Below are 109,129 nucleotides of genomic sequence, written 5' to 3'. Positions count from 1 at the left end.
GTTTCATGAAAACATTGAATTCCAGTCTCTAATGACATAACCTTCCCCTTTCCTTCCTGTTCTCATGTCACCTCTCATTTTCTCACCAGCCTTTGCTGATTTTTAGACTTTTTCTGGTCCAGGCTTCTTATTTTCTTTAGGTACTTTACAGCAGAACTGTCCTCGTCTCTACAGTGAGGAATATTCAGAAGTTCTGCATAAACAAGCAAACAAAAAAACCCCACCGACTACCTCAGCTAAGGATTATGCCTTCTCTTTTTCCCTACTCTAGGGAAAAATCTGACTTCAAAGACCCAGTTTTGTCTTACTTTGGCATCAAACTGGAATGATTTGACTATAATCACTCTATAAGAGTCTTATCTGCCATGTTTGGGATAAATAAGCTATATGACAGCTACAGTGAAAGGAACAGAATGAGGCAAAGGGACTGTGAGATACATCTAACACTAACTGTATTTAACAATTCAATGTGAGATAAAAGTGCTATTCCATGTACGTCTGACATTACTTAATGGATTAACACTAGCAGAATATGCGTCACATTCTGGTCCTACAAGATCTTTCCACATACTACAGTCTGCTACAGCTGGACATTTCTGCAAGACAGAGTTCTATGGTGTGTGAGTTTTAAGAGTAAGGGTAGGAACAGCAATCTGGCATAAATATTCCTTGCCTTGGAAAAAAAACTGAACTGCAAATGGAATTAATTTGCTGATTTGTAGGAACAATGAAGTAAAACAACAAAACTTCACATGCCATACTAAAAAGTATCCTTGCAAGTATTTTTGCAGGAGACAGAGGTGTTTATGAATGAAAAAAAGAGGTGTAGACGTTACAGTTGCTCTAGGGCAAATTCTAACTGCTTTCCCTTCCTTATTAGATTTTTCATTCATAAAAAATTGCTAGTTGACTTTGCAGTCATTGCACTACATGGAGTTTTAGGTGCTTCTAACCATCTGTATGTATTTTTCCTATTTGTCTAACTAATTTTCTGTTTTCAATTAATTTGTCTTAATTTTATCTCTTTATCTATATAATTAGAATTATCTGGAACATAAAGACAAGCCTTTATCTCAGCAGGAGTATGGATAGCATATTTGCTCAGAAGTAAAGAATACAAGCTCCAGGCCATCACAAACTCTACTGCCATTCTCAGACAGCAATACTAAAGGAAGTTCTAAATCATGTTTGATCCTGACACTTTTCCCTAATGTGGATACTGAAAGTTCAGAGTCCTCCCAAAAGGTCTCATGGAAGTGTCCAGTCAGTTTTGCTCTCAAAACATAACATACTCAGATTCAGAGTAACAGCACTAAGTTAATCAATTGGAAGTCTACACTAACAGTCAGCCAGGAACCAAAAGCCTCTGTATAAAACAGAACCCTGTGATGTGTCAGATGCCCTAAACTTTCATCAAATTCAATGGCTCAGCCACTGAACGGGATTCAAGGATTAGAACATTAACTTGCACAGAGTTGCACCTATCCATAACTTCCCTATGGGAATGCAGTGCAGGAAGATTACAAGACTAACTCAGCAATTTCTTAGTCCTGCAGTCTTATCTCTTGGTGCCCAGCTAAGTCTTTTATCAACAGAAAACAGCTGAAAAGCTTTACACAAAAAGCTATGATCCTGCAAGATTCCGAATATTATTTGCACGATAAGCTGAGAAATAACGTTTGAAGTCTTTCCTGTGTTTAAGGCTAAAAAGAAAAGCTTAGTAACATACAGAAATGCCAGGTTCATTCTTCCTACACACAGAAAACTAACAATCTCTTTGGATCAATGTAGATTATTTTGTGATGGCCTACAGAATGTCCATGGGGACCACATCCAGGTTAAAGAAATCACGCAAATCAGAGGAATGTGATACAGATTTGTACTATGCTTCATTTTTTGTTCCTATCTAAAAGAGCTCAACGACTAACAACATCAATAATAATGCTTTCTTTGAAATGTTCAGTTAACACTGCAATTGTGCATGTTCAGGATGCACCAGCAATTTATCTACTTACAATCTTCTTCATGCCTCCCTTCCTTCCTTACTCTACTTGGACCACTGAAATTGTTGCAAACCATTACAAGGACACGTGGCACAATGGATTTCAGAACTGACTTTCTGATTCTTCCCCAGGTCGACAACACCCTTTTCAGTAAACCAGTTCTCCAATCCTTCTATAAAGTAGAAATGCATGAGAGGACACCCTTTGTTAGCTCTTTACATAGGGCCATAAAAAAGGTTCAGTATTACCAGAGGAAACAGTGTATTGGATCATGTTTAGCACCCGAAATAAAAGAGGACAGCTTTGTCATGACCTACTGTGTTATCTACCTTAAGCATGGGTTTTTTTGCACAATGTTTTATCCCTTCTCAAACCCATCATCAAAAGGAGCTACTCCTTTAAATTGCCTCTGTGAAGACCTCGAAAGACAACAAGACTCTTAGAAGGGCTGGCTAGAAAAATCAACAAGTTCACCTCAATGCTTTGTCATTTTTGCCCATTACTCAATGTTTCTCCTTATAAAATTGATTAATAAAGTCCCTGAAATTCCTCTGGAGATATGCCAGGCCACAGATCCTGTTCTCATTTTATTTTAGTTCTAGCAAAATCAAGCAAGAAAAAATCACTTCTAAAAAGTTTCAGCTCCTATTCCTGATGCTTTGTGCCCACAGACGTCTATCAATAACTGAGTTTGTTTCCACTGGTCTCAGTCATTGGAGTGAACAGCCACCCAGATTTCTTTTTAATGGATTTGCTGCTACACAGTTAAAGCAAATAAGAATATGCACTGTCTGTGCCATTTCAAAATGTGATTTGAAAACACTTCACATGCACTAAAAACAATTCCTTATACCCTTATGCTTTCCTTCCTTCGCAGTGCAGTGCATTGTAGCGCACTGGAATGCTGTCTTCCAAAGGCATTTGAATTGCCGATGAATCTGTCTAAACAAATACACGGGCAGATAATCTAAAACAGAGCATTCCCATCTGTTGAATCTCTCCAAAGCTGACATTTGGTAATGGCCATCACCCCCTAAAGTGCAAGCTGCACCTCCTTGCAGACAGTGCCAAGCATATTCTGATTTTCATTTGCAATATTTAACTTGGACAGGCTCGGTGACAACTGTAAAGTAGAAGTTAGCAACCAGTTAGAATTGCTATTAGTATGCCAGAAGGAAGGGACAAGGAGGGAAATAAGACCAAATTAGCTGTGGCTTGTGAGCATGAGAGGTCATCTCTGAAAATCTAACACGATCCCAGTGGGATAAACAGTACAGGAGATAAATCAGTAACTGCACCAGTCATGGAAGAGATTCTGCAAATATTTCAGTGAGTGATGGCAGGGGAGCTGAGGAGCAGAACTGCATTGACTGGTTAGATACAACACACTCAGAGGGAGTGTACGGTCTCTAGAAACACAACATTGGCACAGGAATGGTGGTCAACTGACCCCAATGGGTTGCTAAACTCAACACAAATCAGGCAATGAACTGTTTTTTACTTGCTTTAACTACAGGGAACCCCTCTGGTGCCGACCTGCCTGAAGTGGCTTAGCTCCAGGTGGAAGACTAGGTCTGAACTGTCACAGATAGCTTACAACATTGCACAAGATCTTCATAGAAGTACTGGAAACAAGAAAACTACCAACTTAGTGAAAGAACAATGGAGTGGATTCTAAGAATGAAAGGCAAAGTAGAGTATTTCCACTTCCAAGCACTGAGGCTATTTGCCAGCTCACTAAGGAAGCACCTGATGGAAACGATCATGTGTAACGTCAATGTAAGGATCTCAACAAGCCCTCTCCATCCAGGCCTCAAAGTACTTACAAAAGTTACTCTGTACTGACAACTGAGGCAAACAAAAGAAACAAAGTAATTATCTCAAAAAACATTAGAGGTCTGGGTAGCAGTGCAGATTTCCTGTGCCTTTAACCAGTCAATCCCACGCATGGGATGGAAACTCAGCAGAATGAAGGATCCTTATGCAAGAAAGAGGATACAAGAATGGTAAGACACATTCATCCAGCAACTCACTTCAGCCACAGCTCAGAACAGGAAGTTTTACAGTCAGACTTTCAATTCCCACACCATGTTAAATCAATCTAAATCAAATACATTTAAAAGTAAAAGCCTTGAATGGAAAAAACAGTCTCTTTATGCCACACGCTACCAGAAAGATTATTGTTCTTGCTTCAGAACTATTTCTGATTTAAGAGCTACTTTAATTTAGAAATCCAGAGGTTGGATTAATTTCTCTCTGAATTTCTATGCAGGAAAACTGAGTAATCTGTACAGCTAACAAAGTCAGCTAAGAAAGAAAAAAAGAGGAGATGGATACTTCTGGATTAAAATAAATTTATGCTGATAGAACAATTGTCAAAAACTCCACACGAGCAAGCATTTTTAAGTCTTAAAACAGGCCTTATATTCTATTTTTTTTTCTCTCTCAAAGGCTTACTTCTCTAATCCACAACAATTTTGGGACCAAACCTTTGTGTCATGACATCAAATGTTGTTGGTGATATTTTCAGCACGGGAATTGCTGGAATGTATCAAATTTAGCATCCACTATCCTTTTTCAGACATTGGCCATTACTACTGCTTCACAGAAAAGTTTAAGACACTTCAAGAAGCACCAATCCAAAAAGAAGTCCCTTTGTTGTTAAGAGTTGTCCTGTTTCCTCTCTGATTTTGCTGTATTTTGTTTTAAAGATCATTACTGTAACAAATCTGGGTGTTCTTGCTAACCATAGAAACATCCCATCATTTCTGAATCCTCCCACACTCTCAACTATATTTCCAGCAGTACACAGTTAAGTAGATATGGATATATAGAGGTGTGTATTTGTGCCTCATACAGACATTGTAAGCTCAAGTCTGTGCTTCCCATGGGAAGGGAGCCGAAACAGGAAAGGTCTGCTCCTGTGCTCGCTCTCTCTGATTTTCTGTGCATTTAGACTAATGAAGGATATCGGACATGACAGCCCTGGAGATGGAAGACCTTTGTCTGCACAAAAGGCCCAGTTCTGCCGGCAAGACGGTGGGACTGTACTCTGACAGTATTTCAACAGTGTTTCAATTGACAATACCCTGAGAAACTTCCAAGAATCACCAGCAAAAGTCAAAGGAACGAACAGTATTACGACTAACCAGTCAAGGTTCTCTCCTAGAACTCTCTCTGAGAACTACAAAGGAAACCAATTAAGACCAATTGCATTTGTCATTTAGGCTGGAAACACATCTCAGACCATATAACCGTTTATTTGTGGGTCCCTTAAAAATAACCCTATGGAAAACAACCATTAAGTTGCTCCTAGCAAAGACGGGATTTGGAACAGCAATTGAAGTTTCCCATTTCATTAGCAAGGTACATCAGCAAAGTACACCAGTCCTCACCAAAAGGAAGCTCACAAAAGCTGGGGTAGGAAAAGGGTTACACGCATACATGCTAAAATGTCAACGAAATATACTGGGCACTCTGTTCCCTAGAGTGATTTTATTATTATTTTTCCACTAGCAGCAATTCCACAGGCACACAGGAGTCAGAAAAAGAGATCGAATGGAAGCAGTTGTGAAACTCTTCCCATCTACTTTTACCATCCACATGGAAAAACACATGAAAAGAGTAACAGGCATACACCAGGAAGAAAAAACAAACAAACAAAACCAAAAGCCTAGATTAAGTCCTTAAACTTCTTTTTTTTCATAGTTTTTAAGGAGACAGAGTACATTCAGAATGCGTAAATTTGCCAGAATTGCTGTTGCTTTAAAGTTGGAATGTGCCTTTCTTTTCACCCACAAGAAAAAGTGCAGTTTCCAAGGTTCTTACTGGAAAGTTTTCTTGGGAAAATATTCATTTCCAAAGTGTTGTTTTTACACTTCTGGTTCACTGGTTGTATGACTTTTCTAATGCTTTAATAGTGTTTTTACTCCATGAATGTTTATAATAACTTAATCCATCCTATTTCCTACAGTATCTCCTTTTATGGATAATTATATCAATATGCCTCTGACATTTTGTAGTCCAAACAATTTCTTTATTCTAGATTTTGTTCTCAGTCGGGTGATTCAAAATAAGACTTAATTGTACATTCCTGGCCCTCACAATTTTCTGAAAAAGCTGCTGCACTATAAAACTCAAAAAATAACCAAAGAAAAACCACATTGGAAATGTGGATAATTCTGCACAGCATTTTGTTAAATTTTCATAACTTTCTTCTCTAGTAAGGCAGTTCAAGATCAGCTATAATCTGCTGCATTGTCCAAGACAATAAGCTCATGTACATATTTTGTGTACACCTGCCCTCAGAAAGCTTTCTTTGCTTTGTTTTTTTTCTGCTGCAGGGGGATGTGTTCTGTGACAGGCTAAAAACATATACCCATGTATCCGTAATGAAACGTTATTACATATGGCATTGAATAAAGACCCTGACCGTATCTATTCACAACAGTAAACTGTACTAGAACCTACACAGATGGAATAGGCGTACAAACAAACGCTTTCCAAAAGACGCATGTGCTCTTCTGCAGAGCAGATACATTGTTCGGCTCAATTCTTACCAAACTTCTGTGCTATTTTACCACAGTCAAGCGTCAAAACTTTTCACAGATTATTGAAACTTAGGAATTAATATATTTTATAGTTCCAGAGACTGGCTTGAGAACTACTGCTTTATCACGTCAGAGTTCAGCTCCTCCTGCTATGCTAAGGTAAAAAACAGTCCTCCTCGGCTGCCTTTTCTGATGGTCCATTCACAATATAAGCTAGCAAAATAGCTTTGACATGTCTGTTGCACTTGATCCTTCTTTAGAACTTTCGGACTGTATATTTCTGTAAATTATGAAATTCAACAACAGTGATATCTAATCATGTCAAACAAGATCTGGTCTTCACTGTGTAAAGTACAACACTGACAGTAAGCAGTCCTTCCACTCATGAGTTTGCAAAGTATGGGAGTGATGCAGAGATAGAATTACTTACAGGGAGTTAGTCAAAAGGACAGCTTCAAGACTAGCAGGTTTCTCAAAGATCAGACTCTATTGTACTTTCCTGCCTCCACATCACATTAAAAGACAACATTGCAGACTAACTAGAAACATCTGGCTTTAACGCAGTATTAGCTTTCATTGCTACTTAGACCACAGACTTATTCTAAGACAAAGAGAATTTTGGTAGGGCTAACATCTATGGTCCTCTCAAAGGTCCTTGGCTTAATACTGGTGAGGGAAGCAGTAAAGCTGCTTCTTAGCTGTTTAGAAAGGAAACCAGAAGATCCTTTGATGAGATGCTGTCTTTTTTCCTTCCTCTTGCTGTATTCACTGTGCAACAGGGGAATTATAGCTTTCTGTTGCCCATCCTGCACAGCAGTCACAGGCTCTAGAGGGGACCTCTCTAGCATGCCAGATCAGAGTGTTACCCATGAAATCTCCTGTTCTCTGTAATATTAGTGATACTTTGGCAACACATCCAATATGTATCTGGCAAAAATTCTGACTAGGATGCTTCAATTTCAAGCTCCCCTTCTCTGTAAATGAGTTACAGAAAGAAGCCAACTGACAGCACTTGACAACATGAAGCACAATGCCAGAATGCAAACCAATAAAGTTTCTTCTTGAATGCGACAAAACGCTTATTTTAAGCACACTGAGACAATAAAGTGTTGATTAACAAGCAGCATGTTCTTCAATGAAACATGAGTGTGTAGTCCACACAAATGTATTGAAAGGTAGCTATAAACTAACATCAATACCAGTAACAGAATGCCTTCAGCTGCATAGGGGATTGATGCAGTGTCACAGACATATTTCTCTGAACTATAAGAGCAAGGTTTACTTCCCAAGAGCTAGCCTACAGCTGTCTCTGACATACCTACACCATCTGCAGTCCTGTACCTGTCTGCTACCTTCTTCTGGTACAAATGGGTGCATGGAGTCTCCAGGGATTGCTAGGGAATGATTGTTGTAGCCTTGGCTAGAAATCATGATACTCTGTAGATTGCCTCATCATACACTAAGACTGTGTTCTGCAGAAATTAATACAGACAAAGCCGAAAATAATACTCACCCACAGAGTCTAAAAATAAGCACTGAAATTTCCCCTCCTCGTTTCTTTCTGATTTTTGTTTCCCCTCAGGTGACAACACCATTCTCTTTTCCGGCTCTCCTGAAATGCATCATGTGCTCTGGGTCACAGAGTGTTCTGGGGAACCTTTTTTCATATAGGGTTTTGGGTATGGGGTGCACTGTGTGAGGCAAATCAAGCGGTCTGTTCTTTACGCCAGAATAAACAACAGAAGACACTGGCTCAACACAGCCTCCAAGAATTAGATACCTTGAAACATATTTAACTATATACAAATAAGATGGGAAGCATAGGCACAAGTGTGATACGCACTAACTGCAGTAAATGTGGTGTCTTCAACTGTACTACCACAAAGAAATATACTCCTTGAGAGTATTTTTGGTATGATAGACTCTGTTTAGTTTAGCCCTGCAGCTCACCCCATTTCAGACGTCTAAAACCGAGCCAGTTAATATACCAGGAGCTTACCGAATACTGATTGCTTTAGATAATGCAATTTGATGCAGCCCTGTTTCATGCAAACAGAGAAATTCTGAGCACGAGATCCTGAAAATAAATAAAAAGGTAGTAATTTAACAAGAGCACTGCAGAAAATTTTTGCAGATCCTGACAAACAGACAAGCTTTACAAGATCATGACATATGCAGAGGAGTCCAAATGAATCTATCTGACAGTAAGGAGTAACAATTCTAGTTTAGGGGCAGTTCTTCTGTAGTATCACTATGTCCTCATGTATATACTTCGTGAACTACTAAATTCTCCAAAAACATCTTACGAAGCAAGTATAACAAGCTTCTGTCTCCCAGCTGGAAACCGAGAGGTCAGTAGGTGCAAATACAGATGGAGCTGGTTCTAGAAATTGGATGAAAAAAAAATGAGTTCTGGGATTATGCTCCAGACTTGATATTTTTGTGGTATTTAATTTAGAGAGTTTGGTGAACGGAAGGGAGAACAATCAGTTTTTAATTGCACGTTATGTGTATATGTATGCAGTCCCTGCTGTAACATGTCCCCAGCCTGGTCTAAGACCTGCCTCAGTGCACATGGTAATGCTCCTCATGCCTCCAGGACTGAAGCAGGAATGCATGGTGGCGATTCTCTGCATGCAGGGCACACTGCACACCGTAGGAATAATGCCATGCTGCCAGATGCACGCTCCATTACATTCTTCTATTCCTGAAGGAAAAACGCTTTACATTCAGTAATATATAATATTCCTGTTAATGTGAGACAGGAGACTGGCACTGTGCCACAAACAGAGCCAAGCAATGGAAAAAACAGAGAACGAGCACAGCCTGACAATCTGAAGCAGACAGACCTATTGTAAGCTATCTCCATCCTTGGGGCTGGATGGGCCAGCCTGATTTATGAGCACAATATTTACAACTAACACACATGAAATACATTATGAGTAGAAATAAATCTCCTAACATGCACAGGGAACAGCAAAGATAAAAGAATGCATATGGAAAACTAGGTGAATGTTTGTCATTAGAAGTGTGGTACTAAAGCCAGAGCATGTCCTCGGGGCAAAGGAGACTGTATATTTGCACATGTTTATCAGTTGTCGGGAAGACATGAGCTATTAGGCAAAGACTTTCAAAAAGATATCCTATCATCTTATTTTTTCTAGTGAAATCAAAGCTGATGAAAGACACTGTTTCGAAAGTTAAATGCTTCTTGAAAGGAAGATTAGTATTATGCCTATGCAAAGACCCAGGGAACAGCAGGCCAGGGTTCAGCTCCCAGGTCTTGCATTATCTCAGACAATATCCTTCATTTTTGTGCACCCGTGTTCCATTTTATAAACAGGTATAATATGAAAGAAGATAAGAAAGTGCTACTTTAAGTACAGAAGAGACCATTGTAATCATGTGTTCTGACCTACTGCATCACACTACATGCAGCAGAAATTCCCTGAATTAATTCTTATATTAAATCATCGCTGAACAGATAAGCTCTTCAGGAAAACAACCATCCCTTACCAAATAATGTGACTAGGAAATGGGGATGTCGGTTCTAGTTCCTCTGTAATTACAAAAAGCAAAACCCACTTATGAAAGGAACAGTAGCATGAAGTTACTGTTTGGTAGCAGCACTGTTCAGATGTGGCAGGAAGGCATTGGGCTTTTTTCCTTAAGGTAGTCTAAATGGATTTGATTTACAGCTGCAAAATGACAGCAAAGGAAGGCAAACACTTACTTTGATATCTTTAATGCTGTGGTGCAGTTCTGTTCAGGCAAAATGACCTTTCACATCAACAATGTCATGAGACAGTTTCCATTCAGCGGGTATAAGATAATGTAAATAAAACAAACTCAGCCTGTGTGTGATACAATTAAATAAATGACATATGGATAAAAAGAAGCCACAGCTCTACTGTGTTTTACTGTCAAGTCTTCTGCATTAGGCCCCTTTTGTAGTTCTTTTATCAAGTTAAGCACTAATGGAGGACAGAGAATGAATGTGAAAAAGGAAAGAACTGCGTATTTCCAAGACATGTCTGTAATGCAATTAAATTATTACAGCACTGAAGTACACTCTCCTCAGTGAAAAGATTTATACATGCCTCCTCAGCTTTAGTTACACCTCCAGATTCACTAGATTTTCTTTCTAAAACATTAGCTAGTCCTTTAAAAAAGTACAAAACAAATTAAACCTACTATCCACACTTGTCGAAGCAATAAATACTCATCTACTTTAAGCTGATTTTATACATCATTCTAGTTATGGATAACATCACGCCACATTAACTAGTACTGGCAATTTTGCCCCACTGTTTTGTGGTTTCATGCCCATAAAGAAGACGTGATCTTCTGTAATTACTACAGCTATTATTTATGGATTTATTTTTTTTTATAGTGGAGCCCTTTAGTATGTTGATTTCAAATGAAGTAGTGACACACAGCAACCAGGAGGAACTCAGAATGCTATAATACAGTGAGACACACTTTAAAAAACAAAAACCCCAAAAACAAACAAAAAAAAACACGAGGAAAGCAAGCCAGAAAGAAATATGAAAACCTCAAGCCATATTTGACCCCAAATTCATAGCCAAGATCCTTTAAAGTATGGGGAAATTATACAACTCCCCCAGCAGAATTCCAGACTGGGCCACAGAACCCACGGCTTCACCAAGCCTAATCTCCATTTGAGATCTGAAACATTCTCTCTAACGGTTTTCAGTCACATTGCAAAATGGTGAGAGTAAGATGAAAGGCAGATTCTCCCCACCTCTCTTACACTAACCCCAAGGCCTGGAAACATCAGGACTTGATTTAACCACACATGCTCCAGGCCAGAAAACTGATGAGTGATAAAGAACTTGACTGACACACAGAAGACTTCATCTGACTCATGGTTTTCCAACACAGTCACCTCAGACCCTTGAGTAGATTGAGCCCAAATTAGATAGCCAGCCAAAAACGATTCCCTCACTGGCACACGTGACAGCAAAGTCAGTAGAGTCTCTGACAGTCAAAAGGCTTCCTCATTGGAAAAGCATATACGTTACCATAAATAAACAGCAACTTCACAGCTTCTAACATGCAACATCTTCAAGAAGCAAAGCCCCTGGACTCTTCTCCCTACAAGGCAAGTCATCCTTGCAAAGCTACTACGAACAAAAATGCCCCTAGACCATCCTTAGTCAACTGCACTCCTTTCCACTACATCTCTCTTCCAACAAATTTGCTGCTTCAGTCTGTACCACGTACAGGCTGGACCAAGCTAAACCTGCTGGCTCTCAAACAGGTTCCTTAAGCCTCTAGTAAATCAAGAGCAGGATATTTGTTTCTCAATCTCCAAAGGAGGATTAGGCTGGGAGATTATAATCCTAACCAGCCTCACACCTGCAACTCATTCTTAGTGAAGGAGAGACACATTTTTGTGTCTGGAAATTACTCGCAGATGAACCTCTCTGTCAAAGGTAGAATACCCTAGGTTACAGTTGCCAGATCCCTTGTTTTCTTTCTGTGAAACAAGAGAGTAGATACAATTGTTTGGGTTTGTTCCAGTGACACCATTCCCTTCTTTTGTCATTCTTTTTTGTCAGCACCATCTCTCAGTAATCAGGTCTGACCTGAGGAAGACCCAGAGCAGTTGGGCACTGAACACTTCTGAACGCTTCTCCCTCCATTTCCCTTTACTTCAGCACCCCAAACACAAATTTATGTCAGTGAGAGACTTTTTCATATATGCTGTCCAACCTGCTTTGATCATAACTTCTTTGTATTTTATATGATGTTTACATAATAGTTCTATTGTAATGATGTCAGAGCCTCCAAACATGATCTTAACACAAACTGAAGTGGTAACGTTCAGAGAATCACTTATCTTTATATGACTGTAGGAGTTTCAGCAGTGCTGTTGTTACTTTTGAGGGGGAGTTGTGCAGGCTTCTTGTCAATTTGGTTTAGGTTGACTAAATGAAGCCAAAGCAGTCTTACCATCTCCAGCTGCTGCTGCTGCTAACTGCATGGATGGCTTTCTCTACATTTACTTTAATCCATTGACCATGAGAAAAGCAACATTCCTTCAGCACCCCTCCTACAAAAATGGCATGGGAAGGAAAAAACAACAAAAACACAAAAGAAAAAACCCATCCCTACACGTAATAGTAACAGTCTCTTGATGCCATCATCAGCGTTGGCATTTCATTCACACAGAACACTTGTGGGCACATCACATATGCTTTTCCATTCAATGTATTTTTAAATGTTTCCCAGGCAACTGTTTCAATACAATATGCCTCCTTGGCAACCTGGTACCCACAAATGCCATGCCAGGCTCCTTCGTCCTCTTTTTAGGTCTTCCCATCTTGGCTTATAAATGTCACATGGCTTGATTTTCTACATCCAGCCACACAGGTACGGATCTGTCCTTGTACTTGACAAGGGAAGGCTGAACTGAAAAGATGAGTCGTGCACCGGACTCTGCGCATGAACAAATTCAGGCTTACCAGAGCCTGAAACACCAAACAAAGCAGGTTTCAAAGGCAATGACTTCTCATCGAAAAGACTATGTCACCTGCAACTAAAATTAGGGAGAACCTACAAAACTGTCTCAAATCAGCTGACGGTCTCTGGAAACAGCAATGAGCCTGCACTTCTCAAACTGAAACTGTATGTCATCTTCATTCTCCTGACTGAGCTAAAGGAAGTCTTACACAGGTTTCATAATTTTGTGGCTTGAATTGCAATACATCACGCTGATTAAAATAGTCAGACTTTCCCATTTCACTACAGACGGTGAACAGCACTATGGCAAGTGACCCAATGTGACTGAGTTTCTCTTTCTAGTGCTACATTTGCTGCCACAAGACTGTAGAGGAGAGACACCATAAAGTCCATTTGCTGTAGCTTTTCCTGATGGTCTACTGCACAAACTTCAGTCTCCTGTGGTATCATTTTCCTTTATGACATTTAGCAGAATGGACACACTGATTCTTAAGCAAAGTCACAGACTATCTGACCAGGATAAAATATTACCAACATGTACTTCTAAACCAAGCACCAATTAGATAAAATAATTAAAATGTAATATTGTTTCAATTTTCTAGCAAGGCACAATTTCTTCTGAACATTTTTATCTGATACAGAAGCCACCACTAAAGAAACAGACATTTCAGGACTAAAACTATCTGCAAGCATCAGATGCCATAAAAAAAGTTTTAATAAAATCTGTATATGCTTTAGCCTTAAAGTGGTACATTAAAAAAAAAAATAGCTCACGCATCCTGTTACATCAGGCTCTGAATGAAGCCTAGCAGAAACTATGGCATCTCTTCTTCATTGATTACTCCATAACAACTGCTGAAAATCACAATTTTTCCAGGCTATAAAATGCCTAGCATTCCAAATTCTACACCAGCAGCAAAAATCTCCTCCCTGTCTGTGAGTTGCTGTATCTGTAATGGAGACCCTGCATTACCAGGCTTCCTAATTCTTCCCAAATGCAGAAGCTCTCATTCAGCATTGCAGCTGTTGGGTAGGAAATCAGAAAGAGCAGAAGGCGGATTAGTTGATAATGTACCAGTTCTTCCCCAGAAAATGCATTTTACAAAACCTGCGTTTTACACTCTCCTCTTTCCCTCAACCCTGGAGATCACTTGGTTTGTTTGGCAGGCAGTTCGTAGGCTTCAGTGATTGTGGAATTGCAAAAGGATTAGAATTTGTTATAATAGCCCCTTCTTCCTGAGAGCAAAAGTTAAAACTGAGGCCTGTTTTACAGCAAGTATCGGGGACCATGTAAGTAAAGATTAAGCATGTGCAGCTTGATGAGACTCTACAGGGAACAAGATAACTAAGCATGCTGGCACTCCATTTACAAGGAAATCCCTAAAGATAATCTGTAGAAGCATCCTAGCTTCCAAAAGCTCAAATCCCTTGGCCACTGGCTCAAATCCAGTCAAGGCTGATGATGATAAAACTACTCCTTGCAAGTCTATGAGAACTTTTTTCTAAGATGACAAAACGTTCTCATTATTAAATTATGCAAGACTCAAAGTAGAGCCAGAAGAAATAGGGATTCCATGTTAGTGGAGGAAACAGTAGATATGATCTTGTGCAGTGTGGCAGAACCAAGAACAGGTCCTATTCTACACTTGACCTTCATGCTGCAAGTACATTCTTAATTCTGGAAAGGTGCAGATGAAAAATACTGACTTCTTGTAACAGAGATTTCTACAATGCGAGTTTCAAATCTATAGGCAGCAGACAGAGCAAGAATGAAAACATTCCCTGACGTGCCTGCCCTCGTAAGTCGTAACAGATATACCTTAGGTAACAATGAAAAAAACAACTTACAGTATCAATTTTTCAGTTAAATTCACAAAATACAAAAACATATACAAGCTATAGTCACTACAGAAGCAGGGATTTTCCCTTTTCCTTTTTAGAAGCAGAAGCTGCAGTAATAATTTTCACTATTCTTTCATTATATTCTTTCATTTGTAGCTCTTATTGCACAATAACCACTTTTATAATCACCCATAATAAAGCTTTTGCAAATGCCACGTGTGACTCACAGTACCACACAGCAGCACCTTCACATGTAGAACAGCCTACACTTCTTGTTGCTGTGGCAGAGAAGTGATATCTAAGGGAATAAATCTGATGATTTGTCATACAGTTTAGAAGCAGAGGAGTCAGAGTAGTACCCAAAGGGTCGCATGACATATAAAACACCACCACAAACATCCCAGGAACAAAAGAAGAAATCTTGTAGCGCAGACAATCATTAGCACAGATACACCTAGAAATACCTGCAGAGGCCTGCAGACGTTTGCTCCGTCTGATGCCCTTCACTGCCCCTCAGATTTCCCTAAAGCACGGTTTTTGTATTGTTTGCTGCCGCCAAGTGGCAGTAATCAGTGCTAGGGCTCTAAGGCTGGAAAGTAAAAAACCAAACCTGAAGCAGTTTGTAGTTCCGTCTTCTTCAATTAGCATCAGCGGTTTTGAAATCAAATTTCAGCCCCTCCTCTGTTGTCTCATTTTCAAACACTTAAAGGGCTGACCCTCTCTTTCAATCTACACTTTATTTATGCACACTTCCTGTTGCTGTCCTTTGCACTGTGCCTGCTGCTGTCACCATCATTCCTTCCACAGCAGGCCAAACCTCTTCAAATTCAAACTCACTGCTAGATTCCATTCAGCTTACCTTGTTCTGTGTGGATCTTCTGGGAGAATGCCTTTCCCACCAAAGAGGAAAGAAGAATCTGTTTCCTGGAATTTAATTTCACCTCACTGGGAAGCGGCTTCTAAACACCAAGATAAATGTAAGACAGAAAACTGTACCTGTCTCAGTATTTCTTCGGCACTGCAGTAGCTGTAACAAATATTAATATGGAAAAATGTTAGTCTGCATGACAGTAACTGGCTTTTTCATTGTCCTTTCTTGCTTCCTTAATTCCCTTCTCTATTTAGTCTGCCTCTCACACAGGAGACATTCTAGCATTCTAGTATGACTTGTTTTTTATTATTTGTATTATTCAGCTTCGCTATCTATTGTAACAACTTACATGGTTCTCAGTAGTAAGCAAACAGTTTGCACCTCTAAGATTTTTATCCTCACTCTTACACAAAAAGGAAACTCATTAACGCTCTTTTAATCTTATAAAATTAGTTATTACCTATAGTAAAAGACAATACCTCGCTACAGATATGGACAGAAAAACACAAAATACCTGAGTTAGCACAGGAAAGCTGTAAGCTGGGCTGAGCCTCCCAGATTTCTGCTTGCACGCCAACCGAATTGTCTCCAGCCTCCAGATGGAGGGACTGGCTGGACCTGTCCCTTCTCTGGCGAAATCTGACGATGTCTTTCAGATGGGAATCTAGGAACTCCAAGAGCTGAATGCCATCTTCCTGGTTCAGATCTGTTCTGTAGATACACAGGTCAACTATTACTTAACGTGGTTTTGGTGGTCTGTGTGCCTGGCACAGTAATTCACATCCATAATTGTTAATGCAGAGCTGCAGTCAATACCAACAGCTCCTTGTTTATCTGAAGAAGGAGTCTAAGGATGAAGCCATCCACAAGACACTCAGTGCTGTAGAAACACAGTTACAGAAAAGGAACGTGAACCAGAATTTATCTTTCACCAATAATAAATGTGTTCTATGAAAAAGATGCTCTGTGCCTTCCCTCATAAACACCTGTTATTAAATAACAGAATTTTTTATTTCCTTCTACAATTATTCTCATATTGATTGTGAAGAATTTAATCAGCAGTGTTACTTCCTTATTCTTTTATCTACTGTTGCAGAATTACAAAGAGTGTCATAACTTCTATATTACCTCTGGTCTCAAAAAGGCTGCAGCCTGATAGCGCGTCCATCAATTCAGAAAACACCAGTGATGGCTCCGCTCTGCCAAGTGCTTTATTTCACTTCAACCAGCAGCATTCCTGAGAAAAGACAAACTGCATCACTTTGTTGCAACAGATTCCTTTCTGAAAAAGAAATAAGATTGGAGACACACTCCCAATATAATTTAATATTTTAAATAACTACCTTTGGCATCAGCCTTACGCCACAGCGAAGAGACCCTTGGTGCTGGCATGAAAAAGCAGTCGATCGGTGAAGAACAGAGCTGAGCCTACTGCCATTTAACTCACCTCACTGCCACATGCTCGCAGAGGGGCTGGAACATTCCACCTACTCACACCCCTGCACAGCCTGAGGATACCCAAAAAACACCGTGGCCCTACACAAACAAGGAATGTGGCATTTCCACAAGGGCCACGGCTGTTTCCCCCCTGAGAATAAGGGTGGCTTTCCACCCTCGGGAGAAGGTCAGGTTTCCCCTCAGGAGAAGGTGGGTTTTCCCTCAGGAGAAGGGTTGTACACCCCTCAGGAGAAGGGCGGGTTTTCCTTTAGAAGGGCTGTTACCCCTCAGGAGAAGGGCGGGTTTTCCTTTAGAAGGGCTGTTTCCCCCTTTGGAGAAGTTTGGCTTTTCCCACTTGAAGACTGTTTCCCCTCTCAGGAGAAGAGCTGTTTTCACTCAGGAGAAGGACAGGTTTCCCCCTCAGGAGAGGGGCAGCTTTTCCTTCAGGAGAAGGGCGGTTTCCCCCTCAGGAGCAGGGCAGCTTTTCTTTCAGGAGAAGAGCATGTTTTCCCTCAGGAGAAGGACTATTTTCCCCTCAGAAGGGCAGGTTTCCCCCTCAGGAGAAGGGCTACTTTTCTTTCAGGAGAAGGGATGTTTCTTCACTAGGAGAAGAGCAGGTTTGCCCTCAGGAGAAGGGCTGCTTTTCCTTCAGGAGAAGGACTATTTTTCCCTTCAGAAGGGCAGGTCTCCCCCTCAGCAGAAGGGCTACTTTTCTTTCAGGAGAAGGGATGTTTCTCCATCAGGAGAAGAGCAGGTTTTCCCTCAGGAGAAGGGCTATTTTCCCTTCAGAAGGGCAGGTTTCCCCTCTCAGGAGGACTATTTTGCCCTCAGACGCACCACCCCTCTACCCCACCGCTTCCCACCTTCCCGCCCTTTTCCCCCCTCAGCTCAGCGCGGGGGGCGGGGCTGGAGGAGCGCGAGCCCAGCCCTTTCCCCGCCCCCAGGGGGGCAGAGCCTCGTTCCCGCGCGCCGCGGGCGGAGGGAAGGGGCGGCCATGGCTGAGGAGGCGGCCGCCAAGTTGCGGCTGAAGCCGAGGAAGGCGCCGCCCGCCTGGAGCCGCGAGCCCAGCCCCGGCCCGGAGCCGCCGCGCCGGTGAGTGGGGCCGCGAGGAGGCAGCGAGTGGCCGGGTTCTGGTTTAGCCTCGCGGGCAGCCGTGCCCCGGCCCAGCCCAGGCTCCTGCAGGGCGATCGCGCTGCTTCTCCGCTTTTTGAGGGCTTGTACGACTTGGCTCTCGTTCCTGGACAGCAGCATTCCTGGACAGCGACCCAAGAAACCGCATCAGGAAGAAGGGGGAACGCTGGGAATACTAAGAACCCATCCTTCTAGCGAAATTGTCTTTGTACAGCGTTACTTAGATAAAAACCTTTTAGCGCTTACATTCTAGTTAAACCTGCCCAAGGCAAACGAATAGCAATGCAGTGCTCTCTCTTTCCCACCCTCAAGCTATTGGACTGTCTCTCTCTTTGCAGGACAGTGGCTGGCAGATGTTCCTGGCTTGAAAAAGATGACTTAAATGAGTGTGAAAAGCCGTGGATGTTGTTACTGAAAGACATCAGTCAAGATTTACAGTGCACAAACTGGCAAACAGTTCCCAGCTTTCCGGAGTTCTTGGGAAAGGTAGCGTGTCCTTGTCTGCTCTTTGTGTGCTCCTGACACTAGTGGCAGCCTGACTGACGATAGCAGGGGAACAATCTGAAATAGCTCTTAAATAGAAGCAAGTCTCTCCCTACGGCATTGTGACTTGGCATTGTGTTCAGGTAGCACAAGGGCAACTGTCTAGGGGCTTTTCTAGGAGTATGGCAACTTTTAGAATGTTCTGCTGAAGAGAGGTAGCCCGGCTAAGTACACGGCCTGCTCCTAAGCACTAGCGTCTCCCTAAGGTAATGAGAATGGAATAGGCAAACTGTAACAGGGAGATGAAAGACACAGTTACAGCCGTCACCTTGTTACAGCAGGGCCTAACACAAACCTCGCAGTCCTTCTGAAGTGGAACTTCTGTTCTGGAACAACAGCAGGCAGTTGTTTCCATCTTTAGTCTCTGTAACACATGACAAAAGTGCCCTCTCATATCAGTTTAGAAACAGTAAGGGAAGACACTGCATAAATTCCAGGAAGTTTTCTATTGCTGTACAAGCACTGGAGGTGGATGTTAATAAAACGTTCTTTTCCTCAACGCAGTTTAGTCTTTTCAGTGTTTGTAATACGCCCAGCCTTGGTTTGATGTAATGGTTGAACTCCCTCTGTTTGAACTCTGTGTGTGTGTGTGTCACAGAGCTCTGAGGAAGAGAGTCTACGACAACAAGAAGTCTTTACAGTCGGAATGAAAGACTTTCAGTGGGTGTCATTCCCATCTTATTGCGAAGAAAAACATCTAAACCCAAAGGATCTTGGCTCCTCTGAGCTCACACAGAGCCAGAACAACCTTTTACCTGAAGGATGGGGCCAAGCAGATAGACTGAATAGTTTACCTTCCACAGCTGAGGAAACAGGCTGTGCAACTACTGCAGGTACAGTCAAAAACATGGTTGAGGAAGATACCCAAGGTATTGCAAAACTGGCTGCAAGCCCTAAACCCTGTAAAGTCCCTCAAGGCATAAGTTCTGCGCGTCCCTCGGCACTGTTGCAAAGCCGTGCAGAAGCGACATGCTTCCAGCAGCAGTGCCGAGAGGCCGTGCAGCACAGCAGGGACAACAGGAAAGAGGACGATGGGAAAGAGCTGCACCTACCAACTCGCAGAGGGAACGCTTCACTCAGTGGGGCCAGAGAGGTGTCTGCTGAAGGGACGCCGCCTCCTGTACCAGGAACCAAAAGCTGCAAGGAGACTGAAAACCAGAGTGAAGGAGCTTCAACTCTAGACAGCTGTCCAATGTGTCTGCTTCGTTTCAGTGGAACGTAAGTCTGTTTTTTAATAACTTCACACCATACAAACCCCCAAATGGTTCCGGATGCATTTTCTATATACAAAATAATTAAAATAGACAAAACTTTTGTTTCTCAATGAGCAAATTCTCTCTTCGCAGGCTGTCACAGCTGGATATCGATGGCCATCTTGCTAGATGCTTGTCTGAAAGTGCAGATGATGTGATGTGGTGAATTCAGAAGAGTGAAAAGGAAGGGGAAAAGGTCGAGGATGAACCCTCCTCAAAGGAAAAAAGTGTCTAGGAAGCCTGGCCTTGTCTCAGACCTGCTCATGGGTCACAAACCAGCAACTCCATAGAAAATCAAAACACCACCTTCCTGCTCATGACCAGTCTCCGCTAACTCGGCTCCAGAGGGAATCTTTGTTCTGTCAGTTTCAGAAGATCCAATACAGTCAGCCAGCCAAAACTGCTGCTTTTCTGTCAGTTCCAGCCAGTTCATTTTCAGGGGACTCATCTGCTGTTTTGGTAAATTCTTAACAGTAGCAAGTTAACATTTTGTAAGCTTGGGAGAAGCAGCGTTTTCCACAACTATGATGAATGACAAGTGGTGATAGTTTAGCAACTATAAATGGAAGGGATGAAATAATCAGGAGGGGGTTGGTGCTCATTCAGCTGCCCGAGTGCAACTCCCTAACAAACTGCAGGTTTCTGTCTCAGCACTCCTGTGTCCTGACCTCTGCAACGTACAGCGCAGGGCCATCCGATGGTGCAGCTGAACACAATACCACACTGAAACACAGCAAGAGTCCTATGGATTTGCTTTAAAATGGGGCTCTCAAAAGTGCAAGTTGGGCAGAGCCCAGTTTACTGATAAATAATAACAGTCTATTAACTTTTTCATTAAAGTCTTTAATAGATGTGCAAGAATATAAATGATCTTAGCTGTTATGGATTAGTATACCATCTTCTGCACAATTAAAACTGGTCAGCAAAAATCCCAACTAATTAATTATACAAAACTACAAGAACATATTTACTGTTTTACAATCATTAAATTAGCTAGAATTTGCATTTACTATTTCAAATAAGACAACTATATATCATTACCAGATCCATTTGTAATATATTAGCATTTTTCCCCAAACCACACATTTAATTACATCCTTCATTTTCTTTTATTTATAAAACGAATACTTTATATAAAAAATTTCCCCTTCATTATGAACAGAACATTATTCAAACACTTGCACATGAGCAACCAAACTCGTATCCAGCAAACTATTTGGCAACACAGCGACATTGTAAATGCCTGTAAATTGTTAAATAAAATCAAGTCTTCTTTACAATGTGTAGCAAATGTGTCTTTCTGTTCTTCCGTCCCTCCCTCCCAAAGTGTTCTGAAACCTAGAAAAAAAGGTTAAAAAAAAAACCCACCCCACATTTCTAATATTTCCATTTGAAGTCCTCTGCCCTGGCACGTCAAAGGACAGCTTAACCTGTCACGTTCCCACTCCTGAGCTGCCTGCAGTCACTCCAATACCTACGGATCAGCTTTGTTACCGGGGAAGCTGAAAACACTGAAAGGAAAATTATTCAGGGTAAATAAAATAACTGCCAGGAAGAAGGGAAAAGGTAATTAAAAAATGTCAGATTAGGTTTAAAAGGTAAATGTTTGCCTTAGTAGATAATGGAAGTATCTAAAGTCCAGGCATTTGAGGCAAATACTTCGTACTGGTTAAGTTGTTTAGTGCTGATAAAACCCCATTTTGCATCGTATGAAAAGCTACAGTCCAGGGGAGAGAAACCCGCAACTGAAATCCAAATGGGATTAAAGTAACCAACTAACCCCAGGCCTGGGTACCTGTGGCTAATGAGGGGACACAACATGTATATCGTTAATCGAGGAGTAACTGAAAGCTTTAAGCAATGTTTTGGCAGTCTGGTCCTAGCACCTCATGACGTGGATGTGAATCCAAAAGATGTCACGTTCAGCACCTGATGCAATGCTGTACCCTGAGAAAACCATACGTGAACGTAAGGAAATGACAGCGCTGCAGTCCCCCCGCACTGCAAACCAGGCCGGGCGCAACGGCACCGCACAGGCCTTCTCCTTGGCCCTCCTCGGCCTTCCCATGTGTTTGGTTTGGTTCCCCTGTCTGTCTGTACAACCCTCACGCTATCCTGATCCCAAATTCTCGCCCCAAGAAGTCCTGTCCTTGCGGCTGGTGCCGGGAGGCAGGCAAATCCACACAGGCACCCACAACCCGATAGCAGCACCCAGTTAATCCTCAAATGAACCACGCAGCTTTCCAAGCTGGTGAACTGTTAACCTTTGTGACGGGATGTGCCCTTTCCCTGCCTCCCGGCATCCCTTGGTTTTCAGGAGACGGGATTTCATAGCTTTTCTTTTGCTTTATCTGATCTCTTCGGTATTCACTTGTCTTCCATTGAAAAAATTACTACTATGATGGAAAGTGATATACTAAAACATCCCGTTCTCTTCTGCAGAATGTTAGTTCTTAACACACACCGAGGAACTGAAAGCAGACAGTTTATCATAAGTAGGAGGTGTGCTTTATCAGGAAAGTGGATTTTGTATTATGGTTATTCTAGATTTGCTATTTAAACGTTAAGGCTACACTTTCTTATGATTTTGCTCTGAACATTTGTATTGTTGATAAAAATACTTCTCAAAAATCTAAACCACAACACAACATCATTGGAGGTGTAGGCACTGCTGAAGTATTGTCAGAAATCCTGGGTGTGCAAATTTAGTTTTCTTTAACTCGCACGTTTTGATAAATTTGGAGTTTAAAACAAGAGACTTTGAAACCGATGCTATAAATTCTAATTTGGAATTAATATTGCTGAGTCACTCTGCATGTCAAATCCTATCGAGATGCAAATGAGCATTAGGCTGCAGCTGTGAACTGGATGTAAATGGTTACTTAATATTAACAAGCACAACTTACCAGGTTTAAGAACGTTCCAAATATGCAATAATTCTTCAATGCAGTTTATCCATTTAGGCACTTAAATCTTGTACCCAAATTTATGTTTTGATTGCTAATAAAACACAACTCCTTTTAAATACATCTGAGACGTTTAGACAGGAACCACTTGTGAAGAAAGGCATCAAAAATAAGCTTCAACACCACTGTAATATAATTTATTCTTCAGGATGTTACACTGCGATATTCTTCAATTGGTAGCTCATTGCATCAAATGTTTGTAGAAATCGTGCCGATCTCAGAGTTTTTCAGACTCTCCCAGGGATGCAATGAACACGTCGATCCTTCATGAAACAGGCACAAAATGCAGATTCCTTCATCAGCAAAGCCAGTTCTGTCAGTGCCCAGACCTCACAAATCACTCAGCGGCAGCAGACGCCTACCAGAAGCGTTAGTCTCCTCTTTGATTTTCAGCAGCAATTTTTGTTAAAATCATTGGTCTCCGTCCCAAATCGTTCAGTCCCAGCCTGGCATGCATGTACTGTGGTTGCGGGTAAACTGAAAGGGCATTCACACAGGCCACAACAAGGATGCCGTTCCTTCATACCGTTTCTTCTGTCGACAGCAACAAGGGGTTAATATATTCAAATCCTTCAAATTCCGACTGATCTATTCGCTTTATTATATCTCTGGAAAATAAAGAAAAGCACCAATTTAGTTCAGTTAGAATCATAGAACAGTTTGGGTTGGAAGGGGCCTTTCCAGGTCATCCAGTCCAACCCTCTGCAGGCCCAGGGACGTCTTCAGCCGGATCAGGTTGCTCAGAGCCCCACCAGACCTGGCCAGGGATGTTCCAAGGGATGGGGCCTCCATTGCCTCCCTGGGTAGTCTCTACCAGTGTTTCACCACCTGCAAATACTATTGTTGCTGCTGTACTTTTTCTTCAAATAACAACAAAACACCTTACAGAAACGTACATACAGGAAGTTGTACAGAAGCAACAACAAATGGGTAAAAATAAGTGTCTAAACATATAAATACTGAATGTTTTATCCCAGTATCTACAGCAATTCTGAAACACCTGATAAAAAGTGTCTTCCGCCCTTCCAGCTAGGCAACATGTGTGCTTAGAGAGCCCCAAAACAAGCGCAGAATAAGTGACTGTTGCTTTATAATACTAATTCATAAATAAGAAACAGGTTCTCTGCCATCAGCAAGGGCTGCTGATGGCATACGCAAGATAAATCCTAGGAGAGAGTCAAGCACAAAGCTAATACTCTTTAAAAAACACATTGTCTGCGTAGGAAATCCAAAGGCAGGCTGATAAACTGATGTACCAGAGAGACAGCATTTCTTTTAAGATGTTCATAAAAACTTCCCACTGCAGGGGCACAGGGACCACATATTGTGGTCATCATTGTGTCAAGCAGAACAGTAAAGCTCCAATGTGCCTTGCAGTTTCGTGGTGTCACAAACGCCAACGGAAGCACTGCACATGCTGTTTCCGTGCAGGTATTCACTCAATACCCACTGGACTCTTGAGAAAGCAAGAGCACAAGGTGCTCTGGGCACTGTGTGTATGACACATGGGTAATGCCCATACAAAATTCAAGTTCAAGCACCCAGGCACAAAGCTACGCAGATCTCCAAATCCATAGCTACTTGAGCTACCCAGGAATGCAGGAGAGAAGGACCCAGCAGCAGTGACTGCACTGCCCGCGGAGCAGACTCCACAGGTCGCTGGTTACAGTGTCCACTTTGACAGTCGTATTTAATCAACATCACATTTGTACAAAAGAAAGCTCCCTGACCAAGTGCCCCAGTCACGCCGCTGGAGGTCTTGATTTCTGAATTTCTGCTGTGATGCTAGGCAGGCTTCTAATGTCTTAAGAACCATGATAAGTTATGCAAGATATATATAGGATACAAAGAATTTCAAATGTACTTTTAGCTTGTTTCAGTTCTAATGCTCAGTGTTTAGTCTCTTCTTAGTAATTTTCAAGTAATTTATACATGAATTTCTTAAAATGCAACTGTATTTGGGGAAAAAGAAAAGCATACTCATCATCTGGGGTTAGCTGCACAGGCTCGCTGGTGAACTGTGTGTCGAAGTTATCCAAACCATAATCGTCTGTGATCTGAGGCTGAAATGGAGGCGTTGTTTGCTTCTTTTCCAGCTAAAGAAAAAATATAAGGGAGGGAGGAATTAAAAGATAGGAAGTACAATCTACATACATTCCCCGTTATATTAAGGAATTTATCACCACAGAAATATGTACTTAAACTATGGTTAAAATATAAAGCTTTACAACATTTTCTGACTGTTATTGTCAAGCTGCACGGTGAGATCACTATTCTGACCTGTTCTGGTACGTGGTACATCAGGTTTGGATGGGCCCTGCTGGCCACTGGAGGTCACCGTTCCTCTAGAGAAACGGAGATAGAAACGCAGCATTCAAAACTCCCTGTGGAAGAGGCCTAATCAAAAGTCACCGTCTGTTTCCATGCAGCACGTCCGCAGCGATCACAGTATTACATGACAAAGCCTGGCTTAACATGTGGTTTTGTAGGGAGATCGGAATTCCTTACCAAGTTTTGTTTTCATAGTGTTCATTTAAAAATCAAAGTTCATTTAAAAAACAATACATCACTGTTAGGCAGTGACAAAACTCCCCAAATGACAGGGAAAAGCCTATTCAGAGTCCAGGAAATCCAACCTCAAATTCAGAAACTAGGAGGGTCTTCTGGTATCACTGAGAATTAAGTTAGGCAGCTCAACAAATTGGCAATCTCTCCTCTGGGATGAGAAGGGGAATGTATGCAATTTCCAGCCCAGACCTCTACACAGTTTCAGTAGAGCTTTCGTTCTGCTTTCTCCTTGTACAGTACGTACCTACGCTGCCACGTAACACAAGTGACTCATCTGTCCCGGCTACATATTTTATGTAGGAAATGTGCTTTATTACTCAGGGTACCTAGGGAGAAAGGCAACTATGGAATCCAGCCCTTTAATCTGTAGGGAGGTAGCAGGGATTTTCCTGGACAGGTTTCAGACAAGGCTGAGCTGCTGCACTCCCTCCTTCAGGCTGCTTTTCTTTCTTTACATCCACATCACAGTCCAGTTTCCCTTCGAAGAATGGTACACAAGATATACAGCCTGCAGTGATTTTAACTGTAATTAAATTAAAATTAGCTCCAAAACCTTTTGACAAGCCACCTCAATTAGGAGTCTTTCTTGTCCTGTCTCACTTCATTCCTGGCATCATTTCTATCCTTACTGCATTCACATATGGATCATATTTTTCATGTCCTACTCGCAATTACAACAACAAATTCGGTAAAAGTCATTTTTTACAGTGACTGAGGGTACTCAAGCCAATCTGCTTAACTGCAGTTCAGTGTTTCATTGTCTGATAAACCAACAGACTGGAGATTAAAATGACGTTTAACTTCCTTAAAAAGCCAAAGTTAGTACAATAACTAAATCTCCAAATATAATGCAGGGCAAAAGTAACAAGATGTCCAAAGTCCTTAAAACTATAAGAAAACAATGCTTATGATGAGTAGATTTAAACAATTTTGTGGTAATAAAAAGTCATGTATCTTTGTCAGAAATCCTGCAGAAAGAAATTAGTATTTTCCTTTCTGATCCCTGCCCAAGATTAAAGCATCAAGTCCCACGTCCCTGGTTGTCTAGCCAGAGTGGTGGTGCTGTGTTTAAAAGCTTACAGTACGAAGAGTAAAAAAGGCTGAAAATAACTAGAAAAGAGGAAAACCCATGTTGATCGTAATTGGAATTGCATTTGTAAGATTTGTCTGGAAAGACTGCTGTGATCTTTGAATTTGATGAACTGATCTGAAAACTGTTCTTGTTTCAGCATAGAATGAATAAATAGAACCCATAGAAACAGGCGGTTGGACACAAACTGCCTTCATTTGCTGAAACAATCAAAAAAGGTTGTCTAGGTACTTCCCTGTTCAACCGTCCTATGCTCAGAGTGAACAGCCGAAAAAGTTCTTGGCTGTGCCACGCACCACTCAAATTACTGACTCCAGGGAAAAAATGTTTATGGTACATGCGTTCATTTATCTTTCTTTATTTTTCCATTTAGCTGAAGCTTCACACAGAAAAAACATTTAGTCAGCATTAGGCTCTTGTTACCTTGTGTTCCAACTTGAAAAGATTTGGAAAAGCTTTTAAGTCAAAATCTTACTCATCCCTTGCATTTTAAAGCAAAAACCTAATAATTAAAAAAGCTTTCCAAATATTTTTTTCATTTTCTCCTGAATAGATTTCCCAACACTCTTCTTAGAAATTCAGCTTAAAATTTACCTGACGCTTTGGATCCTTCTGAACAGCACTGTCCAAATCATCCCAGAACAGCACAACCACCTACATCTTTCAATTTGTTGTTTTAAAAATAGATATTTAATACCAAAGCTTTCAGCCAAAAAGATAGGGGTATATTAAAAAAAAAATAATAATCAAAATTCATGTCAGCATAAATGTTGACCAAGGTACCAAGTGCAATTACAAGCTCCTTATCCAAATAAACACTATAAATCCAACAGTCTCCTCTCTCTCCCAGTCTCAAACAACCCTGGAAAACAGACCAGATCCCCGCAGTCCATGATGTTTATGCTCTCCACAAACAAGTGAGTTGGGTCACAGCACCAGTAGGCAGCAAACGTAATGAAAATAACACTCAGGCTGAAGGGAGAGCACAACACACGGGATGTCTGACAAAATTAAAGACAGCCTTCATTATATGCATGATTGGCAAACACCAGGTATTTTAAGAACGCCTCCTTATGCAGTGAATGTCTCCCTGTAGAACGTTAGCAATGACGGTCCCAACAGCAGGCCTCAAAGTCAAACTGTAACTGTGCCGTTGTCTCTCCACCCCTGAACCTCTCTCGTGTTATTCCAGGCACTGCTGCCTGCCTGTTCTACATTTCCTGTCGGCTTCCCAGTACTATGAAAACATTCTGTGCATATTTTTCCACTGTTCAACTAGGTATTACAATAGTAATGCTGATAAGGCAGTCTTCCTGACTTAACTGTTTGATTGCTGAAGTGTCAATAAATGCAACAACATCGTTTCTGTGACGGTTTTGGTGATGTAGGCATGATTACTGAGTAACACAAGCTTTTAAAAACCCCTACAATTTCAATAACTTTTCATGCCTGCAAACCCACTAAAATGCAAGTCATGTACTCCACCACAAAGTAACAACTTCCCTCAAACCAGCAGGGATATAAAGAAAGCCTGAGAGAAATAATCAGAGAATCATTCTAAATAATCACACTGCTTCCAAGCCACATCCTCAAAAAAGGCCCTGATCCTACTCACGCCTACTCACGTTCCTAAACCCCGCTGCCTACCTGAATAATCCTGCTGATTTTAAAAGTTATATAATTTGTAAATTCAGTTTGTTTTGGTTTTTTTTTTTTTAATGTACTACAAGCGGACCACAAACACTTCGTGCATCCAAAGCACCACCATCTCCCACAGCTGATCTAACCTGATTTCATGACACTTGGCTCAGCCTGGAGGCTGTGCCGGCCAACTGCTGACCTGCCTGGCAAGGCAGAAGGGTCTCTAATCAGCAAGAGAAATAAAATACTGGCAGAACATTCCAGCAGGCCATTTCTTCTGGCCCACGCTTCCTTTGGCCATGGAGCTTGCAATGTTTACCAACAGGACCATATGGAATAACCACCCAAAACAGCAAGGGCTGAATCCTGACACTGATCTACGCAGTCCTTCACGCCCCAATGGGAGCCCCCCGCACACGTGCTGGGGGAATTATGCAGCAGCAGAACCCAGCACATCACTCTGCATACTCTACAAATAGAAACCAAGGGATAAATGGTACCACCAATGCTTTAATGTTTCTTAAAATGTTCTCTCCACTTAATCATGTATTTTAAAAGCAACACCCATGAGCTGTAATGATTCTTAGAGTTTGGAAGCAAGCCAGATTTTTGGTCATGAAATAAAGCTTGTTCCCATTATGTTAGGGCACCTGGAAGAAGAAAAATAGCTTTTACCTTTATGGAACTGAATGTCACTAGTTTTCATGGGATTGTTACATATACACACAATTCACAAACTAAAGGAATCTATTCCTTTTGAATACATATAAACAGAAATAATAATTTTTACCAGATCCCAGTCTACGCTGCGAAAAAATGTGTGAGACTTGATATCAGAAAATCCCGTCTGGGGCTGACAACCAAGCCTTTCTTTGGGATCCTGCGGAAAACACAGAAACTCATGTTACAGGTTCGAAGCCAGTTACAGTCCATGTTTGTCAAAAGCCTACATACATGACTCCAGCATTCCCTATCGCTACGCAAATGGTTGCTAAGATACACATTATGGCTATTAAGGGATGTTTACTCCTTTTTTATTATTATTTTGATGAAGTTGGTTTGAAATTTCATTTTTAAATGATATTTTACAGCTTCTTAAAATAAAAAAAATCTAGATTTATTTAGTAATGTATAATTCATATCCATTAAGAAATTATAATGGTTCTATGGATTTCAATCAGCTTAATTAAACGTGCAGTAAGTATTACAGAAAAGAATTTACATAGAAGCCCATAGTTAATTTTTCTCACTAGGTGCAGGCTTTTAAATCAAGTCCGTGCTATGGAATTCCCTCAGTAAATTAGCAACTAAGAAGTGGGGGTTTTAACATACAGGATACCAAGGTTTTATAGATTTTTCTGAACAGTAAGCAGATTAACTTCTTAACTGTATTGCTTTCAACAGAAAGCTCCAACTTCCACATCTTGGATGCTAAAAATAAGAGAAGGTTATTTACCTTGTTTAAAAATCCTTTTAACACATGGGAAGCCTTGACAGAAAGAAACCTTGGAATCCGGATTGGCTTCTCAAGAATAACTGTTAGGGGTTTAAAAACAGCAATATTGTTTTTTTAGTTGACAACACTGACCAGGATTTCAATACAAACACTGTATTAGTTAAATATGTTACCATTTGTAACATGGGATGATACAGTAATTATTTAAAATAATTCAAACCTCAGGAGCTACAGTAACTCAAGGCACCTTCATACTGACATGGTAAGAGTTCTAAAGGAATTGTTAGCTTCATTATCTTTTTCTATTGCTTGGCGTATAAAAAGGGAATAAAACTTTTTCAGCGTCTTCAGTATAAGGAACAGCAGGATTTTAAACTGTGATTGCTTTCACATCAGGCCTGTCGATACAACTGGTTTAAAGAACGGTTCTGTGTATTAAGGCAACTTGGCAATTCCCCACAGCGATGTGGAGTTTCTAACGTAATAAACATGGCAACTATTACTGCTTTTGTTTAGAAAACTTCATACACCACTATTCCTGGAAGGGAAAACTGTTAAGAAAATAGTAATATTAATCTAATCAGATGTCGCCTGGAGTAAACCTACAGGCTGATATGTCTCTGTCAAGAAATATCCTTCTATCCTCTCATATAGCCCTGAATTTTAAAGGAGTTCTTGGCCTGTGACTGCCTCCTAACAAAGACACCATTCCACACCACTCCTGCCTGTTCTCTCTCAACTGTGGAAAATCTTAAAAAAATACTTTCTTGTCTGAAGAAGGGTCCCCAACTCCACATCATTTTATCCGAGTTCAACAAAATAAACTCCTGGGATGAAGAACTGGAAATATTTGGGCCCTTTATTTACAGCAGAGCTACAGACAGCTATGGGATAGCAACGGAAAAAGAAAACCCAGCTGTCCTACTGGAACTCCTAATTTTCATTATTTCTCCCCCAAGAAAGAAAAAAAATGAAACTAGCTGTACCTTGGAAGAGGTAATCTTCGGTGTTCATGTCTGGATTGTCCGTAATAATATCAAACGGAGACCTTCCTGCCATCATTTCAAACATCAGCACACCGAGCGCCCACCAGTCCACGCTGAACCCTGTAAATGTTTGCAGAGCAGATTTTCAGCCAGGACTCCTTAAATTTAGGGTTCTCTCTCACATAAATGATGATTTCCAGCCTAGTTCTGCAAAGCACTGAAACCCTCTGCTTTTCTTGACGTCCCAGACGTCACAACTCACACTGGCACTGCTGAGACTGGAGTTCTCTGGGTGGGGAATACCAAGGTAACCTGCACAGGACTGCGTCCGCATCTACCAGGCACCAACACCTCAACGTGTGTTTAAGATGAAAATTTTCAGATGTTTTTGACAGTAAGTTGAACGTCACAGTACTTTATAACTAAATGACAGATCCAACCTATGGAACAGCATAACAACGCTAGTTGTAAAGATTATTCTACCTCTGCATGAGCAGTAACTTCTTGTTACAGCATTCTATAACTTCATTTGGAGGACAAGAGGAGCTGGGATCTCAAGTTCTTCAAGAAGTGGGCTTGGTTCTGCTACAGTATCATTCCACAGTTATTTTTCAGGGTAAATACGATTTAAAAAGATGCTGAAATGAGTGATTGCAGGAGAAAAACACAAGTAACCTTATTTCAGAAAAAACTGAACTGAAAAAAATATGCATTCAATTTTCTCAAAATATAGCGGCATAAGAATATTTGTATTTGAACAAACCTACAACTAGAACTTTGCTTTGCAATTTAGTAAAACTACAAATGATTTAGTCACAGCTTACCATACTCTTCTCCTCTGAGGATCTCTGGTGCGATATAATTTGGTGTCCCACAGAAAGTGCTTGTAGTGTCGCCAGGGCCCAAACCTTCCTACAGATATAAATTGTTCCATAAATTAAAAGCTGACCTCCTTTTCTGGGAATTTCCCTTAATTAGACGTATACAGCCAGTTTACTAAAGACATTCCTTTCAAAAAACAGCAACACTAGAGCAAAATAAATACTTATAGCACTCAAAGCACTTCAAAGTTTATCTATGGCAGATTAATTGATTAAAACTGAGTTAGAACACATCCGTAACAACATTTTGCTTACTATTTACAAGTAAATTTCAGCTCAAAACCAAGAAGTGCTTTTCAAATAGACGATGAGGGAAAAAAATATGTTTAGGACTGAAGAAATAAAACTTTTATATAACCACTGCGGGGAGAAACATTCCAGTCCAGCGTCCTTAGAAATTGGTGCAATATCTGTTCTATGTAGGGAATGAGACCAGCTTTCCTCATTATGGCACCATAAGGCACCTTCAACATGTTCTGAAGTGAAATAAAAATTAGGATTGAACACTCGGTCCCTCGGACTTATTAAAATCACCACAAAGCCAGCTGCAATTTTGGCTTCAGGAACTTATTCTTGCCAAGAATCAGACTGGACTCTCAACTCCTGTCACACACTGGCCAGAGGCGCGTGGCAGTAACAGAGACTGGAGGGCAAGTCAACAGCTCCAGGGGGACAGCAGGTTTCCTGTCAGACTACCACCTCTGCAGTCACGCCTGGCATTCCAGCTTTACAGGTAGAAAAGATCCTTTTAAAAACACACTTGTCTTAAAAAATAAGTTTTCTAACTTGGGTCACATCGGAGCTTAAACAGATAAAACAAATTAAGTTGTCCAAGAGGCCAAACTTCTGCCCCCAAAAATGACCCACATAACTTGAAATACAAGAGGAAAAAACCGACAAACGTAGTTCTACTCTTCAGACTATAAAGTTTTCACTATAAAGTTCCTGTTCCACAACCACGTTCTGGGTTCAGCAGCACCAGTGTTAAGACAAGGATAATTTCTCAGTTTTCTATTAGTATCACTGGATGCAGCATTTGACTCAAAATAAGAACTAGCAGATATCCTAGAGATAGAGAAAGCAACAAAAGAAAGGTAAGAAAAACCCTACCTTGCACATGCCATAATCTGTTAATTTGATGTGGCCCTCTGCATCTAAAAGAACATTGTCTAGTTTTAAATCTCTGTAGATTATACCTCTTTCATGTAGGAAGTTTAGAGCAATACAAATTTCAGCAGCATAGAACCTGAAATTAAAAAGAAGAAAATCACATTAAGATTGTAGAAAAGCTACCAAAAAGCTCTGTTCCTCAAACAGGACTTCACAGTCAGCAATAAGCACGTTAGTACAATACCTTGCATGCTCTTCAGGCAGTTTTCTTTGCCGTTGCATATGGAACATGAGATCTCCCCCGTTTACATACTCTATGACAAGAAACAATCTGAAAGCATACAACACCATTAATGGATTCCAAGGAAACCCTGAGGAATAAAAATTATTCTTATACTTCCAATTTCAGCCATTTTCACTTCCGCTCCTGCATTAGACTTCTAGATTTCTTACAGCCACAAAAACTATTTAAGAGAAGAAAGAGAGCACTTATTTGAGCTATATTATATGGGATCCCATTCTTCATGTACATGACAGCCTAAATGTAAGGGAACAGGCTACTATTTGGAGTGAAACCTGCAGAACTATTTAAGCAGTACAGAAGACAACAGCATTTACCCCATATAATAAGGTACTCGCTCAGTGGTAGATGTAAAAAATCCCCAAGCATACAACGAGATATACACTTCAAAAAAAAAAAAATTACTTAGCAGTAAGAGCAAAGCCCTGGCAGATGACACGTGGCAAAAATGAGAGCTTATCCAAAAAAGATTAAATTGTCATTCACTTGCAAACCCACACATTAACAACATCACAGTTCCGTGACTGTCTCTTATTCAATGATGTCCATTCTTTTGGCTTTTACTGAACAAAACTCCATAGTATGGGATTTGCTCAGTGACTGCACTACTTTGAATGACAGCATCTGAGTGACTACGAAAAGCCTGCCTGAAACAATGCCGAGTATTTAAAATAAAGGTTTTAAAACTAAAACATACTTTAAAAGATGCATCAATTTATATTTAAACTTTCTAGATTAATGGGCAATCAATCAGCAATCTGACACAGATTTCTCTGATGTAAAGACTATTGAATTGTTACTCTGCTTGACTGAATACTGTTTGCTTTTAATAGCAAAGCTGCAGCATCAAATCTGAATGGTTCTGTAGCTGACATGTAGCTCAAATACACCTAAGTCAACAAGGTTTCTGCAGGGACAAAATTGGGAACTTCTCATTTCTATTTCTGATACAGCTTTGTCTCTAAAGGTCACCATCTTTGAAAAAAATTCATCATTAACAATAGTTCACGAGCTTCTGGCAATATTACAGAGATCAATAAGTCTTGCAGGATTCGCAGTACTAATTAAACACGTAACTAGGAAGCTTGCTGTTTGTGCTGGTTCAGTTCCTGAAAAGCTCAAACAGATCTATTGAAAGCAAGATGTCAGAAGAGTCACTTAGAGGGGAGTAACCCAAATTTGCTTTAAAAAAAAAAGTTAGTTTTCTCTGAATAGCATACGACAAAATCATCTTTTTCCAATTAAAGTTACCTGATCTAACATATTATTAATAATCACATACAAGGTTATTTCTGTCAAACCCTATGATCATCACTGAGCTCCCCTCGATACACTGTTACATATACTGTCATTCCTAGGAGAAAAAGAAGTTCTGCTTTAATTGTAGGGGCAGAGACGGAAGAATTTGAGAACTGAGAGGCTCAATTCATATACATCCATTGTTTACTAGAGGTGAAAACTAACCTTGGTGAGCTAGCAGGACAGATAAATAAATCCCACCCTCCCTTGACTGAGACCTCAACTGTAGATAAACACAAATTAAAAGGCACTGTAAGGGGGCCACTGCTGTCATTCCCTACACAGCACAGGCACTGAATGGCAGATCTGGGCACAGAAAAGCTGCAATGCCAAGGCCTGGCAGCTCCTCTGCAGAACCAGGATTTCAAGCAGTCTTCTCAAAACAAATAAAAGAAAAGTCAGTGGAGGAGAGAAACACAGGTGGAATCAGCCACATAAAGAGACTTCTGTTACAGTTTGCAGGAAAGGTTTCATCCTTGGGAAAATATGATCCAGGCAATGCTGCCAAGGTCAGAGAGACCTACAGGATAAAACATGCTGAGGGAGAGGTTCTTATGAAGGCTGCAGCTGTCCCAGGAAGCAGCATTGCTTTATACACCTCATTTTCCATGAGTTGAAACCTTTCCATATAGTCACACACTGGAAAATATTCCATTTGGAAAACACATGCTCTGGTCTCTCAGACCGTTCTAACTGCTAACAATTAAAGATGATGTTTTTTTCCCTTTGAAATGGATTCTTCTTTGAAACATAAAGTGCTAAAAACTGAAGAGGTAAACCAGGAAAGATTACTGGACACAACCCAGCTTACAAGTGGTTTTGATGCCTCCCCACAGAATATAAACACTAAACTAAAATTAATTAAATAATAAATTAAAGGGGTGACAATGCCATGAGTATTTTAGTACAGCATTCCTGATATTCTTGGCTTTCAACTTTCCGATCCTGTTTAGAAGCTTCCAATGCTTCACTCGGAACCTGTGATGTGAAGTTGCTCGTGTCACATCATGTTCAAACAGGACTGGTTGTCCTGATGGTTTCAGATGGATTTATTCAAACATTCTGCAGGATGGAGGTTTCAGATTGTTGCCATTCTCGGAAGACACTTATCTGGCAATTCTGGGCAAGCCCTAGGCATATATTTTATTAGGATAATAAAACAAGCATGGCTAGTATCTGAAACAACATAAATAGCTACATTTAGCATCAATTAGCATGTTTTTTAAGCATGCATTTCTTCTATCTTAAAAATTCATTTGAAAGTATATTTAAGAGAAAGAACATGTTCCTTTGGAAGCTCCACACCCCCAAATTCCCAGCGACACACATAAGCATAGGCATAAAAGTTCTTGATAATCTTCATATTCTGATGGCAAAAAGAGCAGCAAATAACCCACTTTGGGTTATGCACACGAAGACAAACAGCTAGAATGGCAAAGGAGCTAGGAGTTTACTAAGCACATTTTCAAGTGAAACTACGCGCTTCATCAATACGTGCACAGGGCTTGTAGCCTCAGACAGGCAAAAGATACTTCACATACACGTAGGTTTTTAAGTTAATATTAAAAATCTTATATAATGGAACAGCCCAACTGTCGTGCTGTTTTGAAGAACAGAGAAGTGCAGCATGGCCGTCTGAGGACAGATCCAGCCTGCCTCCACAGAACCAGGTACTATAAAGTCTCTCTTACAAAGCCCTGTTTTACCCTGGCTCCACCCTCCTGCTCCTGAATCCACAGAGTTGGTGTCAAGAAGGCAGAACACAGTTCCTCTTCCTTCTCATTCATCTGCTCCAATTGGATCTGGAAAACACTGCCTTTTTCTCCCCGCCACACCGGCTGAGCTACTCGGCTAGAACTGGCTTTGTGGTAGCAGCGAAGCCTTGACAATACTAGTGATTCCTTCCAGAAGTCACAGGCTCCGATGGCAGTGGCTACGTTCGCTTTAGGAGAAGCAGTTAGTACAGCGAGCAAGATTTTCAAAACAAAAGAATTTCAGATCTTTCTTACCGACTTGTTGTTTGAAAGCATGAATGTAAACCAACTAGGAATGGGTTACTGGATGCCTGTTCAAACACATGTTTCTCTGTCTGTACCCAATCAATATCCTGAAATAGAGTAATTGAACAATCAGAACTCCTGCGGGATAACCACTGTGGGCATTCCCAGAAAAGAAACTGTGAACAACTATGCTCCCTTACACATCATCATCGTTATGTAGGTTCTTCAGAAAGACAAAACCCCCTAAAACCTGGAAGAGGTTATAAAACATTTCAATTCAATTATATATTCAGAAGTTTAACCATTTAGAAAGGTCTGCACAAAATTTAAGCCATTTAAAAATACACATCAGCAATATTTGATACATTGCTTATACCACTTCATAGAAATGAAGCCTATTATCCTAAATAAATGATCCTAAGGCTGATGAAACACATCATGCCAGTAACACAAGCAGCGTGACTCTCCAGTTTTTAAAAGCTTCAAATAAACTGACCTTCATTTTCTCATCTGAAACTCAAAATGAATTCAATGGAATTACCGGAATCTGATCAGTTTGTCCAACCAAAATCATTCTTAAAAGTATCACAGGCTACATTTAATACTTCAACAGGGAGAAGTCCTGAATGCCCAGTGCAATACCATAAAGACCTATCAACATTTTAATAATACAGGCACGGTTCTGCAAAATTCACATCTGTGATAACAAAGTATTCAGGGATTTTTCACACTACCGTACAAGATTTAAACCTCAGAGACAACTGTTTTATAGCAGCAGATATTCACTTCTTGCGATCATGTTCCACCCTGCAGACACTCAGCATCCTGCCAAAAAAACCGAAAATAATTGTCCTAAAAGTTCTCCATTTCCAACAGATACTTCCAGCCTTCCAACCAATCTGGAGACCACAACACGGGATCCTGAGAAAGCAGGCCATCCTGTCAAGGATAATTAGGGAAACTGAAGTCCCAAAGGAAATCATGAAATGTCACCATCAAATTAAAGCAATCTGCTAGGCTTTGTCTTCAGACACTCCTGAAGACCTAACACCTTGGAAAGGTAAACTTGGGTCCAAATGTGAGCCAAAAATCCAATTTTGAGTAAAACAATAAACAAGTCGACTCTTTTATTGCTACTGAATAGCTTCTCTTTGAAAGTCTCAAAAGCAACCCCTTCCCTCCTGCACCTGTTACAAGTCGGGCACTACAGGTAGCATGATTAAACATAGAAAAAATTAATAGCAGAAGGCCAGGTATTTGATTCTGTTTCAGTCTCATTTAGTAAAGCAGCTCTACTTTCCAACATCAAGTGTTACCTGGAAAGCACCAGCCAATTTAAACCTACTGATACTTGCCACATAATGAATTTTCTTTCTCCAGGAAAGACTTCCTAGGTGAAATTTCCATAAATTGTGATATCCCACACATTCACAGTATGCGGTGAATTTCCTATCAGTTCCCAGAATTTCGTTATACAGCCTCTCTTACAGAAAAGAAAAGCCGGCTAGCTCAACCTTCTACGTAATTCTCTACGAGAGTCACTATTCAAGGAAGGCTTTCCTCACCTATCTCCGATTCTCAGAACAACTGCATAACTCATTAAACAATACTTCCCTTCAGCTCCTACCTTCTTGGGAAAACACGTGTTAAAACAAGAAGCAGTAAATAAACCACATACACAGCCTAATCCTTGGTCGTAAAAGACACGTCAAACAAACGTGCAAGCCAAAGTATTTCAGAAGACCTTTACGGCTTCACTCCCCTAACTCTTGCCTCTGGAATAACGACAGAAATGGCAACCAAAAAAACTGATTGAAACTGCCAACACAAACAGTGCATAAAACAATGTGTTTTGTTTTTTTCCCCAATATCCTACTTTCAAGAAATCCCATCTTCCTAATGAATGTAACATCATCAGCTGAATTGCATTCTATTTTAAATATTCACTCTTTATTGTAAAAGCAGCTCTAAGAAACTCCCTGCGAGTCAAGACTGGTTGCCCACCCCTTGTTTATTTGATTGGGAGTTCAGGATTGCGCCTTCAAGGATGACACAGTACTACTTTTCAAATACAGAACGGTGTCACACTTTATGTACACCGTCACCGCCATTCCTGCGTTCGCAGCTCACACTGCAGCATTCCAATAAGGCTGGTAGCCCGACACCACTTGTTACCGCTCTGCCAGGCCTCTCTGGGGTTTTATCAGCTGTGGTCTGACAACACGTGTTCCAGTCACCCCATCCCCTGTTCCGTTTCTGAACGGCAGGCTGCAGTCTAATGGCATTGGAGGTGGCTCCAATCTGCCTCTCTTGCTTGCTGTGACTGGTTCATCACATTTAAGAACGCAGATAAAAATCTAAACCTTTCAAGAAATGTGAATATTATGAGAAAAATAAGAAGGGTTGTGGGGTTTGTCCTTTCTTTCCTCTCCCCCAAGCTTGTGCATTTAAGATTCTCTATTAAAAAATTTCAACAGAATTTTGAAAATACCAAGAATTGCAGCACTGATTTCTGTGGCAGACAGGATTCTTTTTACAAGCCAGTTAGACAGCACTGTCACTGCACACAGGCTCTGTAATCGTGACTGAGAACACAGTTTTAGCTCCTATTCTGATACAGAAATACAGACGATATTTGCAGCCAAACTCATGTGCCTCGTAAAACATCTTTGTTTTCTTTCAAATCTAAGTGCCCAAATTCCACCCGATTTATCTCATCGCTTACAGATTATTCCAACCCGGATGTGCTACTTTTCACATGCATTCTACTAAGAATCTACTAATAACTGTTAATTGTTATCAAATGAGGGACATTTCAGATTTAACCAGTTGGTGACAAATAAGTCCAAAAGTCACTAAAACTTCCACTACAGAAACGCTGTTTAAAACCTCAGCTGCTTCCCAAGTTCAATGTTTTTTGACAAAGCACGCTATATTTTTACAGCATGTAACAGAACGCAATTAACAAAGACTTTTACCTCATCATCATGGACCAATTCTTTTTTCACTACTTTCATAGCATAGATTTGATCATTCTTCTTTAACCGAACTAAAAGAACTTTGGCATAACTTCCACGTCCAATAACTCTGATTAAATCAAAGTCTTGCAGTCCAAGCCCCTGAGAAATCTTAATTCCATCCATTCCATCAATGACTGGTTTGATGTCCTGTATAAAAAGAAACAGATGCAAGAAACAGAAGATACTTTCGTAAGAAGTAACTATTAAAGCACAAAGATCTCTAACCACTGGACAGAATTGGCTGAGTTTGCTTGCCACTCTCACTGGGACACAGATCAGAATGGCTGATTATAACGCATTTTAGGAATGTTTGGTCGGTATTGGTTTTGCTCTTAATAAAAGTTACTGTGTTTTTCAAAGCAGCATTTGATTCAATCTACCATTTAAATGCTCCCTACTGGAAAAGGCAGGCAAGGCCTTGAGAAGCAAGGTTGTACTCAAGCTCTTGTAGCACAGGCCATGTCGAATTATTCTTTGCATTAAGTGAAGAGCAACTCTCACGTTCTGACAGATATTATAACACAAATTAATAAAGGCTATCTAAAAAGATAAGGAAACAATATGCTAATGAACACACCTGTCTTGGTTTCAGCTTAGGCAACAGCTGCCTGTTCACTACAGTTTTAATGAAAATGGAGATTTCTAATAGATGCCTGGGAACACCCAGAAGCAGATGCTAACTGCTCAAATGTTAGAATTTGCAGGAAATATTCCACTACGAAGAACATTATTTTAAAATTCATTATTTAAAGAGCTAAATTTTATCTTGACTCTTTGCAGGAATCAGATGTGAACATGTGAGACTGAAGATCAAGCAGCTGAACTAGGCAAATGCAGCAGGTACTTTGACATTTCTTGTTTTACCCATATATACCCTGCTTTGACACACTTCTGTGGCCTATTTTTATCTGACCTCATACTACTGTACCTGTAGATAGACCGGCATTCTGCTGAACTATGGAAAGTATTTATATAAAGAATCTTGATCTAGGATTGCCCGCTATTAGAAGAGATTGCTCTGAGCTCTAAGATCCTGGTCAACAACACTCCCAGAATGCCACCGCCTCTCTGTAGGATACCTTGAATTATTTTAGTAAAGCTCAAAAGCAAAGTGGGAAAATCAGAGCAGGATAATTCAGGACAGTTAAGCAAACAGCACCTATTACAATTTAAACACAAACACAACCCACCTGAGCACTACCTGGAGCAGAAATCAGCAACTCTAGACAACAATTAAAATCCTCTGATGTGTTTTAAATTTATACCCTTTCCATCTCTGAATCCAAGATAAAACCTAAAGATGTGACTGAAAACAAGGCAGTCACTTAGCCGAGAGCAGGAACTGCTCAAGTGTGAACTAATGGCAGTGACAAGTATTGTAGTGGAGGCAGAGGGAAAAAAAGGTGCAGGCTTGTTAAAAATGGGATATCAAACTAACTGCTGGTATTCTGCAGAGTGCATCCTATTTATTAAATATGCCAGAAGCATTTTAAAAAGAGATGTCTTGAAGCCCTTTAGAAACACAGCATATTGGGATTTTTCAAACTGCTTTAAGGGAATAACATTCTTGGAATGCAGAAATTGAGTCAGACCTACAAAAGTGCTGTAAGTGTATGTTATTCACTTGTATTTCCACAGGAGATGCCTATAAGCTAATAGGTATTATTTATTACAAAACATCTCCGAGAGTTGGGTAGTCAACGTATTATCAGACAGAAGGCACTGTCACAATGACATCCTGCAGAGGTAGCCCGGGGGTGAGACAGGGTGCACATCCATTAGAGGGAGCAGAGAAGATAACATCAAAGCCACACTTTGTGGCAAGGACCAATAAAGTCAAATCCTCTGCTAAATCACTGTTGTTCCAACATGAATGGAGGAGAGGAAAGAAAAAGGAAAAAAAAAAACAACAACTTTCTCACATCATGACTGGGATAAAAAAAGCCAGAGACAGAAGATACGTAAAAAACCCAACAAAGGTGCTTATAAAGACCCCAATTTTCAGAAAGAAACCCCACTTTTTTGTAAAAAGGCAGTAGAAAAAAACATGGTAAGTAATCAGCTCCGTTATATAAAGTTGTATGACTAAGAGTGTGTAAATGTAAATTACAAAGGTATTTTTTAAACATACCTCAGAGTCATCTTTAATGTTGTCATGTTTCCGGTTTGAAGGAATGTAGGGAACTAGAAAAGAAATCAAACAAACAGAGTGGTTAAGGCCTTCATTAGAAGTGATTTTAAAAACTGGTACATGAAAAGACGATTTGATAGCTTCGGGGCAGCAGTTTACTTTAAATACTATGGGATAGTTTCTCAAATTTTCCCACTTGATGGCTGTTGTCCTGACAGCAGCTCCTAAGGGCACTGCAGAAACACCCAGTTCAGAGACGATAAGAAATTCATCGATGAAGGTCCTCCAAATGGCACAAAAATTATGAAATACTGGGGGTGCACCCACATTTTCACCATAGTCTGGATCCCAAGTGTTCGTTTCAAAAAGTAAATCTATCAATGCCAACTGCTCCCTGATTAACTTCACATTCTGGAATGGTTTCAGAGCATATGAATTCAGGATGAAACCTAAACCAATAAGCCTCAGCAGTGCCTCTGCTGTAACCGAGACCCTAAGGAGCATTTAGTCCATGGGACTAAACTAGAAATAATCAAAACTGAGCTTTTTTTAAAAAATCCAAACAAACCAACAGGTAGAGTGAAAACTGAGCCTCCAAATGGGGAAACACGTGAATGCCAGTTTAATGAGAAGGTACTTACTTCCATCAGTTTCTTCTGAAGGGAGGTCAACTTCATCATTTTTATCATCTAACCGAGGTTCCTGGGAAGGCATGACCGAATCCTTGCAAAATACAGAAATTGCATAGGAAAAAACATTGGTTTATGTAGTCCCTTGTAAGTGAGTATGCCTTGCCATGCAACTAAAGTATAATGAGAACCTTGGATCTGGAGCTTCCAGAATGAAAACTAGATTTTGTAGGACCTATTTCCAAATATTAACATTTTGTAATGCATTTGAAAAAAGACCTGTCTACCAAAAAATCTAAATGTTAACCATCCTCTGCAACTACGACACTGAGCTGTCTTCTAAAAGTAAGATTAGTATATTTGTATCGCAAAGTTCAGCCTTTAAACCTATTTAAGACTTCTGAGTCCATTTCACATGGAACTGCGACAATGTAAACACTCCATCACGATGTTACACACCCAATTCAGACCACTGTTCTTTTCCCCGTTATAAAACACTACTTGTTACTCATTATGCAAGGATACTGAGTAAATTGGTAAAGATCACAACATCAAACTATTTTCTAGTACATTTCTACCCTGGTCTCATTCATAACTCATGAGACACGTAGGAATATCCCAGTAGGTACAGCAACACACAAACTGGCAAAGAACACAGTAGTGTCGAGGCAAGGCATGTGCAACAGCGACACAGAGAAGCAGTAGTTTAAGTTTTGAGTTAGAAAACAGATGGTGCAACAACCAGTGAGATGCCTGTTAAGAGACCGTGATGAGTATGGGGAAGGGCTCAAATTCAGGGGCACGGATTAGCGTTTAAAGCCTAGGAAAGGCACTTGCAAGCACTAGTGCAAAAACCACACAAGTGCCTTAGTCCTTAAAACATTCCCCTAGGCCAAAAGCAACAAACGCAGGGTTGTCAATGACAACCTATTATCTGTCTGTAAAACACAGCGTGTCTGCTGGAGAAGTCCAACTCAAGCTTGCTCACGCTTGTATCACAAGTTTTCTTCTCTCACTCTGTCTCTACTGCTCGGTCCGAAGGCTCGTCCTCCACAGACACCTCAGACACTGAAAACCAAACACCATCAAACGTTATGAACCTACGCCCCCCCCACACGTTTAATTACTTAGGATTCACATTTAGAAACAGCAATGCAGGACATGAGGAAACATCTTAGCTTATACAGCATGCGAACTTACCATATGCCTTTTGCAGGTCAGTGGAACCAGTATGTGACAACGTTTATGGACCAACAGTTTGCAGTTGATACACTTGTAGCCTTGCCTTCCCAGGCCCCATATCCTTTCACTGCACTGGCCACAGTACGCTCTCTGAAAGTCAGAATGCACACCATCAGCTCAGTTGACAATCCCTTCCCGCAGGACAGTAGTTAGCCAGCAACAAGCACCCACCCTACAAGAACTCACCCACATCATCTCCTGAAAGACAATCAATAATATTTCTTCTAGAACATCCAGGTTTCCCCAATACCTGAAGGTTGCACTTTGTACTTAGAATTCAGCTAAACACAGTCCTTTTTTAATGAATGGTAAGAAAACAAATATGTCGAGCACATAGAACACATCAGCCTAACAAGAGCAAATCATTCTTGGAGAGAAGTATATTTTGAGTTTTAGGTTCTGACAGAAGCTACCCAAACAACGCTGACAGGAACTTGTACTATCCAATTGTGCATAAAAAGCACCCAAACTGACAAAAAACAAGGTAAAGCACGAAGAATGTTCTATATCTGCACCTATACACTCCAACAGTGGTAGGACATCAGCAGAAGCCTGGCATAATTAAAACTCACCTCTCAGGTCTGGTGTAAAACCTCTGTATGTGGCACTATTTATATAAAATAAAGAAAAGTCCTTGTTTTACATATGCAACAAAATGACATCTGAATCACTTCAAACAAAATGAGGACAAATTAAGACACCAGGCATTCTACTGCTGGCTTTACCAGGGCAGATCTTTAGATCCTTTTTCCAGCATGTGTGCACAGTGGCCATTTTATCCACTCTACCCCAAGTGCCAGACAGCAGATTCTCACACGTCAGACATTTCCCCAGTCCCGGTTACCCCTCTGTGCAGCGCACAGCTTGCCTGCAGAAGACTCCGTCTTCATTCCCTATCTGCAGGCTTCCTCCAGTCCCTACTGTAACAGGCGAAGCCACTGCCTGTCTGTGCCCGCTGTAGATGAAGCCGCGCACTCAGCCCCCTGTTCAGGCTCCGACAGGGCTCTGCAACTGTCCCAAAGCCACGGAACAGTGCAAGTCTGTTCCTCCCAAACTGCATGTTGGAGTGTGGTTATTCAGATCCTCAGACTAATGACTCACACACGGTCTCCTGCCCGAGAGCACTGAGCTACTACAAATCCTTACTAGTAATGTTAGGGAAAAGAGGGGGGGAAAAAAAAAGTAACGATCAAAGAATGGATAATTTTTAAAGGATTGTTTCCTGTTTTGCCCTTCTCGTATTTTAATAGGTGTAGAAAACAAAACTTAACTACATTCCCCTCAGTTTTACAGCCCTCTTCCATCAGGAGAAACCCAAACTGCACCGCCCTGGAAAAAGAACCCAAACCACACTGCTTAATAAGGGAGGAAGGCTTGGACATCTACAGCTGCTTCTTTCCAAACTCCTGGTCCCTAAGAACTCCTCCAGTGTTCTTATATAGGTTTGGCAGCAGCATGATTAAGCTAAATAAAACGTCTTAGGCTCTGAAAATTAAAATATTCTCATTTACTGCAGTGAGACGCAGGGAAGTAAGAAATAAAAAAAAAAAAAAAGATGGAAGGATGCAGGGCCAGCTCCCAAATTCCTTCAGTAATACAGGTAACCTCCTAAGAGCTCCCCAAAACACATACAAACACAGCAATAAGTTAAACTTTACATATGTTCAACAACATTAAAGTTGATCCTTGCATGTGTTCTTTTACCTGAATTACCTGAAAAGGTTTTAAAAGGTTATTTTAAAAAAGGAAGGACTGCAATCAAAAATTCAGTCACCTTTATAATCTGGTATCTAATTCAGCAATAAACATATCTATGACCATAATTTATTCTTAATTTATGCCTTTTAATGTCACATTTTATAGTTCACGTCAACTTTACAACTAACTTCAGTTGGAAATGGTTTGTGTTCTGGCTCTGACTTCATTTGTACACAGACAGTTACAACAAAGTCTTATTTAGGACCGTTGACAAGTGGGCATGCTGATGAGATTTCAAAATCTTTATGTGTACAGAACATTTGCCTAATTACAAGTAAAACATCATTATCCATGATGTAATGGATTATTAATGTGCAGGTATGCATTCATAATGTCTCGAGGAACTACCTTTATCAATATAGCAAACAAGCACAAAAAGGCATACATTTCATAATATAAACTAAAGAAAATGGGCGGGTACACCACATGATAGAAGTGCTGTTACAATTCGAATATATGATCTATATTTTTCACATAATTAGTGATAAGATACTGAGTTTTAACGGACTTTTCCTTCTTCCAATGCAGTTTTGGGGGGGGAGCATTAAGGAAAAAAAAGCAAGTTTCTTTTTAAAAGGAAACGTGACTGCTGAACGAAGACAATCCCCCACCGCACTCGGTTTGTATGGAATTCCCCAAAGTGCACACTGCATCTGTATACATGCTGCAATACTCAGACATAATGGGATAAGTGAAGGAGGCATCTCAGCCTTAAAGCTACATTCACTTGCTTGTGGGGATTAAGTCAGATTCTGAATGCAGTTGTATTTTAGCTCAATAAACCAGAGATTTATTTTCATAACTAGATTACTCAATACCTCAGATTCAAACCAGTTAAAGCAACCATCAAGAGCTTTAACATTTAGCACAACAAAAAATACTGAAGGTAGAAGATTAGGCTAACAAGCAATCAAAATCACATAGAGTGGAGAGGAGAAAAGCTGCTCTAAGCACCGATCAGTTTAAATAGTCACAAAACTAGGTTTTTTAAAGCCTTTAAAAATAAATAATTTCCACCAATCCTGTATTAACTCCATCCCAGATTCAAAGACTTCCAAGTTTTTCTGATGGTTGTGACCTGAATAACTGCATAGACTGAGAAGTCACATGAACAAGCATCTTGCTTTTCCTTTCTCAAAAATACACTCAAACACAGAAAAAGCAGAGGCTGAGAAAACAATTACCACAGAACATTACCAAACCCAACATTTTATGCAACAGTACTCACTCTGTTAAAACGTTTGGCTTGAAACAAATGCCCATTCACTCGGTACAGCTTCCTCCATCTTCTGGCTCCACGTCGGTAGATTGATTCTAAGAAAGAAATCAAAAAGGTGTAAAGCAGCATGGCAGCACGGCAATACCAGACACGCTATGTTAAGCAAGTTGCGACTTAGAGCAATCTTGCTTTTCTAAATATCCACGCACAGCTAAAATCCCTGCTGATTTATTAGTTTTTTTTAAAGGCAGCCGTGATGACAGCTTCTGCAGGATGTGCTTTCACCACTGCCTCTCCCTTTCCTCTACTCCTGTCTCTTTTTCCTCACATGATCGTAATCTTGTTACAGTTCCTTGGCTGCTGCTGTTCAAGCTCAGGTGAGAAGGACGGAGCTGTTAAAGAAACAGCTTCCTCCGCCAAAATTACAGCCCCAATCTCACCATGTCACCTTCACTGTAAACACACAAAGGATGTTTGGAGCTAATAATGCTTCAGAGATGCAATATTAAAGAGACTTACATTATCTGACCTCATTTTTATCTTGCCATTAAACATCACCAAAATATTTCCTAGCACCTACTCCAAATCACTTCTGTTGTCACTTTTCACATACAGATGTGCCATTTTTGTGTGACTGGCTAATTAGAGGGTTTGAGCTTTAATACTACTAAATGTTGAAAAAGGTGGTGTGCAACAGCGGTCCTGTTCAGACCTGCCCAGAGCTGCAACAGAGACACAGCCGGCCCTGCCCCAGCCCCAGGACCCCCAGTTCCCCCAGCAAGCGATGCAAGCGGGCACTGGGCGGAGTGGGAAGCGCAGGGGGGGAAGAATTGGGAGGCCAGTTAAAAAATTCAGCAGTGATGTTGAACCCCGACAACACTCTCCCACTTCTGAGAGGCTAAAAGTCAGATTTGGCAAGATTTTCATTGCTGAATCGTTAGTTCTAATTAGACTTGATGTTTACTGTAATATTTAAAGTTAACAAGAGTATTTTAGACAGTGAGACGAGTCTGACACATCCCCTTAAGCACCTCCAGAAAAAGATTTTACAGTGGTTTTACGGGTGTTATAATATCCTCTTACTAAAAAAAAAAAAGAAATGTGAGAGACTAGAATAATTCTTATTTCAATATCATTATTTTAAAGCTACCTTCAGTAACACAATGAGTAAGATTTTTCTCGTACAAAGTCTTAGCTGTATGACTTTAAAAATCAAATTATTTATACTCGTTATAGTGGAACTTCACACAGCTGGCAGCCTGTACAGAATAAATTCTATCTGTTTCCAACAGAAAAATTAGTAAGCATGGCAGTTTCACAGGGAATGGAGAACTGAACAGCAAAGAGGTATAAATAACTCCATCTGAGATGACAACAGTAAAATACAGTCTTAGGATAACAGTAATGGTAAGTTATGGTAACGTTGGTTCTGCCAACGTGGTCTCATCATAAGGGATTGCATTTGGCCAACAGAAATGCGCATTTCTTCCCCGTCACCATAACAGGGTCTACCATATTGCTTTATTTTTCTCTTTCAATTTTCTCAAAACTTATAATCCTGAGAAGTTAATGCAAAACCATCTTAAGTTTTCCTCATTAATGTTTCTGTCTTTCAGGTTTTAAACAGTTAAGCTCTAAATAACTACACCTTAAAGATTAAGTCCTTTTTTACATAAAAAACCTAAACATTTTCACGGTCCAGAGAGCTGTAAATAGCTTCTTTATGGAAAAATTATTTTCACTTAATACTGAGAAACTAAAACCCAGGCTCCTGACACACAACGTGTGCACACGAACTGTAAACCTGGGTCTGATTTTAGATACTCCGGTTTTGTCCTTCAAAACAAAGGAACACAGAAGTGTTGCAGTTCTACTAAGTGTTGCAAACTACTGCAAAGTTTTGCCGGGCAATGTGCTTAGACACCAACCTCAGTGATGAACAGGTCGATGCCTGGTAGGACTTCTACCAGAAGAAAATAAACTTCAAGGTTTTTTTTCCAAAACAAGCTAATTGACTCATTAGACAAAGCACCATATGGAGGCAACCTAACACATCTGTGTTCTGAACAGTAGCTTATCACCGACGTGAGGAATATTAAGTGAATGATAAGTTAACGAGCAGCTTGTGCTGATCAAGTCTGTAAATAAAGGAGCAAGTCACTTCCCTAATTAAAGATAAATATTAAATCAAAGTCAGAGGTTTCTATGATATACTTGTGAGGCGACACTTTAACAAAAATGGAATTTAATATAGCGTAGCTTTAAAAAGCAGAATCGCTACAACGTCCTGCTCTGACTGCTGCTGATCAATGTGGGGTCTAAGCCAAACCTGCTCTTATTCTCTTCTCTAAAAAGGGCCAAGGTTAATGAGAAAACAGTGTCTAGCGATGCACTCATGAGAGAGGACACCCCTCCTAAAAATTCACTTACAGATAATGGCAGATTATAAAGAGGAGTTTGGGGGTTTAACATCATCATTATTATAATTTTGAAGCATGATCAGCGTCACAAATCCTAACTAGAGCTATTCTAGATAAAAGAAACCATCCTGAACAATAAGCAGATTCTGAAACGGCAGGAAGTGTGTATCTTGAAATAAGAAACAATTTATTGTCAGTGCTCTGTGTGACGTGTGAATAAAGCTCTCATCTCGAGATGCATTTCAGCCCTGCACTTCATATGGGAAAAGATACCTCTGAACCTGGAAGAAAATGTTTGGGTACATTTTCAGAACACTTCAGAAGAATACAAGAAAGGTATCCCATTCTTCTTTATAACCAAGAAATAAAACAATTTTTTACAGCCACGATTAATCCCAGCCACATAGAAGAAGGAAGGCCATCACAAAAGCATGGATATTTAATTACGGTGTTTAATGAAAAAGGCTACTTTTTCATCTATTTTACAGTGCACATCAGTTACCTCATTAAGGATTCCAGTTAGCTGCTTGGAGGCTGAAGGAGATATCATAACCCTAATTAAACAAAGTAATCTTTCCTCTCTGATGGATACTAAAGACAAGCCTTTGCCTAGTAAAAAAAAAAGAATTCTTTTGAATATTCATTTTGTACGTGAAAAAGTTCAGAGGAAAACTCGGAAGATATTTTAAGCTGCTAACAGGGATAACAAATTATTCTTGGGGCACACAAATATATACTCCAATAACAATGAGTGTACTGAACTTTATCTAATTCCAAGACTGGAAAATTGGATGAAAAAAAGAGACTTTTTCAATTTAAGATTACGAGGGAAATAAAAATACTCAAACTGAATGCCTGAAACAAAATAAACCAGCTGCCTCCAAATAAAAAGCAGTGTGAAATAACTGACTGTGGCTGTTGTGCAATTCTTCCCTCTGTTGTCAAGCTGTGCAACTACAGCCCAGTAATGCACAATGAACCTTGTAAATATATTTCATATTGTTTTTTCAAAGATATTCTCTACAGTTGCTTTTTTTCCCTCTACAAAAGATGGGAAGACTTTTAAGGAAAAATTAAATACACCAAAAAAATTAATCGTGGACATAAATGGATAAGCCATTTGTCTGTTGTTCAGTGTTCCTTCCAAATTAGCACATCTACAGAAGATACTCCACCAATTCAAGAATAGTCTCCTCGGCACTTGGCAGGAAGGATGCAAATTTCGCCTTTGAAAATGTAACCCGGTAAAGTAGGGAGAAAGAGAAGGTGGCATAACTATTTTTCAAATGACAGTATACCTTCCCAGCACTGGAGAAGACAAACTATTTAAAAGACAGCCCCAACCTTCCCCCTAGCCTAAAATATTACTTTTCCATCTGAAATTTTAGAAAGGCCTGTGTTTTCCAGAATATGTACAAATTCATCAGCTGTCTGAGAAGTGGGGTTTATACCCCAAAGTGGCAGCAAGACAGCCACAAAAATATTTCCTCTGCATTAGGATTTTGAGAGCCCGCTTTTATGCAATCAAACCATAAGAAAATCTCTTACTCTACCAAGCACAGAGATAATTTGCTATTGCTGCAAATTACCTCTCAGAGATTAATGCAACTTGTTTACAGGCCAACTCCCCTGCCTGCCAGCTGGACACTGTGAGAGTGCCCAGTTTGTGTTTTGTTCTTATGTTTTGCTGAACAGACAAGTGAGCATTCTTTCAAAACCAACTCCCGAATTACAAGCAGGAAATTGATATCGGTATTTCAGATCGACTCTGAATTAGAGAAAAGATAACAAAAATAATTACATACAAAGATAGAACAAAGTTTGGGAAAGGAAATACTAAAGAACTTGGATAGTATGACGTGTCACGTATCTGTGACTTGGTATGCCCCAAACAGTTAAACAATAAAGCTGCTTTCTGAAGCACGTAACAGACATTCATTATATGGGATGTTAATTGGCCCTTCTTTTTATTGTGAATAAGCTGCTATGTACAACTGCCATTCCTCTTCAGAAGTTAGAAAAGAGTATCCTTAACAATATATAGATATTAAATGCTTTCACATCTTGCAGTTTTTAAAATGATTAAAAGATCCCATTTTATTTATAATTTAAAGTAAAATCGATTAGCAGTTGGAGACCTTATCCCCATCCTCTTTTTCTTTTTCAAAAGACACAAGAATTAACTACAAAGTCAGATCAAACTCCAAGGAAAAAAATATCAAGCAAAATTAAGATAGCAACAATGACAAACGAAGTGTGCTGTGCAGAGCACCAGCAGTTTTATTTCCTTGTTGGCTCTCTATCTCATAGAACAGAAATATTGACCCTGTGCTTATTGCAACACTGCTAGAGTACTGTTTGAATATCCTGTTCCCCACTGACTTAGAAAGGGATGAACTAGCTCCCACTTGGGGGCTGCTAGGTGGCAAACTGGTCCTCCACGCACACACACACACTGCTTTCTCATGCATGATCTCTTGGTTGCTCATATTCACATCCTTCTGTTAAAATGGCTCCATGCCACTGCAAGGTGAGAAGACACATTTACGAACACAACGCCATCCAAGAAAAACCAGGCTAACATCTCATTTTGAAAGTGGTGTTGTGTGCCCCGTTAGACCCATCACACCTGTAATGCCTTATGCTCTTTCTTCCTCTGTTAAGTTATAAAGCTCACTATGAATGGCAATTAGAAAATCTGGATTGCCTCACCATTAAAAAAGGATTGCTTTCAAAATACATGAGAACATTAAGAAACAAAGGGAGCTAAAACCTATTTTTAAAATACCGGCTTTCACTTTAAAACAAAAAATAATAGCATATATTCATGGAAATACAAATAACAAAATGTTTAGGTAAAACATAAGTTGTCCATAAAAGTTCTCTTTAATTGTCATCAGAGGGTCTGATCAATGGGAAAAACATTGTGGATAAGGCCCTCAGATGCACTTCATGGAGACACCCAGTGCGGAAGACAACGATGCATCTGACTGGAATAATAAGTAAGATAGATACTTTGGCTATCAAACAAGCAGGACATCCAAGGACTTGATTTAATTGCTCCCGAGCAGGAGAAAATAATCAACCAATACTTTATAAAGAGCTACTTAAGCATTTAGTAGCAAACAGTTTACAGAATTATTTCTTGAAAACTGTAATGGAATTGTAACCCACCAACAGTCTGGACAAACAAAGGCACAAGATCTCTCCGCATGTTTCCAGCAAACAAAAAAATAAACTAAAGGCTTTAAAAAAAGTCTTAAGATGCAGCAAAACCTCATAATCGATGCAGATTGCCTACAATTGCTCTGGTCAGGCTGCTGAGTGCAGTAAGTCCTATGGCTAATGTGGCCGTCTCTCTGCCTTACAGACAAGTTGTGTGACACATGGCAACTGACAGCAACAACCCGATTGTCACCTTCAACAAAGGAAGGCTGCACAGTTTAACCCATCTGCATCACACTCAACAGTTGGTTCCTTTTCATTGAAGACTGCTATACATGTTAAGGTTGAACACTTGAATCTACTTGCAATATTACCAAGACCCACAAATTCAGGATTACACCAAGGTAAGAGCAGGATACCCCCAGTCACGTGGTGGAGAAACTGTAGCGAGTCTGGGTAGTCCACTTCCTCCTATGCTGACTTCACCATCAATTGTAAGGTCAGTCTCAGCATTTGAATTCTCTTTGTACTTGTGAAACTAACCATTTATTCACTGATTACTAAGAACTCTTAAGAACATGACTCAGTGCCTAACAGCCCAGAGCTGACTCACTTATTAGCTAGTTAGAGCAAAAATGTTTGTCAGTTAAGTGACAACAATTTCAGTATTCATGCATCAAGACAGTTACTTGCTGAGAAGTGTTGATCTGTTTTAAATACACAATGATACACTGACCTGCATACAGGGTCTACAGATTTGTAGTCTCTCGAGCACCAACTAATGAACTGGAATCCCCACTTCCTTCAGAAGGCAGGTAATTATTTTGAAACTAAATTGCCAAAATATGATGGTATTACAGGACAAAATAACAGAACAGACCATTATTTTAATGGCATTATGTAACAATCCTTCTAAATCAAAAACTCCAATGAATTTAAGATGGCAGACATACCAAAAAAAGGGTATCCTTTAAAATATTTTAAAGCAGCTGAGGTATTCATGCTTTCAGTGTCCAAAGGACACTTCATTACTTCACAAGGCTTACTATTATTGCTTGTTGAAGTAGTAACTCAGAACTCAAACCCATTTTTCTATGCACGCCTCATGGCTTTTCTACACAGAATCCAATTTTGCAATCTGAGATCAGAGTTTTATGATTTTACATTAAATTTAACAGATGTACTTAAAAATAATCTAGAAAAGCAGCCTCAGTGTTACCCAAGAAAACCTCACTACATCCAGTCACTGGATGCTACTCCAGAAGTGAAAGAGTCCTGTTTGGGGACCTCTCTGAGTATCCGTAACCACAATCTGCTGAACGTCCTTCGCAGTCTCTCTCACTGACGTATACACATTTTGCAAGGCTGTCGCGAACATGAGATAAAAAGATGCTGTAGTCGTTGCTCTGATTTGAAAGAGCACATCGTGAAAAGCGACAGAAGAAAATTAGTGGTGGATCCACACTTTTGAAGGTGATTAACGTTTCAGTTTAGCAAAGAAATAAGTTCAAGTTGCTCCTTCTCTAAGTTGGCCTTCTATGTAATTTTAAACTTTACATCCTTTCATGATGTGTAGTTGGCTCCCGTTTACAAAACCACAGTGCTTGCATTGTGTTGTTATTAAAAGCCCAAAAGGATTCTTTTGATGACTGCCTCATATACTCTTCCAAAATAAAAACTGCTTTCATTAAAAGATTTACTACAATGAAAACTGAATTTAATGTTCTATTAACATGAATTAATATCTGCATTGAAATGTTTTTAATCAAGCTGAAAGAGTACAGAACCAGTACTTATTTAAATGATTTAATCCTTTAATTTACCTAACTTAGTACTGAAGTAGATCAAAATGAAGTTCTGAATATTTAAGCAATTTGTAGCAAAATGACTTCAGCACGAGATGAAGCGTGTCTTCAGTATTAAGCTCCATTTACACAACAGAGACCTGAGCAGTACTCTGCTCAGCTGAACTAATAAACCGGCACCTTTATCTAGGTATATTTTTTATCCAGACATTTCTCGTTTTTCATGTTTGCAAATTGTATAGCTTCAACTAAACCTCTATAATTTCTATTTAGCAAGCACTTAACAGAACAAAGCTGAGATTCCCGAAGCAGGACACGTTTTGTCTTTTCTAGTCTACATCTGTAGCCACTTTGTAGGCCACCAGTTTCTTTTAAATGAACTTCTATGTCTCAGTACATACATGAAGCACTACTTTCTACCAGAAATATAAGCACAGCAACAGAACACCTCTGTTTTCCATGTATTCCAGAACTACTGAGGAGCAACCCAAAGAAGTTTCCTGCTGGAATTTGGTTCTAGTCCATGTTATTGGTGGACTGTTTAAGTCTTGCTGGGGAACCCTAACCTAGACTGGGCACCACACATCTTCTAGAGAAAGTTAATCCTCGAGTACACGTGGTTTCTATCTACTGGCAGCTGCAAGGGGTGAGAACTGCAGTTCTCTTTGTGACCGAGCTGACAGCAGTTGGAAGGAACTGAATCCAGTCCATTCAAATGTGATCAGTAGTTAACACCTGGTTAGATCAAATTTTCACCTAGTGTCATTTCTTGCCTTACACAGCAAGTTATCAAAAAGGGTCAGAGGAAAACCGAAAAAGCTAACTACTGACAAATCCCCTAAAAGGACATTTTAGAAGACTTCATTTTAAGAGTCTTGCTTCTTGTCCCTTAGGAAACTGTTAAGTGATTTCACTTAAACCTTACATAATTTTTAAATACATCATATCATATTTTGCCAGTTGTTTTTTCTAAGTTGAAGTCTTGCTCTCCTTGCATAGAAATCTTTCTGTAGATTTGGCTGTGGCACATCCTGTACACCTCATTTTCCCTTTACTTCATACCTACCTATACAACTCTATTTGTATTTCAAACTGCTATTGTACATGAAGCTGACAATTACAGAACTACCAGCAGCTTCCAGAACCTCTGCTTAGAATGAAATTGAAATTACAAGTAGCTAAGCCCACCCCCTCTCCTAAGCAATGCCTTTACCATGGGCTGTTCATGAAAAGCATGGAGTTCCTACTTTTTAGGTTGCTAGCATTTGTATTAAATTTATGTTACTTAAGTTTTCTCCCAGTGCATACTGAATTACTTGGTTCGCCCTAAAGTGATAGGCATCAACATTTATTGGATTGCATCATCCCTGAAAATGCAAAACTGTTATAAAACCCCACCAGCTATTCAAAATGGCTTTAACATTTATCTCAAATTCATAAGCTTCTATAAGGCGGCCTTCACGATGCCCTTGAAACCATTATTTGGTTCCTACAGCCTCAGTGCTAGGACACATTTTCTGAGTCAGACAGTTTTCCTTCACAGCATGGTTCCATTACTCCAGCTTATGATCCACTCTATAACAGTTTCATTTTCCTTCCCCGTGCTGACATTACTCCAGTACTAGCAGAATGACAGAAACTCAGTCTGGCTATTACTTCATAAACGTAAGCTTTATTTTTCATAAGAAATCAGTCTTGAGCACATTTCCCAGAACTCTTTCCAATCTAATCAGCTGTCTGCTAATATTATACCCAGAGAAGTACGCAATAGCTCAGTGTGACAGAGGACACTATTACCTTGCAGCAGGACTAACTCTCCAGATCTATCGCTTTTTCAGTCCGGCAGTTTTGACACCTCTGTACCTCACAGTACCTTTTTCTGCCTCATCTCAGGAGGGAAGCAAGCTGAAATTAAGCGCACACAATGTCATTTTTATGACACAATTTGAGCTCCATGAATTGTGCTCAGTTTTTATCATTCAATAAATAAAACTCATCTCAGATTCTCCCATTTGTACTTTTACTCCTTCTACGCTTCTTCATATACTATATAGAACAGTATTTATACATTTCACAAGTATAACACATGAACTAGAGTTAATCAACTAAATTTCTCTTTATTTCGTGATAATAACTAAATTTAAAAAACTGAATAGTTTCAGGAGACATTCATCGTACCTGTGATAGCCTAGATTAAATGATTATACAATAATTCTAAAAGCAAACTGATGAAGTCTTTCATGATGCAGAGAACTGTTCCATCCCATAGCTTCTCATCCTTATGGGGAAAAATACAGCATACGACACAATTTTGTGTACCTGCTCTTTCATCTGTTTTGTTAAAGGAAAGCTATGGTGTTCAATGTGTTAAAAAAAATCATGCTTAAATCTTTCAAAGTAATCATGATATTTATCTTTCAGCTTTTAGAAGGGGCTCTCAAACCCCACAGATGAAAGGAAAATAATTATACCAGATCTGCAAAGTTTACACACTGCTTCTCACCTAAAACCCTTTTGAGTTTTACTGTGCTCTCCATTATCTGTGTATAATATAAGATCCGCTTGTGAAATCATTTTATGATAGCTATTCCTTCTAAAAAGTTCAAAGTAACACTGAGGTAGCTTGTAGTGCTATTGTTAAAAACTATGATTGCACCTTCAAATTAATACATCAGTTCTAATCCCAGACCTATCGATTCAGGCTCTACATTATCACTATCGCTGCCTGCCTGAGGTTTTCCTTTCTTTGTAATTCCTGGGGGTAAGAATAGTTTTTATTAGAGTTGACAACCTAAAGAACCGTGTCCCTGTGCCAGTCACAGAGTACCTGTATCTCATTTACTGAAAAAGACACTAGGTAACCTAAATTATTGGAAGAGGTGTATAAAAGCACTATTATTACTATTAGAGTGAACATGTTATTGTAAAAGTAAAGAGGACCACGCTAAAATGTTTAAGTTTTGCCTTCCAATAATTTCTGGTTTCCTTTTAAACATTTCCCCAGCTAATAATTCAAGGACAATCACATACAGAAGAGGAAGAATTAGTAACAGGACTTCAGAATTACAAACTAAGTGCAAAATTGAGAACCTCAGATTTTCATTTTTCCACTACCCAAGTCACTACCTTCCCCCTGTGGTTTAAGGGCAGAACTGCACAGTCTGTTCAGCACTTAACTCTTGCACTGACAGTGATGATTAGGACTCTGACGTGCCTCTTCTGAGACCCACCCTTTCAGCACGCCTGATCTTAGGTGCTCCTTGCTTTTTCACTTCAGGAGATCAATTTACCATCCAGATTTGTACAGACAGCAAGTCTCCAATTATGGCAACTGCTATTACTTCTTTGTCTTGTAAGGGGTCACTTCTCAAGTGCTCTCCATTTCAAATTAGCAGCACCTGAAATGTCTCAGAATCTGGTTTCTCACACAGCAACTCAAAAATCCAAGAGATAAATGTGGAAGAGCCCATTTATATGCCCTGCAGGCCTCTGTTACTATTTCTGTGGCTCAGTTAAACATTAAAAACCATAACTTGCATAGAGCAACTCATTTTAAAAAGTATTACACAGAATCCAAAGTATAATAACATATAATTAACCTTGACCATATCATTTGAAGGGTTACACATTAAACAGATCTCTCAAGCTACTGAGACAGACAGACCTAGCAAAGGTTTAACGGGCTCGCACATGTCCACTAATTCCATCAAAACCCAAAAACCTTCATCATCTTCTTGCCAATTTAGTTACTCCAAATGCCCTGATATCAGAAATGGATTTACCAACCTATGAGAAGTATATAGTTTGGAAGTACGAGAGATAACACGGAGGGGGAGGAGGGTGGAGATCAATATTACATTAAGAGAAGTTTTCTCAACCCAGGTGACATCTTCGCTGCATGACTGTGCCACATCCTGAGCAATAGATAAGGTGGAGGTAAAAAGAAAGAAAGAACGAACACTGATTATTTGTTATGACATCTTAAAAACTACCTCAAGTATTCTTATTCCACTGTATTTTTAGTTTGTAGTTTACAAGTTGGTATACAAATACGTGCCAAGACATCCAGTCCCTTAAAGTAAGGGAAGATATCAAACCCCACAATCAGATGTTTGGTTTTTAATTTCACGCCTCAATTATCTAAAGGGAGGCCTAGCTCTTTGCTCTTCATTGGATGCTTCAGAGCCGAGAAAAATGTTGAAATTATTATAGAATTAATAACATTAAATCACTATAGCCAAAACAGACCTTGAACTACAATTCTGCCTTCAGTAACTTACAATGTCTCGTAATCTGTGCACATATTTTTTCTAATAAGTCATATATGGAACAAAAACATGGTACCCAGTTCAGACAGAGAGATTTCAGGTATTCTTGAGAAACTATGACACAGCTATTCTCAATTCCTAAGCAACAATATACCTTACATTAAAAATAGTACCATTTCCCCCTCTGTCAGTTAAATTCTGAAAAACCAGTAGAGGGTTACTAGCAGTTTCAAAACTGCCTAATTATCCAGCGCAATCCAATCTATGCCTTCCGAATAGTCTCTACGGTCGCAATAGTTCCTTTCTTCATTGGGGGATGAAATTGGTTCACGTGCTCTGAATAACCTAATCACTGCTGCCAATACAGTAACAAATGAAGGGAAAAACCTGCCTTATGAGCTAGAAAAATATTTACAGGCCACGGTACTGTAGCAAGAAGCCTTTCAGAGCTATTTTGTAGTATCAAGCAGAACATAAAGCAAACCCAAATACCTATAACCTAAAACAGAATAGCTGACAACAATAATTAGGTTAGTAAATACCTGTACTGAACCCTATGATGACATTCTCTAGAATGATGGCTTGGGGGAAAATGAAGTCCAAACAGCTAATGCTAAAATACTGAGCAGATAAACAAAGAGCATAAGAGACATCCACAACACAGTGTCATCATCACCAAAAAAAAAGGCAGCAAAATCAGCCAAAAGTATTAGCTAATAAACACATTAGTCTGCTGTCAGACTGATGCCATAAGCACTTACACATTAAAAATGGATTCATTCTATTTTGTGAAAATATTTAAACATTTCCTAGTCTGCATTCTATTTAATGAAGCCAACAGCAAAACCACCCTAAAAATCTCAGTGCTGGCTACCAAAATCCAACATGAATTTTAACGTTAAATACACATTTCTATCTATTCAGATGTAAAAATGCAGTGTACTAGCACAGTTTACCTCCGACAATACTAGAAACTAAGTAAATCTTAATTCAAAGCAATTATTTCACAGTTAAAAGAGCAGCCATCTAAGAAAATCCACTAAACACAAATCAACAAAAAGGCCTTCATAATCATTAATCTTCACATCAGCAATCTTACAATAAACAGGCCCTGAACACATACCATCAGGGTTTTTTGGATACATGTCTTTCATTAATCTCCCTTATTAGCAGCAGCAGCATCACTCACTCTTCTGTCCTTCTCCTCCCAAAAGATATTCCCCAGGAGTCCTTTCAATGCAATTTTATCAGCATTTCCGAGAGGTGTCTCAGCCACATCCCTACCCACCGGAGGCAGCAGGAATCTCTGCATTTGTAACAATCTATGGCTGCAAAGGAGGGTGGCAGGCAAAGCAACTGTATCATAACCAAAACGCTGAGTTCTATTCTCCACTGCACCACACGTACACACATACCGCATCAATGCCCTCAATTCATAGCAGCAATCACAATGATGATACATAAAATGTACAGAAAAAGCATGCATTACTCACTGGGTTTTATCCTTTAGCTTCTTCAGCATCTAATTCTTTGCGCTTTACAATGTGGTAGGTATGAAACGAAACATTTTCCCTTTATTCCACTGACGCCGCTGTTTGAATACCATTAGATACCAAGGACAATAGGCAGGATCAGCTCGAACATTAAGAGCAAATATTTAATGGAAGACTGGTTACCCCCGTCTCTCCCTTTCACATCCCTGCCTCATGTATCCAGGCACGGGTGGTACTGGCTCCCTTGAGAGGCTGTAGCCAGCAGCTGAGGCACAAACTAAAACACGGCATGGATGTCAAGGAGCTGATGTCACAATAACAAGTATTCCTCTGATAAAACCGGCAGTTCCATTAGGGAAGTCCTACAAATCAATAGAAATTGTTCAGCTAAGCACACTTTGTTATACAAGGCACCGCAGCACCCGGAGAGATAAATCAGATCGAGAGCTGTCAGTGCGAATAAGCTGAGACTACAATAACGAAGTTATAAAACTGCCAATCAGACACCACGCTTGGTATCGGGAAGGCTGTCACTTCGGAGCACAGAACAGAAATACACACCTAAATATTTCAGAAACAACCAGCTTAGTATCAATTCCCACAGAATAAATAGCTCAGCTAACAAAAATGTCAAAATATTTTTAAATACAACAGACTGGCCTAGAAGTCTGCCATCTTTATCAGGAAGGACTATCAGTATCCTCGGCTCCAGGCCAACAGATGCTAGAAACGCCTAGGAGAGGTCACATTGAGCATCTGGGAAGAGATACGAGATGTTTTAGCAACCTGCCACCTCACCCACACAGCAGCAGCGCCACTCCAGCCCGTGGGATGGGTTCACTCGCTGAAGGCTGCAGCAGCCCCACATGCACAGTGGGAGCTGGGTCTGGTGCAAAAAAAAAAAAGTGCAAAAATTCCAGAGGATGAGGAATACACAGCCAGTGCAGGTTCAGGGGCCACAGACTGTGCAAAATCTACTTTGCAGACAGCAGCACAATCAATCTAAAAGGACAGGTTCTTCAAGCACAAAAACTTTTTCTTGAAGAGTGGAAATAGAATTGAAATATTCATCGCATGGTTTATTAGATTAATGGATCATTAATGGCATTTATTTCAAGTTCTGCTGGCTGGTACCATCTCAAAACAACCTCAGTTTCCCATAGGTCCAGGAGAGCCAGCAATTCTATTACTAGATTTCTACATAAAGGCAAAACATTCCGTTTGTATTACTGCACTCTTCTTCAGAACAATTGTGCTTTGGAAGGAACTGGAGAGAAAAACCTACAGTTCTACAGAAAGTCACTGCAAAATATCTGTAATCTGGAAGAACACACACTATTAGAAAGTCACTCCATGACCTAACATGAACAAGTCTGAGCAATACATGGCAAATGAAGTTATTTAGCATTAGTTTAGCTTAAAAATTCTATTTCAAATTGTCTGCACTGCTGTTTCAAACTTGAAGTCCACATTTATGATACTGCTAATTTAGAGAGAAGCCCATTTTGGACAGAGTGACTAGTTAACTATCTGTCTCTGGAAATAACTTGAGGCAAAAAAGCTCCTTTGCGCTGTAAACATGATGCTCTGGAAAAGTGCATACGTAATATTTTCATTTGGTAGAAGAATTTCCTGTAAACTAAACTACGGTGAAAATCCACATAAAATAAAAAGGGAATTTGAAACATAGCTAATATCTTCTGAACAAAGGACAATATTCTAATCTTGTCAAAAGAAACAGTCCTTTGAATAAACTATACCACCAACAGCAATAACATTACCATACCCACTTAGTGCAATGCAGATGTTTTTGTATGCCTTCAGCTAACAAGCAATAACACCAAACACATTCAGTTTATGCAAAACTGGCATTGATACACTTTAATAGGTTTGTTGTAAAACAATTTGGAAATAGTACTAGGCCACAATACCAGATGTCCGTGAGGGCCCCATGGATGCAAAGATGCAATACACACTGAATTAACTCATTAAATTATGCGAAACCTGACCACAAATCACTTCCCAAGCACATCCTACCAAACACGCTTTTTAAACAATCAAAGTATGAGCCAACACGACCTGTAAAACATGCAGGGAGAAATACCGTACAGACAGAATAACCAGGTCAACTGAGGCACACTAATCTATGCGCTTCTGCAGCTCATCTCATGGCTTGAGATAACTAATATATCTAACAAATTAACACAAAAAACTTCTGTACTAAAATATCTACACTTTTAATGAGATCATTAAATTGCAGGGACCTTTATCATGCCACATTATCTGCACAGACACTCCTTTAAACAACAGCTTTTTCTCTCCTCCCATTAGCTTAGCATTCTTGATAGTTTTTCACATTAGTTTGCTTTATGTTTTGATAAATAAGAGGAAATAATTCTGTTGGGGACTAGCACCAGTCCAGGTTGGTACAACATGAGTATTTCTTCTTATCCTCTAAACAGCTACAGGAATGGACACACAGCTGGACTCAGCTGTTTTTTTCAGTTCCCACATTGGGAAAGAATGGCATGGATGTCCAAGTGAGTTCAGTCCCTATAAGTTTCATCCAACAGGTCAGAAGCAAAATAGAAAAAGAAAACACAATCTGTTTCATCATGTTGTGTAACAGCCCAGGTATGGTGGTGATGTTAGACTTGGTTGTTACACTCTTAGTTGCAGAATTAAGGGGGGAGGCATCCCAAAGTCAGAAATTTCCAATAAAAACAACTGTTCCGTCTCCACTGAAAGAGTTGTCTCAAAGAATACGCTCTGAACACTTACAATGGAGAATTAGCAATGATATTTACCTTTAGCGTCCAAATCATAGAATCACCAGGTTGGAAAGAACCCACTGGACCATAGAGTCTAGCCATTCCTAACACTCCCTTAAACCATATCCCTAAGCACTTCATCAACCTGTTCCTTAAACGCCTCCAGGGAAGGTGACTTGACCACGTCCCTGGGCAGCTGTTCCCGTGCCCGATGACTCTTTCTGTGAAGAATTTTTTTCTGATATCCAGCCTGACCCTCCCCTGGCAGAGCTTCAGGCCATTCCCCCTTGTCCTGTCCTCAGTCACTCGGGAGAAGAGGCCAGCACCCTCCTCTCCACAACCTCCTTTCAGGTAGTTGTAGAGAGCAATAAGGTCCCCCCTCAGCCTCCTCTTCTCCAGGCTAAACAACCCCAGCTCTCTCAGCTGCTCCTCATAAGACTTGTTCTAGCTAAGCCCCAAATCCATCACCTTTTCTTGTACTGTAATTCTCAGAGAAGTCCAAGGCCTACAAGACATCGAATCACCCAAACATCCTAAGGCAGTATTGGGGAAAGTAACAAGATGGAGGGAAAACCAAAATTTTTACAGCTGCTAACAATATTCTTTGTAGATACGGAGGCTCCACTTCTGTGCTGATGCAAACCTGACCCCTTTTGAGGAAGAGATACAGTTGAGGATATAACACCTTCTCTAATTCTGGTCCCTGAATAAAGTAGCATTCATCATATACGATTTACACCAAGAACATACCTAAATCTACAGAATTAAGGCTACTCTTTCCAGAAAGTTCATGAAACTTGAGCCAGAAAATATTTTCCCCTAGGTATTTTCAGGCTGCTAGACTAAACTGGAAAGTGACAGCATAATAAAACCCATGCATTTTCAACATAGAACAAAATGTAAGGACATAGTCCTCACTTGAATTTTAACCTATGAACAAACACGCATTGAAATTGAGTCTTATTTGCCCAGGCATACAGAAGAAGCATATTATGTGATACAGCAAGATGGACTGGTTGCCCATTTCTTTCTTGATACTTGAGCAAAGTTAATAAGATATCCACTGAGCTACTATTCTGACAGTTACAGGAAAGTATACAGACAAGAACATTAAACAAGGCATGAAAAAAGTTCAGATATACAGAAAATAATACATCGGAAACAGATACACATATGTTTGCTTGGCTCACCCTAAAAATAAACTGGCAAAACCATGTAGATACCTTCTTTTCCTTCTGTAAAGAAATGAAGTGTCTCAAGGAAAATTATTTCTTTAACACTTCTAACAAGCATAGAGAAGTCTTCATTTTCTCTAAATGGCTGAACAAGGACAGCAGATACTGTGTTGCACCTTTACTCTTCTTTCTATTAGACAACTTTAATAAACTAGTCACAACAAGAATGCTTGTCTGCTTTTTTTTACATTTAACATTTCATCTACTCTAGTTAATGTATAAAATCATAATCAAACTGTAATATTTTGGTATTTATTCTATCTCACTCCGACTACTAAATTTCAGTAGAAGTTCTCAATACAGCAATTATTAGTATATTAGTATTATTTCTGCAATTAAAAACATAATTCACAGTTATCAACCACTGCACTACCCATTTTTAGCTAGTCTGTCAGTGTAGATCCTGAACAACTAACTCCTCTAGTATGCATGATTTGCTTTTATCAGTCATTAATCTTATCTGCTCTTGCGTCGTTCAGAGAGGAGAGCAAAGGCCCTCGGGTTCCCCAGTTGGCTTTTACTCATGCTGCTGTGAGTAGCCAAGCATCATTTGGTAACTCTGTTACCCAGTTATTCACATTCCCTCCCCTCACATTTACAAAGGTATGAATGAATATGCTGATGCCATCCTAAAAAGTGACTATCCAGCTATTTAATCCTTTATCCCTGCACAGTTCAAGTAATTGAAATACAGGTAAACCATATCATTCATGCATGCTTCCCCTGGAAGGTTATCTACCCTCCACTGTATTTTTTTAGGTTAATAACCTTCTTATAAAAAATGCTATATCTCCCTTTTCTTAAGCAAATCACTTCTTTCCCTGCAAGTTAAGAAACCAGAAGACCACAAAAGCAGAGGACTACATTCAAATATGCATCTGCAATCCTGATCTTTTTTCCTACTAATATATCAGCTACTGAAAAGTGCTATTAATCCTCAGAAACATTAAAACAGTATTACAGTGTTGATTTAGATAATTTCTCTGTTGATAAAACACTGAACATTTTACATTCTACTAAGAAACCACAAAACAGATACACGTGCACTTAGCACTGGCTTATCAAAGTCTTTCAATATTTTTTTTCTGTGTGATTGAAAATAATTAAGCTAAAATTTGATAACATTTGAGTACTCACTATCTTCTCCTGGACAAGGCATGCCGGGTTTCTCTGGAATACTTGGGAAAACTAAAACAAAAACATTAGAGTTTTAAGTGAAAAGATTCTAAGTGGTACTTCTTTCTTGTTTCTTGAATATATTTACACAAAGCCAGTTTTGTTTATGGAAGCTTTTAAATAAATCCGCATGAGAAATAACGCAATTAAAATTTGGGTCCATACTGGCAAGATCTTATACTTGACTACTGCATTAAGAAATCTAAGCAGTTTAGAAACTGAAGACCGCTGCAAGCCTATCCGATAACTTCAGCTTTGGGCTGCACCCCCAAAAGAACACCTTCTTACAATATCAAACTCTAGGGCATCGGCTACATAAAAAACATTATCTGACAGGCAAAGTCCAATCTCACATTTAAGAAGCTGTTCACATTAACAACAAATGCATACAGGTTCTTGAAGCGATACTTGCCGTGAATAATCAGTCCTTCGTCTCTGTTTTGACAATACAAACGGAAGGCTTCTTCCAGTTCCATCTGGGATGAGATGGTACATGGGTCACCTAACAAAAAAGCAATACACAGGCAAATTTACAACCGAAGAATTAAGTGAAGAAATGCAATTAGTCAGTAAGAAAAGTACCAGCCTCCAGGTTTGCTTTTCTTTCTGTCATTTGATATTAAGCTGGCATTTTAATCAAGACCAAAATACATCAACATAAATTTTTCCTTCTAATTTTATCAAAATTGAGTAGATAGAAATACACTGTGTATGCTCCTGCAAGCTGATCTGAACACGCTGCATTTTTAACTAATGGGTTCAAAGCTCACTGAAGCTGTTTGGAAGAGTTTTTAATACGTTAGAAAACTCCATTTCCAAGTTTAAGTGTAGCGATGGAAAACCAAAAATATCTCCACACAGCCATTTTCAAAACGCTCTCTCCCTGCAGCATGAGTTTCTTTTGCAAGGCGGTTACTTTTGTCAGTCACTGGGATTGAGTATTTATTGTTTTGAAAATAACTCCTAGGCAGCTTTTACTGACAGCCACTTATTGTCACAGATAATATCCACATATTTAGAACATTTACCTTTCTGTAAAAGGAAAATTTATAACATCTTTATGTTTACAAACTCTTTTAAGAGCTTTGCTGCAAGATAACCTGCTAATAAAAGTTTCATGGTCATTTCCCAACTTACTACTACCATCTCAAGCTCTTGGGTTTATAAAATTAATCATGCTGATGACATCCTGCATCACTCTACGCACATGTGACTCCAAATTCCTTGCTGCAATAGCTTGTCTCTGAATGGCACAATGGATGAATTTCATGTGCAGTGCTCTGTCTGCAACTTCACCTCAGAACCCTTTTTTTATTCCAGTCAAATTAGCCCCCTCAATCAGTGGAGACTTACACAGTTTTTCTGTAACAACTGGTTTTTATTGAAGTCATTTGCTGTTGAGATTATATCTTTTCAAGAACAGCTCTCTTTCCTTCAGTGACTCACAAAGAACTACATATTCACATATCGCACTACTGAAACAGAATTAGGAAACACCTTGAGCTGAGACACGTGAAAACGTCTGTACTTTCATCCAACCATAGAGCAAACCTCCCACATTGCACAATTTGTTTTAAGAATTGTTTCTTCAAACCTTCAGCAATAACTTCTGTGCATCTTTCAACAGTATTTGCTGACAAAGGAATGCATTTCAATTTATGCCCATCTTGTTTTGTGGATATTATTCCAGACATATTTACCATGACAGGAAGAACAAGCCTTTCCCCTATGGCATGTGGTTTTTCTCTTCTGCTATTAAGAAGCCTCAAAACTGGCTTCTAAAAATTTAACACAAAGTTTAGTAAAGTTTTCGGAAGTACCAAGTTTAGTATTGTAAGACTTAAACTGTCTGAGGAAAAAAAGAGGTGAACACTTGTCTTCTTGCTCTGGATACTTCAACTACCTTGCTAATCATGATGGCTTCATACTATCATTACGTATTCTCTCAAATCACATCGCACACTTGCAACAAGGGTCATCATTAAAATATAGTGGATTTAAACATATATTTCAAATACTGTTCTTGATAATTTTGAATCTATTTGACTAGCTCGTCAGATCTGCTCAGTCATTGTTTTAACCCTGTAGCACGGCTGATGGAGTTCATACTCAGGAGTAGGAAGAATGTCAGCCCCACCAGTTCCTGGCTGCCTGTTTGTGCTTACGTTATTAGCACTACCTTGTGAGGGTTATTTTAGTTAAAACTAGGTAATTAATCCATAAATCCACTTAAGAAGGCACAGTACACTGCACTACGTCACAATGCACTGTACATGAGCAATCGAGTGAGGATGTCGCTCTCGAGCAATGTGACTCTGTGGAACACTCATCGTTCCCTCAGCACCTTGCCCACCACACATGACACGTCACCATATGATACACGGGCCAAGCGATGACACCAATGTCCATCCAAATACTGAATCAACTAAAGCTTAATTACTTATTTTCTAAAAATATGCACCCCAGGGTGCATCAACTCTTCCTCTTGGAAAGCCACTGATGTTTAAAATATTGCAGTAATGTTAATATGGAACACAAACGAATTATCTGTACTGCAAACCAAAATTCACATTCCTTATGTTTATGGGATTTTATTATAAGCGAGTTATTCATAGTTCAGGCATTTTGGATCTCATCAAGAACAGACAAACACTAAAAAAGCCTGACAGAAAATTAATTTTCTTCAGCTTTTTGGTAAGTTTTCTTCATTCATTAAGCCATCAGCAATTGTTTGCTTTGAGCTAGTTCAAGGAGAACATCCTTTTGTGCCATCAGTCAAATGAATTTAAATTACCCGTGGCAATAAGTGGAAATACTCACTCATATGCAGAAATAGGATAACTCATAAAACCTGCAAGGATTGAGGGCAGCCAAAACAGCAGATGGTTGAATCTTAACTTAAAATCAGAAATTAGCTAAAGAGTTGTACAGGAATGTATTTAACCAAGACTGGAAAAAATGCTTATTCAACTGCATCTTAAAAAAAAATTAGTTGTTTTAACTTAAGTAAATCTCAAAGGGGTGATAAAACGGATATCCAAACCAAGAAATAGTTACCAGGAATCATGCCTGAAGATCCCTCAACTCAAAACTCATGAGGTTTTCTTCCTTCCTACAATAACTTTCCTTTTATCAGTAGTCATGCAGTTCAAACAGATAAGCACACGCAACGTAATTACTCTCTCCATGTACTTCTGATCAGGTTACTTTTATTAGACTGCCATGAAGCTGAGGCTTAGGAAACTGAAGTCAGCACAGTTGCCTCTGTCTGTCTTGGTAGTAAGATGATAAACTATTTAAAAATAATTGATGCTAGTCCTTAACATCTTAAAAGGACTGAATCTTCTTTGATTACAGCCTACCTCCTTCCTCAGTGATTATTTGGAAATTCTATTTGCCCACCAAGCCACACTACTCAGCTAAGAGAATAGGATAGGCTATTATTATTAAAAACCCCACAATTACAACTGTTAACCAAAAACCAATTTAGTCTCTTATCTTTCTGCACTCAGTTCTAGGAGCTCGGCTGCAGACCATGGCTTTGGCAAGGGGGAACAGGAAAATAACTGAGCACAACTGCAGCTGTGCAATTGCCGTTTCTGCTTACTATGTCAGGAGTCCTGCCCACCATGAGTTACAGCTGCACTACACTTCTGTTAGATCATAAGCAGAAACAGATCCTAAAAGGAGGCAAAAAAGTAGCAAAAGCACTCAGTGTCAAGTATTTCCATTTCACTAACACTTATAGCAACCAGAAGGCTCTCCCAGAAGGCTCTCCCGAACTTACAGCGGCAGAGAACTATCACACATTACAGCAGAAAGAAATATGCAAACCCATCTCACATTATATCAATATTTCAGAGCCTACAGGAAGGCTCAATTTCTCTCACATACCACGATTTGTGGAACAATAACAATAAACCACTTTACATCTGAGGATAACTCAGAACAATGAGATCTGGCAACATCATCCTTTCCCGCAGGAACAGTGTATGAAGCAGAGACTTTCACAACAAATTGTTTTTACAGGATTTTATCAACCCTGCAATCCAGTAAAATAAAAGTTCACACCATTTTTCCTATATATGACTCCTCTCTCCCACTTTCTTTTTCTGGACACAACTTACTTTAGATATATTGGGAATTATACTAGGAATGGGGAAAACTTACTTCCGCTAAGTTAATTAATGGCTATAATCTTCAACAAATGGTGCTGTGAAGTATCACTCAAGCAGAAAAAGACAAAATCAAATTCAAGTGATCTTTACTTCATGTTTGGTCACTGTAGTTTACATCAACAGGATATTAACAACCACTTTAGTAGAATTCTCCTTTTTAATATAGACAACTTTCCCCCTCTAGTTCTTGAATAGGGGATGTTCAACCATTAATAGAACCAACAAGACAACCAGTGACAATCATGCAGTTGTGGGGATAATCGACATAGAAAATCCATTTTCATTACTGGGATTCTTAGCACCTACCTTGCACAAAATACAAAAATCTTTAAAGAGGTAGAACAGTCTTCTGATATCACAATTGCACTGCTTCTCAGAAATTCACTCATTCAAGAGACAAAGCACAATTCAGAAGACATAAAAGCCTATGATTTTTTGGAAGTTGGCAGGGTTAAAAACATCAAACAGTGATCTTGCAAAGAATTCGAAATAGAGAATTTTGAGGGATACAGTATTTGGCCTACGAAAGTCTGAAATTAAAACAAACCTGGCATTCAGCATGGAAGTATGGAATAGTAAAGGAATAGAGTTCTATAAAGCCTTCACTTCCACGGAAGTGAATTCAAGTGCAATACAACCTTATGTTTTGAGGCTCATTTCTCCACACTCCCTGCTCTACAAGACTGAGTTATGTACCCTGGTATTCAGAAAAGTAACAGTAACTCCACAGTATGAAACTTGTTTATACAAGCTTCCTCAATGCCCCTTCTTTGTACCACACTGACCAATAAACTCAAGAATGCCTAAGTAGTACTGCAGTACAATACCTTCATCATCAATCCACTTGAGGGTAATTGGCTGTTCCTGCTGCAAATTACACATCTCGTGCACTTCATCACAAAGTTCATCATAGCTCATCGATGCATCCAAGTTTGTTATCAGGATGTCCCTGCACGAGATAAAATCATAAGCTTTTGTCAGAAAATAACTACATTAGATGAATTGTTGGAATATGCAAGCCATCTATGGTCTCTAATCTGCAAAATCATACTTACAAAATCAGCATTCCTCATATAAAATGCTCCCACTAATGTAATAACCCTTCATATAATGAAAGCACACACGATATTTTCAAAGCAGGGCAAACATGAAAAGAAAGGAGCAAAGATTATGCAGAACAAAACCTAAGGAAACAAACCAGACTTTCTCCTGTTTCTCTCAACTTACAGACTCAAGAAAACCAACTGATTAAAGGAGTGAAGGAGGAAAAAGGAGCTGTACTTAAGTACAGTGCTTTCAAAACATAACAGGGGATAGTTAGGAAGCAGTTTTGTGGTGACTGGTTCTGGCATATTTAACTCTTTCCTTCCTCAGTTCAATACAGTAAGCGTACCAGAGGCTTTCCAACACAACCGAGAGAGTTTTCCTATTTTCAGTATGTGACAACACACTTTAGAAAACAAGTTATATTGCATATTCTGACAACTTATGTCTTTCAACCAGAAGCTAAAAGGTACTACACTGAATTAAAAATCTTAAAGTCTACGACTTACATTTCAAAGAAATGCACCAACTTTGCATTTTGCCTTTGCTGAGAAAAAAATACAGTAAGCAAAGCTCTTAAACAATACTTTTAAAGAGCTGTACTAAGTTTCAAATTCAGATTAAAAGCACTGTTACCTTTTCAAGTCTACCTTTAATCTACAAATTGTAAAGTTCTCAAAGAACAGCAACTTAATCCTTTGTAACAGCAATGGAAAACGAAACACGTATGCTCGCTGCCAACTTGTAAAATCGCATTATTGTACAGTACTGACAGCAAACAGGTGAGGTGCAGTTTAAGAACATCTCCCTCTCAAAAAAAAAAAGTAATATTTTATGCACTTATGAAAGTAAGAAGCCAAACCAGTTCTCAAAGTAGGATTTGATGTCTGTGCAATGCCTTGCATCAAGACAAGGTCACCAACAAATGCAGTTCACTACTTAACACACAGCCACCTCAAGCTACGCATGCAATAATAAAGCAGCTACAAATCTGTGGCTCTAGACAACCATGCTTTCACAAGTAAATAATATTCAAAAAGTGAAACTATACAGTAAGATAACACACTACTATGCACACTACAAACTTCAGCACCAATCAGCCTTAAATTGCTGAAATTGTTGTGACGTAGCACTGCCATTCTACATGTAAATTAATAAACTTCTTATTGGACAAAATACAGCTGAAGCATGCTAAGTAGCACCTATTACAGATGCAAACATCGATAATTAGTCAATCATTATCTCAATGATGTCCGTGTTCCTTTGAGATTTACTGTGTTTAATCACAATGTCTGTATAGCTGCATTAGGTAACCAGGGCACAGATGAATGAAAATCATTCACCGTTTACCACCACAGAATGCCACAGGACACTTTTTTTGTCAAGTGTCTGAAACTGGACACTACAAAGTAACATGAAGAACTAGTGACCCCTAAGTTATGTATGAGCAGCAGTAGCAAGAGAATAATTCACGTGCCACCATTTAGAACCAAGGTAACACACTGCAAACAATACTGCATCACTGCTCCATTTAAATGAAATAATGTCAAGTAACATGGTGGTCTAAACCAGATAAAATAACTGAAATAAGAAATAATAAGAAATTAACATAAAATGAAATAAGAATCACACAAGTTTACTTTCTTTTGCAATCTACTTACGCAGTTATTTACACAGTGCTATGTTAGGAACTCCGTCACACCCAGAAACAGGAATACCTAAGATACGAAGGCTCCACAGAGACAGACTCAACATTCACTTGTTCAGAACTTCCTCATGCTTAGATTAACTGGCATTTCAAAATGATATATTGTCCTATTATTGTAACTCTTTAGAAGCTATCTGAATGAGCTTCTTAATTCTGAAGTTGTCCAGCATCAATTATTTCCTGCAGTTTGTCAAATTTGTTCCAAAGATAAGTGTGGTGCTTAAATGGAGACACTGAGATCACCAGTTACACAGTCTGGAATTCTGACAATGGTCAGCTCTTACTCACAGAATTTGATCAGCAGAACAAAACCAAACTTCATTGAGCTTAGAACTCACTTTGTAAACTGACTTTATTTATAGATTTCACTGCTAGTAGAAGTTACTGAATATAGTGTTGCAGGAGAAGGTACAACAGCCATTTACTGTAAAACATTTATTATAATTACACATGAACTCTAATAGTGACAGAAATATTATCACCTCCTCCCTTTCTGCACATAATTCTACAGACGCACTCCTTTCTCTTCACATCAACACTGTCTGTCACAGCAGGCTATCCCAACCTGCTTAAGCTAAGTTCTATTTGTGTTTACAGCACCTTCCCTCACAGAGCTAAGGCAGCTCTCCTGTTGCTGTTTCAGAGAGACACACACATTCACGCATCTCAGAAGTGCAGCACACACGTGTTGAGAGCTCACCAACCTAAGCCTACATATGACGCTTTTCAGAAGCACAGAACAAGACTACAGGGCAGAAAATAATTATTAGTAATAGCAATTTATTGCTATTTCACTGTTTCACCCAGTGTTCATAAAGCAGTTTACACGCATCTATTAAACAATAAAACAAAAAACACAGTGCAGATTAATAATAACAAAACCCAACTGATCTGCATTAATTATTATGAATACAGTTCAGAAATTACCGAGCAGCAGTAATAAGGAACCATAGCATGCAATCCCATCTACTGTCGCACTTGGATTTCTTGTAAAGTGATTTTTACTTCAAGTAAAGCAACAAACTTCTGTATTTCATTAAGGCAGAAGTTTTGATACAAATTCTCACTATTAAAAACTTCTCTACGTTTCCTAGTAAGGAAATTTCCATATAAAAATTTAACCTGCAGATAAATTAACTGTAAATTAACAGAATCTACTAGACTTTCCACTCACAGGTGATAAAATGAAGACATAAAAATCACATAACTGGACATAACGAAAGAATCCAAGCCAGTAGCACAACCACAAGTTGAAGTTTACCTACCTGCTCTTACATTAATTTCGAATCCATCAGCACTCTGTCCACTCTACCACAAGGTCAAACTGTGAACCTCTGCTCAATATGCTTCAAAACCAGACAGGACACAATACAGAGGAGAAAACATGCTGACTTACCCACTATAGTGTGTTTTTACTCTGATGAAGTCTTTGTGCAAATCAATTTTTGAGCCCATTCTGCTAGGCATGGTCTGTATTTAGCAGTCTAAATGAAATTATAAGCTTATAGAAATAAGTTCATTCAAGACGGGTAACTCATTTAATTCTGAAGTGAACAGCTTCGCATGTGAAATATGCGTTTCTCCTCCAGATGATTTTCAATCCAGCTGCACAGAAAGAAAACCAGAATATAGATGAATATACACAAACTCCACTAAACAAACAAGTTGCATCAGATTTTATAAACGCAAACACATTTGCATAGAAATCAAAAGGAAAATATACAAGACCATTGACCTCCACAGAAATTAAATGAGATCAGTTAAACACTTAGACTGTTTCTGTAAAAAGAAATTTTACTGGGTATTTTTACACATGTTCTTTAAGAAAACATCCAACAGCTCCCTCTTGGCCAAAAACAGACTAAAGAAATCTTTACTTATTCATAAACACAGCTTCTACCTCTTTTTTTTTTTTTCCCAAAGAGCAGTGTATTTTATCCCAGAATTGTATTTTAATTCAGAAAAGTTTTTATACACATGGAAGACCTCTATTGATTAGTGTTGGTTACAAAGTTACCCAAGAAAACCTTAGAATCATAGTTTCCAGTTTCAGCTGGAAAAGACTATCCAGATGGAGTTCAACCATCCATCGAGACCCGCTAAGTCACAGACAAGGAACTCCAAAGGGTAATTTACAATCAGAGACTGACAAATATCCTGGTTATTCAAAGTTACTCCCACCTTCCCTTACAGACACAGATGAATATGTCTGCGGACACCTCCTCAAGGCCACTGTCTAGGGAAACAGGGCCACAGGTACCACGGAGAATCCAGAATTAACCTCCCGACCTTTCCCCTCTCTCCCAAGGGGTGAGGGGGAACCCGCAGCCCTTTCCTCTCCATCCCTGGGGAACAACTCAGCTGCCGCTGGCAACTGGGGCTGCGACAGGGGAGGCTGAGACACTGAGGTGACACGGGGGAACCAGAGGGGAGGCTGAGACACTGAGGTGACACGGGGGGACAGAGGGGAGGCTGAGACACTGAGGTGACACGGGGGAACCAGAGGGGAGGCTGAGACACTGAGGTGACACGGGGGGACAGAGGGGAGGCTGAGACACTGAGGTGACACGAGGGAACCAGAGGGGAGGCTGAGACACTGAGGTGACACGGGGGAACCAGAGGGGAGGCTGAGACACTGAGGTGACACGGGGGAACCAGAGGGGAGGCTGAGACACTGAGGTGACACGGGGGAACCAGAGGGGAGGCTGAGACACTGAGGTGACACGGGGGAACAGAGGGGAGGCTGAGACACTGAGGTGACACGAGGAGGCGGCAGGAGGAGGCGAGACACTGAGGCTACAGAAAGGGCGACGGGGAGGGGGGGCAGACACTGAGGCGAAAGGGGGACTGGGGATAAGGCAGGAGGCGGCAGAGCCACCCGGGACACCAAACACATCGCCTCCCTCCCCCTGGTCCCGCCTTGTCCGCCCTCTCCGCCCCCGGTCCCGCTCCCGCCGGGTCGCCCCGCACCTGCGGCCCCGTCCCGGCCTGAAGTTGCTCAAAGTCTTGCCAGGAAGTTGCGGCTCACCCTCGGGCTCCCCCGCCGCCCTCCCTGCGCGCCCGGAGGCGGATGGCGAAGAGCACAGAGGAGAAGACTCCACTGTCCGGCGCCTCCTCAGCCACCGCTCACGGCCCCGCGCCCCGCAGCGCCGAACATGGCGGACCCAGAGCGCTAGCGCCCGCCGCCAGGGAGGCCCCGCCCACATCTACCGCCCGCCAATGGGACCCCGCCCACCTGCCAGCGAGGCCCCGCCCACACCGCCCGCTCGCCAATGGGACCCCGCCCACCCGCCGGCGTGACCCCGCCCACTCGCCAGTGAGACCCCGCCCACCCCTCCCGCCCGCCAATGGGAACCCGCTCACCAGCCAGTGAGACCCCGCCTACCCTCCCGCCAGCCAATGGGACTCCGCCTACTCCTCCAAGCCTGCAAATCGCCATTGGGATCCCGCCTCCCACGGCCAATCACAGCCCGGGATGGTCTCAGCCAATCAGCAGAGAGCTGGGCGGGGCTCAGAGAGTCCCTGTGACCAATGGCGGGCAGGGCGGGGCGGGGCGCGGGAACAGGTGAGGCGGGACGGGGTTGGGGGCGGGAGAGGGGACATCACCTCAGCGGCCGCCGCCTCAGGTGCAGTTAGAGGCCAAGCGGGGGGGTACGGGCCTGATCCTTGGTCTCCTGCTTTACCTTTCGTACGCCTCCATCAAGTCCCTTTTAGACACCACTTAGCGCATTCCCAATATCTTTATGGGAGTTTGTAGGTGGGGGGTGGTGAGTGTGGCCTGGGCCCCCTTTTGGTAATGAGCCGGGATGCAAAGAAATAATAGTTAACAGGTAGTTGAAGTAGCAGTAAAGTAGGAAAACTTACTCCCATCGGTCTAAAAGTTTTCCCTGGCACCAAGGAAATGCATCAAATGGTTTTGTCAGTCTTTAATGTGAATTATTCGTGTAGCCCCTGTTAATTTTATCTTAGTGGGAACTGTCAATAGGGTTTTAAAACGAGCCCTTAAATCTTCGTGTGTTCCAGATTTCCTCTGCTTAAAAAGGAGAACATTATGTAAAATATGTCTACAATAATTCTTCCAGGGCAAGCTCGACTTTGATCTTCCTGTCGCGTCAATTAGGTGACTTCAGCTCCTCGACTCGTTGGATTGGCAGATAAAAGGTAGTGCGGTTCTTCAGAAGTGTGGTTTGAGGCTTTCTGTGGTTTATTGTTGTTGTTTTTTCCTAGCACACCTTACTGAAGACAAAAGATTGGGTACCTTTTCAGTGCTTGAAAGAATTCTCAACAACAGTATTGTTACATCTTGCAGAGATATGTAGGTGATCACCTAGTGCTAGTGCTGTTATTGTAGAAGTCTTTGGAGATTGGTTTGTATTTCCTTATGCTATGAGACTGTTTCTGGCATATTGTTTTCAAAACACAATCAACTTCTTCTGTTTAGAGCTGTAAATCCTGAGGGCATTCCTGAGTTGTTTTTTTTTTTTCTCCACAGCAGTCAGGGAATTGCACTTTTATCTCTACTAAGGCATCCTCAGCTTAATAAAAAGTTGTAATATTGCTGTCCACTACACCTAGACTATAAGAGCTGACAGGCTCCTACAGATAATTTTTTTTTCCAAGATAAAATTAGATATTTTTTGCATTTAAACTTTTAGTTCATTTTTAAATTATTATTATCTCTTGATATCACATCTCTTACTCTGAAGAGCAGACATTGAAGTGAACTTATCTGTTTGAGAAAGAGACAGCTTAAAAATAAAAGTTTTTTCAAGTATTTCAGTTCTGTTTTGAAAATAATCTTGTCATATCCAGCACAATAAAAAGGGAGTTGCCTGTTCTTGCATTGCTTTCATTATATGGTGAGCTTTGGCAATTCACAAATGTCTATGACATGGCCTAAAGGAATTTTTTTAAGAGGTGAGATAATAGTGATTTCCTTACTAGTATTTGTAATTAAGGCTCTGTGTTAGCTTGTGTAACTGTCCCATAACCTCATCTGCAGCAGAGTGGCCCCTATTTTATACATATGCAGCCATGGTGATCACCTGGCTTCACACAGGGAATGCTGCGCTCAACCTCAGCGTCCTGGCGTGCCGCAGATCCACAGTAGCACTGAATGCTGTCTTGCTAAGGAATCCGATGTTGTAAGGAATCAGCTGCTGCTGCGTGGCAGTCTGCTGTGACCTCCTTACTGAATTGTCTTTTTGACTAAAAGTTATGAACACCCAGAGTGTTGCTTTCTAAACCTCATGTCTCCTTCATCGTTCCATTGCGCTGTTGTCTCCGGCAGCAACTTTGAAGCCTGCATTTGTTCAAACAGGTATATCTGCACACGTCCAGCAGATGGCGAGATATTCCTAGGCAACTGCCTGGGAAATACAGCTGTTTGTACACTGCTTACAAGGACTAGTCCTTTGTTTTAATGCTACAGGCTGCTGAGGACTGTTCTTTAAAAATCACTTTAAAGGGAACAAATTATTTGAGGTTACTGATAGCACGAATCTAAAGCACTGCTTCAGGCATCAGATATTTGTATGAGTGTCTATTAGTCTAACTCCAATGCAAGGTTTTTCTAACTATATTTTCCTTTTTCAAAATTCTGAAAAACTTTTGCTGCTTAGTGGGTTTGGAAACTCTTAGGCCACGCAGTACAACCATTTCGGTGCCCCAAACAATAATGCAGTGGGCTTCCTTATCCCCCATTTCAGTTGGTGTCTTGAAAGAGACAGGCTGTGGTTGGATAGGAAAACTGTACTGTAGGGATAGACATTCCTTACTGTCTCGGACCGTTACCCAGTGAAAAATTTTTCCTGCACGCTTAAAAAAAATGAAGGACCTAAATACCTCACTGAAACCACAGTAAGAATCCAAAATAATTTTCTCTAGGTTTCTCATGAAGAAAGTGGTGTCTTTTAACCTTTCACTGAAAGGAATAATATTCCAAAATGTCTTGGAGCATTTTTTTTACAGGTACCATTGAAAAGAAACAACTAATTGTCAAATATAATTTTATACACTACAGGCAGGAGGAAATGAGAATATTTCTGGATTGAAAAGCTATCTAGCTTGGTAAATACTGTAACAATAAATTGATATCGCAGATGTAGCACTTGTAACTAGCATTTTGACACAAATATCTACAAAGCCAGAAGGAAAAACTAACAATGTACAATTTTTTTCTGTTTGTTTTTAGGTTTGAGGGAATAATTTTCTCTTCAAGCAGGTCTTCAGCATAACCAAGAGACAGAAACAAGTTTTAACTCATTGTCTTCGCTCATCCTGCCTAAAGTCTGTAAGTAATGCGTGTTATTGGCAGGTATGTGCTGCATCTGAAACTGCATGTATTGAATTTTCTTGTATTTTACATTTGTGCCTATTGTTTCCCCTGTGCATTTGCCTTTTTCTGATCTACTGACAGATGCATTTGTCTAATGGAAAAGCATTTTAACTTTTCTAAATAGCTCCAACCTCCCTTTCAAGTCGTCTCAGCAGTTCTTTTTTCACATTTTGATGTACAGAGCTGTTTGAGTGCTTGTGCTTTATATTAACCTATTGTTATTCTGCCAGCGACAGCTGCAGAAATGAAAAAAGGGGTATCCTAATGCTTACCCATTCATGCTATGTTCCACTTGTACAGGTCGGTATTGTAAAGTTAAGTACAGATCCAAAAACTGTGAATCTATGAGTCCAGGCTGCAAACAATGGGAGAATGATTTAAAGATGGTGCTGAGTGTTTTGGTTGCATAAAAAAAGCTTTTATAATTTATACCTATTCAAAAGAATGTTTTTGCTTAGTAGAATGCAGCAAGCCGTGTTTTGTATTTCAGCATATGACATTCATGCAGTTGGGTTAATGCTCTGCTATTAAACCCAGGGAGGAGTACCGAGTTTCACGTTTAAGGTGCTAGTGCTAAGCGCTTATTCCAGGAGCAGGAGAATCGCAGATTACTGAGAGAAACACTCCAGGTCTGGTGCTTGAGATGTGAGTGGGCAGCACAGGTGCTATTGGACTGAAAGCATAACACGAATTATCAGTTGTAGGTAGGAGGCTCTTAGCTCCCTGTCACTGCCAGTTAATTCCTCTCATCTCCAGAGCACTATCTCTGGCTTACAAAAGGCTCTCCTCCAAAAGAAATATGTCTCTTTAGAAACAAAGATCAAAGGCTATGTATTTGTTACAGTTCAGTTCAGTTCACAGGTGTGGAATTCAGCAGAGATGAAGACTCTGTCCTTGTAGTTTGGGAGCTATCATTGCTATTTTGATGTTTACATCTTCCCTTTCCACTGGGATAAGAAACTGGCAGGAAAAGCTCTCTTTTTTAATTTTGATAGTTCAATGAACACAAAGTTGTGTAACTAATAAGCAAGTGACTTCACTGCTTAAATGACTAAAACTATTGGGAACGTTCCTACCACTGGAGGTGGTTGAAGAATCATTGCACTATATGGACTACTCAGACTATGTTCTCTACGAAGTTCTTACAAATTTAGACAGAAAGGCATAGAGTTGTAAGTTTGAAAACCTGATGGCCCGGTGGCAAGACTCACAGATTTTTCTACTGAAATTACTTATTGTTTTTTTAACTGCACTATCCACAAAGTACTTGTATGTTTCTGATAAGGCTGACTGAAAGAAAATCCCTCTCCTTTTCTGCTTCCTAAATGCTTCAATTAAGACATCATTATGACAACTAGTTCTTAAAGACTATTGTTCAAAAAAAGGTGCAATTGGTACTAGTTTTACCGCAGTAGAAAAAGAAGGCAGACTATCCTGTTATTACTTATATTTGTGACTTAACGTCTTCAGCTATATTAAGATCTGTCAACTTTCCAAAAAGATTTGGTAGGGATTAGAATGACAATTTTGGGCTATGAACCGAACAGCAGATAAAAGGAGAGATGGCTACTATCTTCAAATACATGTGAAAAGTAAGCAACCAGCTCTGCATCGCTCTTGAATGAAAATGCATCCCCATAGAATGTCATCTTTACCAGATCAAGCCAGCACCATGGGCACACGTGCTCCTCAGCCTATTCTCTTTTTTTACAGACCAAGAGACAAGGTATTGTTTCTGTTGACATCAATGGCAGTGAAATCATTGAAACCAGTGGGAAAGAATTTGGGCCAAGTGCCACAGAGTTTGGATAAAAATTATAAGACAAAGCATTAATATATTTTGTTGTAACATAAACTGGAGTAAAGCTTATATCCCACATAACATCAGAAATCACCATGGTGATTCTTTGCAGATTTTCTTGCTAGATTGAATATTAGTGTTTTTCCAGCCCATGCTAAAATAGACAAAATGAATAATGTTTCAAGACTATTTTAAGTCAACACCTCCCTTACTTGTCTGTCTTATGTAAGACAGAAGCACCCAGAAGCTAACTCGCTTTTGTTAACACCACATTAGCCAGGAGAATGAAGAATTCTATGGATAGCCCAAGCTGCATATGCTTAAAAGCAAATAAAACCAAGGCTTTATGCTTCTGTATTTATTTTTTTCAGGGTATTTAAATAACCTGTCTCTGTAGAAACACATTTTTGCCCACTTTCCCACTATATGTGTTCATCAGCACATAGTGCACTGTAAATCATAGGGAACTCCTTGCTGTTTAACCTCATCCCAAGACTTTAGAAAGCAAGAATCCCCTATTTGAAAGATAACAGTGGAAGAAACTATGGAAGAAAGAGAAGGAATGCTTCTACCATTGGAGACACGCAGCTGTCATCTCAGAGGATGGAAGAAAATGGTGATAATTTTAAACAAAATAGACTTAACCCTGAGGATTGAGTTTTCATCTTGGTTCCTCATGGATCCTCTTTTTATTGCTTTGCCTGGACCAGACTTAATTGTGCATCCTAAGTTCTTGGTCCAGCCAGCATTCAGTTTAATTGAAAGACAGGCATTCTTGGTTCAAAATATTCCAAACCCAAGAATGGCCTGGATGGATCCTTTAATAAGCATGCACAGAACTACCATTGCAGGCAATCTGAAAATAATCATAGCTGACACAGTAAATGCTTCTTCTTCATAAAGTACAGGTTCAATATTAAAATACTACATGCACTATAGTTTATAAAGAATATCTATAATCCACCTGTCTTAGGCATATCCACACTTGAGCTTGTGTATGTAAAAGCTGCACACACCACCAGGAGAGATGAGGGTAGGATAATCTGAAATGTATCTATAAGAACATGGTAAGTGTAAGACGTACAGAAATAGATCTTTTGTGCTTGTCTAACTGTGAAAGAACTGTAGCAATACAGGAAGAACAGTCCACTCAGACTGTTACACCAGATGTTTTACAGATTACTCAGTATTTCATCACTCAATCTTTATTTAATCTTAAGACTGTAGTAATTGTCATACTGGAATAGCTCAATGCCCTACAGATTATTTTGCTACTTCCTGCTATGCCTACTCCACAAATCTGCCCCTTAAAGCTGGCTGATTATTTATTACTATGTAAAGAGAAACGTTCGCTTTACCCCATCTGGTAAGGATGCATGAATATTGAGGGATTTGTGATATTTGTGCTAACAAAGATAATTTCCAGTGCTGCTCTCATTCAGATTGCTTACCCAAGAGGCAACTGATGCAAACTTGTATTTGTTAGTAAGTTATGATACCCTGTGGCTATGTTAAAGGTGTTTGTTCCAAAATTACAATCTTCAGTGGAGTCTGTTGACGAGGGGAAAATTTAAGGAATGCCCAAAACTGTCTTTTTCTCTCTATTGCATGTATAGGGTTAGCAGTGCCTGCTGCAAGGGAAAAACAGGAGAGAAAGAGTGTTTTTGTGTGGGAGTGGAAGCGTGGTGGTTACCTCACAACATCATCACAGGGTTGAGTTTCTTGCCTTTTCTGTAATACCCATTGGAAGGTGCAAAGGTTTGTAAACTAAGACATTTACTCTTACTGGTTTTCATAGCCGTGTGATGAGAGTGCATTAGTTTTGCCTGACATGCCCTAGTGCCAGAGAGAAAGAGGAAATTTTCTTTTTTTTTTTTTTTTAATGTGAAATACCTTTCAAGGTTAAAAATGGTGAAGATAACTAAGTATCAAGTGAAATAGAACTGTTGCGAGAGTTAAAACAAGGGATACATTTCCAGGGGTTGGATTCCTTTCACAGCTGCCCTGGGTTCACCTCTATCTGGCCAACTCGCTACAGTCTCCCTACACAGCAGCATGTGCTATTTATTTCTGCTACTCCTTTGCCAGGTGATTTTTTTTAAGGTTGTTGGGTTAAGTATTATCCCTGTAACATATCTCTAAAATCCCAGTAAGCTAAGAACAGTGATATTAGTTTTAAGCTAATTGCATTTTATATATATATATATATAATTAAATAATTGCATTATATAGTATTAGTTACATAGCTGGTGGGATCAGGCTCCTGCCCTTTAAGTGCCAGGCTTTCTGCTGAAGTCGTTACAGAACCTGTGAACATGAACATTTGCATCTTTGCCCCACTTGAGAACACAGAGAAAAAAGCTTCTAAGCACTGCGCGGCACTAATCTCAGTAAAAGATGCTGACGTATTCAGCAACTCCTTTACAGACTTGGTACCAAAAGGCGGCCACTGGACTAGAGGACTCTTTCCTTTAGTGGAGCCAGTCCTGTGTATTGGTGGTCTAAATCTAGAGTAATCCAGAGTGAATATGGAGGTTTTCAGATACTTCAGAAATGATGGCTATTTGGATTCCTTTTTTTGGGGGCCAATCTTTTTGTGGAACAGTGAACTCCTGATAACATCTGATTAGTTCTGTCGGTGCTACATTTTCTGACAGCCTGGGTTTGACTGTCTTCTCGGATTTGTTTTCACTGTGCAGGACTTAGTAAAAGGAATAGCCATGGCATAAAGCTGGTGCGAGGGGAGAGCAGATCCCTAATGCATTATATAATGCTGGGCTGAGATCCTCAAATTCATTTAATTTAGGACACAAGCTATAAAAGCAGGAAGAGACAGCACCTTTCTCATCTCGGCTACCAGGTCCATCCAAATAGATGTGTTCATGGCCAAAATTTTATTCAGTTTTCATTACAAAGAATTAGCTATATGTGTTAACATCTATTGTATGCAGTATTATTATAATGGCAAACAGGCTTTCAAACACTGCAAGTGTTTCAGGCTGCTCTAATAAAGAGGGCACGAGGGAGTCGCTTCAGATTTATTTTTAATGAAAATATTATCAGTAACTTTCAATAAGCTTTGTGTTATCTATTCTGCCTCATAGACAAATGTGCAGGGGTGCTGTTTTCCTCCTTGTGTGAAGCGCTTCCTTAGGTTAATGGCTCTAAGTATTTAAAATCGGAGCAATCGTTTTAAGTGTTCTGTTGTACCAACAGTAGAAACCTCATTGAGCTAAATTGGTTTTGCTACATTATCTATTGGATTAGCAAACTGGTTAAGAACTGATGTGGGAGCTTTTACTTTAACTGGGATAAATGCCTTCATTTTTACCCAAAAACGGGACAGACATTTCTTCATATTAACCTCTTCATGGTGCTGTTACTGCCAGTGTTACTTTCAAACAAATCATGCAGTATCTCATTATTATTCATCTTGTACTTTCTGATTGTTTTGAACCTCTTGAGGCAGCAATCACTATTTTTTAACATAAAGTAGTCTGTGTAAGTGCCCCACAGAAAGCACTCGTGATCACAGAACGGTACTTTCTCTTCGGTTGTCAAGGCCAAAGTAGAGTTTTATAAGCCCTTGGGCACCAAATAGGCAGGATTTCATTATGGGATGAAATCTCTGAGGTTATTTTGATTTTCTTTCTAATGCATTTTATCTTCCAGTTCAATAGTTCGAATGTCTATTTTGTCTGTTTATAGAAGCTCCAGTTTCTGTAGATCTACATTTTATTAACATTTCACATTTAGAATGATTACATTAACACATATCCCACTCACGCCAGTCCATAGAGCAGTACTCTAAATTGCTGAAAGGAATATAAATGCTTTCAGGTACAGCACAAAAAAAGAGTGCCTTCTGATCTGCCACATACTTTTCTATTTTTCCTTTCCTTAATGCTAGTACGACCCATCCACAGTCAGCATTCAACAAATATCAAATTTAGTTTATTTCTATTTATTAAAGGCATCATGAATTTGGAGCTCAATAGGGCATTTAGACATCAATACATATAAAGAATTAATGGCTGACAATTTGTAAGTATGATGGTTTTAAATGAAAAAAAGAAAGTAAAGCGCACTGAAATGTACAGAAGATTCAGGTTCGTACAAAGCTCCAATCATTACACCACACTGCTATACTGGTTTCTCCTTAAAAGGGCTTGAATGGCATCTGACTTCCCTATTTCTGGATCTGGAGACAGATTTAAGAAAATCCCACTACATGATGGAGGTGTTTTGTCTTGTGCTGCTCAGGCAAGCACAGCATCAGCAGCTGAAAGCCTGCTCTCCCCTCTGAGTCACCTCCATCCTGGAATGGACACAACTGCCATATGTACACTCACAGTATGCGTTTCTGCCTGCCTGCCATGGTTTGAGATGGTTTTCACCTTTATTTATGCTTCTGTCTACAATATTGTGATAGTCGATCATGCTGCTTTGGGATTTTTTTGAGGGTGATCATGCTGCCACCTTTTACTTTGATCAGTCATGGCAGAGCTGTGCACCTTGAAGATCTGCAGTCAAACTACAGAAAAAGTCACTGAATAAAGCTTTTGAAGGAGTCAGCAGGGCAAGCCACCTCTGACTGTCTCCCAGATGGAGAAGCAACTAATTTTGTCCAATAAACCCATGTGATTACTCAGTTGGATTCAGTGTAAGGAGTTCTGCCAGGTGCACAATTACCAACTATAACTGCTGAAGTAATTAGATTAGACACTGCCTTGGTAATATCTGCAGCAGCTTCTTGTGAGTTTCTCTAAATAGGAGCCACTGCACACGAGAGGGACTAGGTCAATGCTTTCTTGTCTGCTCTTTAATAACTTTAATTCCAAAATCATGTATTATTTTCTTATGATTTACCCCCCACAGGAACTTATTGCGAGTATTCAGCTGGATTTAGATACTAACCCTGACAGGCGATGTAATGAACTAAGAGCTAGAGAAACCAGCAGAGTAGAGAAAGGTTGGACTCTGCTTTCACAGCAGTGGTTAATCTACTGATTTTAAAACAAAGGTTATTTCTAATTTATGCAAGAAGGACAGGGCACTATGGCCTTCCTAAAGGGTGCAGTGCTATTGTGGTGATACTGTTTAAAATGCCGTGCAGAATATTTTAGACCTGCCTTGCCTATTAAAGTACATCATCCAAGGGCTACATTTAAACTTCCATTGCTTCTGAAGCCTGTCAAGAATTAGATCAGGAGTAAATTGGGAAAGCTCAGTTTTAAGCCAAAGGGAGAAGTAGAAATGGGAGCTAAGGTATGTCAAGGACCTGACCCAGGGTCGTGGAAAAAGCAACAATTTAATAAAGAAAAGGCTTTGTAAAGCCATGCTTCTGATGGTTTTATCCCACTCTGCACTTAATCATTATATCAAATAGTAAGAATGATTTGGAAGAGAGCAAGAGGGGTTCAACTTCCTTTGGGAGAAAGTGATCATGACCAAAAACACACTTAGAAAATAAATGGTGTGTTTCTGTAATGAAGCATTTCATCGACATCAGGAACAAACACCAAGAAACATAAAATAGAAAGAGAGGCAGAAGGAAAAAGAGGAGCCTGACTACCTACATGTATTGAAGGAGATGCAGAATTTCATTAGCTTTCTGGATAAAGTGAAAATTAAGTTATACTTTTCTTTAATTCAGTATGTGAAAGGCGCAGAAATGATGGTAAATAGCACCACATAAGTGCTAGTTGGATGCACTTACCTACTTGGAGATAAGAGTTTCTGTCTCTCCTGAAGGGTTTTTCTTCTGTAAAACTCAAAGATATAGGAAAGAAATCAGTATAATCATATCAGTTTTGCAGATGATGCAGTGAAATAATTAATATTCCTCAACAAGTCAGTGGCGAAGTCTTGGAGCAGAACCCAGTCCCTCAGTCCAGGGCTAGACAGGGGACAAGTTTGTGGAACAATGATAGCTTGATGTCAGTTTGGTCTTTCCAGCACACTGTTAATGGAGAGGTGTTTGATTATAACAGAAATGACAGATTAAGGTGAACCTAAGCCTGACTTATGGTAGGAGCACATTTTTTATTATAGCTCAGCTCAGGATCATTATTTTTTTCTTCAGACCCTTCCCTTACTTCAGTGATATTGAAGTAACCTTTTTCTACTTTATAAATCTGTGTTAAAATGCTCTTTCAGTGCTGGTCATATGAAATGAAACTGTACGTCACAGATAAGTGAGGCAGGAGGAATGTGGCATACTCCACTGTGATCGAATGCTCATTTCTTCCGTATTGCAATTGTAACTATTAATTATCAGCCACTATGTTCAAGATACCCATCTTCAACACCCAGCACAATTCTTATCCACATCTTTCAGTTTGTTTAATCCTGTGCCTCCCCATGCTCTATTCCATCATAGCTTTCAGCCACTCATTTTGCCTCCTCCTTTCCCTCCCTCTCTCATTTCATATTTGCTTTTGTGTCAGGCGCTATATTTGAAACAAGCTCTCACTTTTAAGGCAACAAAATTCTCCAGAAACATTTCCCTTCAGAAGTGTCTGACATTGCTTTCCTACGCTAACAGTACTTCCATTGTTTTCACCAGATTCCCATGTATTTGCCGTGGAGGTTTTTAGAGGCTAATTGTGAACCTTGTATTTGTTGTGAATACTGCATTTATTTGCTGAGGACACTGAAATTATTTGCAGAACAAAGTTTGCATGAGCTAGGTGAGCAGATCTAGAACTGAATCAAGGAGCATGTATGAGAATCCACAAATTTCACTGTCAAATAATGGAAGCGAAGAGGCCTAACAAGTTAGCTCAGCCTCTGAATAAAACTGGCAAAAATAGCCGAAGCAACTGAGTAACTTAAAGCCATTTATGACATTTTTTTTACTTCACTCAGCTATTTAGAGACAGACGCAGAAAGGATATTTTCAGAGGCACACATGGTAGACTCTCACTGAAAATTAACAGAACGAATTCTAAAGTCCTTCTTGAAATGGAGTTCCTTCATTATCAACCACCTTTAAAATTTTTTTCTTAATCCAACACAGAAAGCCTGAGCCTTGCCTATGTTTCTAAATCACTTTTGTGTATTTTTGGGCCTAAATAATAAGTATTACTGTGTTTAAGTGTTTAAACCTTCATTAGCTTAGATCTGAAATGGAACACAGCCATTATTAACAATTCATTAGGATTTTATGTAGTACATTTTATTTCATGCTGTGACTAAGAGCATTGAAATATTTTCAATACGTTATCCAAGACAAATAATAATTTAAGAAAAAAATCCACTCCCCTATATTCCCTTTTACTCTGTTTGTGACATTTTTATGATTAAAACCTCCTACTTTACCACTACTGTTAAACTTAGACCACCCAAAAAAAGGCCAGATGCAGAAAATCACTTGTGGAAGTGAGGAATTAACTCTTCCATTACAAAAAGAAGTGATCTGAGCGTGAAAAGCCAAATCTTCATTACTGACCAACCCTTAAAGTGGAGGAAAATCATGGTAATTTAAGATTTAAACTTTTGCTGCAAATATGTACATATGCAAAACTGTCTGGTGATAATACAGGAGAGAAGGAGCTGGGACTGTTTGGCAGAGCACTGTATCGAATCAGATTGGTTATAAATTGCTGCTTTTCATCAGAACTGGTCACAGGACTTTCTTGATGTTAGAAATGTCTGGAGCTCATTGGAAAATATTCTGAGAAGAGATGGATCAATACAGTTTCTGCAAGGACTGCTCAGTCTGTAGGTATTGTTCCATTTGTAGCTCTTCACATCAATTTCCCTTTTCTTTTTTACATTGTGTATGCGACCCAGTATATAACATTGACTGCTGCGAAGGCTGCTGGGAACACGGCTCTGGCGTATATATCAATGGTGTCAGCATCGATGGGCTTAAAGAGGGACTTCAGACCACTCTTTTTATCCAGTTTCATCAGCTGCTGCCGTTTTGTCTCTCCAGTTTCTATTTCTATTGTGCCATATGATCCAGGCAGGCCTCTGGGAATTCGGTGCTGCCTATTGGAAATGGCCAGTCCCTGGTTCACACCAGCTATGGAAAGGGAAAACAGAACAATGGCGTTCTTCACGTTTATCTGCAAAAGAAAGAGGAGAACCTATGATAGCAATTCATAGGGCAACAGTAGCATATATCAGCCAAGCTAGCCATGAAATATCTATGCAATCCGTGACTGTGGAATGGTATTTATCACCTTCTGGGGCAGAATCACAGAATCATTAAGTTGGAAAAAGACTCTAAGCTCATCCAATCCAATTGTCAGCCCAACCCCACCATGTCTACTAAACCCTTTCCCAAAACGCCACTTCCACATGTTTTTTAACTCCTTCAGGGATGGGGATTCCACTACTTCCCTGGGCAGCCTCTGCCAGGGCTCCACCTCTCTTCCAGTAAAGAAATTTTTCCTAAAGGGTCTGAATATATTCTCAAACTTTAAGACGTGCAGCTCTGTCTCATGACATACTTTGTCTCTATTCTTACTCATTCTCTCTTATTCTCCATTTCCTGTATTAAATGCAGCCACAAACCATGTAAGACTATGTCCTCTTTAGTGCTAAGGGAAAGGAGCACATGTATTTAGTTGCTTATCATATTAACGTGACAAAAGAATTAACCAGGAAACTCTTTTTTTCCAAAAGGGATATAAGAATTTGCTTCCATAGCAGAAAAACGTCAGCATGCAGGGCAGTTGCTTTTGTCAAATTATTCACAGCATTACACTTACTGACCTCTGCACTCTGCCTTCTTGCCTTTATCTTGTTCTTTTGCTTTTTCATGTAGTCAGCATTGAAATGTGCAAATGCATATTCCACCAGCGCAGCGAAGACAAACACGTAGCAAATCCAGAAGTAAACATCCAGGGCCTTGATGGCAGAGGCTCGTGGGAGTGAAGATCGGGCACTGACCATCAGTGTAGTCATTGTGAGAACGGTAGTTATACCTGCCGCGTAGGGTGAGAATATTCACTTTAGGTTTCACAGCAAATGCTACAGTAAGTGTATTCACCTGTCTGAGACTGAGGAATGTTTTCACAGTAGAAGCTCCTTAACAGTGTGGCTTCCGATTTTCAAAACAAGGGAGCTTGTAAGAAACTCTGCATTTGTATGGCTAAGGCAGCTTTGAATATGTTATCGCTGGGTTTGTTTTAGATCCTGATAAGCAAAACCAGAAGACTTAACCCTCAAAAACTCTTTTACATCTGGACTTGCAACGCTTACTCAGGCAACCAGATCCACAAGCTCAGAGAACGTTTTTCGGTCACTGTCCCGGTTCCTTCAGATAGGTTCTTTCATACATCCGCCTCACATTCGCTATTGCTTTTAACCATTGATAGAGGGTTATTTTCTGTTCTGTACTGAGGCAGCTGCTCTGATAGTGTAACAGAAATTAAAACACGAAGGAGCTCTTTTAAAGGGCCTTCTCTTCTGCAAATTTAAACACAATATTCATAAATGCACCTTCACGGAAAATGAGAATTATGAGTGAGCATAATTACCACTTCAGCCCACCCTTCCTTGTTCATTCCCCAAACTGTTTTACCTAACGACACTCTGGCAGGCACAGCAGACTGACTGATCCAGAAGGACACCCATGACATGGCCACGAGTAAGATAGAAGGAACGTAAGACTGAATGATGTAAACGCCTCGATTTCGACGAAGGTGGAAGTGGAGACTGAGCCTGGGAAACTGTCCTGCTGGAAGAAAGAGCAGAAACAGAGAGATTCCTACTTGGTGAATCACAGTTAAACTGATATTCAAATTAACATTTCCTACATTTCCTATAGTGATAAGATGTACATTCTTAAACATCTTTTGGACAAAGATGACAAAAAGCTTTTCTGAATGTTGTTCAATTAGCCTTTATAAACCCTGCACAAGGTACTGCAGCTCTCAGCAGCACTGCTAGCTAAGAATAGGTCAACTGATTTCTCTCAGGTCATATCAATGCCAGATCTGAAAATAAAATCATGAGTCTTCTCAAATAACACTTTTGCTTCAAAATGTGTACTGTCTTATCATCTGCTGTAGAAAGCCCTCCAGATACTAAATTTAGATTTTTTAAAAGGCCAAGTTAATTTCAAACTAAAAAAAAAAAAAAAGAGCTTAGAGGAGATGTGCAGCATAAATGAGAATCTGAATACATGAAAGAGGATGAAAAATCAGCAGGAAAAAAATTACTCCAATCTTTTAAAAACATTGCAATAAACCCAGTGATACGCATACACACCACTGACTTCTACTGGGTAGAATTAGAATGATCTGACTGTACGTCATAAGCCTCAAAACATCAGGGCTAATGGAAATTTTTCGTTATCTAAAGTTACAAATTAGGTCAAGAAAATGTGAGCTATACCTTAAGTGTTTTTTATCAAGAGCTGCCTGGCTACTCCATGCAATATTTTGTCTAACATACAGAGCTGAAGGACACAAAATGCCTCAGTGGCTACCTGAAGGCTCAACAAAGGTTGGCATTTTTTGCAAGTGTAAGCTTAAGAAAATTCTTGTCAGAAACCTGACAGATTCTTATATTAGGTACTTAAAGAAGAAGGATTTTCTATTATAGATACAGGAGGCTTCCCTATGCAGGAAAAAGCCAAATCCTGATCGTAAATTGAAGACAGATCTTGTTACCAGATTTGAAGTTCATCATTTCTGTTGTGAACTGGTAATTGGTGATTGTGAACTGAGCGAGCTGCAGCTTATCCAGCCCATGGATCTCGTCTTGATTTTCTGACCAGTGGTAGACAATGTCCTCTGAAGAGTAGCCATCTGCCAAAAGAGAGCGGAATAAACACAAAGTTTGAGGATGAAATTAAGAACTTACAGGACTATTGTGGAAGTCCTCTGATTCCTGTGCCACACTGATTTTCACTGGTCCCATTGCAAACGTGCTGTGATTCAGACTGGATGTTTCACTGTCCTGGCAACATCAGTGTTGCCAGTGTCACACTGGTGTAGCTTTCCTACATGGAGAATAATCCCAGTTGATTCACACTGGAACAATGCACTTTGATGTCAGGAGAAGGTATCTCTCAAAACTCTCATTTGCATCCTCCCTTCAAGGAGAATAGCTGTTCCTGTAGCACTCAGACTAACCTGCCTGTGCCTGCACTGCGCTGGGGTCTCAGAGTCACAGAAACTTCTGTTTGTAAAGACAATAACCACTAAATCTAACCTATCGATTCCTGTCCTACTGCAGACAGATCAGAGTGTAATTCTGGACTGCAGGTCTATCTCCAAGTTCACATGTTGATTTTATGTGATCGTTACTCCATACCAGTCAGGCAGTGTCAGGGAAACAGATTTTCTTTATCAGGGATTCCCTCAGTGTCCTCAACCAGTATGTCCCCAGTTGGCTCTCTCTCCCCTTGCAAGCCTTGTGGTGCTTTACAGACAGACACCACGCCAAAGTGGAGCGTGCAGCCAAATTGTTCTGTCAGTTTCCCTCCTAAGAGCTTTTTAACTTGCACAGTATTTTCAGACCAAAGTAACAAAAAGGGAAATGTTTCAGAGATGTTAGACTCTTGAAAGTTTTGTAAGAAATGGTGTGGAGAGAACAGAAAACCAAATTTGTGCATCCAGTTAGAGCACAGCAGCGTAACTCAGACCCATGCCCACGCACGGATCCACTAGCTGGTTTGCAAACCAGCAGGTCCATCTGTCTGCTAAGGGCTGCAGTTTGGCACGGGGGCAGCTGGGAGATACTTCTAGGGAGAAGCGCAGCGCGCCAGGGACAGGAGAGAAGAGGGGATTGTGTATGAAGGGATTTATGCAATGTGCAAACCATAGGCAATCGATCTGCGCTACTTTTGCTGTTAACAGACAACTTACTGCTAAACCATTTATTTGTTTCAAGAGGTTTTATTCCTACGTGTTTGTTTCACTGAAATCAGACCCCTCAAATTCCATTAAAAAATTCAACCGCCACCAAAACTCCCTGCTGAACTCGCTGGGAGAGGGAACGCGATGCTGGTTCTCTGTGCTGGATTGCTGTTCACTGCCTGCTGCCTCTGCATTTGGCGATTATATAACTAAAACTGTAGATTGCTATTTTTGACAGGATAACATGGTATTGTGGTTAATTGCCTAGAAAACAAAGTCAGCGCTGAAAAAGAGAAATTTGTGCCCACAGGCCAGTGACTCTGCTCAGAAACTGCTGTTCACAAACCCTGGGAACCTTCAGCGCCTGAAGGGTCCTTGATATAAAACCCACACAAGGCCAGATTCGTTGCCATCAATTGGGTGGCCCCTGCTTGTGTCAATGGTGAAATTCATTTAGAAGTATTAATGCTCCTGGGAACTACATGCTGATCATCAATAAAATACAGCAAGTGGAGTACCAGAGGCGCAGGCTTTACACAAAAGACAGATAGTATGAAACACTGTACTCAGCCCTTACAGCTCTCCAAATCCAACATGCATTCTTGCTCGTCCATTGGATACTTGGAAAGGTCCATGTCACAGGCCACTGTTGAGGTAATCCTGTTCCAATAACATGAACACCAGTTAGTCGCATTCAGACAGAGCCCTTTCCTCAGAACTCAACGACTAAATGGAAAATTTTGAAACCTTAATACTATTACAGGGAACTCTTTTCAGTGTCCCAATGGCTGTTGTCTTTACTAAGGCTGTGGGAATCCTAAAGGGGGGGAATTGAAGGAAGGTGAGATGACTTATCTAATGTCAGAGGATGCTTCAGCTACTTCTGCTGACAAAAAGGACTTTTCTGAGTCAAATCTACTCCCTTCCACTGTCCCAAAGATCACCAATACCTTCAGGGTGACTTTGGACTTAGCATTCTATAGGTGCAGACTCATTCATTTTTAGAACATTACACAATGAACTTTAAATACAGTGACTGAGTGCTAGCTCTTCTGAAGTGAGGGAGCACTACTTGCTCTGAAAGATGAGGGAGTTGAGCCTCAATTAGGCTCATAGTTCCCTTGGAAAATAGTGAGAGGGCAGAGAACAGAATCTTTGCTCTGTATTAGGCATAGAATAGAACCATTAAGGTTGGAAAAGGCCTCTAAGATCATCAAGTCCAACCATCAGCCCATGCCCGAGCATCTCCTTGCCTGGTGACCAAATAGTAGCAAGATGCTTATCTGCCATTAAGGGCATTCTGAAAGTGATCAGTGGTTATGCAATAGAAAATGTGTTAGTGTTGCAAAGACACTTTCCTGGCAGTGAAATCTTTGTAAAGCAAAGGGCTCTCTGACAGGAGTGGCCAGTACCTTCTTCCATTTTAAATGACTAATTATTTTAGGAAACCATCCTAGGAAAATTGAGCGATTATCTGTTCAAAGAGTTAATATGTGACAGAGCACATTTGCACTCTTTCTGACTCACCTGATGCTGTATAAAATGACTCCATCTGGCTGGAGCCTGATAAGTTTGTTTTCCACAGTCACGTCATGGAACCAGGCAGACTTGGCATTTACTATGAAAGTATCTGGCAACCAGAGTTTGTCCACAAACCGGCTGTCTAAGCCCAAAGTTTCATTGGTGTGGTTGTAAGACAGACGGTCATCTCGCCAGCTCTGGTGCAAAAATACCGTCATGGTATATTCCTGTGATGAGAGAAATCCAATTAAAAAGCAATGCTAAATTAACACAATGATAACACCTTGAGACTTGGTAAAAAATCCTTGTATTGGCCTAGAAATGCCTTAACTGTTCCCTGTGCAAATAAGTGTTTTTATACTCAGTCAACCATAGAGCTGCCCAAGCATTTTAATTTCTGTTATGTGCTTCTACTATGGCTAACCCCAAGATATCAAAAAGTGGTTCAATGTTAGTGTTAAAAATAATGTGTTCCTAGAGATGCATATGTTTTAATGAAGAAAAACAGTTTATTTCCCTCCATGAGTACAACTTTTGGTTTTGAAGGCTTTTTAAAGCAAAACTAAAAAAATCAGGTGAAGTTATGGATCTGTAATAAAGGGAAAGGATGGAGGATAAGTCAGTGTCTTGGTTTTAAAATTACATCTGTTATGTTTCAGAAGTTCAGTTAAGCTTGTTTGTGTGACTTGTAAGCTGTTACACCCCACTGCTTTATGGAAAGATCTTTGCACAAAGACAGAGGAGCATCTCACAAACAATCATTCCCTTAGCTACATTTTGGAAGTATCTGTGGTGAAAAGGAACTTAAACAGACTTTGGATTTAATGCTTAAAATGAGGCTTTCAGTTAGTAAGTGCTGCACAGAGCCGTCCTTGTTAAGTGTGGTAAGAAATCTCAAGTCACTTTTACACGGCTCGGTTCCCATCTGCCAGAGGAGCCTCTGCCTATGGCTTCAAATACAGTGTTTTGCTCTTTGCAGTATCTCCTTGTGGCAATGTCTCTACTCCAAACACACTGGTGATCAACTGTCCCTCTATGCGGTCAGTTTTCTACCCTTTCTGTCATTGCAGTGCATCCATTCACAACTGGGGAGGTTTAAATGGTAGCATACCATATTCACTTCAGAGATGTGGTCAATGCTGGCTACTTCGATCGCAAGAGCAACATTAACAGGAGGACCTGAGAAAAAATGTTTGATTGGGGTGATTTACATCATGATAGTGCCTAGAAAAATATAGATAGCCCAAGACATAAGTTCTTTCATACAGAGTGAATTCATAAATGTATTTTCCAAGATAAATTACACTTCCCAATAATCTCTTAGAGCAAGAGATTTAAATCCATCACAGATTTCATCCTCAATTGCCAACAGAACACCTGGCTTCAGTGATAAAGGGCATGAGATACAATCACAACTACTGCAAATTGTGGAATCTCTTCTGGAAACCACATCATCTCTTTTCAGACAGCCTGACTTCAAGCAAATGCATAAATTATCACTAGTTAATGTAATCTAAAATTCCTTCAACTGAGAAATCAATGATTTAAGAACTCTACCAGCAAGAAGACTGAGAAGACTGTTGCTAATTCTGCTGAACAGTCTTTTTTTCAAGGTAAAGCAAATAACTGATTGTTATTACTTACAGTATCCAAGTCGTAGACACACATAGCCTTTTAATCGTGTAGAAAATAAAGTTCACGTAAACATCAGAGTAGAAGGATTGTAAGAAAAAGAAGAGACACTACTCTTAAAGTCTCACCTCCAATCCCAGGCCTGAAATTACGTGCATACCCTTTCATCAAATCATCCAGGTTGGGTAACCAGGATATTTCGATGTTGGAACCTATGTAATCACCGATGTCATTCATAGCTCTAGGTAAAGAGAATAAGTATCTTTTAAAACTGGGCCACATTTACAAACAGAAAAAGAACAAAAACTGGAAGACATGGACTTCTTTTACACCAGTGACCACTTACAGTGTGATCAGCTACATTAATAATGTAGTGGAATAATAGTGTATATAGACAGAACCATTTCAGTTATTTTTGTTTAAAGCAAAACATATTTCAGGCAAGACTATGACTTCTTTCTGAAATACAAACACATACTTTTTTAAGTTTTTTTTTTTAAAAAAAAAGAAGCAGGAAAAAGATTTAGAAATGGAAAGAAAGCACGAGTATTCTGTATCTCTTCTGAGTAAGGATCTTGGAAGACTCGGAATTGCATTTTCAGCTATATAAATTGGAATAACCTAATTGATTTTGACAAGGGCTTTGAAGATTTATAACAGACGTTGACAGAGTTTTTTCCTCTTTATTGGGTCTCACCGACTGTATAAACACTTCTTTCTATCAGCCAGCTGTTTCCTATGTGCTGGTCTTTCAGTTGTCCAACTACCAGTATTTACTTAAATGAAATTCTAGTTTCATAATAGTTGGTAAGATCCAGATGCTCGGGTCTGGCTTTCTTCTGCAATAGCATCAAACGTTGCAGTTAAGAAATTCTGTCATTTCTTTTCTTTTACTTTCACCACCCTATTTCTGGAATTATTAAAGCTATCAGTTAAAAGCTATCAGTTAACATAGAAAACAAATAAATTTTTAAATTAGGGCCATGGCACATTAGAGAATGTGAGACTATGTTGAAAGTAAAATGTGATTTATAAATCTCAGATTTGTGATTTATAAATCTCAGACATCGATATGGAATGGTATTCCTGATCGGTACAGTGTCTGAGCTCCTTTTATAGGTAAAGAATGATACTTGAAGTCTTTCTGTAATTACAATAAATAATTAGAATATGCCTGAATTAATATATCTGCCTACAATCGCTTTGCCTTTTCAGTAGAAGATGGTGCTTTTCAACTCGTGCTGCTAAAGCTGCAGCCAAGTTCTACAAAGTGTTTTGCAAACCACACTCGAGTCAAAAAGCAACTGCGCTGTAGTGACCCGTCCTGCGTGCCTGATCTGTGAGGGCAGGAGAATCTAGCTTGTGCTTCCTACACACAATAGTGCGAGAGTGCTCGGTACGAGTCGTTGTAAAATTAGAATACCAGGTATATTTAGGAGTACTCAGCTTGAGAAAAATAATAAAAACAAATTCTGCTGCTCCTCTTTCTCAATAAGCGTTGCTATTGTCGTGCACCAAGAACTCATCCCCAGATAATTGACTTATAATCAGTCATTTGCTATAAAATACGTGATGTCACTGTAAGAACTGCCAGGAGCCTCATCTGTTTTGACAAAGCATTTACAGTATGCAGCAGTTCTCTTGTGTCAGTGTTCTATTTTAATGGCATTAAGGAGAACCATAGAGCTAAAAGGAAGCTAAAATGACGAGTGTTGAGTTAAGAACTGTGGGCTGTATCTTGCCATGTGTTTTAAGCAGATTACAATCTAGAGGGAGTTTTACTTAAATATCCATGACACAATTAAAATGGATCTTGTTTCTATTATTAATAAAGCCTTAGGGTCAGATCAGCAGTGTAACAAATGTGTTGAAGTTAGGGGAGATATATGCTTTTACTACTCATGGGGGTTATTAAACTATTACAGCTGAAATAATGTTATAGCTTGCTTTACTTTGGTGAGGTTTATATTAGTGGTTCATCTCTAAATTTCTTTGAAATAGGCAACAACTTTCCTCTTACTCAGATACTGCCATTCTCACACACTGGCACAGTGCTTGCAGAAGGGCTTCTCTGTGCTCGAAGAGTATATGTGAATCAGAATAACCTACAGTTTCATTTACAAACAGTTGTCACAGAGTTACCAAAGGCTTTTGCTAGCATTAGGCTTTTTTCATGCAAAGGATCAAGGGACCAGAGCATCTCTCATATGAGGAAAAGCTGAGAGAGCTGGGACTGTTTAGCCTGGAGCAGAGAAGGCTCAGGGGAATCTTATCAACGTATATAAATACACGAAGGGAGGGTGGAAAGAAGGCAGAGGCAGGTCTTTATACTGATGCCCAGTGACAAGACCAGAGGCTCTGGGCACAAACTGGAACACAGGAGATTCTTCTGGGACATCAGGAAATGCTTTTTCATGGTGAGGGTGATGGAGCACTGGGATAGGTTGCCCAGAGAGGCTGTGACATCCCTCCTTGGTGATACTTAAATGCCCTCTGAACACTGTCCTGGGCAACTGGCTTTGGGTGGCCCTACTTGAGCAGATGACCTCCAGAGGTCCTTTACAATCTCATTCTGTGATCCTATATTTTACCTTTGAACTACCCAGTGATTCCTTTAAACAGCCACACTCTTCAATCTATATTTTGTCAGACTGACGTGGAGGCTGATGGAGCACGGGAAGTAATACAGACAGGAGAAGTGTTGTAGCAGGGGCTGTATGCTCAGGTGTGTGATTCAGCGCGGTGTGAGTGAGTCCAAGCTCTGCTAGTATCAGTCTGAGATGTGCTCTTTAGGTCTAAAGGCACCCCAAGTTCTCCAGCATAGTAGGAATCTCCCATTCCCCTCTTGTTTGTCTCTCAAGAATATTGAGGGAGAGGAGAAATAACACTCTCAAGAACATTATTCTACATATAATATTTTAATTTCTTTTTTATCTGGTGAAGACAAGAGTGTGAATAGTAGCAGACAGTATAGCAGACCTCAGGCAGAAATTATGCCGTTGGAAAGCAGACTGTTATTTTCATAGCACCTTCCAGGTGAGTTTGTGATGACTCCTTCAAGCCATTCCTCTGGACTTCTGTACATCAGATCCAGTGCTTGAAAGGTACCTCAAGGACGGTGAGTGAATTTCATTCATCCTTGATAAGCAGTTGGGATTACATGTGGCCTAAACTATTATTCATTTATTGTACCTGGAAAAGGAAGACCAGCGTAGAAAAGATGCACTGGAAGGGATTAACTTTTCATAGTGTAAGCAGTAAAGATGAAAAGAGAGGAAACTACTATTAGTTGATTCAGCAACTTCACCTCCTGATTTAAGCTGCTGTAGAGCTTGTTTTAGTAACAAAAAAGACTTTGTAAGATTAAGCTATTGATTTGTAAAATTCAAGGAGCAGAGTAGCTCATCAAAAAGCTTATCTCTCCCTTGCACCAGGCCAGAGTGAGTGTCTGGCTGACCGAATGCAGCACAGTCCTGTGTGCTAACATCACTCTGGAAGTCATTCTTAAATCTAAAGCTGAAGAAGATGGTTTTTCATCCTCACTCTGACTCTGTGAATCTCTCATTTCAAGCAGATTCTCTGGAGAATATATTTGCATCTGCCTGTATCTGGAGTTTAAGCACTGTGAGAACTTCGACAGAGCTGTTGTTAGCCACAGTAAGCAGATTACTGCTCTTTAAACCATGAAAATAACAGTTAGTTCTCTTGGGCGCTTGAGAAAGGGGAGAGGAAATCACCATTGGTAAATCTGGCAAAACTATGAAGTTCTTTGCCTAATGAAACTGTCCTTGATACAGGTTAGGGAAAGCTGCTCCAAGCAATGAGTCTTGAATGGCAAAGAAATGCATCTCCTTGAGAGAGAAGTACTATCACTCTAGGATGAAAAGTACACATATCCCCAAATCCTTGCTATCCTAGCTGACATCTTTCTTCCAGCTGCTGCAAGACCATTGCATTCTACTAATGTGGAGCAATCTGGAAGAGAAGCATCCATCAACTTGGACAGCACACCTTCAAAGGGCTTGCCAGGCCGGTGAAGTATTGGCCTGTCCTCAGTCTCTCCTACAACACTGCTTGGAAACACTGTTAGAGATTTATCAGTATTGCTAGGAAAAATATGTGAAGTATTTAAATTCCACCAAGGGAAGAAGCAATCTCTATGTTCTCTGTGAATGGCTACAATACAGCAGCTCAACAAGAGAGAACATTTGCAATATTATTTTTGCACAGCAGTGCCAGAAGCTCAGTCGCATCTTTAAGTCAGTGGCCAACAAGGTCCTGACTTCAGGTCACACTTCTAGGGAGAGCACACTAACCTTTTGACAAACATGTATAGGAGTAAGATGGGGAAAATCACATCTTCCATCTCCTGTTTCTGCTTTAAATCTGCTAACCTGATTCTTTCTGGGACTGTGACATAGTTGTTGTATGAATCTTTCAGCCTGGTAGATGGAAACACCAGTTCGACAGATTCTGAGGACGGGGATGGAGTACATTTCATTGTCTTTGAGATAATCTCTTGGGGGTAAATATCCCAGATGTCATTGCCACTCAAGAAAACTTTCTCTTGGGAAAAAGACAAGGAGTATCCTGCAAGGTCAGTGAACAATCTGGCCTCTGTCAAACTCCTGGATTATCCCGAGCTGTATGCGAATCCTTCCCATCTGCCATTCCTGACTAAGTGAAGCTCACTGTAAATATGTTTTGTATTTTGAAATGTAATTGAAAAAGCATTAGGCTTAATTCATGACAACCTTTTGAACATAAAAGCCCTTATTTCCTCTCTGTGAATTTTAAGCTACAGGAAATGGACCACTCTTTGCATATATTCATGTGTTAAAGCTGATGTTTCCACGAATGGAAGTCAAAGGCTGAGGGAGACACACAACAGAAAAACAATCTTGTGCAAATGCATAGAAGTAATTTGACATAGCAGAATCTTAAATATAAAAGATACATCTATTTTTAATTAAGAGAATTACAATCTTTTTCAGTAAAGGATTACAAAGTACACCATGCATCCCAGAACTCCTATCAATAGTACTTCCCCTGTGCAAATGAAGGACTATTTGACCAAGTGTATCTCAGCAGGTAATCTCTTTCACTATGGTGCGTTTATTATTGCAGCATCCGCAGCATATCAAACTGATATTGCAGCATATCTGCAGCTGGTAAATAGTGGAAGTTACAGGATTTGCCCCAGCAGGCTGTCAATCACGTAAATGCCAGACTTCTTGCCACTAATCACAACCTCAAGCAGACAAAAAACCCACTACTTTTAAAAAACGATTACCTGCAAACAGCCCTGGCATCAGTACAATGTGCTGAGTTAGGCTGAATTGGCCTCACTCGTTTCAGCCAAACATCACACATGACAGAGAAATTGCTCCAAATACAGCACTCTAAGGCAACCTGAAAGGTTCAAAAATGCTATGAGGAAGCAGCCTATGCGTATTCCTCACTACCCTCCTCTGCCAAACCTTAACATGATTTTAATGGGTAGTTTTGCCTGTGGGAAATCTGATGTGGAACTACTGAGTTCAGAACTCGCTGACAGGGTCTTCCTGTTTTGAACATGTTTGTGCTCACACCTGTCAACACACAGCCTGAAGAAATCGCAGCAGAGAGCTTCCTGCTATTGGAAGGGATCACAGTGCATTTAGAAAACAAAACCAGAGCAATATAAGGTAGCTATTGGCAGTTTTGCCTGTTATAACAAACCCACAGTATTAATAAAACGCTGCTCTTCATAAAAGCATCTCTTACCAAAAATAGTTATCTGTAATACCATATTACAGAACTTGAGGGAAGAATAGGGGAATTATTTTATTGGTCATGTATTTGTGAGCAATTTTACTGATGCGAGGATAAAATCTCAGTTTAGTTCTGTTTAACTCATCAGAAGTACACACGTAAGCAAGATTACTCTATTTTTACAAGATTAAACAATGTTCTGCCATAGCCACCCTAATCCTGAATCTTCAGAAAGCTGTTGTGCTAAACGGAGCAGCTTTCTCTGACCCTTGAATGGCTTACACTGGCATATTTGGAAAACTACTACCAACTGAACAGCTGGGATTTGTTTTGCCTTACTCTCTGCCACGAGTACACATATATCTAACAAACAACTCATCACTATTGTGTAACTGGAGGAAGAAAGTCAAGTAACTAGGTAATTAATCCAAATATAAAATCATTTATCCAACTAATTATAGGTTGCACATATCCTGGCAGTTGCTGTGCCTAGAAGCAGACGTTGCATTGAAGACAGAGGCTGAGAAGGCTGACTCTTCCATAAAATTCCCTTTTTTCTTCTTTTCTGCTCAAACACCACTTCTCAACCGAAATCCTTAATGCTTGCCCAAGCGCAGACAGAGAAACAGGGTCACTGAAACTATGGACAAGATCTTGATGCCCTTTGGTCATGAGCAGTGTTTCCTCTGCCTTCACTGTAATACTGGATTGCTTCCGAGCATCAGGGTGTCAGGGTCTGACCCTGGGTAACAAATTCAAGGTCATAGGAAAAATCACTTTGTCGCTCCTGAATGAAAGCAGTTGACTTGCCACTTCGTCTGCTGCAAGATCCTTTTCCTTCCCAGTGAATACAAAGTTGAAGTAGGAAGACCCCTTTAATCCCACAGCCATCTCTGCTCTGGATGATATAGGCATGGTTTTACATGCAGCAAGTTCTTTTTTACTCCCCCTTCTATTTCCATTGCATAATCATGGCAAGCTTTCTCCACACACAGCCTCCAGATCGGCAGAGAATATATAGAGAACATAGCCGGTTGCCTAGCTAACACCTTCAGATCCAAAGTGACTGAGAACTGCAAACATAGATCTTTATAATTTAGTATTTTAAGAAATGGTTGGTGTTCTTCATATTTTTTTTTCTAAGATCTCTGCCAGTCTCTTCTCTCAAGTTCAGGAGACTTAATGAACCCATTAAAGAGGAATGTCTGTGTTTGGGGTTTTAATTGTGCCCGTGGAGGCCCTAAGCAGAGCTGTTCAGTTAGTGCCCCACTGGCTGAGCTGGGTTTTATGGAGGAGTTTGGTGTGCGAACAGGCCCCTGCAGAGCTGTTGAAGGGGATGAGGCTGCTGGGGTGTGCAGTGCTGATACAAAAAGTGATTGCCCTCGAGGTAGAGCAAAAGCCCTCGGGAAAGGTCTTCCACATGCATCCTGTAAATAAACACCCCTTGACTAACCCAGGCGACTGCTGCTCGCTTGGCAGCAGTGCATCCTCTGCTAGGAAGAGGAGAAAGGGAAAAAAAAGTCGGGGCACACTAAGGAAATTCTTCGGTCAGGACCCCTTGTTCTGCTGAACACCCACTCAAGCGGTCGTAGCCCTTAAACGGAGAGCATCCCTGGGCCGAACAGTGGCAGGGGAAAGAGTCATGGTCAGAGCCAGGACTGGCACCTCTCACCCCGCACGCCGCTGCTGTCTAAGAAAGAAGGAAAAGGTGTTTCTTACCTGATACACCTGTGCTGCTGGGTGCACAGTAGAACTAAGGCAGGGAAAACCCAGGCAAGAAATTCCATTTTACTCCAATTTATTAGACGGTGGCAATCAAAACCCCGGCTACCCGGCTCTCTTGGCGGCTCCAAAGCTCCGGTAGCGTTGCCATCCTTGCTTGCTGGGATAAGTTGAGGCTGAGTTTCAAGCGCTGTCTTGTTGCTCAGCAGCAGCAGCCCCCACAGTCGGCAGCCGGGGAGAGGGAGCGGGAGCGGGGAGCCCCTCTCCCCCCGCTGGGAGACCCTGGCGGGTACCTCTGTACCCCCTGCCGCTTTCAGGAGAGCCCGGCTCTTCCTCCCGCCGATCCGCCCGGGGGCGAGACGAAAATAACCTCCGAAAGGAGGGATTAATCCACGGAGCGCTGCGGGGAGCGCGGTCCGAGCGCTCCGGAGGCAGCAGGAATGTCCCGAGCGATGCTCAGCGCGGGGATGCAGCCCGAGCCCAGGGCTCCGGAGCGAGCTGAGGGCGAGAAGCAGAGCAGGGGCTGCGAGCTGGGAGCGGGCTGCGAGCTGGGAGCGGGCTGGGAACACGCTGCTCCCCTCCGCCCCCGAGAAGGGGCACAGCGCTAGGGGGGCTGCGGGGAGCAGAGCCGCCGCCTCTCGGCTCCCGGCGAGCTGTCCCAGAGTGCCAGAGCCAGCCCCGAGCCTTCCCAAACTTCTGCCCCGGCGCTCCCGGATGCCTCCGGAGCTGCTCTGGAGGGAAACGCTTCGGAGGCTCCAACCATCCCGGGCGGTGCAGCCCCCGCCGCCGCCCTCCCTCCGCCCCTGCCCCGACCCGAGCCCACAGCTCGCTCCCGGCTTTCCCGACAGGGCAAACTCGATTTTTTCCTCCATATTCGCTCTTTTCTTCTCTCCTCCTCCGCCTCCTCGGCTTTTTTTTTGGGTGCTGTTCAATCCAGAATGACAATTTTAAACCAGCCCACAAAAGGAATGTTGTGAAGAAGACATCTTAAAGAAATTCTATCGGAAAGCAAAAATCAATATGCAGAGACTTTAATTGAACAGAAGGATGCGCTGGTCAATTCATCTTCTCATATGCTTGATTTGGTATTATTATTTAATACCGATATCTCAAATGACAACTCAGGGGTGAGTGGAATAACAGCCCCGTGGGATCCAGGAGAATAAACGTGCAGATTATCTGCAGAGGGTGTACGAATGCACACAGCACACACAAACATGTACGCACATACAGCATCTTGTGTCATAGATATTGAAGTATCATGTGGGGGTTATTCTTTTTATGATCATTTCCTTCTTCTGCCCATGACAATGGTCCTGCTGCAGCTACTGCATGTGAAGGAGGAAAAGGCCAACATTTAAACTCAAGTAGTCGGACTGTGGCATGAAAAGTGGTTCTTTGGAGGAGGGAAACCGAAAGATTTCCAATGGAAAGTACAGGTTGACATACAGGATGGTGTGGTTTTCTCCCTCTGTGTACCAGAGCAGATTCACACCTTCCAGGATATTTTCAATTGACATTTCTTCATATTTTTCCTACTCTTTAGGATGGCATTCCAGTGACCTCTGTACCTACTCTGAGAGTTCCTTGGTATGGTTTTTATCTGCCTAGACAGCTGTCATGTAATTTACTAGTGGAAAAGAACAGTTTTCTATATCTTCAACATACATCTGTACAACCAGCAAAACTCAGCTGAGGCAATTCATACATTTAGAGTGAGTGGGTGTAGGTGTGTATTTCAGAGGTGTACAACGCGTATATGTATGTGTGTTGGTGTAAGTGCATCATGGCTCCATATGCTCTGAAGGGATGGACTTTGGTACAAATTTGACTACTAAAACAAGTAAAAATACATAGGCAATCATCTAAAAGAATCATTAACAAAATAATCATATTTTTACAACAACTACCCTTTCAGCATTCAGTCACTTTGGTTCCATGAAAACGTTCTTTGCTGTCAGTAGTCAGTAATACTGCAAAAAAAAAAAATCAAGAGGAAGAGTATCACTTATATTTTCCTCTAAGTTCATTAAGCTGATTCTCCTTCCTACTTCTCCTTCTACCACTCTGTTCCTTTTTCAGCAGCTCTACACCCCAAACACTAAGGTGACTGCCTACAAAATCATCAATGCAGTTGTAATGAGAATATGTTCAGCTTTAGGATTTTCATACTCTATCTGAAAAATCTGGTAATTGAGGTTCTGATTATCCCTGGAAAAAATTACCTGGCCTATTCATTCACGGGGCATTGTATATGGCTATTTATCCAACTGCTGAAATCAGCTTGACTGATCAAGGCTTTATAGTGTAGATTTGGATTAATAATGTCATTGTGAATGAAAGAAATATATGGGAATGTTCCATCACCACCATAGCAGTGCCTGGGTTGAACAAAATGTCATGTTATTTTCATAGGACTGATTAAACTCCCCCTTTATGTCTGTACTTCAGAAAAAGAGATCTTCCAACATCTATTCCCACAAATTCCTAAAATAAATTATATTTGATGTATATGGACCTTAATTTTCTCCTCTGTATTATATAGAATGAGGAAAAATGCTGGGTCATCTAGCTTTGTTTTTAGTTGATTTTGCATACAAATACATATTTAAGCAGATCAGGCTGTACACTTATACACACACGTATATATGTACAGCCCCACTTAGAAATGGTAATTCCTATTAGCCAAGGGAAGGGGGGGATAAAATAACAAAGATCAACAATAGATTTAATTTCTTACAATTCTAGCAGAATATTCCAAACTCTTTTCAGTCAATAACAGATTAAAATTGCTCAAGAGGTAGATTAAAAAACAATTAAAATTGCCATTAGAACATCAAAACAAAACAAAATAAATAAGCTCCTCAAATCTTTCTCATCTAATCCTCTTGAAAATAATTAAGCTTTCCTTTAGCTACTGGCTTGGAACTGTCAAATATTCTTAAAAAGATGGCCCATGATACTAAATATTCCTTAAGCCTTTTTGTCACTCTCCTAAATTACTCTCTCTCCTCAATCCGTCTGGCTGCAGGCGGTAGCTTTATGACAATACTCATCCTGTGATCTGACCTTGCACGCGGAGCTCACATGGATCATCAGAGACTGCATGGCATCAAACTACGCTCCAATACGACCCGGCGGTCAGGTCAGAGTTACCCAGCTGGAACAAACTTCCCTCTCCGTTGTTAGACCAGTAAAGCTGCAGTCACTCTGGCTGAGCGATGGGATACTGGGGTCAGCGTTTCCATCTTCTCTGACATTTACTCTTTCTCAAGTAATAAGCAAAGGTCACGATTGGAAGTAATATTTCACTATAATTAAACCCAGAAACCCCTCCAGTAGCTGTCAAGTATTTTTCTTCTGGAATATCTAACAGGTGTGACTTTGATCACTCATCCATACTTTTGGAACTGCTACCATAGAATAACTTAATGGAGAGCACATTTTGATGGGATTGAGGAGAAATATGCTGAGTGATTTGGACCAAATAACAACTTCTTATAGTCCTGTATTCCCTCAGGATTTGGAGAGCATATCAAATAGATGTTTAAATTTATTTTACAGTTGTACTGCATCACCTGATATTCTTACCAGATCATTTTCTAAACAGGATGGTGGGTTTACTGCCAGTAAAGTAAAGAAGCCATATTCACAAATAATTTTTAGAGGCAAAAAATGTACCACGGGGATAATTAGTTTCACTCTCCCACGATTCCACATAAACAGCTCGTGAAAGACTGTTGTGGCAATGTCGCCAAATGTCTCTAGATATATAAATTACATGCATATGCCTATTTTTACAAATGAGATTTGAGAATATCAGTGGCAATTGCACAGGGGGAATAAATAACTCATTTCAAAGGTGGTGCTGTACTTGCACTGTATGAAATTCCCATTGCCCCTACACAAATGTGTCTGTATTTAATAAATGTCAGTATAACAACATGAATTTTCCTTTCACTTAAAGCAATGGAAAAGAAATCTAGTTTTTATCTGTCTTCAAATGTTCTGCAGAACATCCAGTTCCTTCCTCGCTCTGCATAAATCTTTTTGTTACTCCTGAAGCTTAGTGCAGCCAGACTCTTTGCCTTCTTTTGGGATGAAGTTCCCCACTTTGCCCTGGAGACAGGGCTAGTTCCAGGGCTGGAAATTACTGTCTTTCTCCAGATGCCTTGCTCTGGTGGCAAATGCCCCTTTCATCCTTTCTCACCACACTATAAGGATGACACATTGGTAAGATACTTCTCAATGTTTTGCCGTTCTTTACAGTCTGGCGTTGTTCCATAGCATAGAATAGCGGCAGAGAAGTTGTTTTATGTAATCTGATAGGAACCACACTGCAAAAATTAAGATTACATTATTGGCATGTCTTTCTGCCTAAAAGCTAGAAAGCTCCATATATGAGCTACTGTCACCTTGGAAACGTTCAGAAAAGAAATGCCAGACGGCTGTGGAAGCGCAGTATGTAGCCATATAGCAAAGTGAACTGGCCAGTTCTGCTGAGCTTCCAGTTGATCATGAGGTGCTACCAAAGTCACTTCACTGAAATGCCTCTAAATTTAACTTCACAGTAAGAAAACAGCAGGGTGTTCATTCCTACATGCTCACTGTGTTGCCCAGTTTCTCAGAGATGTGGTCACTAGTGGTCAGTGCGTACAAAAGCTGCAAGCATAGTATCAGCCAGCATCTTCTTGTAAATCTGCAGCTTGAGGGTGGAATAGATTCACTGACTTTAAGTTAATACACATAAACTGTGGATTGGGAGATAACGAACCTTTCTGGGGAGCCATAATTTAGCATCTTCAGAGGAACTGCAGACATCTTCTCTCTTCTCACATCGGTTTGGGATTGCCTCTCCTTTGTGACCAGTTATCCACCCGACACAAAATCCCACGAAATCGGGAGTCTGATGTTACTGGAAGTGTGCTCTCTGAAGTGATTGGTGCTGACTGAAAGGGGACTGTTGTAAAACTGTAATAACAATGCGTCTGGTGTTTCTGTATGGATTTGGGTTAGCAATCGAACTCTGTTGCAGTTCAGGCTGAATACCGTGTCAACTTTTCCCACAAGATGACAATTCAGTTCCTGGTCATCTCGGAACACGATGTCTCTGGCAGCAGCAGCAGTTGTAATCCGTGATGGTTTACAGCAAATTCACAAATTAGCTATGCTGGTTTGACTCAAGTGCTGGTTGGGTTTTTAGGAAACTTAGAGGTTAAACTCATATTTATTTATGGCTAAAATTAGTCATCATTTTTTGTTGTTGGTGGTGTGATGTCTTGTCAGTTGTGAACTGGGACTGAATAAATACCCTGAATAAAAATATCTCAAGAAAACGGAAATCAGTGATATTCCCAGGTGTTCTTGCAAGGGTTTTCTTGAGGGGAAAAGATCGTTCTTGGGTCCTTTACATCCTGACTATAGGGGTGTGAGAGCTGGCAGATTCAGAGTTAACAACAGTTATATCTATTCTAGATCTGCAGAGAGAGCTATACAGTTAATCACTGTGTATTTTTAGCCTACATCTTGTAGCTTTAATCCTGCAAATGTCTGTATGTAATTTGTTTTATGTAATATGAATAGATGCCATAAAATCAAGATTCCACCATCTACAGAGCTAAGAATGTCCATTTATTTCTAAAGAATGAGGACACATAGCATAAGTGTAGGAAAATGAAGCAGTCACTGTAATATATGCTCAGTACCGTGGGTGCCAGTAGAAATAAAGACTTATTAGCAGCACGTGCTATATGCACAGTATCCAAAAGCCAGAGCTTGCTTTTCATAGCAGCTATAAAAATTACAGAAATGTTGCTTACAACTGAGGAACATTTTCAGTTAAATAAACCTGAGAATGCCTTCCATCTCTATGTGCAGATCAGTGTGTGTTTGGGTATAGAGCTCTGCTTAAAGAATGATGTCCTGATATTTTAATAACTGAGTCCCTTTGAATAAGGAGGAATTCCTAAGGAGGAATTTCTTCACCATGACAGTGGTGAGGCCCTGGCCCAGGCTGCCCAGGGAAGTGGTGGCTGCCCCATCCGTGGAGGTATTCAAGGCCAGGTTGGATGGGGCTTGGAGCCCTTGAGCCAGTGGGAGGTGTCCCTGCCCATGGCAGGGCATGGAAATACATGAACTTTAAGGTCCCTTCCAACCCAAACTATTCTATGATTCAATGAATAGCTGGAGTTCTCTAGTGTGTCATTTAGGGCTAGCTCCAGGAATAAGGGAATGAGAATCTGCTTTTCTGAGACTCGAACTGCACTGCTCCCTAACTTTGTGAAGGTAATACCTGGAAGAGAAAGGAAACCTCACTTCCAATTAAGAGCTAAAATCTGGTGACTGGGTGCATGGTAGCAAACATGCAGGTTCAGAAGATTCCTGTGGAGAACAGAGTATTCCAGCTGAGACACGTTTTATGAACACAGACATTTAGCTTTACTATGCAAATTACTGAAATATCATCTAAATGCTTTTTCATGTATTGTTTTTGTGCATTCTTGTAACGATTATTGAAGTGTTCCAAGGAACCTCAAAACCTGCAGTTTCTGCTGAAACCAGAGAAAGCATTCAGAGTGTGGCATGATAAATGGGCAGCATCATCAGTACAGAGGCTTTTTGCTGTAATAACCTTTAATTAGCAACTAACGCTGAAATTCTATTGTCAGAGTGGAACAGCCTTATTTCTGAAAGGACATTTAAGACAGCTTCATTCTGGATTGATACTCGGAAATCTTCGGTATTCAAAGATGTGTGTATGCTCCAACCTCACATCCGCAACCTCTCCAGGGCAGAAATCCATGTGAACTCACTAAAAAGATTTGGTTTAATAATAGTAAGGAATAGTAATAGTAATAGGAA

The 109,129-nt window shown here is 40.2% G+C and overlaps 3 protein-coding genes across 7 annotated transcripts; 1 reads left to right on the top strand and 2 right to left on the bottom strand.

The window, feature by feature from the left end:
- Positions 1 to 18,163: 18,163 nt before the first annotated feature.
- On the top strand, positions 18,164 to 20,350 carry FAAP20 (FA core complex associated protein 20). Its single transcript, XM_054085803.1, has 4 exons — positions 18,164 to 18,284; positions 18,662 to 18,809; positions 19,465 to 20,084; positions 20,213 to 20,350. The coding sequence occupies exons 1-4, from the start codon at positions 18,187 to 18,189 to the stop codon at positions 20,283 to 20,285; spliced, it is 939 nt and encodes a 312-aa protein (XP_053941778.1). The 5' UTR covers positions 18,164 to 18,186; the 3' UTR covers positions 20,286 to 20,350.
- Positions 20,334 to 74,866, bottom strand: PRKCZ (protein kinase C zeta). 4 transcript variants are annotated; one of them, XM_054085799.1, is made up of 19 exons: positions 74,650 to 74,866; positions 73,076 to 73,284; positions 69,755 to 69,876; positions 65,162 to 65,251; positions 64,711 to 64,761; positions 46,426 to 46,511; positions 43,398 to 43,529; positions 42,210 to 42,291; positions 41,569 to 41,621; positions 39,396 to 39,584; positions 36,427 to 36,524; positions 33,062 to 33,148; positions 32,818 to 32,953; positions 31,651 to 31,738; positions 30,827 to 30,946; positions 29,841 to 29,920; positions 29,175 to 29,264; positions 25,066 to 25,181; positions 20,334 to 23,693 (listed from the first exon to the last, which is right to left on the bottom strand). In XM_054085799.1, exons 2-19 carry the CDS (start codon positions 73,144 to 73,146, stop codon positions 23,606 to 23,608), a joined length of 1,779 nt encoding a protein of 592 aa, XP_053941774.1. In that variant the 5' UTR covers positions 73,147 to 73,284; positions 74,650 to 74,866; the 3' UTR covers positions 20,334 to 23,605. The 4 variants fall into 4 exon arrangements, with proteins under 4 accessions (XP_053941774.1, XP_053941775.1, XP_053941777.1 ...); XM_054085800.1 differs by having other exon boundaries at positions 74,708 to 74,850; XM_054085802.1 differs by lacking the exons at positions 64,711 to 64,761; positions 65,162 to 65,251; positions 69,755 to 69,876; positions 73,076 to 73,284; positions 74,650 to 74,866 and adding an exon at positions 59,568 to 59,987.
- Positions 74,867 to 83,504: 8,638 nt separating this feature from the next.
- GABRD (gamma-aminobutyric acid type A receptor subunit delta) lies at positions 83,505 to 103,033 on the bottom strand. 2 transcript variants are annotated; one of them, XM_054085898.1, is made up of 9 exons: positions 102,266 to 103,033; positions 94,921 to 95,033; positions 94,272 to 94,339; positions 93,167 to 93,387; positions 92,217 to 92,299; positions 90,449 to 90,586; positions 89,356 to 89,508; positions 88,545 to 88,756; positions 83,505 to 87,892 (listed from the first exon to the last, which is right to left on the bottom strand). In XM_054085898.1, exons 1-9 carry the CDS (start codon positions 102,331 to 102,333, stop codon positions 87,593 to 87,595), a joined length of 1,356 nt encoding a protein of 451 aa, XP_053941873.1. In that variant the 5' UTR covers positions 102,334 to 103,033; the 3' UTR covers positions 83,505 to 87,592. The 2 variants fall into 2 exon arrangements, with proteins under 2 accessions (XP_053941873.1, XP_009559839.1); XM_009561544.2 differs by having other exon boundaries at positions 89,356 to 89,511; positions 102,266 to 103,030.
- Positions 103,034 to 109,129: the final 6,096 nt, after the last annotated feature.

This window comes from Cuculus canorus, chromosome 21, assembly GCF_017976375.1.
Source record: "Cuculus canorus isolate bCucCan1 chromosome 21, bCucCan1.pri, whole genome shotgun sequence".
Taxonomy (NCBI): Eukaryota; Metazoa; Chordata; class Aves; order Cuculiformes; family Cuculidae; genus Cuculus; species Cuculus canorus.
This window is presented reverse-complemented; position numbering and strand designations above follow the sequence as displayed.

Excerpts from the sequence above, each read along its gene's own strand:
- FAAP20 (XM_054085803.1), top strand. The coding sequence starts at position 18,187 with ATGGCTGAGGAGGCGGCCGCCAAGTTGCGGCTGAAGCCGAGGAAGGCG. Across the intron at positions 18,285-18,661 it reads GGCCCGGAGCCGCCGCGCCG|GACAGTGGCTGGCAGATGTT; the intron begins GTGAGTGGGGCC and ends CTCTCTTTGCAG. Across the intron at positions 20,085-20,212 it reads CTGCTTCGTTTCAGTGGAAC|GCTGTCACAGCTGGATATCG; the intron begins GTAAGTCTGTTT and ends CTCTCTTCGCAG.
- PRKCZ (XM_054085799.1), bottom strand. The coding sequence starts at position 73,146 with ATGCCTAGCAGAATGGGCTCAAAAATTGATTTGCACAAAGACTTCATC. Across the intron at positions 69,877-73,075 it reads GTAAAAACACACTATAGTGG|GGACATCCTGATAACAAACT; the intron begins GTAAGTCAGCAT and ends TATCTCGTGCAG. Across the intron at positions 23,694-25,065 it reads CAGCTAACCCCAGATGATGA|AGATATAATAAAGCGAATAG; the intron begins GTATGCTTTTCT and ends TTTATTTTCCAG.
- GABRD (XM_009561544.2), bottom strand. The coding sequence starts at position 102,333 with ATGGAATTTCTTGCCTGGGTTTTCCCTGCCTTAGTTCTACTGTGCACC. Across the intron at positions 90,587-92,216 it reads CATGTTGGATTTGGAGAGCT|ATGGCTACTCTTCAGAGGAC; the intron begins GTAAGGGCTGAG and ends CTCTTTTGGCAG. Across the intron at positions 88,757-89,355 it reads GCCTGCCAGAGTGTCGTTAG|GTATAACTACCGTTCTCACA; the intron begins GTAAAACAGTTT and ends CCTACGCGGCAG.